The sequence below is a fragment of the Dermacentor silvarum genome, chromosome 10, assembly GCF_013339745.2.
Source record: "Dermacentor silvarum isolate Dsil-2018 chromosome 10, BIME_Dsil_1.4, whole genome shotgun sequence".
Lineage (NCBI taxonomy): Eukaryota > Metazoa > Arthropoda > Arachnida > Ixodida > Ixodidae > Dermacentor > Dermacentor silvarum.
The window spans coordinates 40,828,719-40,946,926 of NC_051163.1; the positions used below are offsets into that span (position 1 = coordinate 40,828,719).

General features: G+C 47.3%; 1 protein-coding gene across 1 annotated transcript; it reads right to left on the reverse strand.

Moving 5' to 3' along the window:
- Nucleotides 1–7,032: 7,032 nt before the first annotated feature.
- On the reverse strand, nt 7,033–79,895 carry LOC119431476 (sushi, von Willebrand factor type A, EGF and pentraxin domain-containing protein 1-like). Its single transcript, XM_037698956.2, has 13 exons — nt 79,573–79,895; nt 63,024–63,203; nt 35,387–35,528; nt 32,293–32,543; nt 30,925–31,225; nt 30,051–30,229; nt 27,730–27,906; nt 26,784–26,963; nt 25,567–25,746; nt 20,432–20,564; nt 18,387–18,670; nt 15,527–15,608; nt 7,033–9,925 (listed from the first exon to the last, which is right to left on the reverse strand). Exons 1-13 carry the CDS (start codon nt 79,661–79,663, stop codon nt 9,607–9,609), a joined length of 2,499 nt encoding a protein of 832 aa, XP_037554884.1. The 5' UTR covers nt 79,664–79,895; the 3' UTR covers nt 7,033–9,606.
- Between the last annotated feature and the right edge of the window lie 38,313 nt (nt 79,896–118,208).

The window sequence follows — 118,208 nt, forward strand, 5'->3', positions numbered from 1 at the left end:
GGTGGCGGGTCTGCCAGGGATCAGCAGTCGATTGACCGGAGAGCCATTACCGGCCTGCATTTCGTTTACTTCGTTCGTTCATTTGTGTTTGCCTTTCCGCCTGCTGCAACGGTCTAGTATCCAGAGCACGCCGCGGAGCGTCCCATGTCCGCACGGTGTCCCTAATGGCCATTCCGAGCAACGAATGTCGGCTTGATAAGAGAGGACTGGATGAGCAACCCTGCTACGCAGGAATCGCGGACACAGCGACAACAATGAAGCACCGTGGTGCTGAAATAATTTTGCTTTTCCTTCTTTTTCGATTAGTATGAGATTGTGTTACTAAGCTGTCTGATTCGTTTTTTTTTTTCGTATTGATGCAGCGAAACTAGACTCAGGAAAAATATAAACGCACTATTAATAGCTAAGTACGCAAAGCCACAGGAATAACATCAGCGATAGTATCATGTAGCTGCACATAGGGTTACCTTTTATGCGTGATTTGTTGAGTCTCGTCGAAATCATAGGGCATTCTTGCAGCTTTAAATCTGACGCCATGTGATCAGTACTTCTCATTTTAAAACACTGCTTGGTCGTCTAGCACAGTCGCAGTATGCGGTGATACCACTGATGTATTGTTCACTATCACCTGCAATCGGTTCGATTACGACATGCAAATATAAAAGCGAACAAACTTGTTCTTATGTTCGCACAAAAGAAAAACATCGTTAAAGATTTTGAATTCGATGAAGTCGAGTCAGATCTCGTACAAGGCTGCTTATGTTGGAGACATTCTCTACAGCTAGATTAGTTATGTCTTTCTTTTGATAATTTTTCAAGCAATTGTTGCATGTATTTCAGCTGCTCCGTACGCCCTCGCAAGTTCGACGCCGAATTGCGGCAGCAGCACGAAGGGAGAGGGGCAGTGTTCCAAAACACCTGCATTCCGAGGTTTCTGCGTAGAGTACCGAATGCGGCCTGAATCTGCAGCCTCTCTTTACTGCGTGTTATAGGTTGCGAAAGTTGTCAGCACTCTTGTACAATACTGGACGTGAATCAATCAGCCGATGTTCCCCGCACTGCCATGAACCTGCATCGCGCGTCCAAGGACCCAGATGAACTAGGCCAATACCGACCACAAGCGCACACCGAATTACTGCTTGGTTCCATAGGCAGCCGTTTGGATGGACACATTTTGCGGCACATAATAACTACCGCACAGCTTTAACGGACAGCTTCTCAATAATGGGCTCCACCAAGTACTTGACGCCTGCAAAAGTCTTGCTAGTACTTTGTGCACAACGATGGTGCGCTTACCTTTCCTCCGAGACACGGGCTTTAACCAGACGTCCTACAGTTACTTGCCACTGTGTGTTCTTGGGTATATTGTGTGAGTTTGTACTATTTATGAATAGGAACATTTATATATAGCCATTGTCATATAGAGCAGCGTGCTCGAGGCATTGCCAAGCAAACAGCTCCAGCAGTTATTTTTTCCCTTTCTTTGTCAATAAAAGGATAAATAATTCTACAATTTCATTAACGCGCTTTGATAGCGCACCGGAATTCGGGTACATTGTGCATCATCACTCATTCGGGCAAAAATATATTTGAAAAAATTCAGTATGGAATTACAGCACATAATGCTCAAATAAATTATTTGTGTAGCCCTTTAGATTTTGAGTACCACTTTCTGCTCTATTGACGCACAAGGATGCATTTTTTACTCCTTTTTTACGTCATGGTAACTTTGTGACTTGGATTGACCATACGTTGTCATTAATACCATATTGAAACAGCGCGATTGTGTCTCAAATTGCGGGAATGTGCCATCAGTGCGAGTGCAGATGTACTGACGACTCCGTTTTATTTCAATGCTTTTCAATTTAATGCAAGAAAACAAATCGAAGAGCATCGCGAATAATTCTGGTTTGTCGAGTCATTAGCGAGACATATGTGTGCAGCTCTAGATGACAACAATTATGAGTCTGCACTATCGCTCAGTGTCACACTGTATTGTCAAATCCATGCAAACTAATTGTCGCCACTCACCGTGAGTGCTCGCGTGTTTTATTCAAGACGCCAAACATGTGTTGGGACACTACTGATGAACATGCTCATGTATAAGTGACATGCATGAAGTGTGACAGAATAATTTCTCTTTCTCCTCACCATAATCGACTCCAAGTTAAGGTGGTTATGCCCAGAGCGTGAGTTGATTCAGTATTGCACTTTATTCATCTCAACATCATCAAACAGCTCATTCCTTTAGTGATTTGTGTAGCACAATACTTATGTATGGCATACTATATACAATGAAAGGTCAATGTCATGTTCAGTGGTCTATATACAAAGCTTCACTTAGCCTTAAGGGATGTGATAGCGGCAATGAAATTTTGCCCCATTTCTGTGCTAGAGGTGGGACTTCCAAGCTTGCACATGGTAACGCTGCTCGTTTCTGAAAATGAACACAAAGTTTGCATTAATGCCAAAAAAAAAAGAAATAGCGCGTGCACTAAAAAAACTGGGCAGGACAGTAGCTGGCAAGAAGTACATAGAATTTCATACACTTTCACGTAGTAATATCCGGTGAGTCATGCAAAAATGGATACCGTGCTGAATTAATTACACCGCGACTGTTAAAAGGAACTGCACAATAAAAAGCGCCACACAGCGCGCGATAACTCCGGACTCATTGAGGCGGCCTTGTAAAGGTGGGTGCTAAAGCACAGAAAGACCTCGTCAGCGATATCTTTTTCAGTCTCAAATGAGCGTCAAATGTAACATAAACATTTTGGTCAACTTTGAATTGTCACCCTTTTCATTTATGTAGACAGTGAACTTCCTTGCTATGACAGAAGGACGTGCGCGTAATCTTGACAGTTTGGTAGTTTGGTCTCTGAGCTTATCCTTATCACTCATGATCCAACAAAAGCGTATGAGCACTTCTGCATTACGTAAGGCGACACACTTGAGTGTGTGTTCGACAGTGAACACAGTGCGCCTAGTCTAGCGTGCATGATTCGTATGAACTTCAACCGTCTCTTTCTCTCTCTTTCACTCCCCCTCTCCACAGTGTAGGATAGTAAATTGGACGAGGTCTAATCAACTTTCCTGCCGTTTCTTCCCCGTCCCTGTCGGACAAATTTCACTTTGTAGCCAGGATATTGATCTGTCCGTGTTTGCTCTCGACAGATAACAACTGGATTCGTTTGTAACAGATAGCGTACAGTACAGAAATTCTGGGGCTCCTAATCAGCCGGACGGTGGTGCACGTTCATCTCATCACTTCCGGATATAATCAGGGTCCGGCTCTCGTTGGTTGTGGGGTGAAAGCAAATATCGACATACTGAGGAGCAATATAATTGTACACCAACATAGACCGCAAGCAGTCGTTGTCTGAAACGAAGAGTGATCCTTCATAGCGATCAGGTGGCTTGCCAACTCACAATGGCGCTTGCTTCTTCTTTTCCTGCGGCCATTGCGTCTGCAAAGCATAAACATTATTGTGCGTGCATTTACACGGTCACTTCCCGCTTTTCAAAGCTCCTTAACCTTGTTATTTCTGCAGTCGCAATGTCAATTGTGGCACAACTAATCACATCACGACGTAGTAACGATCTGCGACACTTACAGTCACCGCCAAAACACATGTGGAACTATTCTCTACTTCGCTTCTTCAGGGTGTTCAAGAATAATAAGAATGAGATAATCATGACGCTGGGTAAAAAAATATATTCGTAAGTTTAACACTTCGTAAGTTCGTAAGTTTAACGAAGTTTACACTTTACACGGGCAAGTGCAACTACGTGCTTTAGTACATGTGTGAATTATTACCCCCCTTGTTGCATTTCCCCACCGGCTGTCTATAGGCTGTAGTAACTTCTCGCGTATTGTTTCACAACACATGGCTTGCATGTTTAAAATAGTGAAAAGAAACTCAAAATGGTATGCCCATTAGCAAATAGAAACATTCCTCCCTTGTGATGCGTAGAAAAATCATTGACAGACTCCTGCTCCGGGAAGCCTAAATCTTGCGTACGAATTAACTCATCATGAATGACAACAAAATGAGCAATGGTTGAACATTACCAAAAGGTCGGAAGCGCGGTTTCATTTGCTCAACTCTCGTCGATAGCTACGCAAATAAAGGAAAAAAAATTAAAAAATAAATGCAAAGTTGCATGGATCGGTGTGAACTCAAAAGTACACATGCTTTCAAGGTGTTGTATACAAATCTGTCGAAACGTAAGCAAGTCAATAGCACAAATTTCATAATAATTCGAATGGCGCCCTGCAGGACAACGCCACTGGGTGTCTGCTTACATTTAGCTTGATCATTTTCAAAAGGCAGGAAAAATTAGGAGCCATCATGTGCAAATAATCTTCAAGAATGTGTGATATAGTCGTGGTCCCTAAATGTTTTCTACATTAGCAAGTTTTTTTGTATTTTTTAGCGATCATTAGCTATGCAATTTTAAAACTCGACTGCAGAAACATCGAGTCCTGCAGGCTGAAAATAATCACTTCACGAATGACCACAAGACTCAAATGCCTGCTGGTTTTCAAGACGAAAAGACGGATGAAATTTGAATAAACAGCATTTGTTCTACAGAACTACGCAACATGAAAGAGCTTGAGCATTGAGCGCTCAGCTTCTTCATACTTACTCGTCATGCGCAAAGACTTCTGGGTGACTGCATGCACTAAGCGCCACAGTGTCCATGAATCTGCGTTCCTAACAAAAGGCCACCTTGTAACATCAGATTACTGTGTCATCGCCCATTGTCATATTGTCCATAGCGTCATTTCATCTTGCTCTGTGTTACGAATGCTACGCGTATTGTGATCACTTCACTTGTCCTAGGAGTGTGCAAAACCGTCATTGCACACTGCATGCGATGGCTAATCTGCTGTTCTTTTAATTTCGTTAAACTTGGACATGCCATCTATGGGACCCATAAGATTGCTTTCGTCCTTTGGTACACAATTGAGAAGTACGTTTTCACTTGACAAGATGCGAGGATATGAAGGGAAGAAGTTCCCACTTGCGGAATGTAGGATGGCGGCACGATTTTCTTCACGTCACGCAGTCATTCCACAAATCATTAAATTGTAGTATAATAGTAGTAGTAAACGTTTATTCCATGAAGGGGATTGAAGGGTGAGTGGGTGGGGCCCTAAGTCCAGGGCTCCACTGGCCTTAGCGGCTCGCCGGGCTTCGTCGAGGAGAGCCACTTGGTTCTCCCGTTCCGTGCTAACAAGCCAGGTCTCCCACTGTATGTTTCTGAGTATTTGCCTTAATTTGGGGGAATTGATATTTAGGGGCCGCGAATTGCACTCCCACGAAATGTGGGCAAGAGTGGGCCGCTCTCCACACCATGGACAGATGTCCGCGTATTGAGTGGGGCTTATATGGTCTTGTCGGTATAGATTTGCGTACGTGTTCGTTTGTAGTCGGCGCCAGTCACGAGCCTGTTCCCCGGTAAGGTCCGGGTGCGGATTACAAAATTTTTGGCGGACACGTCGATGGTTTTCCAAGATGTAGTATAGTTATCTTCATAGTATACACAATTTCTCTGGAAGGGATTGTTCTTTGAACCTGCGCGCTCTTTTCCTTCGTTTCTCGCAAATCTGTGAGACGGCAGCACTGTCTGTAGCGCGCGCGGCTTTTTCCTTTTTTTACGATATCGATCTGGCCAGCATGAAGGGGCCTGGATAACGGCGAATAGCAGCCTTCTCGCGCCATCTAGCACCGATTACGAGAATAATGATATAATGTGCAAAGTATGAAACGCATTCAGGAATTCTCAATTTCGAAAATAAAATCATAGAATGAAATTTCATTGCCAGATAGGTCAGGCTTGCCGCAAATGTCCTGTCGGCATCGTACTGAAAATTTCATTGGTGTCCTGTGTGAAAAGCATTGATTACACAGGTTCCGATGCACAGTAACATGTAAGCTGATGCGCTCTATGCAAAAAAAAAACGTTTTTGTTAGACTTCAGGCATTATCTAGTGGGTGTTTAGTCAAATGAAAAAAACATGCGTCAAAAGTAAATTTCTTCGGGACAATATCATCATTAGCAAATACTGCGGCGAGGCAAATCCGGCAACGAGAAAAACGCAAAAATCACTACATGGGTAGTTTTCCGTGACCGAAACAATTATCTAGTGTTGGCTTTCTCTGGCCACGCCTTCACGCGTAGTATAGTGCTTTATGCACGCGCTTCTGCCTTGCCCATATTTATTTCGTAACGAAAGTACTTAGTAGACGTTGTTACTTTATTGCAAGCCATGCTCACACTTTAGTTTATGCAAATTAGCACATGAACGTCACGTAGCTCGGACTTTAGCTAGCTTGAAATGCATACCTAGAGGGCTAATGACAAATAACTCGTAGCACTTGTGTAGGAACTCAACTTTATTACAAAACATAAATAAACGAAATAAAATACACAATTTTAACGCCAGCGCTGAAATACAACTGTACACACAGGCAGAATTTGCGACATTTCTCATTAGGAACAAACGCCCAATGAATAAGAACTTTTGTTTGCGAAAACAAAGAAAGAAAAAAAGAAAGCGCGCTGATCCTAATCGCACCGTTTAACCCAAACGATGCAATATTTTAGCAACTTTAGAGTTGCCAGCTTGACAGCAGTCAAGCAGGAGGACGGAATCCTTCACAATGGTTATCTGTAATATTAGCAGCTATTTCCAACAGTGCCCTGCTTTTGTTCCTGTCTACATGAGAAAGTGGCATATTGAGCACTCGTTTACTATGTACACGCTCGAAACATTTTGTCATATACACTCAGGAATCTGGGCTTAGTCAGTATACGTATAGTAATTGAAGCTGCAGCCAGTGCAACAGGAAACTAAAACAGCAGCACAGTAAAAGAAAAGTTTGAAAGGCAAGCAGCCCCGAGATAGTTGAGTAGCTGCAGTGCGTATCGCTTACAAGGAGCTGATATGTTTCTGAAAAATGCCCCCCCCCCCCCTCCCAAGAAAGCAAATTCTTTATCACTAAAAAAAACTATAGCGGGACCCCACGATCTATTAAACAAACAATATGGTAGTACGAATATCCCTTCATTATTTTTATTCAAGGAAAGCAAGGAAAACAGCGGAATTTCAATGCTGATATAGCTTTCGAAGTTTGTCGAAACCTTCCTTTTTCTTATACTGTCATGCTAAATAAATAATAGGCCAATTTAAATGTTTACTATAATAAAAAATAGCCAAAACAATATAAAAAGGGTGCTTTTCCGCATTCTTTGTTTACAACTATTCTAGACGGCAGAATAATAAGACGGCATGGTTCCGAGATCATTGCTCGTGAGCAAGGACACATCTTACACACAGACTTACGCAGCGTCTGAAATAATGGCAAAACCTCGATGATAGGAGAATCCGTGAAATGGTGTATGACAGAATAAATACATGCGCGAATAAATAATACGAAGAAGACAAAGCCTCGTTAAGTAGGCATAAATATAGCGATGTGCTCACGTGACAGATGCTAGGAGGAAAAGAGGTATGCTGAAGTTTATTCGTTGTGTTCTTTCTAGACTCTTCACACTTTGTACGAGTTGCCGTTGGCGTATGCAAAAATGGAGAGCTTCTGTCAATGCCTACATCTTGCAGGCGGAAACTATCTGGAGTTAGGAGACTATACGCCTTGTCTTTTCATTACTTCCGTTGCATGAATTCCTGAAAACTGGTATACGTTACATAGTGTTGGCTGCACATTAAGGTTATGCCTCTCCAACCCTGCTCCCCAACTAATGAGCTAATACTGCAATAGAACTGTTCTAGAACTGTTCTCACAGTGAGCTGGGAAAGATAGCTTGATCTGTGGTGACCACACGGCATTTTGGGTTATTAAATTGTTTTGCCATTTCAATCATAATAAAACATAGATCATTGGTTGCCACGTGTCTTTCTGTCTCCTTGAAATCTTGATTCACCTGGGCTATCATGTTAAGAGAAAATACAATGGCAGTATCCTGTCTCAACTCATTGCTGTTAAACTGCCACCTTTTCAGTGTAACACGCATACTCGAAGAACAAGGATACAGATTATAACCGCTTTGAAGGCATGAGCACAAATACAGCTTTAAAAAATTAAACACGCTCACACATGCACACATCTACTTTCGTACACAACACCTATGCAATCCACGTGCTGAAAAAATTACACAAAACCTTCAGTACTTTCAGTGCCTAAATCCAAACAAAAATAAAGTAAAATAGAACGACATGTCACACATCCTTTGATTAGAACACGTTCTAGGCAGTACTTGATAGGAGAGAAAACAATACCTCATTGCCGTTAATGTAGTTACTATGTTACTGTAAACTAAACAGCAAGTCGGCAATATGCAACATGAAAGCTGAATGGCGCGACATTCCGCTTCGCACATAAACGATATGTCCCCATGAGATGACATGCCTGTTGAACTGCCTGTTTCGAAGCAAAAATAAACAAGAAGAAAAAGAAGAAGCACCAGCACGTAAGAATTTGTTGACTGCCACTATATACCGCTTCTCAGAGGGTGTGAGTAGTGGAACTGCAATGCATTATACAAAAAAGAAACCTCTCTGCAACAACCTACAATGTAATGCACGTAGTCAGAAGGTCACGTTGCGCTTGATACTGGCGAACTGCCACCAAGCACTCAATATGAACAGCTTAACAACACCAAACAATGCGAATAAAGTTTGCTATAGCTATAAACATTTGTGAAACTTGCATTTCCCATGGGGCATAATAATTTTCAACGATCATTTAATAGATAAAGTAAACAAATCTCTTTCAGTTTTAGGCTACAAAATACAGAATCTCTCATCCTCGTGCGACATGTACAATATTTTCAATAAATTTCGTTACGAAAACTAATAAATAGTTTTCGTTTTACCTTTCGTTTTAGGTAACAAGTTGTTTTATAATTGACTCAGCTCAGATGTTAGATGAAGCATGAGCTACCTCTGCCGGATTCTTTCTTGCCTTCTTCACCAAGTCGACGACAACGTTCACACTGCGTTCAAGCAAATTGCTGGACGAAAGTTGTCCATGCAGCAATCTAATGGAGCTGGGTCACATGCACAAAATCTAAATTTTCGAATTGCTGAGCTCCTAATTGCTTGGTAATCTAACAAGAGCAATCAAAGTTTGAGGGCTTCAAACAGGCTTTAGCTAAAAAAACGTAAGCAATTGCTTAGCTTTTCGACTGTTCAGTGTCATGTGAGCCGAAGTAGTTCCGTTGTATGCGGCAAAACCTTCTGTGAACAACATTCAACACGCTCAAGATTCATTCAGCGACAAATACCACAAGCTTGTTCCTTCTACGCACAATGTGCTTCTCTGCCATTATCACGGCACTCTGTGTCAGTTTGAGAAACTTTTCATGAGCCACCTTTTTGTTTTTCTAAACTACAGCCAATGTACCGAGAAGCATAAGACCCGCACATCTCGGGACAAACACACGGTACGCTTACAAAGAGTGCTTGCTCGGCTGCGCAGATTTCTTGCGACGTGGCCATTCGCGAAGCCCGTTCACCCCACAGAAAGTCTCTGCCGAGAGTGAACATTCGAGTCCATTTGTTATCGGCGGCCACAATCACCTCCGGTGCGGCCGGCCGTACAGCGCAGCCACGTCATTCACGGTGATCTCGTTGGCCTCCCGGTAGCCCTCGAGAGTTCGCGTCGACACATGCGGGTGGTCTAGCGTCTCGATGCGCGGTGCCTTGTGGCCCGCTGCGCCGGCGTCGTAGCGCAGGTTCTCCCAAGCGCGCTTGTAGTGCCTCTGCAGACCGTGCTCGGCGTAGGCGCCCACGGGAGAGTGCTCCAGCGACGAGCAGCCACTCGATCCCCCGCCTCCCGGTGGCATCTTGGAGCCGCGACAGCGGTCGACGCCGTCGCAGTCTCCTCGCCTCGCACTGTGGTGTGAAGGCGGCAAGATCGGCCCCGAGTTGGTTGGTTGCGTTGCGTTGGGTCGCGTTGTTGTGAGAACAGGGACGGAGGGGTAAACACCGATCTACCGAGACCTGTTAGCGTGCGAAAGTGGAGAGGACGGGAAGGAGGAGGGCACACAGGCAAACCACGAAGGGTCAGTGAGGGTTAATGACCTCGGTACGCGGTGTTGGTAGTAATGCCTGTCTGGACGAAGCCAAACAACGTAGTTTGTGGACACCTTGCACGTGCCAGTGACGCCGTTGCCAATCGGTAATAATGAAAATCTACTATCCGCCATTGTCGGAAAACCTAGTGAACCATGCGGCCTAACTAAGTAAAAAAAGAGAACCCGCATTCAAGCTATACACCAGTCCGTGTATATTTATCTTTTTCCTCTGGATGAACACAATGACGATGGACGCACTGATAGCGTCTGAAAATACGCTATCAAAAATGAACCAGAAGATTTATCGAAGATATTGTCACTGACAGGAAAAAGAATCGCGTTCGTCTAGATATTGCAGGCAGTCCTATTCTGTAGTTCAACCGTGAACTAAGCTTGAATGATAAATGTAATGTCGAAGCCTGTGGTTAAACAGGCTCAGTAAGCAGCGACACAGGCAAGTAAATATCTTGTATTTGCTTGAGCTCAGAAAAGACAGAACTCCTTTCTTGATTTTGGTGCAATGTTTTTCAACCATCTGCCACCGAAAGTGCGTGGCGATCACTGCGTATCTGGCTGATGCAGTGGTTAGAGACGGAAAGTTCTAAATCCCCACTTAACATGGGCCTGGCGCATTCTCGCAACCTAGGTTCAGCATTTGTTCCACATTTTTATGGAAGGCTTTGCAGACATTGGTATCGAAGCTCGGTGATAGCACTGGCTACCGACAATCCGCGTTCTAGATTTTTAGTCTCAGCGTTGTCATTCGAAGAGTTTGCCCCTGCAACATCATGATGTTAAAACAGTCATGAGGAGCTACTCAGCGCTCAGTGAAGGAGCGCACTTAAGCTTTCCTCGGTAAGCTGAAAAAGTTTAGTATACAATGGTTTAAACGTTTTATGCCATAGAGCAACTTTTCGAGTATGAAGTGATAGAAATTGGCGACTGAGAATAAAGGCGGCTTTTGCAAGTTTATTATTGCCAGAGCTGCCCAAACGGCCTTCATGGCATCGATTAGCTTATACAAACCCTGCATCGAGTTTAATTGCCTGGTGCCAACTGAAAAACTGGCGCGATATTTAGCTAAAGACTTGAGCCAGAAGAGTTCCCATGAATCCTGATCAAGTAAAACGCAATTATTTTTTAGGAAACGCCAGTGAACACTTTTCTTCCATTTCGATATTCTGTCATGTTCAAGCATCAGGATCAAATGTTTCAAGAGCCCTTCACTGCAAGCTTCCACAGAAGCACAAACACTAGGGTGCATATGAGTTAGTTTCTTGCAGCAGGGTTCTCTAAATGCAACGTGCAACAGCAGCAGAATATACTTCTTTTTATCAAACAATTTCTCCCTGAACCCTACCCCTCTACCCCTCCAAAAGCTCAAACGCTTTCGTTGCTGTTGCTTTCAAGATACCATATGTCAAAGGCTGAATTATGTCGTTCAAGGATGTGCTATTGGGTTCAGTGACAACTCTACAGGGCTCGTACAGCATTATTTGAGCTCTCAAGATTTAAGTTATCATGGTCTCTTTCGAGTTTTCGAACACATCTTTTGATAACGATGGCGGATGTAGATATATATCGCCGCTTTGGAGCAATAGTGTACAGAAAAAAAAAAACGATGACATTGTTTGGCTTTGTGGCAAAGGCACCTAGGTCACACAACTGCCCATGTCTGCATATAACCAATCTTAGCCCTAAATCTGCACTCTGGTGATGTGTTCTTTACACTATGATGCATGACACTATGCAAAATTATAGTATCTGCATTAAATTTATGAGAATGTACAACACATTCAGCAGCAGCTTTCCTTTTTTTTTCATTCTTTGATGTGCAGTCGAATCTCGATAATTCTAACTCGAAGGGGCCCGAAAATTTGTTCGAATTAAAGGAAGGACTTATTTTTGAAGTATTCGTGCACGATGTACGAACGGTGCGAGTCGTAGTCGTGAAATGCGGCGCGCGAGCGCATAGCGAGCGAGGGCCACGAAACTGTCCACGCCGGCCAACGCTCGCTTCCCGATAAAGCAAAAACGAAACTTCAGGGAGCGGGCGGCGCCGGCAAGGCGACGGGAGCGCGCAGCGACCGTCGAAGGTGAGGGAGGAGGGCGGCAGAGAAGCGGATTTGGCCTTGGCCACGCCGTCACTTCGGTGGCAGTGACTCCCCTCGCCCTCCCTCTCAACTGCCTCTTACCTCCCCCACCTTCGACTATCTCCGTGCGCGCCCGCCGCCGTGCTGGCGTCGCCGCTCTCGCCGGCCCGGCGCCATCTCCCTGAAGTTTCGTTTTCTGCCGTTATCGGGAAGTTTGCCGGACTGGGCCTCCGCCGTTGCTTCCCTCTGCGCCGCAGCGTTGGCTGAGACGTTTGCTCGCACACGCGTGTTCCGGCGCGAAGGTGAAACGGCGTCCATGCCAATTAAAAGTGAAATTTTCGCCGCGTTTTCTTTTTCTCCGCGTGGCGTTCAGGGGTCTCTCCTAAGCTTTTGCTCTATCGCGGTGTCGGAGCAATACCGGTCGGAGGCGCCACCGCGTGATTTGGCGCTCTGCTGAGGGCATTGTCGGTGCACCGTATGTTCGAATTAACCAACGCAAATGCTTTCGCGTTCGAATTACCGGGCGTTTTCGCCCATAGGAATACACATAACTTTGACGGAACCACAGCGTCAGTTCGAATAAACCGCAAGTTCGAATTAGGCGTGTTCGAATTAACGAGATTCGACGTATAGTGAATCACTGCTGCTTTTTACAGCACTTCGAAAATAAAATTCGGAAGCTTCCAATTATGTCATCACCAACATGAGATAAATAGTTTTGCTATCAAAGTCGACTAATATAGTTCCTTTCATTGTGTTAATCAACATAAATAACACTTCAAAAGGCAGTACTTTATCTCGCATTTCTCAGTGTCATCACCACGTCCACTAGAAGAAAAAACAGGCAACAGAGCTCAAGGCAGTGAACAAGGTTGTGCAGTGCCCTCTGTTAATGTTTCGTGCACAGCCTGCTACCCATGCAAGAGGTTATAACAGGGCATGCGATTTTCCCAGCAATGTCATTTTCAGGACACGCATCGTGCATCAGGTCATTGACGTTTTCACCAGCACATGCACACATACGCGAGAAACTAACAATGTAGTCACGTATTCGGTTCCAGTGACTGTAGAACGCCACCACCGTTGAGATTCTCGAGGCGTTGTCATGGTGACGATCAAGCGACACCACTGCCCCACAAAGTGCTGAAAAGTCTGCCTTGGCCTCAGGCAGTTTGCGATTTTGATCTGTTAAAGTCTTATTTTACAAACAATTGCTTTTTAACCAGTCACGGCGTTTCACAGCCACTAAAACTACTGTTTGAAAGAAATAGAAAATTGCTGTTCTAGTAGATGTACCAGCTAACGTCCTCCGCAGTCAGTGAGTAAAAGACGTAATAAATAACACCAGTATAAGCAAAGAACGTCTCGTCTAGCTTACATTATCTAAATCACTGAAGTTTTCAGCGGGAGCGGCAGTACAAATGTTTGATGTCTTCCAAGAATGCATCGTGTGAAAGCAATTGAGCAACAGTAAGCTTTATGCCAAGTACAGCAAAGGGAATTGTCAAAAAATTAGTAGTTATGGTTTGCTGCACCATGTGTTGCAAACTTGTCATTAACTTAAAATGCAAACATGATGCAAGGACACTTCTTTTTATACATTTTCCATATGAACTAGCACTAGTTTCCATTTGAGATTGCTGGAAACTTAACTTTTTACATACTCCCCGCGGTGACACAGTGACTTTGACATACTGCCGCTAAGCGCGTAGTGGCTGTTTTTGATTTCCGTCCTTGCGCAGCTGGGCGTGAATGGCAAAAAAAAAACTCATTTACAGGGATATCAGTGCCCACTAAAGCCCGACAGACGGTCAAACTATCCCTTATTTCTCCGCTATTGCGTCTGTCATAGATACGGTGTTCCTCGTGGACGTTAAACCCCGTTTATTATATTTCGAATAGCATGACAGGTGTTACTTTCTGCATTTTCTATAACACTGCTCAGAAAAATGTTTCACTGCAGTTTCTTGGTGAAAATGAGAATGTTGTGACACCAGTACAGCGTTTTTTTTTCTTTCTATTTTTTCTGTGTCTTTTGTGCAAGTGCGCTTATTTCAGTGTGACGAGAGCTTTCGTGGGCAAAATTTCAGAAAAAAAAAACTTTGTTTCACTTCGAGGTTTCTGGCTGCAGTCTAGTGTAATCGGGTAGCAGAGCATCCAAGTTGTCGAGTGCGTGCCAAAGAAGCCCAGCGGACCGTGCACACTGCTGCATTCATAGCCGCAGAGGCCACTAAGTTCCACCTCTCGCCGTTTCCTTTGACTCACTCACGCTCTTATAGGTCGCCTGGCACACGTCACGGTATCGAGGCACAAGCAGCCATTGAGACCCGTCTCTCATCACCGCGTACTCTCATCCGAATCCGTAAGATCCGTCGGCATGGAGCGCAGACCTTCTTTCTGTCTCCAAGCGTGACATCCGTCTCGCCAAGGAATCCGGATAGATTTGTGCATCCAAATGAAAGAAAGCGTTTGACTGCTAACACTAGCTGATCCTGTTATATCACGGTAGTGCAGATCTGTTCCTTACTAGCAACCAGCTGGTATTGTTATCGCCAGGGGAACGTCCCTGTCATTCCACGTACTGATAGAATATTCATCCATAGAATCTACGCCACACACACACGTTCAGAGACGTGGAAATCGGCCACTGACCGACACTACAGGTGATTCTCTCGTTCACGCTTGCACAAATTATCTACCTAATCTTTTCACCTTCGCTGTCAACAAGGCACCTGTACGTGTCCCTGAAACGTCAGTTCGTATTCTTTCTTTCGAATTGTTTTGACGACTGTCCGTTTACTTATTTCAAATAACCCTGCTAAAATATACGTTGGCCTGAGCAAGTAACTGACAACGAACAATTTTATACCTACACATCAGTGTATTCTTCCCTTCACTGAGCCGTATCTGCGTTTACGTTTTCTACGAATGTTGACGCTGGTCCGAGCAACACCCCTACGTTGTACTAAATGGTGGATTGATGTTCTATACAGATCTTATGTCCATAATAGAAAAAAAGCATATTATGAAATATTTATGTTCTGACATTTCACGCGGCCTTCTACAGCCTCAACAGCTCTCTAAATAAGTCTTGAATTCAGCTATATGCCAGTTATATTTTGGCAGCATATGCATAACCTCTTGACCTTACTCAAAACACCATGCACCTGCCCCGATTCCACGGCAGTATATAGGGAAGCTTGACTTTTACAGAGCTTTCGCAAAGTAAGTGCAACTGTGCAGTGAAGCGTGCCGTGAGCCAGGTTCTCGGCAAGTGGAAATGGGTAATAAAAGTGCAAAATTCTAGTGCCGGCCTTTCAACTTACCGTCGTATAACGATGACGACGATGGTGATGACTGCAGCGAGGACGACAAATCCTCCAAAGACTCCCAGCGCTATGAAACCCCCTGAAATAAAATATAGCACGATAACTGAATATGTCGAAGACCCAGTAATGAAAGCACTACAGTCAAACCTCGATATAACTAAGTTGTACTTGCAGCGAAGAACTTCGTTATATCGAGAATTACGTTATATCGGGGTTTCGTTAATTCGATAGAACTAAGATGGGGAAATAAAAATAGTTCACTACATCGCGAATTTCCTTAAATCGAGGTTCGTTATATCGAGGTTTGACTGTAATAAAATCGGCGCCGGTCGATTTCCTTTTGGAAACTACACGATTATGTGCAGTATGATCCAATCTCAAAGCGTGCACCAATGCGTTAATAATGCCACTTGTCCAACTTTAGCAGAAAAAAAAAGAATTACACGCAGAATCTCCTCTCAGAGTTATCTAATTTATGCGTAAGCATTTCGTAGTAATGACGTGGTGTTTCGTGGTCGTATGCTGGTGTATTTCGCATAATTGCGGGAACGACCGCGAAAGAATCGTGAAACGGAGAAGCGCGGTTGCGACACCGAACTGTTAAGTGAGACCTGTACGAGACGACGTAGAAGAGGCGAGTAGAAGCAATATTCACTCGTTATAGATAGGCCGCAGCGGATGTGGACGCGAGATGAAATGACGAGCGAGATGTAGCAAATGAAGGAAATATGTGCGCGCTTGTATTTCCTGCGCTTGTTCTGCGTTGCGGCTTTCCCTGGAACGTCGGTGTCTGGCGGCATACGCACGGCGTCCGCTTTTCTTGTTTGTTGTGTTCGCCAGCGCGTTGCTGTAGTCGCGCGCTCAGCACCGCATCGTTGTTTCTGGCGTAATCTGTACTGACGCGGGTACTCTGCGTTTCCGTTCTGCTTCAGTATGCAGCTGCAGTCGTCTTGGCGCCATTACGTTAAATGCGACAGCGCTGCGGTGACACGAACTGCTGCGGAAGGCGGCGCAACGTGAACCGATGAGGCAAGCAAACTACTGCAGGCGACGGCGCCAGGTGCGCTGATGACGTTCCCATCATTTTAAACCGTTATCGCTCTTCAGCGCCTTATCCATCCGCGCCGAATCATTATGAACCGTGATCACCCGTGCTGCGGCGGCAGCTACGTGTGGCGCGGCGACACGCGCCGTATCTTGAAAGCGATGTGCGATGCCGACAGAGAGTGCCGGCTGCTGATAGCTTGGCGAGCTGTATTCTCCCCGCTTGGCGTTGAAAAGAGACGCATGGACCCGTATCTTGAAAGAAATCTGCGTGATGGCAAGAGTGCAGCGTGTGCTGAGAGCTGCGTGACCACTGTGTTCTCGCCGTTTCGTTCGCGCTGAAGTGACAGACAACACGAAGGTACAGTCGCTCGCTGCTGCGGGGCTCAATCTTGAAAGCGATCGTCTTACATGGCGGACGGAAGGACGGACGGACGGACGGTCGGTGTTATCGTTGAGTAAGCATAGAAATGATTACGCATTTAAAAGCGTTTACGGCTGTGTAAGTGGGCAATTCGAATATGGTGACATCATCCGGTGAAGCTTCCGCGTAAATGTCATGACATTTGAAAGTTAACGGCGCCGTTCCTGTATCAACGCTTGCCTTATCACGATGCGTCAAGGCAGGTAGGTCTACGTGGTTTGTGATCATGCGCATGCAAAAGAACGCATGCGCTCTATCGTTCATGCGCAGCGGTGCTCAGTTAATTCTGAAGCTTGACACGTCTTCCACTGGCTGAGCGCTGAATTCGCCGTCACAAAACAGCAGCACACGTTATTGTGCCCAGCTTTTGCCGTTCTCTAGGCTGTGTGTTATGGCCCTGCTGTTGGCATGCGAAGTTTCAACGCTGCATTGTTTTGCCCTGCGACACCACTTGAATTGAACAGTCGTTGCTTCCTCTTACCTGTTTCAGGTAGGTTTGACTTTCTGCTACGTGACAGCTACCATTTTTGTTTTATAAGTCTGGTTATCTCTGAACGCGACCTTTTCTGTATGCTACTCGCAACGCGAGGCTGAAAGATTCCAACATGTACTACTATATATATTCGTTTTCCAGCAGTCAGAAAGCTACAACGCAGCTGAAGAGCGTTGATGAGCACATGAGACGTTGCGTAGTGCGAGGATAGAAATGCTTACACATACCTTCTAGGCGGGTGCGCACATGTAAATGATATATGTTATACATACAGGGTGTTCAACTATCCGGCACCAAGATTTAATATGCAAATGCCACGTAGCTGGACAGGACCAAGGTAATGTTGTTTGTCGTCGCTTGACGATACTCAGATTATGCTTTCACTTCCGCCTAATTACATCATTAGTATTAAAGAATTATTGAACTTCTCAAGTATTATAATTAGATGAAAAGTGTCAATGAGAAAATTGTAGAGCAACGTGAAAAACTCCCCATACAGCTTTCTCTTGCTCAATACGTGCTGCATAAAAGTGTTTTTCCGAGCGCGAAAGAAGCCCGCGAATACACGCAAAGTGGCGGCGCGACTGGCCGCTCGAGGCACTAGGAGTGTAGTCGCGGGCTTCTTTCACGCTCGGAAAAACACTTTTATGTAGCACATATTGAGCAACAGAAAAGCTGTATCAGGAGTTTGAGGAACACTCGGGACTCTCAGTGCTTTAGTATTGATACACATTGGTTGTTATTTTGCTGAGCAGTGGCGCAGCGTTCAACCTAAAACAAACGTAGAGTGTCGAGCTGAAAGACGCTTGTTAATATGTCATAAAACACGTATATTTTCCGCACCGCTACTGGGCTTCGTAAGTGCTTGAACACAGCGATACGCAAAGGGGACTTACCCATGTTGAGCTTAGCCCCCGCTCGCGCGGCTGAGTCGTCAGCGAAGCCGCTGTGAAGGTCCGGCGGCGCCAGCACTGTCCGGTGTCCCGATGACCCGGCCACGTCGTGATCGACGGGCCGGAATGCTGGCCTGCGCGGCGGTTGCGAGGGCGTGGTGGGCTGAGGCCGCGGACGCTGCGTCGCCCGGACCGTGGCCGTTGCAGTCGGCCGAGGTGCAGCCACTGTTGTGGTCACGAACGTGGGTCGCTGGTCGGGACGGTCGGGCAGGAAGTCCGGATGGAACCTGTGGAATCACATGGAAATCGTGCGTGTTGCGGCTAGGAATGCATAGGACAATTTTTAGAGGAATAGCTCTACTACTCCAGGTGCAAACCCAGAAAGCGCCTGGTTCCATAAATCTGACTTTCAAGCTCAGCCAAAGTCAAACTGGGACTTAGCCTGCGTAATGCGTTTTGGACATGCGCGCGCCTCGGTGCAACAGCAAACAATGAATAAAAGCCCTAGGGACTCCATATTTTGATAGAAGACGGCTCATATTGCCCCTGGAAATTTGTCTTCACAGCATTGCATTTGGGCTTAAAGTGAAGCCGACTTTAAGGTCATCGGTGTAACATTGGTATTTGTAAGCTGGTTTTCCCACGTTGTGTGTTGCAGTGAAGCCTACTCATAAGAAAGTCACAAGCCTGCGCGGCACACGCAGCACAGTCACAGCGTAAGCTGGTGGAGCGGCTCAAGAGTAGCTCCAATTTCGGCACCACGCACACCAGGGTCATCGCAACAAAGTATCTGCGCCTCGTTTTGACGAGAACGATCTGAACACGAGCTGCGGCTAGTAATGCTCTCTGCACAGCAGTCTGCTGAGCCCGATGATGCCTGGTTGTGGCCGCGCACGTAGCTCTACGATTCGCTTCTGCAACAGCGGTTCGTACCTTGCGAGGAGACGCCATAACGTGCACCGAAGAGGTATCCAGAATACGTGGCGCACATCTACATTGGAGAATCCCGTTGAATGCGCGCCTCGTCTGAATCGCATCTTGTCGTCTGCGCCCGCGCACGCTGCGTTTGCAGGCGACTTAACTAGATGGCGCCACCATACTCGCGGAGGCTCTGGTCACTTGCACCTGTGCGCGAGCCTGGGGAGCATTTATAGCGCATTTTCCCGTTGCCCGATAGCAAGCGCTTGCGTGGCTCAGTGGTAGAGTATCTGGTTCGATCCCGGCGGGGACCGGGTACTTTTTTCACATTTCCGGCGATAGCGGTTACGGTCCCCCACGGCGAAGGCGACGGACACCATCGCTAATCGAAACGGCTATTGGAATGAGCCAAGAACAGCTTACGCTGTAAAAAAATACGATGCGAACGGGGCCGGATAACGCTATTGCGTTGCACTCTTAAAGGCGAAGCCTAAGCGTCCTCTTTTTTTGCTTGGAGAGAATTAACGTGCGGCCAGGTGCTTTTCCATATGGCAGGTACTGTCTGTCTAAAGTTTCGCACCAGTTCAGCTGCAAGTCTTGAGCGAGACAGCTACGGCGTCCGTGACACGAGACCCTGTCTGCAAGGTCGGTAAGCCTCCGCACAAAGTCATCGTTTGTGTAATTCACATTTGAACGGGTTGTTATCATGGCACACTTTTATGCAACGCGTTAACAGAAAGGAAACCAAAGAGAAAAATCTGCTTTTGGGAGCAACCAATTGTTCGCAAACTCTTTGAAAGCTGCAGCACACGCTCACTGTCCGCAGTGCTTTTGTCCAGGAACAAGTATGATCTGGGAAACGATACTTGGAGAAGTCGTATCATGAAGTGATCCACGACTCATCTCCGCGCGTTGTGTTTTTTTGGACAGCATACCATATGAGTGCTCGTGATGTGAGTTGTACCTGGTATTCGACGCCGTGTGCGCTGATTCTGCCACCGTCATCTCTCTTCTCCCTCTTTCTCCTCTACCCATTACTATAGTGTAGAGTAGCAGCCGAGGTAAAGGCTTACCAATAAAGTAACTCTCATTCGGGGGCAAAAAGAAACCCATGGCCGATGGCTCCCTACCTTGTCGGCACGACCATGGGGCCCTCGCTGCCGCCTGCACTGTGACCGTTGATGGAAGGTGATGGTGGCGGCTCCTCAGTGGTCGTTGTCGTCGTTGTCGTCGTCGTCACAACGGGTCTCGGTGTCGTTAGCCCTGCATCGTCGAGTGAGCGGCACATTAAGCAGCGCCCTATATTTTAACACTACGTATTAAAGTTTATTAGCATACCCAAAGTTGATAAACGACATAGTGCCAGCGGACGTGCCAGATGCGGCTGAATATTTCTGCCATGTGTCTGACATCTTTGTTATTAGAAAATGTTAAGTTGTCGCAATAAAAATACTTCTTATAGACCTGTCTTGACAAATCGTCAGGCTTCCGAGGGTGCTTTATGTCTCAACAACAAAGCATTCGAACTTTACGGCAGCATGAAGGGTAAGTCGAACCCCACAATAATGAAATCCCGAGAGCACGAAATTATCACTACCATGAAATATTTTCGTATCCCCATGAACATCCACAGGATTCGATGCATTTCGTACCTCTCGACAACGAAGCGTCACCATTACCGCATACCACATTACCGAAATTTGCTGGAACATTAGTTCCAGTAGTATTTACCTATGTAACACTAGCAGAGTCCTAAAATTTTTGAAATTCAATTTCTGTCCACTTGAACTGCATAAAACATTGCCACAATGCCCTTGCATGGTTTCCGTCATTTTTGTTTCCCAGAAAACAGCAAAGCACCCGAAGCGATTGTAGAGACTGGAAACACGTCGTGGCCGACATCTTGCTTATCGATTGCCCGTTTCAAAGTGCAATGCCGCATCGCCATTCACCTTTACTGACATGCGACGACAATTAGTGTTACATGCGCAGCACGTTGCTCACTATGCGTTGAAGTCGATCTGTGGTGTGGCAGATAAAAACAAAGTGCAGCAAAAACAAATGCCACGTCCCACCAACGTGGACTTCTTTTTGGTGTTTTAGATGGTGGCCGCTGCATCGGCTGCCACATGGCTAAGGATCTGGGACCATCCGAGAATACCTCCCCTGATTGAAGCACGCTGGTTTCGGTACCACTCAGCAGGCATTGCGTGAGGATTTGGCGTCGCCAGATGAAGAATTGCCGAAAGACGTTCGCTATTCTCGATCGATTACTTTCGGGGATGCGATCACTTGTGCGAGATTTCGTCTGACTCGACATCGGACGCGTCGGCGTTTACAGAAGTGTGTTCCGATAGCGTTCCTGGCGCAGCGCCAAGATGACGTGCTTATACCACCGCAGGAGCGCTGTTTCTCGTTGACTGCTGACGCGTCTGGTGCCGAGTCACGCGATATCTCGCGAAAGTGATCGCATCCACGAAAGTGATTGAGGATACTGCTGTATGGTAGTGCCGCCATTGCTGACCGACGCGTGGGGCGCAAGTTATGCTGTCGGCAATGCGGTTCTGGATGGCCTCGAGCAAGGCTTGCTAGAGTTGGCTAACATAATTTTGATGGTAAAGCACCCTTTTAAGCGCTCTTTTAAGCGCGTTCCCTGTATGCGCTGTATCAGTTCGCAACAAAATTCTCGCGAAACAATTTTTTTTCGCTTCACCGCCGAATTGGTTATTATGGGGTTTACTGACTTTTGGTCAAAAGGTTCCTAGCGGATTTTTCAAATGAGAGGAAACACTTTTTGTACATTTTTCTTTCCAGGTGTCAGTAACATAACCGAAAGAGTGGACTGTTTCGTTTCCTTTCTTTTTCTTCTTTTTTGCTCGCATATAAAGGTTTCCGAAATGACGCTCAAATTTAACCCAATTAATAAGAATGACTAAGCACCACCGCCACTATTGTATAAAGGACGCAGCAGACCTCAAACATTAGACACGCAAGCGTACAAATTTTGCGGGTTCTGAACTGATGGAAAGCGAGCCAGTGGCATCGTAAAATAGTTAATCTGTCACTCCAAAGGTGGCAGCTGTAGGAAGGAAGAAAGTATGCACGCAAGAAGACGCATTTAAGTAATTAATTGTTCCCCTACAATGTAAGCCGCAACACATACACGGCATAATCGCGACATTAGCAATTGAAATGGTTCCACTTTGCACTCCTCCACCACCTCATTAAGTATGGCGCTTTCATTGTGCAAATGTTGCGGGGCCTGAAGAAAAGGGAACTGCAGCGTGCTGCAAGGTAATTAGCGAATTGTTCACTCGCAGTCTAGAGTTACGCGTAAGATAACCGCAAGCAACCCGTCATAATGAAGCACCCCGTCGTATGCACACTTATCGTTTCTTGAGTTAAATCAGGGCGATTGTTGACTCTGGCAAATGCCGGAGGCGCTTTGTAGCTCCTTTTGCTAATATTTTATCATGGAGGAAGGGGAGGGGGCGAATCTCCTGTCAGCGACCATCTCTATATGCGTCTCAACGTTCGTATGCGCCTACATTTGCCCTTCTGACTTTCAAATTTCATGTTATGCATTCGTTCTCGAAACAACAGCACCTCTTCTCAGAAGGGTGCTCGTCGCGGTTACGTAGCGCTATCTTGGTGTTTAACGTCGTCGTCACTCGGAGGCGCTGCAATTTCTAGCTCAACTCTTCGCACTCGGCTCCTGCGCAAACACAGCGCGGACGCCGCAAGTTTGCTGTTAACCGTGGCAGCGCCTAAGTTTTCAGCGGGGCAGGAAGACTGCGAAAACTTCAAAACACTTGAGGCCCCGGTGTTTGCCTCGCCCTCGCAAGTCTGGCGCGCATCTCTCTGCGCGCATTGTCCCTCGGAAGACGCTGGCAACTCCCTCAACTTCTTAGTGAACCCGGTCACCACACACAACCCCCGAAACACGGGTGCTCGCGGAGACTTCGTCTATCTCCGACGCGGCGCAATGTTTTCTCGCGAGTCCCGCTCACGCGAGATTCAAATCAGGTCTCGTCTTTCTTCCTAACAACGCCTGCCCGAGGGCCAGGGCTGAGCGGATGGCGAGAATGCGACGCGCCAGCGCCTGTTGGCCGGAAGGAAGCGTCCCGAGGCTGGAAGGCAGGAAGGAATGACGGGAAGCGGTCGTGTTGTACTCGCGAGTCGCCGTCTTCGGCTCGAGGCCCGTAGTGTCCCTTCGTTGGCGTCTTCTTCACTAGGCCACAGAATGGCATTTAATGGCGGCGCCCAGAAGCGACGAGCTTATCAGAGCGGCGCCGCGGCCGCGCGCCTCTTTTGAGACGACAGCGCCAGACCGTGGAGCGGTCCCGCACCTGTCTCCTCCGTTGGGGCACAAAAGCTGCGCGGTACCGCAAAAGAAAAGAAGATACGACGAGAGACGGGAGATGTCCTTGTTTCGCGCGTGGCATATCCGGTGGTCGGAATGTACTTCTCGTATTCATTCTTAGGCGCCAGCCGCGCACACGCACCCACAGGCACACACACAAAAAAAGAAAGGAAAAGAAAAAAATAGTGTAGCTTGCACTGGAGGCGCAATGCTAAAGAGACAGCGGAGCTGATGGGCACCTAGTAAGTCCTGGCTTTTGGGCTAGGCTAAGCAAGACCAAGTCATCCCCAGCATTTTCCGGAATTATTGATTATTGATCGATTATCGATTAGCTATTCATTGGCTATCAATTGGCTATCGCAAAGTATCGGCCATCTATTTGGGCTAGGCTAAGCACTACCAAGTCCTCCTCGGCTTTTCGCGGAATTTATTGATTACTGATCCATTATCGATTAGTTATTGATTGGCTATCGATTGGCTATCGATGACTGACTAAGCTTAAGTAGTCCCAACCATGCTTAGCTAGACTTAGCCAGGTTCAGCTTCGCTAGTTCAAGGGCCAGTGCGCTTGGACCCTTTCTGCACTACCGCCAGGATCGGCCCACAATTCCTGTTCGTATGTTACGGACTAACGCTCGGCTTAAATAGCTCCGCCGTTGAAAAAAAAAACGGTTTTAGCATGTCCGTAGACGTATTACCATTCATGGAAGAGCAAGTTACCGGAGACGAGCGAGGCGATAATAACGCTTGTAGTGACATCTTGTGACTCTTTGTACAATGACAACGCGTTAGAAATGCGTTTGTGTTGTGTTAGGTGGGTGTTCTAGTGGAAAGGAAATTATTCAAAAGGTCAACCGAATGTTGACGATTACGACGCTTCTTACTCACAAGTAAGCAATATATGGTTGGTTACTACAATAATAGCTGTGTGTTCTCTGTGGTCAAATTCTGCGTAACATTTAAGGTGGCGCTACCAACGCGGCTGCTCAAGTGTACCCTTGTTTACTAATTGCGGAATTTGTAAACAATTGTTAAAATACCCGCCGTGGTGGCATAGAGGCTACGGCGTTGCCTTACTAAGTCCGAGGGCACGGGATCGAATCCCGGCCACGGCGGCCGCTATTCGATGCGGGTGAAATGCAGGAACCCCCGTGTGTCGTCCATTGGGAGCACGTTAAAGAAGCCCGGGTGGTAAAAATTAACCCGCAGTCCACCACTACGGCGTGCCTCATAATCAAATCGTGTTTTGCAGGTACGACCCCAGAATTTAATTTTCTTTTATTTAATTGTTAAAATGAACAACTGGTCTCTCAAGATGTTCTACTCACGTGTGCGTCTCCGGTAACCCAGTATTCCGTAATAGGTGACGCGTATACGGACACAAGCTTAAACTCATATAAAGCAAAATTTCTTGGTGGAATGTAAACGAGGAAGAAGCGGGAACGCGTCTGTCCTGTTAAATGTTTGCTATAATTATGCATCAATACCAACTAGCTCAAACCAAGGTTTTACTTCAAGCTTAAACTTTCTTCTGGCGTTTCAAACGTCTTGTTTTAAACGTTTATTTTTCAAGACGTTTCTTAAACGTTTCTTCTGACGCCGTGCATGAGTTCGCCCTTACAAAAGTTGGTCGCGAGTTGCCTTTTATTTGTTTGACGGCTTTCTACGGGTATCCGATGCCGAGTTCCTGCTGCAAGACCTTTCTATTTGTAGCTTATAAACTCACATACACTGTTGTTGCTGGTGCAAAGCCGTCTGCAGCGCAAAACGTGTAAAAAGATAACTTCGCAAGCATGTTCTCGTGCGAAACGCCATCGAAATGGCTGAGCAATTACAAACCAAACCACTCTCAGTTATTGACTGCTCAACAGTAGAATTAACGCGAAGCTGCGGTAAACTCACGGAGGCAGACGGGCACGTCTCCCTGCCAGAAGCCCGTGGGTCCGCAGAGCAGGTGACGGTTGCCGCTGAGCTGGTAGCCCGGCTCGCAGTCGTACTCGGCCACCGTGCCAAAGATGGTCGAGGCAGCCGAGAGGCGAGCCAGGCCGTGCGCAACAGCTGGCGGAGGTCGGCACATGACCGCTGCACAAGCGTTAGCGAGCATTTGTATTGCAGCAAAGGCAAACTCCGTATCGTTTCCCAGAGGCAACGTCAGCGAATCTGCCCACTCGCTTGGGTGACTTTATGCGCAGGGTTGATAAAGTACGCAAACTTTTCGTTAACTGTTTCCATGACTCCTTCGTGCAAGGAAACGATTTTGCGAGCTTGTAAACGTTTCTAACAGATGTTGGCGAAAGAAAGAACGAGACGCACATTCTTTTGTCCACGTCGGTTAAGCGCGTTTACGCGCTCGCAATGCTCGACCAACTCGCCCAGCTAGCTGTGTTGACCAAATAGTTTTTTAAAACCAAAACACGCAATTTTGCAGAATCTGCGGTCCTGTAGAGTGCTGCATGCTAGTTGCCAACGCATAAACTGATATTGGACCTATTTGTCGAGGTCAGCATTGTACGCTCAAAACAAAAACAAAAACACAAGTTCCAGCGGGGTTCGGAGCACAAACACCGGTACTGCTGTATTGGTGGATAAAGGGGATACCGCCAAGGCGTTACATAGGGGGATTTTTTTTTCCTTTCTCCCCAGGCATGTGAAAATGAATGCATGTCTCGAGTAAAGACTCAGACACATGTGTAATCTTACTGCTTTGTTAAATTTTCTTTGCGCGAATTTCGCGTTTAGTGCGTATCGCAGTTTGATTTCGGTGAGCAGCCATGAATAAAATAAAACAAAAGAACAGCAGAGACATGAATCTCGCAGTTGCTGTGCTTGCTCACGAATTCTCTCATGACAACAAAAAAAAATATATATATAAGCAATGTACTCCGTGTAACACGAATTCTCTAACATACACAGTTAAAAGACTCGTAGTATTCCGTTCTAATTGCCTAAAGCCGCAAGATGAGCCGTTGCTTTTTAAGGAAAGCTTATCTAGGAACTTTCAGCAACCGATCCTTTTCATAATTAAGCAGTCTGTCCCTTTTCCAATTTAGTTCTCCGTTTTCTTACAACACATCCGGGTGCGCCAAAATAGAGGACATCGCCATATACTTGAAACGTACGTTCGCATCTGGGCGGCGGTCCGTTCCACCGCTGGTCGACGTCGCAGACCAGCAGGCTCCGCCCTATGAGTACGAAACCTTCACGGCACTGGTATTCGACGGTGCTCATGTAGTGCCTGGTGCCGTTGAGGAGATTCAGAGACCCATTTGGGATGGGCGCCGGTGGTCCACATTCGAGGTCTGCGTGCATCGACAATCGACACCATCAAATCACTCGTACGTTACGGTTTCTTCAATCAACTCCGTAATCAATCGTTCGATGATTCACTAAGGAACTGGTGATCGATGACTATGACGTAGATGTAACGGACGCAATGCAACTGTGCTCTCGTATGTGCGCTCCCTCTTTCTCACGAAACTCCGTAACATAGTCCGCCGCAGTGGGTAGCTAAGCTACATTGGAAGGCTTTTGGTTATTGTACTTCTAGCTGGCTTTACCGTAAGCCATTTAGTGTGGCAAGTAATTTTTATACACGCGCTCATTTTTTGTTGCATACGCATGCTCTGACCAGCAGGGCTCACCATAAAAGAATATAAGCAGGTACCACGTAAATGAAAGCAGTTCCTGCCCACTGAGGCACCTCAGGTCTCTTTAAGTGAAGTGCATCTGAGTTAGCGTCAAGTGTACAATGTGAATCTCTAAATATGTGTACAGCAAGAGGGAATAACTACCTAACCTGCAGCACATTTTTTTCCCTTTACTTCAAAGCAAAAGGTGGTCAAAAATACTGTATTGCAGTATATGATGAGATAGCAAAAGCTAGTCGACAAGATCTTCTATAATTTGGTGTTCACGGTAGGCATTTCCCTTCAAAAATATTGAGCGCTTTAACTGTACCTCTGATTTTATGGCAACGTCTCTTAAGCGTGTAACGCTACCTGGGTTTCATCTCCTGCACAGTCCTTCGCATAACTTGGTAATGTGGCACGCGTTTGTTGAACTCACATCTGCATTTTGGCGCGAACTCGCTGTAGAATCCGTTGGCCAAGCACGTCCTGATGTTAGGACCTACGAGAAGGTGTCCAGGCGCGCAGCGGTACTCGATCACGGAGCCTACGTCAAAGTTCCTGGCTAGCACGGACGAGTTGGCGGGTCGCTCTGGCTTACCGCACGTCGTCGGCCCTGAAAAAGGAGATTTGCCCGTGGGTTACACAACCGAGACACAGAAATATATTACATCTATTGCAAAAAAAAGACATGTGGTTAGGCATAGTTTGTTACATACATGAGGCCAGTAATTTAGCGGAAACTTCCTAAACTCCTGTACTCCTACTTTCTAGGCTGCTTTCAGCTCGGATTTTCTTGTAATATACAGGATGTTTCAGCGAACACTTCCAAAAATTTTTATATGTTGTCAGTGCCAGATAGCCCAATTCTAGTTCATGAGCTGGTCATACTCGAAGAGGCGGGCATTACTTGCACGAAAAAATTGAAATGCATAATCGACTAATTCACAAACATTCACTAATTAGGTTTCTAACTGATTACCTCATGGCCGATATTGCAATTTACAAATTCTAGCCGTGTATTTCGCCAGGCGGATCCCCTTGTAACGAATAGTCAGGATGACACCAGTTTCAAGATATTAATTCGCGAACTGTGCGGAGAAATGCATTGGCGTTCCAGTTACTTTCATAACAATACGTCGCTTTATGCATGGAAGCTCAAACGCAACTGTCAATGCATAATGTTCAATAGCCTGGCAAGGGAACAAGAATTCAGGATGGCCAGTCAGCCTCTAGAGTCGCTAAAGGAGTACGTTTATCTAGGTCAGTTACTCATAGGGGACCCTGTTCACAAGAAGGAAATTTACAGAAGAATAAAATTCGGTTGGAGTGCAAACGGAAGGCATCGCCAAATCCTGACTGGGAGCTTACCACTGTCGTTGAAAAGAAAAGTGTACAATCATTGCACTCTACCGGTGATAACATGTGGGGCAGAAACTTGGAAGAAAACAACGAAGCTCGTTAAGGACCGCACAAAGAGCGATGGAACGAAAAAATGTTAGGCCTAACGTTAAGAGACAGGAAGAGAACGGTGTGGATCAGAGAGCAAAGGTGGTTAGCCGATATCCTAATTGACATTAAGAGAAAAAAAAATGGAGCTGGACAGGCGATGCGTAGGATGGATAACCGGTGGACCATTAGTTAAAGAATTCATACCAAGAGAAGGGAAGCGTTGTCCAGGATGGCAGAAAACTAGGTAGGTAGATGAAGTTAGAATCGGCTAGCGCAAGACAGGGATAATGGAGATCACAGGGAGAGGCCTTCGTCCTGCTGTGGACACAAAATATAGGCTGATGATGATGACGAATGTCCCAAGTGTTCTGCTCCGGCATCTGCAGTAAATGAGCATCGTCTACTTTGGAAATGGGCAGGTACAAACACAGTCCGTGAGAAGGCACTCAGGGTTGCTAAGGGCTAACCAATATGACTAATATGATCATAATGCGACAGGGGCTTACCAAGTGTGTTATCCAATTGTTAGTGGATAACACACTTGGTAAGCCCCTGTCGCATTATGTGCATAAAACGGGGCTCCAGGCTTTCACTTAATTTCACTGTCCTGTTATCCCGCGTGATAAAGGTGTCAGAATATGTCACAGTTTCGCCCCAAAGGCGAAGAAGCATCGCTTGCGATAGCTAACTAGTAGATAACTGTACGGACTAAGGATAGTAGTTTTATCGGCCGTATAAACTTGTAAACCCGGAAACTCGCTGTGAAAACGCCGTAGTGAGAAAGCGCGCCAGAGCAGCAGCGGGCAAATGGACCGGCGCGCTGTCTGTCATCTCGCTTCAACGCGAACTAAATGTCGAAAGCACAGCGCATACGAAGCTAGCCGGCACTCGGCGCATGCACTTTGTCCCCATCGACAGATCGCTTTGAAGATGAGGCCCGCGCGGGTGCGCACTTTTTCCGCGTCGCAGATCGCTCTCAAGATACGGCACCCACGCAGCCGTACCCCCCCCCCCCCCCCCCCCATTCCTCCCCGTGCCTCGCGCACGACAGAAGAAACGCGCTTCCACCCCGCCTTTCTCCTTTGCGCGCCCGAGTTTGAGCCGCAATCGTCGGCTGACCCTCGCAACCTCTCACTCGCACATACAGCGTATACGGCGCGCGGCGACAATGTTACCGTGTTTGGACTTTATACGGAATCTCACAGCGACGTCCGCGACCACGTCCACGACCACGGCGACGGCAGAAATGCGCTTGGAGTGTCCATATAATTGTTATCGCAATAAAACGTCATAAAAGTGTCAACTTACTGTGCTGGCAGATGAAGTTCAGCGGGAGGTCACAGTTGGTGTCAGACCACAGCCATCCGCGGTTGCCGTCGAAGCGGGAGCAGTTGTTCTCCAGGATGGAGTTGCTGGGAGAATTCCAGAAGGAGATGGTCACCTCACGGCCGTTCAGCCAGCGCCAGCTACTTGGATCATGTGGGTCTCTGCATGTGTAACGCAAGAGAACGAGATGCAAACAAGGCAGAGGTCCACTGGAAGATGGTGACTTGAAGTGGTAAACTGAACGAGGGTTTGAACAATAATGACGTCTGAAGATGACATCTTGCTCTCTTGGAGTGACCAACAGAGGTCGATCAAGAGATTGATTGATTGATTGATTGATGGATTGATTGATTGATTGATTCATTCATTCATTCATTCCATTCACAGTAAAACTCATCACAGGCAGAAGATGTCACAGACCGGAACCAAGGTTGGCTTATGCTTGTAAGATTTCTTCAACAGCTATTGATCAATCCCCCCCCCCCCCAAAAAAAAATTTTCGAAAGGAATCCTTTACAAATGATTTGGAACTCCAGTCAGTGTTAGGTCCTGAACGCGGGTGGAGCTCCTGCAAGAAAATTGTGCTGCGCCTGGAGGGCCACACAGGCACGAAGTACAAGCTCCATGCACAAAGTCGCACTGCGACTGCCCTCGCTTTCCCCGCACACGATACTTCCCGAGACGCCTATATGGTACGTTCAGTTCCTTTATGAGGTCACGGAAATGGTAGAACCTAATTGACTGGCGCTTCTACACAAAATTCTCTTTGAGTTGGAAAGCTGTGTATTTGCCACTGCATCCTTAGCAAAGAGTCCACGAGACTTCTCTTCTTATTCGTATTTCATAAGTCACCCACCTGTTGGCGCCCATCCAGTACTGGCCCGACTCGGTGTCGTGCCTGTGGCGCCGGTAGAGCTCCCAGCTGAGGAAACCTTGCAGCGCGGGACTCGTCTCGTCCACGAGCGAGCCTCCACGCTGCTCGCAGAACCGCCGCGCGGCTTCGAACGGTGCCGGTTGGTTGTTGTAGAAGGCGTAGCACTTGCCGTGGTACGTGGCCGCCGAACCGAGCGGCTGATCGCGGAAAGATGGACACCGCTCGACCGGCAGCGCCTGGTCCGTGTACACGAAGACCTCGCACAGCGACAGCGGACCCGGAACTGTTGAGTGGGCGAACAGTTTGCAGGCACGAAACAGTCAGACATGCATTGCAGGTTGGCCGGAGTTGTAAGTGAAAGTTTTGGTAGAACGCTCCGAGGAGCTCGAAGCCCTTTCAAAACCGGAACAACTTTAGCGATCTTGTGACTTGCAGATGTGCACGTGTGACAGTAAAGATTACGAAAGCATAGGGCAATACAGAGATAATTGGAAATCGTAGGGAGAGGCCTTGGTTCTGCAGTGAACATAGCATAGGTTCATGGTGGTGACGGCTCTAATTAGTACACTGAAGAATGTATACAAAAAATGTAGCAAAAACCAGTGAATGTCTAGGGTTGAAGTTCTTTTTTTAATCCTTTTTGCTTCTGTCGATGACAAAGACAAGAATGTTTATTCGATAAAATAAAGGCAGCATGGAGAATTGTGACTGCAAACGAATTGCTTCCGGAACTTATAGGTGGCATCGCTGCTCTTAATAAGGAGTTCACTCGTGCTTGTTTGTCACGTTTTAAACTGAAGACAACGCATAACTCAGGCGAGCGGGAAGACTTGTCTTCGGCAATGTTTCCAGTACCTTTTATTTTTGGCTATGGTGTTGGCACGAGGTCACGGGATCGAATCCCGGCCATGGCGGCCGCATTTCGATGGGAGCAAATTGCGAAAACACCCGTGTACTTAGATTTAGGCACATGTTAAAGAACCCCAGGTGGTTCAACTTATTCCGGAGTCCCTCACTACGGCGTCCCTCATAATCAGATCATGGATTTGCACGTAAAACCCCATAATCTACTTTTTTTACGTCTTTTTTTAATAGCTTCCCCTCAGAACCACCGGGCAAGCCAGAGCTAAGTTTCCTGTTAAAATTTCAGCGCGACCAATAAGCAAGGAGGTCGTGTGCCCTCCATTTCGTCCTAGTTGATTATTCGTGCTGTAATTTCAACATGAATACGTAACAACTCGCTCCGTTTACTCTTTCTCAGGGGCAAATTTCCCCCCTTCACCTTCATGAACACCAGGTTCATCAGTCGCGAAACTCAAGATACTGGAAGCCAACTGGCCAACAACTCACCTTCGAGATGTATGCTAACAAACGCGCCGGGCATGGGGGCCGCGCAAGGCAGGAACAGCGGCCGGCCCTCCTCGAGCGAGCCTGTGAACCGGTTGCACACGGGGTTGGCACCCAGGTCGGGCCGGTTGTTGCCCACCCGTACCACCACGGTGTTGGCACCGCCCACCCCGTCGGGACCCACGGGCGAGGAGCGGCCCCAGTCGATGCGCACCAGTTGCACCACGTACGGCTCGAGGAGGTTCACGTACCACCTGTGGTGTTTAATAGAAAAGCAGAATGTTTAATTGCTAAAGGGCAACTGCAGCGACTCTTCACTTTACCTACATTGGTTATAAATAAGTAGTCTATACTATTGAAACGATCTTAGAAAAGCTGCCTACAGTCTCCCTGCAGTCAAGTCTCGACATGCGCCTGACAAAGTACATGGAAGACAATTACACAATACGGGGAATAAGATGTAATGGAGCCTTATGTGCCCTGCTTATTTCTGTAATGAGAGACATCTGTGCGGATGCAGCAGATAATGCGGCGTAGCATCGCCTCATTTACTTGGTTATCTGCGATTTACATGTATGTCCAGTGCAAGCGGGTAATGTCCTGGCCGTTGCATGCGAGGAAGGATAATCACGCCTAATGCCCACTTCTACGCGCAAAATGCTTGTGGAAGAAAATGTCCGCACATGAAATGCGCAGATATGATCGATAAATAAGGCTAAATTTCGATAGGAGAATCTCAGCCCTCTTCGTGCTCCATTGCTGGCATAATTAGATTCATTCAGTTATTTCGCTATTTTTTGGTATTAAAAAAGAATAGATGGTTTAGAAGTGCAGCAAAAACGACTTATATTAAACTCTCTCTCTGTTTCTCTTGTCTTCTTTTGGCGCACCACGCCCTTCTCTTCTCACCTTCCAGTTTTTGTTGCCAGTTGACGTTACTAGTTTTGAACTGGTGACATTAACGGATAGTGTAATTTAATATTTCTAGCATATATGAGGAACTGAAGAATCATACAGAGTGATTACAGTGTCGGTAGTTGTATAACAAAGGTAAAAAAGTCGCTGTTTCGCCCGAAAGGCGAAGCATCGATTACTATAACAAATTAGTAGACAGCTATACGAAATAAGAATAGTAGTTTTATCGGCCGTATAAGGTTGTAAACATTCGCTTACTATCTAAATAAACAATCACGGTCTCACGCGCGCACAGGTAAACATGAGCACATCTTGCTCGATGACCGCGGGAGCTTGTCAAAACGCTCAAGTTATAAAGCGCGCCAGAAGCAGTGCGCAAATTGACCTTCGCGCTGGCTCTCGCTTCAACGCGAACTAAACGTGGAAAGCGCAGCCCATACGAAGCTACGGGCACTCGTCGAAAGCACTTTGGCCACGGACTTTGGCCCATCGCAGATCACTTTGAAGATGAGGCTCCCGCGGGCGCACACTTCGGCCGCGTCGCAGATCGCTTTCAAGATAGCTCCGTGAGCAGCAGCCGCACGCGTAAAGCGAGACAAACGATGCGATTTTGCGTGCGATCCGTCGTACGATGCGCCGCATCGGCCGCCGCACTCAAAAAGTTCTCAACATATTCAGCCGCATGCAGCGCCGAATCGCACGCGCCGCATGCGACCAACCTGTTGGATATAGTCGTACGACTGCCCGATTGGTCGCACGGCCACAGCCAATGACAGCGCCGCCAGCGTGTACGTCATGATCACATGGTAGAGCCGGCGGGGCGGGGCCGGCGAACAAGCGCTCCGATCGTCCCGGTGCTTTTTTTTTTTTTTTTTCCTGGTCGAGACGCTGGCCTCTTTGCCGCTGACGGCGACACAAAAATCGGGTACACTTTGTTTCTGACACGAAATAACTTATAGAATGAAGTGAACTCAAAATTGTGCATGTTATAAAACGTTGCGCGAAGTAGTAAATCGTTGACGTGGTATCGATTCGGAAGCGGTCAGCGCAGACGCCGCAGCAGTCATCTATGCAAAGCGGATCGCCTGACTGGCGCGTTTTCTCATCGCTACCAACGGCGTCGGGAAAACTCATTGTATTGCCACTTATGAATGACATAAATGTTCAGACGTTGATTGTGCTGACGGATCGCAAGGGCTGTCGACCCCGCATCCAACGGCCAGCGAGCTAGGCCTATATACCCTCTCCTAGCGATCGCAAGCTCGCCTGGCTTTCTCGTTCGCTTCCGTCCGCGCCGATAAAATCAAATGTATTGCAATTTAAGCGCGACATAACTGTGTACACGTTGTGCTGACCAACCTAGTAGGTTTATTACGAGCTACAAGCGGTCGTGTCGCAAGCGACACCGGTCTCGGATTCGACGGCCTAGCGAGCTAGGCCTGGCAGCTCCTAGCCATCGGCGGCTGTCGAAGGAGCATTCACTGCGGATGCGGCCTTGCAGAAACACGTCTACGCTGCTCGCACAGACGCGATTTTATTGTGATCGTTTGTGCGAAACTAGAGAACTGTGCAAAGAGGTTTGTTTTCACTTTGCGAAGTTCCGCAATATTCCGAGCGTCCATGAAGGGCCGCCGGTTGGGGGCGGAACTACGCATCGCACGTCGTTCGTACCATGTGTCCCGAATCGTCGTATGCGGCAAGTCGGACTCCGGCGCGTCGTGCGAGAGATCGCACGCAAAATCGCACCGTGTGTCTCGCGCTTAAGCAGAACGCACCCTCCCCTCTCCGTCCCCTCCTCCTCGTTCCTCGCGCGTGAACGAAGACCGTGCGCTTCCGGCCGCCTTCCTCTCTCGCGTGCGCGGCTCACCCTCGCACGCTTTCACTCGCACACACAACGCACTTCGCGCGGCGACGATTTTATCGCCGTTGGTCTTTATACGGAACATCACTACGACGGCGACGGCAAAAAGGCGCTTGGAGTGTCCATATAATTGCTATCGCAATAAAACAAGATATTCCCATCAATACCATTCCAACGAAGTCGACCACTTACACAAAGAAAAAAATTAATCGAGGAAGTAACCCGGCAGAACCCACAGCCTATATATGCGAAGGAGAGTGATTCCGCTTATGAGCGCACCCGAGAGAATGTGAAGCTTTCTGTGCAAAACTAGTCTCTTACCAGGGTGACTGCTCTGGTTCGGTAAGTGAGCAGGTGTCCGGTGTGAAGAAGGCGCTGGTACTGCCGTCAACCGCTTTCTGGGGTACTCCGCCGGCCACTGTTGAAGACTGCAGGGGTGCCTTACCGGCGGCAACGTTCAACACTGCGCAAAAAAGCGTGTGAAAATGTATTAGTCGAGTCCGTAGACATCGGCGTCGTTTTGAAAACGATCACTCGCCGAAAGGTGACATCAAATAGAAATCTCTTCGCACGCTCAACCACACAAAACGATGCGCGTAGGCAGAAGATACCTATTGTTACGCTCTGCCAAAGATGAAGAAAGTCTCGGGCGGCCGCGACCGAGCGTGTGTAAACGATAGTTGGTTTCTTCCGGCAGTACGTAATTCTTAACGAAATTCGAATGGTTGGGGTTAGAACAGGACGCATACTTGCTCATCAGCGTGGAGCCCACGGAACACACAACTTAACACACAGCTTAACACAACTTAGCGGGGAAGACGCCTTCGATTGGCGTAAAATACAGATCGGGGTATTCCCCCATCTAAAATTGCTAAACGTCATGTATCCCTCTCGTTATAGGGCCAACTGCCCTTGGTGCGGTGGCATACCTACCCTAATAAATATAACCTGGGAGTGCACTAAGCACTCTCACAGGCCAAATGCCAGTAACCCTATGGAGCAGTGGGAGGCACAGCTCGCTCACTCCAAGCTTGCCAAGACAAAAGTCCTTAATTAGCCAGGTCAAGCAGGCGGCAGAGGCCAGTGGGGCCTTGAACTGAGACGCTCCGGCCAACCCTCCTTCAAATATTTTCCATTGCTACAAAGTTTATATATATATATATATATATATATATATATATATATATATCGAAGTTCGAAAGCAGATGGTCGCATATTTCAGCCTGTTTATTAAACTGCGTCAATAAATATACACTCTAGTAGAAAGAAGCGCATTTATCTAAACACCCTTCTTCGTTGATGTCAGCTATTGCCCAATAGCAGCCGCGTATTTGAACCTGCTATATTACGAAATAAAGCGTCCAGAAAAGGGTGAGAAGCAGGCTTGTGTTGAAAAGAGAACATTTGAGGAAGAATTCGGGGTCCTTCCGCTGCTGCGAAGATGGAAGCCAGCGAAGCTGTGACTGTGGTGGGTCTGCTATAGTGAATATTGTTATAGTGAATTTATATATTATCATTATTGACTATACTGAGTGTCATCGGCATGTTCGTCAAAGAGCAAGGACTCCGGCGTCTTGTTTTCGCCCGGCGCGATGGCCAAGTATAGTGCGTTCGCTGCGCCAAGTTTGCCACAGCGTTCATAGCCGTGGCACACTGCACGGCATCGTCAGGATCCTGGAAGATGTGGTTAAACGAGCGTGCGTCCCATAGCGAGTTCGAAGGGCAACTTCTGATAACAATGCTAGCGCGATTTCTACGTCACGCGACAAATGGGCACAACGATTGGTGGGTAGTGCCGCCGCCGACTATCGCGACACTTGTGAAAGAGGAATCGGTGGTGACGAGGGGTATAATAATGGACCATCCATCATCTGTTTTGACACCTGTGCTAAGGCACAGCTGGCGGGAAACGGCCACGCACACGGAACCGAATCTCCACGTACATGGAGCCAAAAATATTGATCTACTTCCGGTCTATCTATCTACTTCCGTTGCCGGACGCAATCTCCTGGAACCTAGCCTTTAACAGCTTCGCTGTCGCGCTCCGCCTGCGAGCTCCACGCGCCGCGCACGACTGCTAAACTTTGGTTGAGATGATCACAGCAGCGTATGCTATCCGCGTACTGTTTTTCACCAAGCCCGAGATGTGGTTCGGACTCCTTTAAGGATTAGTTAATTGTGTGTCCGACAGTTAGAGCTGTAGCGCGCTGAATCACGCAATTGTTTTTTTTTCTCTATTTTTTATCCCTCTCTCCTTCTATCCCCTGTTATTCCCCTTTCCCCAGCACAGGGTAGCCAGCCGGTGCTTATACTGGCAAACCTCCTCCGTCTTTCCCTCTCTTTTTTCTCCTCTACCGGAACTGCACTGTGGATTATGAGGGACGCGAAAATGGGGCACACTGGATTCATTTTGACCACCTGGGGTTCTTTAACGTCCACCCAATGCAGGGTGTTTTTGTGCAATCTGCCCCCATCGAACGCGCGATGTCGCGTTTAGCGGCGTAACACCATAGCCTCTGAGTTAACGCAGCGGGTATCGTTCAAGGAATGTCAACTTCCTTCATTCTCATGTATTCCTTCAACGGAGTCAATGTGTGGCATTTATGGCATCAGCATCACACAAGCATGACGTCAACATACCTACCTGAATAATGAAAAAAAGAAATGGCATCGGCACAATGCAACATAATATCTACAATGCTGTATCATTACACGTTAGGAATCAATGCAGGCAGCTACTCAGTCACAGACTTACTCAACCACACACACACACACACACAAAAGCGCGCGTTACACATTATATATATATATATATATATATATATATATATAGCCTTTTTCGGCGGAGCCACAGCGATCTCGTCATACGAAAAGACTTCAGTGTTCAAAAAATTTCGCGGACGGAGTAGTCCACGCGACCCGGAGATCGGGCCCGGCCCTTGAACGGCGGTTTAGGCGAGGCGAGTAATGTGAACGGCATAGCTGGATATTCATGTGCCAAATTTTTTTCGGCTTCACACCGGCTGTCGTTTAGCTGTGCCGTCGACTTCACGCTGCGTGGTGATAGAGCTGCTGTCCCGCCGGAAACAGCTCGACGTGGTTGCCGGTTCACATGTATACGTGCGTACGCTGTGCGCCAATGGCACGTCTGTCGGCGTCGAAAAACAGCGTGGTTGTTGCGCGGTGTGAAGTGGAAGCACATGAGAATTGCAATTACGGAAGCTGAAGTACAGTGTCCATCGACGTCGAGACCATCCGTCATTTCTATACCAAGACGCGGAAGTGGAAAACCATGCGTAAGTGCGGAAGCCACCTGGGCGTAATGACCGATTTCTCCGCACGTCTCGTGAGATTGAACGCGTGCGGGAGTGTGAACCTGTCCAACCGCGAAAGCGACGTCGCACCGTTTACGTGCCATCAGGCCGCCTATTAGTAGTTTTGCTCAAGGCGTGGAATGCGATAAGGGAGCATCGTTGTGCGGCTTTTCATAGAGGACTTGCTTAACCGGCCCCACTCACTTATTTTGGCATCGCGGACAGCACAGTCCACGGTGTTTGACCGAGTAGCAAGAATGCGGATTGCAGCCTACACACCCTCCGATGTGCTCTGTTTCACAACAGAGAACGTTGCGTTTGTCCGCAAACTTCTTACCGTTTACGGATTACCGGGTTAGCGGAAGCGTAAACGTGAGATAATGATAATGATGATGTCTTAATGGCATCCGTTTTGAAACTGGGCGGTGAAAAATAGTCACCTAGGCTACTTGATTTAATCAGGTATGATATATATGTTTTTCATTCTAGTATTTTTGCATACGTCTCCTTAATCATTTCTCACTTCCTCAAAACTACTCTGTCTTGTACCACTACCCATGTCTGTAATGGATCCGATCGTGTCAGTCTGTTCCCTGCTTTTTTTTTTTTTAGCAGCACTCTAAACGTCTCTTGCTTATCTCAACTGCTAACTGGCTTATGCTTCCGTCCACTTGAAATCCAAGCGCTTCTGAAAGGTATCACTGGTTGAATCCCTTCGCACTACATTAGGATGTGCTGAGTGGCATCCAGATTTTCGCTGCAGCATCCACATGCCTCATCTACAGTCGGGTACAACTTTAGAACTGCAGCGGCATTTGCCTCCTCAAAGGCGGATGCACACGACCCTCCACCAATGGGTGCGCACTCTAGACTGACGTCATGAGCCGGACGGCCGTTGACCCCACCAACGGAGAACATGGCAGCCCGCGCTTCGAACTGGGCCGAGTCGCGTCAGCTGGACTACTTCTTTAGTCTCAGAGGCAATCGGCTGCCGCGCTTCGGTCGTCTGGGCGGGGCCTCTCCCGCCACTAATTTCTGTCCACTAATTTCCTATCGTAATCGATGCCCCGCCTTTCGGGCGAAACTGCGACTTTTTTTTACAATCGTCTTACATAAGAATGTTTCTGGTCTGTCATAGTTGATCATAGCCTCAGTAGGCATCGCCACAAGTACTGCTGCTCGCATCAACGTGATATTCACGTATTACAGTACGCGTACGACTACACTACGAACGTTTCCCCCAACGATAAACTTCCCTGTTCAATGTCCACCTTAAGAATAGTCCGAAGTGAAAAAGAAACGAAATGATTAGGTTATGTACAAAATGTTTCAGTATAAGGACTCTCTGTACCACTTTGCTCATTCCCAACGTCTCAATTTTTAGTAGCCTACACTTCAAAAAGAACTCGTCATTTTCCTTTACCCTTCAAGTAATTGATGCGCAGTATTTTACGAGAGAATTTCTTTTATTTATTTATTTTTCTCCGAAGTTTTCCTACGCGGCATAGTTGTTTACTTAAACGAAAGCATGGAGGCCCACATGCATAAATTGCAGCAGAATTATAATATTGGAAAGTCCTTACTCTTCCACTCGCGCACAACAGCTAGCTCGTGTTATCTGCAACGGCCCTACATAGACACTGTCTCCCTCGTACTCTTCTTTTGATCACTGCTCCTAACGATCGGCTCCGCGCGGTCGTATGCGGTTGCGACAGCGTAATTTACGTTGCCTTGGGGGTAACCGTGACCTCAACTCGCTTCAATTTTTGTTTCTTTCTCGATCTGTCTTTCTCCTCTCAACGACAGTGGCCGCGAACGCCAGCTTCACCTTCTTTCGCCTTGAGTGAAGACTGGGAAGAATTCCTCCCCTGGCGAACGCACTAGGGAAAACGATCGAAGCGCCGCCAGAGGCTGGAAACATTACAACGAGGTCGCTGCGGTCCTCCCCCATAATTGGCATTGCGTTTCTTGTTTTCTTTCTCCAGCCATCCCACCCGCTCCGAGTTGTGTATACGGGCTGCGTGCAGGTCATTGCCGAGTGGCCCGGAGGGGGCGTCGCGCGAGAAATTCGTGGCTTGGTGCATCGGCGTGTTGTTTTCTCGCCGCAGGGTGGCGTTCCAGTTGCGTGGCTTGAGGGTCAACGGTGCGTTTCAGCCGCGTAGCCTCGTGCACTTATGGCTGTATTACTTTAAAAGCTCGCAAGTGCTTATTACAATGGCTAGTGAAACAAACAAACACGTCACGGGGTCTTGTTCCACCTCTTAGTTACTTAGTTGATAAAGCTATACGGCTTGAAAGCTTTGTCTAGAGTTATTAATCAGCAAACGATATACACGTGAATTGAGTGCAACTGTGTATGAGAGCGCAAGAAACTTCTTTTTATCGTTGCTAAATTTGCATATCTGCTTGCTACCGCCAGAACGCCAGATCTGAAAGAAAAAATGGCCTCATTTATGCAGTTGTGATTGCACTGAGCCAAGAATACACAACAGCACTGTGGTTTCTAGATTGCGTAAGTATCAGAAAATGTAAAAAATATCCCTGCTTCGGAGGTAGAGGCTTGCACCGACTACGCCGCTAGAAACTAAAGTTATTTAGGTCAGCTATACTGTCCGTTTCATGAAACTCGGTTTCGTGAAGTTACGCGTTTATTGAATCAGTTTTCTCGAAGGCCGCATCATCGAAGAAAAAAGCCCAGTAGTCTTCGTTCGTTACACACGGCAACCTGAAGTAAAGAAAAAAGGTATTCGGACGAGTGTTGCTGCTATCGAACCAACTACAGCTGAAACTCGATTTAACGAAGCGATGACCACGCTCGAATTGTTTCGTTAAATCGGGAAGTTGGTAAAATGGAGAAACGGATTTTTCGGTGCTTCGAAATCTAAAATTGTAACGTAACGACACCCAAAAGCTACCGCTGCATTGTACTTGCCGCTAACCCACGCCTGGGCATGCGAAAATACGCGAGGGCGGCCCGAATTTCTTGTGCGATGTGCGATGCAGGTCAGGTAGACGGTCACCTGAAACTATGACAGGCTGCCGATATGCAAAGACGCGGGCGCAGAAACCGTAACTAGGGGACCTAGATGTTTTAACGCGATAGTGTTAGAGCGCACGTTCGAAGAAAAACCCGTCTGTGTCAAAATTAGAAATAAATCGCTGCTTTGTTTGCACATTTATTACAGGATAAACTTCGTTAAATCGGGTTTAGTGGTCATTAGATTCGTTAATTCGGGCTGATGACACCATTGAACCCTACGGATAACTGCCGGGGAACGGAAATTTCTGCCGTTAGATCAGGAACTTCGAAAAATCAGGTTTCGTGAGATCGAGATTTAACTGTATTTTTGAGATCTCAAGCCCAGCATTCAATAGAGTTTTATAGCACACGGTGATACGCGGTCCTCTACAGCAAAAAGCCATCAGCATACGCGCGAGTGCCATCTTCGGCTTCGGCTTTTACGGGGCCTCCGTGCCCTGCCAACTACGCATGCGCAGCAGCGTCTGCCTGGGTCGTCGCTGTGGCCGAGGTGCTCACCACGGCCACCTCGGACGCAATTCGGCCGTAGAATTTTTTTTTCTTGTCCGGTGCGAAATAATAATGAAGAGAATGAGGCGATGTCGAAAGCGCGCCCCGTGAAGTGCCGCCCAGTAATAAGTGATTGAAAGACGCGATTCGGGAGACACAATCTGAATCCGCAGACCGGTCGCGCGCTGCGACGTTCGTGAGAGTAGGCTGGCCTGGCTTACTCTTCACTACCGACCGTGTCCAGAACCAAGTGTACGTTCTTTTAACCGAGACATTCGCTGACGGCCGCCGACCACTGGAAGACGGTGGGGCTCTTAGTGCTTTGCTTATTGTGACATTAGTAAAATATAATTCCCCTACCTGAAGAGGCATTTTCAAGGCTGCAGCGAGAATCGGGAAATTTCCTACGGCGCAGACCATACGCCCAAAACGTTGAAGGTTCTCCAGCACGTGCCTCCTAAAGCACAGGATCTTCTGACCCACTTTACGTTTGCTGCGCCGAATGATTTCAGTACAACGCACTGTGTAGTGCTCAGCACAACTACAAAGTGCAATTGATAGACATTTGGTAATTGCCTACTACGCACCTAGCGTACACATCACCCTTCATGTGCCCCGCATCACCTACAACTCTCACTTGCACTGGCTTCAAGGCGAGAGAGCGTCCTTATGACCGCGGACACGCTACTCTGCATTGTCGTCTTGGCTATGTCAACTGGTCGTCCCGTATATAATACGTATACAGTCAACCACTAGAGTTTACGGACCACGGGATCTCAGAAAACGTTCAGTTGTCGAGCAGCCTGTAGCAGTATAGGCAGTAAAACCGCATACGACAATGTTGTTTGCATATTCTAGTCGAGGCCCGAAATGCAAATACCAGGCTGCGTTGTTAAGCTGCGGAGATATTCCAACTTTTTCTCAGATTTCGTGGTCCGTAATATTTTGTGGTTGACTGTACTTTCTCACCCGCCGTGGTTGCTCAGTAGCTATGGTGTTGGGCTGCTGAGCACGAGCTCGCAGGATCGAATCCCGGCCACGGCGGCCGCATGTCGATGGGGGCGAAATGCAAAAACACCCGTGTACTTAGATTTAGGTGCACGTTAAAGGTGGTCTAGATTTCCGGAGTCCCCCACTGCGGCATGCCTCATAATCAGATCGTGATTTTGGCACGTAAAACCCCATAATTTAATTAATTTAATTTTTACTGTACTTTCGTATGGGCGGTTCGCAGCTCCAAGAGTGAACCTGCAGCACGTAGATACACCCACTCGCGTGTCCAATGAGTCAACACTGCTGATGAAAACAAAAATTCGGCAGAGGCATTAAGACTGTTTACGTGTGGGAATGCGAAAGCTCTATACCGTTTGTATACCTCGGAGCGTCATGAACGCGCTCGTGAACGCGTCATGAACGCGTCATGAACGCGTCATGAACGCGTCATGAACGCAGGCACTAGGCACACATTTAGTAAGCCAGAACTGTGGAGCCGCCATGGTGTCGGGAAAGAGTTCTCCTCTCGCACCCGGCAGGCCCGGCTTCGATTCCCAACCAGTCCGAAATGTACCAAATTTTCTTTTCAAAGCTATTAATTTGCATTGTTTACAAGAACCTGCCTGAGAAATGTGACGTCAAACTGAGCATTTTGCCACGGGTTCTTAAGCTTTGCAGCGTCGGCCATGTTTGGTACCATCTTTCGGTCACGCCGACGGATTTTCGCGTAATGGGGCATATAATGCTCTCGCATTAAAAAAAAGAAAGCGTGTTTTCAAGGTGCTTGAACGTATACGGGACGTCCCGCAAAACCAACTTGCAAAATAGTGTTTTACTGCATGGAAGAGGCGATGAAATTCGGCGGGCTTCACTTTTGGCGAACTCTTATCTTTCTCGTCACGTAACTACAGCGCGCAATCAACCTGCCTGAGAAAAATATGTGACTTTTTGTTCAGAAACAGCTGACTTTGCAATGATATCCGCATCTGCTTTCGCGAAACCTTCTTTGCCGCTGGGGTTATTAGTGATGCTTTTGACTAAATATTCTTCCCAAGATTAGCGACCTCTAGATACTGAAAAAGCGTTTCAATGTATTCTGCCCTACGCCTATGTCTTTTAGTCTAATCGCTACATTCTCAATAGTGACGAGCGCACAAAGAGAAATCGGGACCTATCGCCATAGTGACTGTAGCGCCAAAAAGTTGCACACGGCGACATGATGGCGCGATAGGCACCCAGCGGCGTTTCGCAAACATTTAGTGGTGTGAGAATACGGATTTGAGTGGCCGTATCGAATACGAGTTGATTACTTCTAGATGCGAATCGAATCAAATATCAAATGATTTTCGAATAGTTTTCAATATTGAGCATGCCGGGTTTACTATATAAATTTAAAACGATCTTGCCATCCTACTATATTCCCTACATTAGCAAGTTTTCATCATTAGGTTGCACTAATTGGAATGTTGTTTTTGAAAGCACAGATGGAGCATTAGGAGCCAATAAGTAGTTACCGTATTTACTCGTGTAAGGCCTGCACACCCACATTGGAGTAGGAACATTTGAAGAAAAAAGAATCGTGGGGCCGCAACATTCATATGGGGACGGCTTACCCGCGAAGCTGTTTAGGCAGCATACTTGGGCTGCCTACATTATGCAATCATAGATTGTTTTCATATGGCACCACACTACGTCGACACAAGCACCCCCGCGGTCACCGCACCTCTAATGCATCTGCCGCAACCGCTGCTGCAGCCACGCCGGCACCTCCGACGCGCATGACAGTTATAACCACAAAAGCACAGGCCACGTACACAGGCGCCGTCGCCACAGCTCTTTCCCCCTCTCCCCCTACAGGTCTCTATTGCTGCAGCGCTGTCGCCACTCTCTTTCCCTTGCTTCCCCTCTCCCCACAAACGCACGTGACATTATAACCGCAGAAACGCAGGCCAAGTGTACAATCCTGTCCAATCGTATAGTCTCCATTCCTGTCCACGCGCCGTGATACGGACGTAAGCCGCCCAGGCTAGTATACCGTGGGAACGCATGCCGGGTACGCATATGGGGGCTAGAGGTAAACAGCTTCGCTGTAAATTGTTTCACTAAGCCTCACGCGCACATTCTTGTGCCAGTTAATTCCCGCAAGCTGCTACATCAAAGCACGATAGTCTGTATCCGAAAATTCAGTCGGCGACTATAAATGGGTTCGTAGTCAGCCGCCATTGGTTGCATTTATTTGCATAGCAGTCTTGTATAACAGCAGCACCCGGTAAAAAAATTCTGGAAAAAAACTGTGGCTCCAATCCATGCAGTGAAGGTGGTTGGACAGCGAAGCTGTAAACGACACCCACAACGATTACCCATTGTGACTTCACTTGAATTCACACACGTGGCTCTACAAAAAGTGAAACCAGAGACAAGTGAAATGTACTCGACCACACCCTTTATTACTTCCACAACATTATATTCACGCTGTTCTTCTGGCATATTTACTTACCGTGGTCTACCCATGGTAGCCTGGAATGAACTGAATGAGATGCTAGACCGTGGTGACGTCACTGCATGATATCTATGCTGTTGGGTACTTTCCCATTTGGAGTAGCTTACGCAACCGTAATCTTTACCGGGAAACACACGCGGGAGAAGGAACGTGCTTCGCATTATTCGCAGACGTCATTAGCATACATTATACGGTTTGCACTTCACACGAGGGTTTTGAATGACGTCAACCCCTTTCGAAGCAGCTGCAAACCTAATCTTTACCGGAACGCGTCGGAGGTTGTTCCCATTGTTCACACGCGTCTTATCATCCATCATGTGGTTTTGATGCTTGTTCTGTGGTTTTTCTTTTGAAAACGAGTGCTGAGTTGTATGCTGTATGCCTGATTTCAAAGGAGATATGCTGTTTGTGTTAAATTTTAAGCCTGGCGTTTTTTGCTTACGCCAACGACACGAAAATTTGCTTGGCTGGTAGAGGTATACAACTTCGCTGTAAAAAGGGAGGAGGGGAGCTTACGCGAGTAAATACGGCCATTCACATACTCAGGACTCATTTGTGAAGACACATGATGGAGGTCTTGCCGGAAAAATCTTACTCCCTAGGCAACGTAGCATGCTCTACTGCGTAACTACTAAAGTAACTCCTACATTAAATATGTCGCACATTTCCTCCAGTTTCATGCTTAAGCGCGTGCAGTGGGCCATCTTAACTATTCGAGAATTATTCGCATTTGCACATAGTGCGTATTCTATTCGAATACGGCAATATCCGATTCGGTATTTGAAATTTTGGAATATTCGCACGCCCCCTACAAACTTTGGTTCGGGGATGCCCAGTGTTCCTCTAAATGGTTCAAGGCGGTCTCCAGACGGGGCCCGCACTCTATAGGAAACGCACAACCTTATAGGCATTTAACGCAGACGCTCGCAAAACGGCCATGACCCTCGCCGCGCAGATGTCATAGGGCGAGCCTTTAATATTGAGCATCCCTCATAGACTGCATATAGCGACCGTTGAATGCTATAGTGTCATCTGGTAAATAGAAATCACAGCATCTTCGGGGCCGTGGTAGCATTTTTCTAAGCGAAATAACCCGTTAACGCTGCGTCGGCAGGCGGATAGAGCCAGAAGAGCATGGCTTTGGTTTGGTGTAATGACATAACATAACGCGAAACAAAATGACGTAAAACCAGGACAATCAAAGAGCGTCACTCATAACTAAGTTTTTACCAACTTGCCCAGCGACAAGTAGCGATATGGGGCCGAATTCACAAACCATTTCTTTCGTAATTGTCGTTTGCCGTTGGCCGGATGTCACCGCTAACGAATATATTCAGATCTAATGCACATGTTGGAATCTATGCAAAGCGAAGCTTCGGGAAGACACTTGTAATTAAATTCGTTACAACTAACAGCGATGTGCACAAGGTTGTTTCCTTTCGCGCTGTGCAACGGGCGATTTCATGGAATGTTTATGTTTATTCACCACAATGGTGGCAACTTCATCGTCAAGCAGTGCTTATGTTTCTGCACTACATCGCTCACAAGATATGTCGGAAAAGAAACTCCAGACCGGGCGGACGCCCAGATTGAAACGTATAATCATGCAGCTATGTCCCCAGGAACAAAGCGACGTATGACGCTTGTCGAGGGAAGAAATGTGATATGACAGGTGCATGCGCAGATGATCTATGTATGACAAGACTTCGTTGAAAATGACGAGCTTACAAAGTCACGAAGCCGTTTACACTTGATTCTTTATTCTATGGCTACACCGCGTTGGACCCTCCGCTGTGGTGTCACTACCGAAGCGCTCCCTCTCGGCGCTCGTTAGTGTCACAATGCAGTGCTTCGCTTCACCGCTCCTAGATGGCGACTATCACATCTGTTACATCCGTTGCCGGAAATCAGTCGTGAGACCCGGGATAAAACCCCTTCATGTTAAAAGAAACGAAGACAAGCGCGCGCCCCGATTAGAGCTAGTCCGGCCAGCCGTATCTTCGCGCGAAGAGAAGAAAGCGTCTGACAGCGTACTATGCTGCACTCAGGCTAAAGGATGTGGCGTACGCAGAGAAGCACGATAAGCGTGCGGCCGGCCACAGCTTCGGCGTCGACGAATAAGTGCGCACTTAGTGGTGCATACAGAAAGAGTAGGTCATATACGAACATATGAAGTCATTACGAAAACGATAGCGTCCGCTTGGCACTCTTGCTGTAGACTGATCAGGGTAATCACGCACGGCTGGAAAAGTCGAACCGAAACAGTGCGCTCCCGTGTAAGGGCCGCACCTCGTCGGAAATTGCGATAAAAAGTGTGGTCCTGACTTACACGAGTAAATATTGCGGTAATGCGTACTCTTGAAAGGGTGGCGATATAATACTCGTGTAATGGTGAGTATCACGCACGTATTGTGTGTGCGTGTTTGATGCATTGGTGCTGGCCCGAATCAACCTCTTTACAATCGTCTTACAGCGCATTCTTCAAACTCCACATAACCTAACTTGTTATTTTTGTCTACGCCTTTCCCGTTAATAATGTGCAACTACGCGTTAAATGCTGTTTTCTTGTAGTGTAATTATGTCTTGCTCGGTCTGTAATTCTATTGATCATGCTTTGCTGCGTGAAATTTTGTTGTTGAATGAGCTGTCACTTTCAAAAGCGTTCGGTTTGTTCCTTGTACATATTGTAACACGTATTACTGTATATTAACGTATTTCTTACCCGATATTTTTTCTATTCTCATATGTATTCTAATTATTGTATAAGTGGTCTTTGATTGTAGTCTCCCCCCTTACACAATGCCTCTAGGGGCCTGTAAGGTATCTTTAAATAAATAAATAAAAGGTACAAAAAAGTAGACAGAGAAATGAAAGATCCATCGAGGGGTCTTTCTCCCTCCTTGAACACTATAGTTTGCGTAGGAATAGACGTTTCCTTTGTCGTGAGGGTGCGCAGAAAGGCAATATTAGTCTTCCTGTTGGACTTCCTACGTGTAGTACAATTCACCTATAAAAGCGAATAGCTTCCTTTGGCTCATTCGCCCGTTTTAGTAGTCAGTGGTCGTTTGCAGCGAAGCTAAAACTCTGTTAGCGTCCTTTACTTATTAGCGCACTCACTCAATCGCTTATATACTTGTTTATTTGTAGCCCAGCTAGAATTTCCAACATATAATCGACAGGACCCAGCCAGAGTTTCTTACAGTATCGCCTAGAAGGAAATCTGGCGCCACCATCTGCAAGCCTTTCCTAACAGGAATTTTGCCGCCTTGGAAGTGTCGGGATGTGGGTGTATGAAGCTGTGTCTCGAAGGTGACTTGGTCCAAAACATGGTGATGGCTGCGCATAAAAGGTTTCTTGAAATAAAATCATCTTCATGAAAGGTTTTCATTCAGTCGTAATACATCTCTCAGTAACGTTTACTCATCCACAGTTTATAAGCGCGTGACCAGACGAAAAACTATTGCATAGCGAGCGTGGGCTTTGTCGTCTGTCCGCCAGCTTTAGAGGTCTGCCGGTACTTTTCAAATTTAATATAAATGTGCATCCAAGCAGGTGTCCTTATGATCGAATAAAAAATGTTTTTGTGCAATTTTAGAAAAAAAATAGGAACAGCTGTTTACCAGCTGTTTTTTTTTTTTTTCGAGAGGATCAACCATTGTCACACAACACGGAACGGTGGTATCCAGGCGCGCCTTCAAGGTGTCATTGATCTCCGAAAACGACGCCAATTCGAAGCCCATACATCTCGGCAAGACCCATGCACACAACAGCACCGCAACGTCAGCTTTCCCTCTAGGTAATATTGTAAGAAACTCTATGAACTCAGCATGGCCTGTGAGACTCGGCTGCGGTAATCTTCTCGCGTAGCGCATGCGCATCTTCGAATGCAGCATGGTTCAGTAATACCGCATGGTTCGGCAAGTGTTAAAGTCGCAATTACGCCCCGTGCCCTCAAAGCAGCTGTTTGCATTGTTTATTAGTTACGACCACTTGGTCGTTGACCTATATATGTTTTACTCTAGTTAGCGTCCGTGTCATAGCGAACCTGCCAGGATTGCAAAGTGTATATTACAGGTAAATGAATGTTGGGCTTGTTCAGTTGTGTTATCGTCTGCCGGAAGAGCGAACAGTCTCACAAAATCGTAGCGGTCATTAGAGGCAACATCGTTACCATTGTACCACCCGTATCGCTACGCACTTACGGTGCCGTAATAATAAAAAAAAACGCGTTTGTCACTATTTATGACGGGCGCGATCTAACGATATTTGCATTCGTTCGAACGAGGTCGATTGTGACAACGCAGCTACGCATAACGAGATAACGTAGATTTGGCACGCCTAAGCCATAACAATGCAAATGTGCAATGCAAATATGAGAATACCGAACACAAAAAAATTATAGCTGGCAACATGAGCCACCCGAATACCTATAGAGTGCACAATATCGGAGTATGTGCTCCGTTACCACATCTCTTTCTCTTCGTGAACCGAAGGACCAACGTTGAAAAGCACGCAGACTGAAATGCGATGCACTCTGTAGGTATAGCGTGCATAATAGCTTCGCGTGAGCTTTCGTGAAGCCCGCAGTGCCGAGGCCCACCGCGTAACGCTACAACCTGGAGAAGAGGAAGCCTCTAAGTAAAGCGAAGATTGCAAACAGAGCGACGCAGGAAGAGATATCTTAATAGCCGGGAAAGAAGCCACAAGCTTGCGACGTGCTTCGCGTGAGAATTCCGCGTGCCGGGGGGCGGCCCCCCTACGCCGCCTTACCTTTAGATGGAACGTCGAGATTGCCCGCAGTGTCAAGGCCGGACCAGATATAGTGGAATCGGACTGCGCAGACACCGTCTTGCGGGGTGTTGGATATTGCACTTTTTGTTCGGTTTCTTTCTTTTTTTTATTTTCTTTCGCTCGCCGTTACGCCAACCGGAAAGAAACATCGAGGTCGTCGTTCTCTAACGGCCCGACTGTTTCACTTTGTGATAAAGTTAAACATTCGGAACTCGTTTCAGTGTGTGCCTGCCGGTGATTAAAACGGACCTAAGCGGATGCTCAGAGACGCGTCTAAAAAATATGGAAGCCCGGGGAATTTGGCTTCAGGAGCAGCAGCAGCAACAGCAGCAGCAGCAGGAGACTGTCCTAATGCGGTCAGTGGGACACAGCCTGAGCACGTAGTAGCTATTCGGACGAATGTTGACAGAAAAGACATTTGACGACCTTCTGGCTGACACGTGTAGCAATGTTTTAGGCATAAAGTGAATTTGTACGTTACGGCGAGACAGTGTGCATCCGAATGTAGGAATAAATGCTTTAAAATACGTGGGGCCGCAACATTCATATTGGGATTGATTACCAGCGAAGCTGTTTAGGCTGCATACATAGGCGGCCTACAATATGAAGTAATACATTTTTTTTAAACAGCACCACACTACGCCGACACAAGAGCCACAGTGGTCACCGCACCTCACATGCATCTTCCGCAACCGCTGCTGCAGCCGCGCCGGCTCTTCCAACGCGCGTGACGTTATAACCACAGAAGTGCAGGCCACGTGCACAGGCGCCGTTACCACCTTGCCCCTCCCCCCCTCTCTCATTATTCGTCAAACAGGAATCAAAACAAAGAAAGCAAGAAAGCGCATGAAGACCAACTTGCTACACTAAGTGCACCTTCTTATACATATAGTGCGTCCCTTACAACGCCGAAATTATGTGGTTCTATTTGGACCCAAGAAACTAAACCTATTTTTGGAAGTTGGCGGAGTGCTCGAAGCTTGCTTCACCTCCACCGCGGGTCAGCCCGGTATTGCACTATCAAACCTATTTTTGGAAGTTGGCGGAGTGCTCGAAGCTGCTCACCTCCACCGCGGGTCAGCCCGGTATTGCACTATCTCCGGGATCGGCCCACGCATTCCTGTCCACGCACCGTGATAGGGACGTAAGCCGACCAGGGTACTCCCTCCCTGGGAACACATGCGGGGCATGCACACGGGGGGGCTAGAGGTAAACAGCTGCGCTGTAAAATATGTGCAGTTAGTCAATGCAAACGTTTCTACACCCAGCAGGAGAGCAAACGTTTCTACAACAAAACGCCGCCTTGCCACCCGGCGGCGTTTTCGACGTTATCACTGTGGCAGCGATTGCAGCCGCTTGTCCGGTTCGTATAACCGCTTCGCTATAACAGTCATTGCCGCTTTCGCCGCCATTTTCCCATATCGCCCATTCTTGTGCTACTCTGGTTGTGTGCTCACGTGTTCGCCGCCGTTCCAGAACTTTCAACAACTCGCGCAGGTATGCGGAGACGTTGTGAAAAGTTTGGCGCGTGTGACTCACCGACAATGCCAGCAGCAACCGGGCCAAGTTTCGCTTCCCAAATAGAATGCGGTGAGCTTCTATACAATTCCTACAGTTCTTAGGAAGCTGACTAGCAGGGAACGTCGTGTAACAGGCAATACGCGAAGCGCTTGTTCCCGGTAGACGCTTTGTCCCGCACATTAGGCATGAAGCATTATGAAGCACGCTTTATTAAAGGCTCAACGGGAGTGTTACGGACAACTAATCAGTTTGTTCGGAAACTCAACGCTCTATATAGCATACCCGACCATACATTATCGTGTAAAGTTCATAAAGGTAAGCTTCGTGGGTCGATTAACATCCATGCTTACCTTCGCGACCAAACCAGAATGGCCTGTCGGCGGCGGCCATGACAGAGCGAAGAAAATCACTTTTTTTTCTACTCCCAATTATCGCGATAGATGGTGCCACGGTTTTGTATCAAGAATATGTTGGGCGTCCCACGAAACCTGTGGCAAAATTTAAAATATGCAACTGCCACGTAGCTGGAAAGAACCATGGTGATGGTGTTTGCCGTCGCTTGCAACAAGCCAGAGTATTTTTGTTCTCATATTTACACAATTATTTACTATTCAGTATTGATTATTCAACTGCTCAAATACTGTGTGTGCGTGCCGCTTGTTGTATTTCGCGGGCTTTTTTTTTTTTCAGGCTTAGAACAAACATTTGTCTAGAAATTATTGAGCAACAGAAAGCCGGATCTGCAAATTTTCAAGATGGTCTGCAATTTTCTCATTGACACTTTTGCTTTGAAGACAATTATTGAGCAGTTGATTGTAATTAATGCCTAATTATGTAATTAGACGAAATACAAGAAAAGAACGTCTGATTTGATTCCAAGCCAGCGAAGGCAAACATTACCTTGGTTCTGTACAGCTACGTAGCACTTGCTCACATTTACATTTTGGCACAAGGTACGTGGGACACATGGTATATTCTAGGATGCGTGCCTCTGCACTTTCAGGACGCTCTCGCACATCTTAAAGGAAAACAAAAAAGTAACATTGGGACAGATTCTAGCCAACCACGTGGGATTCTATGATTGACGTCATATTCGCATTACATAGTGCAGACGCGCAGCAAGCCGCTAGGTGTGCGTGTCGTCTGCTAAGGTGTATTTTTGTTTATTCGTGTTGCTGCTTGTTCCTTTAATTCGCAATGCTTTGGGTCGTCTGCTACGGAATACTTTTTTTCTTTCAAGAAGCATGTGTATGAGTGCTAGCCTTATGCCTTTGCCGCAATCGATTCTGTGTCATCTACTAACCGTTTTTTAACAAATTTAGATCTGACCAGATATTGCAGTTTCCCTTCAAAAACCTAAAAAGTACGTGTCCACGGCGAGGGCTTTTCTTTTAATATCTGTTGTTTTCCTTTCTTTCTTTCTTTTTTTCTTGCTTTAAGGCGACGCGTAACGCGTTTGCTGGCGTGAAAACTTCCTCGAGCGTCGCAAACACGGCGCGTGACGCGAGTGCAAAAACTGGCCATGGCGGTCCCTGCACTAACTCGAAGTCTCAGTCTGCAGTAGGTTATTGCCTTCTTGTACCACAAAAGACGCCTTGCGTCCAACAGCAGGAGGGGTCAATGACACGTCTGCATTGTACTCGGCACACTGCCAGTTAGTTATACGTCCCGTTCAAGGGACGCATAATTTCTCGCATCTATCAGCGACGTCAGGGCAAATCACTGGAACGTGTATTTCACTTAACCCAATCCTTCCGTTGGCCTTAGCGTCGCCGAAGCAGTTACCCCGTGTTATCGGTAGCACGGTATTTACATCAAAAAGGTGCAAGAAATTTGTTTGGGCAATCTCAGGTAACACGCACTCATCATCACGCGTGCCTAATGGCGCAGTTGCAAGGTTTCTGCTACGTCATATTAGAAACGACAAAGCTGACAAATAATGCAGATTTATATGAAAAGAAAGAAAGAAAGAAAGAAACAAGCAAACAAACAAAGTATTAAAGACGGTTACCGTGGGACGAAAGAAAAACGCAAATAGTACTGATCCATGCTGAACATGCTGCTTGAAATTGCTCAGGGATCATGGTGCCCTGATACAGCGCGTGTCCGTCATTGTAAGCTTATACGTTCAGCACATAATAAACTATGCAGGTTCGATGTGCAGTGACTTATGTGTTAGCAGCGTTACTAATATAGCCTCGAGTTCGTTTCTTGAAGATTATTACCCAGCCTTTATCACTGAGATCAGGGCGACTTTTCCTACCAGTGAACATTCCCCGAAAGACTACAAATAACGAGGCAGTTGAATTTTTTTCCCATTAAAAAAAAAAAAGCTGTTACGTCCATGTCACGAACCTTCCCACGTGCTCAGCCTAAAGTAAATGTTGTCTCGCGAGAACATTATTGCGCGCTACATCGAGTGCAGGTGTAATCCGCAGCTCTTGAAAAGCGTGAGGCTACAGAACTTCCAATACTTCATTTTCTTTTAGCGTTTGCTCAGGCGCATATTTCCGGAAGAACAGCTTACAGCGTCAACGCAGCCAAAAAAGAACCGCTAGCTTATGAAACTTCCTAGCTTCGTCTCGTTTCGCAGAATCATACAGCTCAGGTGCACCACAATACCACGGTATTTAAAACGTCTTTGCAACGCCAGCTCTCGCGCTACGTTCCAGCATCGATTTTCTCGCACGCGCACTTTGCTCATATTCGATAAGGCACAAATGTACCGGAGATGCCTCTGAGGCTGTCGGAATCCTCTGCGAATGCGCGCTGCCGAACAAGCCGCTCGAAATACCCTGGTGCGCGATTTTGAAAATAGTTTCGCATCCAGCATATCAATACCTGTATCCTGCATACCTCTATCTTCCTAAATACTATAGCAGCTGAACGCGCATCGATGACTACAATGCCGTGCTGTTTGCGTTCGGTCAAGCTTTGCCCGCTTCGTGTACAAATCCCGTTTTTGTGCTCTGGGGCACTATAACAATGCCCGCAATTGAAGAAGAAAAAAAAAATTGAAAGACCGAGAACCATCGCAAAGTGCCGCAAAAGACGCTTAAGAACCTTGTTTTTGTGCTCTGGGGAAGTAATCGTTTCGCATGCCGAACTGTAACAATTCGCGCCATCGTTCAAGAAAAACAAACAAACAAACAAAAAAACACGAGAGGAATTCGAACCAATGTACAGTGCACAAAAAAGCGCTTAAGAAACAAGCGTTCATATTGGGGCAACCAATGCGGACCAGACAGCGACGATTAACAAGGCACGAAACGCGCGTCTGGGACAAAGTAGGAAACGCGGGTTCATACGGTATATACGTTCCTATTGCGTGAGGATGCGTAGCTAGCTGTCTGGGCGAGAATTCCCGGCAAGAACAGGTATTTCGTGAAGGGGAGGAGAAACGCAGCATCCGAAGGTTGGGGCGGAGGGGGAGGGGAGGTGCGAGCAGAGTAAACGAGACAAGAAAAACAAACATCCAAACAAGACAGCGCTCGTATAAGCGGGCGTTGGGCTTCGGTCGGCTTCTGCCGCCGTCTCGATGTATGTGACCCGGAACGTCGGTTGCCTCGCTTCCTCCAGGCCTATCTCTTCGTCCCGCCTATTTTGAAACCACCCTCTCGTATACGTTGCGTCGGCAACGCCAGGTGCACGTCTTCTCTTCTCCAACTTTACTCGTGTATTTTATTTTCGTTTGGGCTTCCATGCTGGCCACTTGTCATTGTAGAGCTTGGTAAATCGTTTCCTGGGGAGGGGAGGCTTGCTCGCTTCTGAACGGTTCTGCCAAAAAAAAAGTAAGCTATTTCTTTTTTGTGTTCCCCCGTATATGTGAAATCTCCGAAAGGTATAGGCCTGGAACTCGGTGTTACGAAGTCGGAGCACACGACAAAACAAATCGAAGGGTGCCTCTGTATAGGCCTAAGTTATCGCTTCTCAAAAAAAAAAAAAAATAGACTAACATGGGTATAAGCAGACGAAACCGAGACAGACGATCAGAAGGCATTGCTGGGTCGTTTTTTTTTTTTTTTTTTGCCTTTTCTGCAAAGCGGTTCGCTCCAGCTTCGCCACCATTTGTACTGCCGATGCTCTATTCTGCACTGCGTGGCAAGAACGAAATAGCAAGCCGAAGAGTCAAGCGCGTGGTTTTGCGAGAAAAAAAAAAAGCGTAATGAAGTAATAATAAAAGTGTCGGTGTGGCTCAACTCTACAAAGCAATTCCGAGCGTCACCCCCCCCCCCCCCCCTCCCCGCTCGAAACTGTTTTTGTCCCGCAGGTCCATTTTCGGTATACCGACCAACACACATAACGACCTGGTGCAGCTGCTCAGGTCGAAGATAAAATGGCAACTGCTTCGCAGAAAATTCTTTTTCCCGCTCTTTTAGAGCGAGAAAAGAAAACACAAAGCAAGTTTACGACCCGGTGGTGTTTCGGTGCGCCATCACGGACACGCGCGCTTCAAAGCTACGCGGCTTTGTGCGCGAAGGTCTTTCAAAAAAAAAAAAAAAATCGCGAGACACCAATGGGTTCAAAAATCGTGAGCTGCGGCTCTTGTATCGTCTCCTTGCTGCATGCTTGTTGGTCGCGGAAAACCGCTCGCTACGCAAAGCCTGTTTAGGGTTTACTTGGAGGACACCTTTTTTAGCAAGGTTTTGTGGTGGCATTTCGGCGCCTAAGGTTTCGCAGCGCCGGTGATCGTGCAATTGAAAGGGACGGTTAAAATAGATATTCATATACGGGTATCTCACTTCAAGAAGGAAAGCGAAAGTAATAACACTTGTTAAGAACCGAGCCTTAGGTTCTTGCAATGTTGTGTTTCTTGAAAGGTCGAATGTTTGTATCTCGACCTGCGATATACAACTTCAGTCCCCATCTGGAGCTTAGCATTGATGACGTGACCTGGAGTGCGTTACAGTCGAACCCGGATAAAGCGAACTACTTCCTACATCGAACATGCGAAACTTACTGACCGAAACTCGTGTGAAAATAGCTCGCTCATAACGAACTGTTCATTGGTTGTATCGAGCCGGGGGCCAAAGGCTGCTTGCATGCCTCAAAGGCTGCGTTCGGGAGTCATATTTCCGGCGGGGACGTACTGCGCCGGTACTGTGTGCCAACATCGCAATATCGCGCATCAAGAATGCCGTTCTAAGAAGTAAAGCTGAGAAACAGTTTTCGAAGCGCTGTCAAAAAATTACAACCCTACTACGCGTGTAGCCTTGCTTTGAAGTAATTGGATTCTTTACTTGTGTCTTTTTCCCACTGGAGTTGGCAAATCCGTGCAAAAGGGAACGCATCACGAAAGTTCGAGTTCGGTATAGGCGAGTTTCGGTATATCCAATTACCTGGTACATATTGTCAATTTCAGTGTGTAAGCGCGTTCCGTTATATAACCGGTTCCGACTGCAGTGGCGCGAGCTTCTACGTGAATTTTCAAACCCATTTGACAGAAGCCAGCCGTTCCCACGACGGAATAAGAGGAATGATTCTCAAGGCACCGAGAGGCAAAATTCTGGATCGCAACCGAAAGAGACAAAAAACACTCAACGATCCTCCAGTCGCTAATAGCGAAAAGAATGAACATGCGACTATGTATAAATTAATACCATGCCATTACCGTTCCAAAGTGGAGGGTCTCGTATGATTCCCGCATACAGACGTGACACGCTGTACAGCAAGCTGGAGCGGCAACGCCAAGCGTGAATAGTGCGATGTCATAGCAATCGTGGTCAAATTTAGCTGACAAGGAACAATGGCCCAAGACCTAAGTCAATCCGGCATTCACAACGAAGCTTGCGAACGGCACGCAAGTGGCTCGGAAATCCGGGTATAGACAAAATCTATGCCTCCACCAGCACGCCCCCTACAGACGGAACCTTAAGCGCAACAATGCTTACAGGATATGGTTGCCCTGTCGCAAGTCGCACGATTCTTTGTGTAGGCACACTCGACGAGTCGTTCTTGCATGCACGCAGACAAGCGATGCCTAATGCACGTGCCCTCATACAGTCATTCTTTATTTTCTTTCTCTTTGGCGTGTGTCCCTTGTCCCGCTGCCTTCTTTTTTTATGGCCCCCCGACGTCAAATGCGTGCGTTTGTGCTCAGCGTGCTTAACAGCTTTGTTTGCCTGAGCTCAGCCCAGACAAGCGCAGTCTGCTGGACCGGCGTCGTGCGGTTCAGTCAAGGGGAAAAAACCGACGTTTCGCTCGACCACACGACAGACCGCTGCCGAGCGGTCCCTGTCCTGCTGCCGGCACGCTCGGATGCGCCTCGGACGAAAGCCTTTCCATATAGCAGCCACCGGATAACAAAAGAAAAGTAGCATCAATACAACACGTGGAAAAAAAAAAGAAAAAAATGGGCGCCCTCCGGAACATCAGCGCTCGTCCGAAAGAGAGTTGTCGTCGGAGTACCTCTCCTCCCTTTTTTTCACTTTTTTGTTTTGTTGCGAGGTTTCTGTCTCTCTCGCTCTCTACATACGAACGAGTCGAAGATATATGTCGTTGTCTCTCCTCGGTTTCTTATTTTTATTATTACTTTTATTTTATTTTTGGAAGTCGCCTCGCTGTCACCGACGTAGGGCGTGCCGACGCAGTCGTGACTGCTCTTCGCTGGCGGAAGCAGCCACGAGTCGGCATCGTTGCTCAAGACCGTGTAAGGGTCTCCCGTCCATGAGTGCATCGTCGGTCGGTCACCGTCTATTACGGGCACTCTGAATCTTGCTATATATATATATATATATATATATATATATATTGCGTGAGGAGCCCCGCGATCAGGCCCTGGAAGTAGTGTGAAGCACTCTGTGTCTATTTTTGTTCGGACTCTTCCAATATGGGGCGTCCGTGAGCCCCGAGTTCAAGATCGTGTTATTGTGGCGCGAGGAGCGCCGACGAGAGGAAAATGAGAAGAAAATGTACTTTTCGCGATGCACCGTGTAAAAATGCGGGGAGCCACACGCAGCAAATGATACGCTTTTGCGGTGAAAGTCGTGCGGTGTGAGCAGAACAGATTTCGTCCGTCGTGTTTCGTTTGTTTGTTGTCTTTTTTTTTTACACCGAGCTTCTCAACGATGTAGCTGGCTGAACTGCGACTTTCACGGCAAGAGTTTTACTTCTGCGTGAGCGGAGTAGACGACAAGAATAGATGCGAACAGTCGTTTCAATTCGCCCAACTTTCGTCGGGCTAGCGTGTATTGGACTATAGTCTATACAGTACTGTGGTCTCGCCGGGTTGAAAAAATACAGCGCCAACATGTTTGTCGCTCTCTTTCTTTTTTTTCGATCTTATTTGATACGACAATGGCGTTTCGTTTCTCTTACGCCATTCTTGCCATAAAGAACCATACCGTAACAGGCTGTTCTAAAAAAAAAAAAAAAACAGTGTATCTGGTGACTTAAGTTGGACGCCGCGAGTAACTTAAGATGACACGCTAGACAATAAAAAGAAATTGGTTAAAGTGAACTGGAAGTTACTTTTGTAAAACAGGAAAGTCTAGTCTTGTAGTTTGCGGAGAACAGGTGAGCAAGGAAAGAACAAAACTGACAGGGTGAAACTGACAGGATGATATCCATGCCACCAGGTAGTTTTCGCCACATGTAGTTGCCCGTGACGTCGTGAGTTTCGGCAGCATCCATTCGGCACTACGGAACTACTTAATTGCTTAAGAATACAGGACGACAATGCGGTTTAGAGGAACCGAGAGTTCAACCACGGCCGCTGGATAAAAATTTGACAACATTACACAGGGGACTCCGAACCGAGATTGAAATTCACGAAAAACAAACTAGGGCATTAAGAGGAACACATTCACCGTTTCCGAAGCGACGAACAACTTCAAATATGTGCGCAAGGTCACAGGTAAACCTCCCTATGCTGTAGTTTTCTACAAGCCCTGTTACTGGATCAAGGAACACTCGGTCGAAAATGCAAACATTCTTCACATGCCTTGACTAGCGGAGCCGCAGCTTTCGTCCGGAAGGTGAGAATCGTGATGAACGTCATACCTTTAGTCAATTCCCACGTCAAGACTATTCAAACCAGAAAGAGGTCACTGTAGCTGTATACATGTGTGCGCACAAGGTCATCCCACCAGCGTTAGTCTTCAAAACGGCATTACTTTTATACATTTCGTAGGCGCACTTTTTTCGTTTACATTGATTACCGAAGCGCCGGACGTATCTCGAACACTTCCGCGATCTTTCCGGCGCTCGGAAACTTGACGTTTAATTCGTCAACTTCGGACGGCTGCTCGCGTAACCGGGTCGAACGAAGGCCGTCGACTCGGGAAGAACCGTGCGTCGGTGGTACGCCGACCTGGCCGGCACTGTTGCGTTGAGTGACAGCTGCTCGTCCTTGGCAATGAGTATCTCAAGAACGGCCGCCACCACACAGCCGCTTATAGCGCCGCCTCGTGATCTTCGTGGGCATGAAACCTGTTTCGCATCGGTGAATGCCGAGCTATGCGCCGCATGCTGCGAGTACACTCGATTAACCAACTTTTTTTTTTTTTTTTTTTTTTTAGCGAGGCTTTATTTAACACTTCTACGGGGTTTGGCGTTCCGTCGTCGTTTCCTGGCCGGCTATATTTGTGTATGTAGACAACTCGGGCCGCTGCGTACGGGCCCAAATTGACAACTTGCTGATGGCTGCTGCTTGGGCCTATTAAGCAACTCGATCGCTGGGCATATATATATATATTATATATATATATATATATATATATATGGCACTGGGTATCTGCAACTGTGTGTGTGCCTGTGAATGTGTAACGCTGAGTATATATCACTGGTTATGTGTGCCCATTCTTGGCCAGTCCCCGTAATGGATGTGCCGTACTGTGATACAAGAGGTACGAAAACCTTAAATGTATTTAGATACTACGCGTCATAGGTCTCTGTGTGTATACCTCCCATCAACATTATTCTTCTTTTTTTATCTTTGTTTTATTCATCACCCTGGCATAAAGTTCACTACAAGAATTACTAGATGGATCTCTGGATCAAGTGCCTACCGGAGCTGCAAGTAGGACGTTTCAGCCTGCAAGGAAAGTGCTGCGTACTTATACTTGGATTGGCTCAAGAACTTTGTTCGTTTGGCTCCACACGGCTTCGCGACTTTGCAAGTTGATCGTTTTCAACAACAGTGGGGAGTTATAAACGCAACGATTCGCAATGATTGGGCATGTGCACGGAGACTGCTTGTCTTGCTTTGTTTATAAAACTGTGAGTGCTTTGAAATTTAGTAAAGATAAAGCGTAATAAACAACGGCGGAAGAAAGTCTGAAGCCACAAGCACGGAGATTAGACAAATCCATGCACTAGCCATTGTTCCTACAGTAGCACAACGATCGCGGCTCTTGTAGGAAACTCTGACTCTGAGCATTGGTCACGCGTACAACCAACGCCACCTAGACAGCACAATGCCTGTACACTCTATTTCATGTCTTCATGCTAATATGCCCTTAAATTTCCATTGCCAAGGCTGGTCTCACGAAAGCGGTGACGTCAAAATCGCCGCGGCTTACTCGGGAGCATCTCCATTCGATTCTATGGCAGTCTGGCCAGTTAGCATGACGTCATGGATCAGAGGGCACAGGCCCTGTGCTATCTAGGTAGTGTTAGTACGACTCGGCAAATGGCCAAGCAACGGGCTAGCGTCCAGTAGTCACAGGCGTAGATGGTAGTTTTAACCAATATGCTTAAATAGACAAATCCGGACAACTCGTAAATAAATTTAGAGTGATACGGCATTGTTGCAAAACCTAGTTCAAACTTACTTATCAGTGGGTAATGTTTACTCCAGACTTATCCTTTTTTTTAAACCTCTGTGCTGAAACCTCCCCGTTGGCTTGCCAGTGTGACGTCGAAAACGTCAGTCTTCCTTCGTATCTGAGAAGCTTTGGTACAGGAAGATTTCTGGAAACTTGGTGACGTTCAGTATACGGTTCAATTAGAACAGTTCATTGGAAAGCACTCTAGCGATAAAGAGTTAACTGTACCCAGATAAGTACTGTCACATCCATGAGGTCATGGTGAGCTGGAGAGGGGTCACTTATAGGCAGCGTCGCCATCAACCCGTCTCTCGCGATTCGATTACCACTTTTTTTTTTTTTTTGCTCACTCCGCCTTCTCTCACGCTCAGAGTTGGCCTTCTTGCTATTCCACGAACGTATTTTACTGATACAGCCTAATTTACTATTCCTCTTGAGCTGCTAAGCTACATATGCGTCAAGAGAGAGAGACAGAATCGTATGAGAGACAGAATCGTATGAGAGACAGAATCGTATGAGAGACAGAATCGTATGAGAGACAGAATCGCATGAGATACAGAATCGCATGAGATACAGAATCGCATGAGATACAGAATAGCATGAGATACAGAATAGCATCAGAGATAGAATAGCATCAGAGATAGAATAGCATCAGAGATAGAATAGCATCAGAGATAGAATAGCATCAGAGATAGAATAGCATCAGAGATAGAATAGCATCAGAGATAGAATAGCATCAGAGATAGAATAGCATCAGAGATATAATATGCATGAGAGAGAGAGAGAGAGATAGAATAAGAAATGAAAGGCAGAGAGATCAACCAGACTAACTGTCCTGTTGATTATTATGCACTTGGATGAAGACAAAGTGGTAGAAGAGATGAGGAGAAAAGAAGAGAATGCATGAGAAGAATATATCCGCAGAAACAAAACACGATGAAGGTGCTTCGCAAGCATTATTCTTTTATAGAGTATCCATACATTCACCAAAGGCAATTCGATCTGACCTCGGCTCGGACCAGGGTCCAAGGATTCTATTTTTTTGTATCTAGAAGGATGTGTAACTTGTCGGGCGCAGAGCGTTGGGCACCGAACCGAGAGCATTCGCAAAGAAGGCGCGCGATCATCTCTTTGCACCCACAAACTCCACGTTCGGGACTGCATCGACCATTCGATGAGGAAGGAGTAGGCATTTGTGAATGCTACTCCAAGCCGCTTGATGACACACGAGAGTTACGTCACGTCGTGGTTAGCCGTGCCGAAGGCGCAGCTTCAGTTGGTTGTCAATGGAACAAAGGCTCGGGTTTGTAGTCCACCGAATTACACTATGCCACTGCTCTCGCAGTATCTTTTTTTTTTTTTTTCTTTTAACACGGAGGAATCACTCGACTACGTGGACTCAATCCAATCGCTTTCATTTATAATTCAGTTATGATGAATACACGAAGTAAACTTAATCATCTTTCATAATTTGCAGCGAGTGACGCCTTTTCTTGTCGCTAAATGTATCGCTAGTGAAATGCACACAAGCGCAAGTACTCACCGCAGAAAGGCACTCCGACGGGAACCCAGGTTCCGTTCCCGGAGCAGACTCTCCGGGAGGGTCCCAGGAGCTCGTATCCGGGGTCGCAGGCGTACGTGGCCACTGTAGCCGGGGCCAGATCATCACGCGAGAAGGTGACAGTGGCGTGAGCCGGGCATCCTGGATAGCCGCAGCCACCATCTGCTGGAAAAAAGAATGGCAAAAGATTTGCGTTGATTACCGTTTTTTAGCCAAGAATTTAGGGGCATGAATGAAATTACGCTGCAGTATCAAGAAAAAAAAAAGAAACGACACGAAAGATAAACACCTTCAATATGCTCCTGACATTGCCCAGGCGGCGTGTCGGAGCAAGAACTATCAGCACCACGCCCGGCGAATTCAGAAACACTATCGCGGAGGGACCGCTCTGCCCGCGATGTGCTAGCATCGAAACTGCATACGCACTCTTGCTTGGAGCAACAGAAATGGCGAGAATGTAGCTTTTGTGGCTTCAAGCTGATGGCAAAATTATTCGCTTCCAGCTAAGACAAATGTGCGCCGCTGGACTCTTTCTCGGCGCGAAACCCGCCGGCATTTTTGTGCTGTAGTGGCGATATTCGAAGCTATGGAAACGCACACAAGTTGTTTCTTCGGACGTCGCCACGCCGTTTGTAAAGTTATGCTTTGACGTAGCGTTTGAATAGAGTCTGCGAGCACGATTCGGCTCGGTATTCGAGTAGCTGGTTCCTTCGTGGCGCTGCTCCGACGCTGTTGGGAGCCCCTAAATTTTCGCTTACCTTAGCGGGCTCGGAGTGATTAGCCGCTGCTGGAACTAATTCGCAGAGGTAATGCTGAAGTGTGCCCATTATATTCACGCCACTGAAATGGCAATGTATTTCGCCGGATTACTGCTGCTGCGGACACACATTGAAGAAAGTGAAATTTAAAAAGAACTAAGGTTGACACAAATCGAGATTTTTGTAATACTTGCCTCCCCCAAAGTGGCCTTCTGGCGCATTATTACTATGCATTACCGCGATATCACCAGTCCGAGACATGCATCACGCTAACCAAATGTAATTGAAATATATGAATGGAATTAACACGCTTCGGAGTTGCAAATCAGCGTGAATCGCTCCGGTTAGCCAGACACCGCCGCTCCATGAGAACAGCACCTCCCAGGCGTCGAGCAGGCATCAGATCGCCCGGAGCAATGATCTAGAGGAACATGGTGTATGCTACGTTAATGTCGATTTACTATAAAACTTTCTCTCCCTAACATGGTGACGAGGACACTTTAATCAAGCTTATTCTTGGTCGTTTTCTCTCCTCATTGTTCAATAATTCACTTGGCAACTTGTCTGGCTATTTCCAAAATAAACCACCTGCCGTCGGACATTTCATTGAACAGGTGAACTGTTGAAGAGATCTGGGCTGGTTCGGTTGCCTATCGGCAAGTAATATTCCGGAAAAACAGGCAAAACACGACGCGAAACTTTTTATTGAACGATAAGGTCTAAGCAAACGTAATCACAGTGCTAACTAAGCTCTGATAAGCAAGTTTTTTTTTTATTGTAACAATAAACACACATACCACTGCATAGCTGTAACTCGTTTCAGAGCTACCGGAAAGTGCCTGTCGCACGTCCACTATTACACAATGTTGAGCCCGCGCACTTTCTTGTGAGTGTGTATACACACAGCCTTGTAGATCCGGAGCCACCCCACCTCGGAGGCTGTAGTTTCCGCTTTGCAGCCGTAGTCGTCGATGCTCGTGTTAGAGAACACCAAAGCGAAGCTTCAGCAGCTACTGCTCTAGTCTTTACCGAGCGCCTCACGCGCGGCCGCAAAGCGTGAACGGTCGTTCTGAACGGTTCCGACAACTACTGGTGTGTACACTTTTGCTCGGAACCATGCCTTGAGGGATCACAAACTTCGTTCGTTGTCGAGATGCAGATATGGACTACACCTGCACGGTCACCGGATGAACCTATAGCGAAACCAGCGCTTGAAACATCGCGTACCAACAGCAACATCATACACGCAGCCTATAGCGAGTGGTGGAAACAGTTTTTTTCAGCTGCACATTCTGCCATTTCGCGTCATGCAATTTCAGCGCTCATCTTGAAGTATCAAGGTCAACACACTTGTCTAGAACACACTCCTGAGGGCCAAACCAGCTACATAAGTTTAAGCCGTGTCCAGATTCTGGCCTCACTGGGAACCGACGTGCTAGAACGTATACGATCGCATGCTCTCCTACAACGTGCATCGCGGTATGGCCAGAGCTTGGCCGGATGCATAGAGCTAAAGCGAACGGTGGTACAGGCGCGCGTCTGTTATCATCCAAAATGACGTAGCATTTTGGGGGGCCTTCCTATCAGATGGTGACAGCATAGTTCAGCTGCACACTCAGACTGCCTTAGTGCATCCTGGCCAGTGCTGGTTCCCAGTAGAAGCAGAGCAAAAAGGATCCGACGCTTACAGGCCACCTGACTTCCTTCAAGGTCCGCAATAGAGCACGTGCTACAGCGGGAGTGCCTCTTGTTCAGGTTAGCAATGGATCGCAGTGCTATGCTCTTCTTCGCCAACTTATCGCCCACTTCAAGACGCCACGTTCTCTGGCTCACTGCAACGCCCCCCACAAAAGACCGATTCCCTGCACAGCGTGACAGGTCTGCGGCAGCCTGTTGCCTCACGAAAGCCAAGCCAATCGCACCCAAACACATTATCTGGGAAAGGCCACACTTTTGAACGTTTATTCTGCCGTGATCAAACTCGACATTACGCAGTTATCATGCAATCTTCCCAGTCGTTTCAAGGCTGAGAGTCACTATACCGAGAAGCAGCTGCTACGCGGATCCTGCGTATATTACGAGCCCCCTAGAGTGTCTGAAGTCCAGCAAAGCGCTGCCTTTTGGGCATCATCGATCTCCGCCGAATCTGAATTGAATGCCACCGAGGTTTGCGGAGCAGTCCTCGGAATTTCCTAAAGAAACGGTGCAGTGCCGCGGCTTTCCCGCGTGGTGCTCGAGTGTATGCTCTTTACCTTGGACTGGTCGCCATACACTGCGCTGAACGCTGCACGGAACTTGAGAGAAAGGCTGTGTCTACTAGCGCGCGTGGGCCCTGGCAAAGAGGTGAAGGGGAGGTGCCGGTACTCCGCGAACCGCTATTGTCTGCGGCTAATTCAATGATGCTGCCTTGTGCGCGCGGCCGCCGCGCACTGCCTTAGACCGGTTCGGCGGCTGGCCACCCACTACTTAGCTCAATGGATCAGCGAGTACAAAGGAGTTCCTCCCCCCTCATTTCGCTTGTTCGTCAGCTGCGACCACTCGTGTTCGCGTTGTGGCGAACAAGGACGTTCGTCTGGGGTCTTCAGGACGTAACGAGGTATGAAAGGGGGACGCACGTGCTGAAAAGCAGTGCCATCGGTTTCTCGAGAAGCACGTGCCGACGATCATCGTTTGATTGACTTGGCTTGTCTGTGTCTTTCTCGTATCGGAGGCTTCGCCTTATTGGTTCCTCTCTCTCCCTGTTTCTTTGAAGCTGTGTTACTCGGTGCTGTACTCACAGGCGAATGTGATGTTGCGGACATTTGAATGAAGTTCAGTTGGCCTATCGCTTGAACATTCTGCGCATGCGCGAGAAGGATTTTTTCCGACCAACATACTCTCGACTACCGACTAGTTAAGCCCAGAATTGTTTCCATTCAACAGCTTACCCGCCGCGGTGGCTTAGCGGCTATTGTGTCCGCTGCTAAGCACGAAGTCGCGGGATCAAATCTCGGCCGCGGCGGCCGCATTTCGATGGGCTCGAAATGCAAAAAAGGCCCGTGTTTCCGTGCATTGGGGTCCCGTCAAAGTGAGTCCCCCACTACGGCATGCCTCATAATCAAATCGTGGGTTTGACCCGCAAAACCCCAAAATTCAATTCAAGAGCTTGCCCTTACAACCGCCAAATTCATCTACTCTGCGAAGGTATAGTAAAGGCCCCTGAATGGCGACACGTAGATTGCCTCTTGGTGGTTAGGTGTGGTAGAAATGTGCTGACATGAAATATTCGGAAGAATTCTTTGGAAAGCATTTCTGTTGGCGCTTGTTCTGGGAGGACTACAGACTGAGAGAAACTGTAATTTGTGAACAAGAATCTTTGGTTGGGAAGCAGCCTTGGCAGAGAGCAGCCGACGTACACATTTTTGAAAGTGGTCTGTTCGACTGGTTCTTTTCATTTCATCGAACGCCGTTACACCGAAAGACGTTTCATAAAAGCCATTTGACCGAATCTTTAGTACACTTTTCTTTCGCATTAGAAACATAATTACACGATTTTCGATAAAACTGGTCATTTGCAATTCGTTATTAGAAATATACGCAAACTATCGATGACGGCAGCTACAACATCGCGCATGAAGTGTTTCGGTGTACTTGGACGACGGGCGTTCATTGAATTCAACGGCGTTCGACGTCACTTGCGTTTGTGGCGTTTTCCTTTTACATGCCGATTTCTCGTTCGCCCAATGAAGATTGCGGGCTCGAACTAGTCGTCAGCACGGAGAAGCAGCATAAATCGACTTGAACGAAGACCTGCTTATTATACGAACTTAACAATTATAATAGAACGTGCGAACAGCAAATGAAGTCTACGCTTACAAACTTATTCAGGCTCCTTGCAACCGTCACAGCCGCACGCCAATCAACCTTGGCCCCGGCAGGATGCACGCCTCACGCTCGCGCGCTTGCTGCGATCGCCCGTATCAATCTCCCCCCTTATCGTTCGTGACGGCGGCTTATGATGAAGCCGCGGCCTCGCTTGCTTCATTCAACATGCGCACATCATGTGACCAGCCAGTCGATCCAGCCTCGTCATCGAGCGGCGGCTGCAGATCCCAAGGTTGGTGTCGGCGATGCCGACAAGCGTTTACACTACGGTGCTAACAGGTTGCGCACCGATGAGCGGCGCTGGCGCTCAACACTCATGCCGGCAGCGCAAAGCGAAACGCAGCATTTCCTTCGTCGCCGAAGCCACCGAGAGGCACGTGGCGGTGCGTTCATATGGGGACGGATTCTGCGACGATCCACTTCGGCGATACTATCGCCTTGGCCACGCCTTGGACATCAGGCGCACGCTGATTGGATGGTTGAGCAAAATCGGATGAGCTGATTGGCTGGTTGAGCACTACGTCGTCCGATTTTGCTGCCAATCAGCGCGCGCCTGGCGGCGACACCACTGTCGCCGAAAGTGATCGTCGCAGAATACGTCCCATGACTCCCTGCAGAACTTACTAGAGGGAACTATGTTGCTAGTGTCCGCGGGCCTTTTTCACGATGGGGCAAGTGGGCTATAGCATGGGAACTATGGCCGGTACCTGGATTTGCCTATATACGTCTTCATTCTGGCTTCGAACGGCTTACTATGACTTGTCTTGGTCACTGGCAAAGGCAAGTGTCATTGCCTAAGTACAATGGCTCCAGACTGAAACGTCCCTGATTCACCCAAATTGTATGTGTACCTCGGGGCCGACGTATTGTGCTCCTTCACTGCGTCTCGTGCCGTGCGCTTTTTCATGTTTTCACATGGCAGTGACAGTCTCTGTACGACCTATAATAGTTTTCATTGACATCACCTGCTACCGCGAAATTATAGTTTTCGAGGACACTTTATCTGTCTCGAGTGATTTAGTGTTTCTTTTGTGGCCCTTTAAATTCTTATGGCACATACGTATGAAGTTGACGTGCCAGCCTTCGCTTGTGTCATCACTGGCCCGGATGAAACCCAGCCCGCATAAGCAGGCGTCTTCCTGAGGACCATTGCGGGCTTCCCGCATGCCACAAGTATTCGCTATAGCGTGTTTATAACACCGCGACGGGTCCTCTTCGTGGTGGATATTTACGGCAGCAAACCGCATTTGCATCGTCACTTCCCTATACAGCGACTGGCGTAGCGCGTATCAAACGTGACATCACCGACTCAAGAACACACCGCAGCCGCCTCGGTGTTAGTATACCGCGTGTAACGTACGAACGAACCGACCGGCGTAATGGTGTCTCGGCGCCTCCCACCCCCCGCCACACCGCTAAACCCCCTTCTTCCACGCCCTGCGGACTCAATGGTCCCTGTACCGTGAACAGACATCGCGGGCCCGTTGTTGCTGCTCGATGACACCGTTTCAAGTGCCCGACGCGTTTCGTCCCGCCATTGTTTGCTCTCGGCGCGGCGGCGTCGTGCAAACCAAATGTTCTCACACACCCCCGGGATACACGTCGCCGGAGGCGATGTCATCGTTTGCCTACGTAGCAAGTGTAACGAGTGCGTTGCATGAGTGTTTCGGGAGGGGGGAGGGGGGAGGTAGAATGAGTGAAGGGGGTGAGAGAGAGGCGCCGGCGTGTCTCGGTATCAGGGTCAATGGCGCGCGCGTTCACTCGGCACCGAATCCACGTGCGTGCGCGAATGACGTGACGTTGGATACGTGACGTAGTTTGTGGGCACTGTTTCCGATTGGGATCCGTTTCTTTGACGCTCTGTGGTTCCCCGGCGCGGTTCCGCTGCTGTCGTCATTGTGCACGTTATGGGTTGGCTGCCGCACTTGTCTTTGGTAAAAAAAAAAAGGCTCAGAGCACCGCGCCATAAGATGACATCGCGGTGCGCAGTGACCCCTTTTCTACGCTGGGTGTCTTGGAATGCGTCGCATCGTTGCCCGGAAGGAATGCGCGCGGAATGCATCGATTTGTATCGCTGGCGGCGACTGTTGTTTAAGGCACGAGGAAGTATCTGGTGTGGATCGCGTGGGAACCATAAACCGGACGCAGTCGAATCCGTATCGTTACGTTCGTCGGGGCCCCAACCGCAGTGCTTGTTAGGCTAAGTCAAGCGTACGATCGCGCGTATCGTTAAAATATGCACACCTACATATACAAGGAAAGATAGGCTGGTTTCTAGGCTATCTATAGTTCCGCATTGACGGCACCTAGAAAAAGAGCTACAGTCCATTGATCCTCACCGACCGTATTTACTCGCAAGATTTCTGGGTTCTTGGCCATCTAAAATAATACCGCGAAAAGCAATCAACGCACTCGAACATTTCTTTTTTCGCCTACACAGGCAACCTTAGCGAGTACTATATGTGACACTGAATAGTTAACGTAGTTGTAACTACAGCTTGCTTCCATTGTTTGTATTTGTGAACGCTTGCATATTACGTGTTGTACTCGTTTGTATCCTGTGCTGAAGCTCACTTTTTGACTGTCATATCTCTGTGCCTGCATTATTTTATCAGTGTGTATCATATCATCTGTTCATTCTCCACACACACACACACACACGTGTGTGTGTGTGTGTGTGTGTGTGTGTGTGTGTGTGTGTGTGTGTGTGTGTGTGTGTGTGTGTGTGTGTGTGTGTGTGTTTGCGACTATGTTTACGAACTCAGCGTGGTGCGACTTGACTTCGCCTTTTATATACGTATGTTCGTGCGTACGCATACACATGCTGTGGATTTTTGGCCCTAGGATGTTGTATCTTACTATATATACGTATGTACATTTTTTATACTGTTCCTGCTATGCCAAAAAGGTAGCCGTCACCATTATATGGTGGCATCTCTGTCTTTTATTTTCATTTTAATAAAGAAATGCACCATACCCACATATTTCCTATGACTGTTGTAAAGAAAAAAAAAAAAAACGCGAGCAATAGCTACATAGATGCAAACCAGTATACTCATGAATTAAGCATGCTCTTTCTGTCTTCTGAGGAAATGAGTCCTTTTTTTTTTTCTTCCTGATGTCTACGTTTCTCAAGGTCCTCTCTACATAAAAGTGCTGCCGCGAATGCTTTGCAGCACTTTCTCCTTGGCATCACTGAGGTCCATTTGCCATGGACCTCAGTTTTTAGCGCTTTTGAATCGTCAACCTATGCACGCTCTTTTGTTAACCGATTCAGAGGTGCCGTTTGAAAATACTGTGGCTTTCCCCATAACAAGTTGCCATGGACGTCAGATTTCTCACAAAGAAAAAAAAAGAAAAAAGAAACAGGAAGCGAAATTGACACTGTCCATGGCCTTCGCGATTGGGTGGCGCGTGCACGCGTCCGATCTCGGAGCTCATGCATTGTCCCGCTTAACCATTAATGATCAATACAAGATTACTCTGGGAATTACACCAAACGACCATTGCGTGAAGTGAAAGATTTCGACGAGATCCTGTGAATTAAAAGCTCAAGGTATTATTTTAGCCCATGAACATTACCCTAGAATTGAAGAAGTAAGCATTTGTTGTCGTTCCATGCCTCGGTTCTTTTTCTATCCGATTGTGGTCTACACACGCGCGCAGAGGTCACGTGCCTGTACCATGCGACCGCTTGGTCGAGAGCACTTAGTAGTAGTCTACACAGGAACTTAAAACTTGTGTACCTAACGAAACGCTTCGTGCCTCCATAAAATTATTAGTTTTTTTTTCTTGTGTTGTGTGTGTGTGTGTGTAGGAAAACTTGTTGCGTTGTTTCAAAAGTTGCCTATGCGTGGCCCTAAGAAAAGGGGGAGGGGGCGAGAGGGGGAAAGTACTGGGTTCGAATGCATTAGGTATAACGTGATTCAAACTTCAAAGAGCTTGAAAGTCGCAGCACGCTATACAGTATACATCATTCCATTTACAGAGAAAATGTAATTGTGCGTAAAAACTAAAACATCTATCCAAGGTCGGCTTGCGCGTTGCTTAAATGTATTCACTTAAGCGAAATATATTCACTAAGCACTTAACCTGGTGTTAACATTTTGATGTTTCATTTTTTTAACCATATTACAAAATAATCATTATCCCTTTACCTACTGGGCCCTGAACTTCCTGGACCATTCCTGAATAAAAGGCTGGCCGTTTTCTCTCTCACAATGGGTGGAAGATAAAGTCGTTATACCTTGGTCCTATTACAGGCACAACAAATAATGGGTAATGTTCTGGCTATAGGCACTTTGCGCTAACCGTTACGAAAGCATTCTCGCCTTCGTATATGCATTAGAAGTAAGGGTTATAAGGTTACGGTTACAGGTAGCTTGTTACGGGCACCTAACTTGTTATGAAATTGCACTGCGCTAGAAAATTGGGTCGCCTTTAACGAGTATCGCCAACGCAGTATGGATAATTTGCTTCCCGTGCACGGAAACACGACTCTAAATTGCATTTGTGCCCATCTGGAGTAAGGAAAATGATCCGACGAAATGGCACCTTAGATTAACGAGGGCATCGAAAATTTGGACAAGGATATACTTTGAAACAGTGACAGCGCGCGCCTTGGCTGTTTTGCTGCATAGCCGCTCGGATTGGACTGAAGTTTGCTGACGCGTGCAGCGTGACCGCCCAAACCAGCATTAACCGTTGCCTCCGCGCAATGCGCAAGTCTTTGCTTTTCAGCAATGAAGGGAAGCCAAAGAAAAGCGGGTAACCTAATTAGACTGACGAAGTATTCGTTCGAAACTCTTTGTTTTCGTGATTTCGCAGTAGGAGGTTGATTACTAGAAGAGAAAATGGAGGCCGTTTTTTTTTTTTCATATTTAAATTTCGCGCCGGAACTGCATCACAGATACGGCAGTGTGACGTCACAAATTTTTTTTTTTTTGCGTATCGGTCCTTGCCTCGCAGCAGAGGTTCTCTAAACTTGCTTAGTTCAGCCTTTGACTCCTTAATAATGCTATGTTTATTGATTAACGAACAACTAGACCACCAGCCGACTTTGTCTTCGCTGTGTCACGATGAGCTGATACTGGAGGCTTCGCGACACCCGTTTTCAGAATACGATATTGAAAGTTCTTTGTTCAAAGCTCAATATGCGGAGTTCGATAGACAGACGTCAACATGCAGAGGTCAACCTTGGTAGCCCAGAATTACTTGCACTGCAACTGGCAAGCACAGTAATTAAATTACTACCAAGTGGCTCGTTGCTAGGCTGTCTCTATTGCTGCCTCTGTCTTTATTGCGCGGCATTTCGCGCTGGCGTCATGGAAATTAATTTTCGCTGGCGATGACAGCATATTAAAGTTACATTTATTGCACCTTGGTTAAAACATTGGCCTCGTGGTATACGTTTGCGATTTCTTTAGGGCGCGCACGCTTGTATTTATTCGGACAACAATTAAAATTTATCGCTACTTTTTATTTCGCGATGTCGTGTCCATGCGGTTTCTCCACGTGCAATGTACATCAGCACTCCCCACTTCTGTTATTATCATTCATCCGAGTACTTTCACTCTTCTTCCATCTTCCCCAGTGAAGAGTAGCAGACTAAAGCATACTAGCTCAGGTCAACCTCTCTGTCTTTCTTATCTATCTATCTATCTATCTATCTATCTATCTATCTATCTATCTATCTATCTATCTATCTATCTATCTATCTATCTATCTATCTATCTATCTATCTATCTATCTATCTCTATGATCCACGCCGCGACAGCGCACCGGGGTTTGCTTGTCGCGTCGCTTGAATATCACGTGCACATGGTTGCCGCTTAATGTATACAGCGGCAAGCTAAGTACACGATGCCAAGGGCCATCTAAGCAAGATGGCGACCGAGCATACTTCCGGGAAAACTCGACTTAGCGCAAGCTTGGGCAAAAGTAAAAGTTGTGGCATTCTCTCGTGTACTTAACGTTAGTCATGAATTGTTCTTCTTAAGTTAGCGGTTGCAAAGTGTTTAAAATCTAGCCGTCCTTTGTTGCATTCCATTCTTTTCTGTCTATGCGTGGTGGCGTTAAGGCACCGTGACTCGTTCCAATACTCGGGCTTAGAAGCTGTCTTAGGAGTACTAGTAAGCCGGCTTCCACACTAACAGATCTATAAGTTGTAACAAACCTCTGATTTCCTACTCAAAGGATGAACTGTTCTGTGATTACTTCTAGACTATTGGGAAATGACATCCGCCCTCATAAGCCGATGCTGTCGTTCATAGATCTTATCTGAGATGGCGTGGAAGGGAAGGAACGTGAAATGCTCGGCGCAGGCTGTGGTGAGAATCACGAATGAACAAACCATTTCACGCATCATTGAAAATCTGCGGGGGAAATCACACGTGGAGGGAAAATCTGACTTCTATAATTTACGAATACGTATAACGCAAATAAACGAGAGCCTTATCAAAAACATTTCGACGGAACCCATCTTCCGATGACTGTCGATGATGTTAATACGATTAGCATTCAAGCAATTGTAGCGACACAACATACGTATTGCTGAAGTCACCTTTATTTACAATCCGTAAAGCGGGAAGTACGCTAACAAAGCTAATCGCATTAATACAACCATGGGCCACAGTGCCACTACAGATTTACAGCTTGTAGCACCTTCAGACGCTATAAACAAAGCTTCACTAAACTCGGCCTCCCAACCGCAACCAGTTCCTCCCGCTAGCACTGTAGAATTGGGGCTCAACGTGTTGATTTCGAATGAACTCGGACAATATTGCATAGGAGTCTATTTCGGGTGTAACTTTTTTTTTCTATTGCTAGATTGAGGATCGCGCTTTCTCACTTTAACGAGTCGGACATGTAGTACCTGTAGAGTGTGCTCGTAGCAAGTTGAGTACGGTTAGAACGAAAGAAAGATACCAACACCAAAGTAGGCTAGGAATGTTGTCGCATTATGAAGTCGTTTGTCTTGATAAATTGCTGAATTTTATAACATGCGGAATTGCACACCTAACTGTTACAAGAAGGATCAAGAGATGACGCCACCATTCTGTACGTACAGTGCACTGGCAGCGCGCCCCTTCTGAAACCTCCGCTCCCGTCGCGGAAACACTCCTCCTTTATGAACTCTGGCCCTCCTGCTCGCGGCCGCCCAGTCTAAACACTCTATTCTCTGTACCTGCATGCAACCACACCCATTCCTGTGTACTCCATGCTTAATAAACCCAGTTAAGCCCCGTTAACACAAGTCCAGTGTTCTATCGCCCACTGAATGAGACATAACGAAACAGGGTGTCAGAGGTGGGATTCGAACCCGCGCCCACATTCGTGGTGCACGTTGAAAATCAACATGATTCAAGCGTTCAAAAAACATAGCGTTCACCGCGCACAAACGCTTCTGCAGATTGCATTAAACCAAGAAGCAATCTAAGGAATCTGTCTTTAGAGCTCAAATCAATTCAAATACCCGATTCGTTTTGTCATGAGGTGAGCACCACTGAGAACAGTGCGTTTTTTTTCTTTTTTTTGTAACAAAGGTAAGTTCTTCGATAACAACTAGTGAAAACTTAACATGCTCAAGAGTACCATTCCATTTAGCGGGGTTTCTTTTTTCTTTTTTTGTTCGCCTGGGTTATCACACATCTTAACGCTGAAATTAATATAAATATGGGGGCCCGTCTCATGCAGATTTTGCTAGTGCAACTGCACGGACCATCGTTCATAGAATTCAAATTGATCACTTCTCTACTTTAAAGCCCTAATTTCACTTTCCCGGACTCTCTTATTCCCAGAGCATGTCTTCTAGCTGTCCGACAGTAATTTTACCAATCACATTTTGAAACTGCAGGTCTAAGCTATTTTCATGCTCCGACACGAGGAAGTGTGGCAGCCACCTCGTAGTTTTTCTTGATTTCATTTTTTTTTCTTAAGCGGACCGCCTACCCCGTACATGTGGTTCTCGCTTAATTGACTTCTCGGCGGTGGTGCGTTTGGCCAAACGTGCTGGCGTTCCAGGTCATAGGAGCCGCCAAATCAGGGAGGTGCATACACAACTTCATTACACACTTCCGAGGCGATAATCAAGAGCAGCTCTGGTGAATTGCATTGACCAATTGGGGGCAGCCGATCGGCTCCGCAAGTGAGCAGTCCTGTCTGGCGTAAAGCAATGCCCCCTAATTCACGATTGAAAAAAAAAAAAACCACGCCGCTGGAGCATTACGTCTGAAAGCGTTACAGCGGAAGTGCTCAGGATACCCTGCGTGTGGTCATCCGCTGTTTGCGGCCAGCGCAGACGAAACATCCTGCCGAATGCCCTCTCGCAATCAGCGGCTTCCGCGTCGCTGTATGGGTCCGATTGGCCGCGTGTATCAGAACTTGAGCTATCCGAGTCGGAACTGTCACTATCGAGCAGCAAACGCAACGTCGCGTCTCCTAGTGACGAGTCCTCCAAGGCGTCTGCCACAGCCACGAAAGCCACGACTACCACAGCGCCACCAAGCGTGACCAGCAGTAACTAAACCAAAGAGCACGAGTACAGGTAATACGTCGCGCATAGTTCCGGCCCGGCCCACTCAATCAGCTTTCGCGGGACGGCTTGGATCTCGAGGTTGCAGCTCGCAATCTGCTATGATCTCTAACTGAAACATGCGACTTGCACTCTCACTCTGTCGTTGGAACGCGCTTGCCGCAAGAAAGAGCAGAAAAATAGTTGCGCCAACTCCGCCATTCGAATTCACCAGACTGCTGCGGCTGTGGCTGATGCACAAAATACGAAGCTTTCTCCGTGATTGTTCAGAGCGGCTATGCGCTTTGTTCCCACAGCATGTGCGGATTCCCGCAGGTCACGTTTCGGATCCTGCCCGAGCGTGGCTTCCACTGAAGACTGCGTCAACATGATAGAGTGGAACCCGGATATAACGAACCCGGATAAAGCGAATTATCCTCTAAATTGAACAAGCGAAACTTACTGACCGATATTCATGTAAAATAACTCCTTTATAAGGAACTAGGCAGTGGATATATTGAACTCGAAGCGTCAGCGGCCAGGTAAGCCTCCTTGCCCGACGCTTCATGACGCACTTTTGCGGTAGAAATGACTTGTGCAGGTATTCACAATGTCGCACATCGAAAACGCATGCTGAGGAACACTGAAAAAAAAAAAAAACATTGCCTTGTACACGTAGTTTCCTTTTCAATAAATGGATTCCTCCCTGGCTTCTTTTCTTCGCTGGATATACAAGTACGTTATAAGGAATGCTTCGTTATAGGCGAGTTGGGATGCGTAGAATTGCCTGATATGCTGAACTATTTTTAGAGCATAAACTGTTCGTTGTAACCACGTTCGGCTGCAGAAGCAGCCGCGCTGCGCTGAACACTTCTCTGACACTTGATTAGTCGCACTGACTCTCGCGATTCTCATTATGACATCTTTGTGTGTATTGCAATGCTATAAATAAAGAAATTATTACGCGATGATAAAGGTACAGGAAGCGCACTGGTTCTTTGAGCTAAGTTGTGCCAACATTTAAGGGAAGGCTACGCAAGCGCAACGCAAGCAGTAATGGTTGATGTCCATCGTTGATCAACTGAGGCTATTACTTAGGGTTAGATGAACTGCTTTACAAAGCGCATTAACAAACTTTAAAGTATTGTTTTAAGGATAAAATGTAAATGGTAGACGCTGTTGAACGTACTGAGATGCATGCAACTGATTTGCTAGCACGATGGTAGGTGTTGGTTTACATTTCTCTCAGCGCCAAGGAAAGCGCGCGAGATCTCAATAAGTACCACGTGACCATAGGCGCTTCCATGCAGTTTGATGATAAATATATATAACCAGCTAACCTTAGGTATATTTAGTTATCTAGGTTAATTACAAAATGACATTAAGTTTCTCAGCAGCGCAGCGAACTGTGTTGGTCGATTCGCCTACGGTTCACGTTCTTCAAGCCTTTACACATATTACCTAAAACATATTTCACATGTGTCAGTATTGTTCAGACACCATGTCAGCTTACCGACAAGAATAACTTTCTGTTTCGCACTTCAAAGGAAATTCGTACTGGCTCTTCAAGGAATTGAAGAATTTTCGCAAAGGAAGTTCTTTCTCAGAAGACCGTAAATATTGGCTTCATTTGCCTCATTACGCTATGGTAAACCACGTAACGTGGCAGCTTTGCTATTTACACGAATGCGACGCGACCGAATCGAGTCGGACACCGAGGTGCCCACTGCCGACGCATGTATCTCGTCAAGGTGGTTGTGCGAGTCCACCCACCCCTTGCCCAGCTGGTTTTAATGAACTCGCCTCGACACGCTCGCGTTAACCTGATCTCGACGAACGGTTGTCAGCCCGACACACCAACTAGGCAAATGCTTCTCGTGAAGGCCTGGAAAGTGGCTTATTGTGACAAACCGTGTATAATGACAAAACGTGTATAGATGATGAATGTGAAAAGTGGCGCCGACCGATCGAAGATGGCCGACGTAGATGTTCCGAAGCAAAACCTGGTGGTTCCGCTTCCGCGAAGCCACTATCCACTCAACAAAGAGCTAAAAGAGTCGTTTCGTGCTCACTACAAGAGCGTGAACACCGGCGGGGAAGCAACGTAGCCAGCTGCATGCTTTCTTCGTGGTATTCTTGGGGTGCTTGACAGGTCCTCAGTAGACGAAATCCAGCCTTGCCCGGCAATTCGCGTGAAGGAAAATAATTGACGTGCAGGAGTGTCAGTGTCCGTTCATTTCCTCACTCTTGACATGGCTGAATGATTGATTGTAAAGTTGTCTTTTTTTTTTTTTTTTTTTGAGGGGGCAGGGGGGTTTCCACTGCTTGACTATACTGCTGGGTGCCATACACTGGAGCTTCGGAGGCACGCGAGCTTGCCCACTTCAAGAATGGGGTGCTTATCCCCCCCCCCCCCCCCCCCCTCTCACACGCACTCGTCTTTCGCTACGGCAAGCGGCGCTGGCGCGTGGATTCTTTAGCTAGGGCACACTTGATTTGCCCGCCCGATGGAAAGGGCCCAGCCACATTTCATCATCATCAGCAGCAGCTTTAGCTACGGCATTCCACGAAACTTATCAAACAAGAAATTAGACTGCGCATGGATTTCATCACTGCTTGAAATGCAGTAAGAGCAGTGGGCAAATAAAACCGGTAAAACAAAATTAAAATACGAACAGACGGAGCTTTTTGAGTATGGAAATTTGCTCGACTAATTACGGCTTCAACGTGCGATACACGCTAGGGTAAGCGAAGTCCTACACATCGCAGTAAATTTGTCAAACATTTTCTCCCAGTACCTGTAATTTCGTTCCGGTACTCTCGGCTATTTTCAGTTGCAAGGCCGTACAGAACGCCCGCATGAATGTTTTAGCTTTCCGCCTTATGGACCTTACGTAATGATGACTTTGTCAGCACGCGCGATGCCGCTGACATCGATGACGCGGTTACATTCACGTTCGCATAGGTGCACATGTCATCGTTGGAGAACAACAAAATTGCGTGTCGCACGCGTCGGAAGCCAGATCTTCGCTAAAGTGCGTTGCCAGCGCAACACCCGCATAAGTAAGGCACATCCGGTCCCGACGCACCTGCTGGCCGGTGTCAGAGGTAAACGGTCCTCGTTACTGGCCTACAACCAGAAACCTGGAGCATCTTGAATTTCATCGGAACTGCGCGAGCATCTCATCTCGCTAGGCGACAGCGCTCCATTAGACAGGCTCGAGTTTAGGATTGACAGATCGCGTCGATTTGCCGATAATCGGGAAAACCGTTTAGCACCGGCTAGCTGTGTCCGCACGCGACAGGTGGTCGAGCGCGCGCCCCCGCCAAAAACAAAACACGATCGTCGCCGCTTTTGTGTACGTCAACGTCGTACAAACAGAAAAAGATGTCTCACCTTGGTTTGCGGATACGGACAGCCCAGCGGTTGCGATGACAAACACGGCGGCGGCGAGTGTTATCCAAGACGGCGCGGTGCCCGCAGCCATGACGGGCTCTGTAAGCACACGGACGACGTCCACCGGTTTCTGGCGAAGCACGGGGCCGAGAAGGCGGCGACGAGCACCGTTGCTTTGCCGGCAGCGAGCGAGCAACCAGCAGCACCCCCCCGTAAGAATTCGTGACCTGCTCCCCGCGCCGCTGGCGCTCCTTTCTTGTATTTCTTGGCTGTTTTTGGCTGGACCCTCCCCGTTGTACCGTTGCTTCCTCCACCAACAGGTCTTCTGCTCTCGTTCTATCTCCGCCGTGGCGCGTGGCTCACGCCGGGGCTGCTCTTCTCCGCGAGGCGGCTGCAGGTCTTCGGTGAGGGGGAAACGTCACGGCTGACGTCACCGGTGACGTCGCGGGAGGACCTCCGTGCCCAATTTGCCTGAGAGGAGGTTGCCGCTGATTTTCGGGGGAAGGGGAAGCGTTTCGAAGAGGGGATGGTGGTGAGGGTCTGGGTTTTCCTGCCGGCGCAGCCCTCGCCGTTTCGGTGCAGCGCGCCCGCTCGTTGGGACGGAAGAGCAAAAGAGGACGTTTCGGATATCGCGTAACTGCGCAGGAGCGCTCGCGTCTGGGCTGCTTTATGAATGTTCGGATTGCTTCATTCTTTTAAATACGCTCACTTGAAAGCTGCCTCGAAAGCCTGGTTGACTCGTACGGAACGCTTCGTTATAAGGAACCAGCTATGATACGGCGGAAATGCGGGACTACTTTTGAGAGCGCAGCCAATTCCGGGACCACGTCACTCACGTTAGCCTCGCAAGCGCTGCACGGTTTTAACTGAGCTGGATGGGACGCGCGAGTCCTGGTTGCTCGGGTTTTGTCGTTGCGCTGTGGTTCTTTCTTGGAGTCGGGAGGAAGCGCGCTTGTTCCTGACCTACATCGGGCCGCCCGTATGGAGGACAACAACCTCCCCAGTGCGACGGCTGCCGCCGGTGTTTATTCGTCTGCTTTATTTTTCATTCTCTCTCTCTCTCTAACTCCCTCGAACTGTCTTCTTCTCGTCGGGTCGGGGCTGTTACCTTCAACTTGGCCTTTTCGCCCAACTGTCGCTCGTTGGGGTCGCTCGCCGGCTCGTGCGCTGTCATGACTGGAGCACGCTTTCTCGTTCGCGCGGTGACCGATGCCCTCCGGCTTTTCAGCGATTCATAGTCGGAATACATAATCGCAAAACCCGAGAACGTCGCGAGAGGTGGCGATCGCCGGGACAAAAAGGCGTGATTGACGCGTTCCTTGCTTCGACGAAAGAAAGAGGCCGATGAGAAAAAAAAAAAGGAATACCGCTGCGTGGCGGTGTTTTTTTTTTTTTTTTTTTTTTTTCGTGTTGCAGAGATGCGGTGAAATGGGGTCGACGTGTCCGGCTTGGGAGTCCGATTTAAACTTCGTGCATGGGGGAGAATTTGGGCTGCCGAGCTTGCTCATTCAAATGACTCTCGCGGGGAGTTTTTCCGCCTCAAAAGAAGAGATGGAGTATCTGGCACCGGACCGACACGAGTGAGTGTTTCGGCACTTAGGTCGCGAAAGTGTGGCGATTTCTTTTTCTTTTCTTGACCTTGAAAGCCCCTGCAATAATGTCATAAAAGTATAGTTCACTTTGCAAGCACTGAGGTTCCGGAATTTATAGTTCTTCGGTTACTCTGATTGCTTTTTCCGCATTCCACTTCCTGCTTTCTTTTTAGTAAGCAGTTGACTGAATAGAGCAGGTCTTATATGTAGTGTCCTATATGTAATTCTGGGAAGTTCCCGTAATGGAAACGAATGACAATCACTTGCTTGATGACACTTTCCACTATTAGGTGTCGTAGGTATTGCTTGTATCATTTCATATAGCATTGCATTCACCTGGAATATAATTCTAGGCGAGCCGACAGGCAAGCCTTCAGCCTGACTTACTGCTGCTAAGGTGTGTCATTGGCCGGCGATATAAGTGGAGAGCCACTTTTGTGATCTCTAGTGACGTTAATGCTCACTATATATAAATATATACGTAAGAAAAGTTCATTGTCACGCTACTTTGTTCTTCTTCAGAGGACCTCCCGCTTCTCAGGAATGCTGAACTCACGTTCTCTGTACTACGTCGGTTTCGTTGCTCAAGTCAGAACGTCGCGGTGACGCGTTCCTGCTGAAGAGCGAACTGTTGTAAATGCATTTTGATTTTTATAATAGATATAGATATAATCAGCATTTTCGTTTTGGGCATACTTTTTTTTTTCAGATGCAGCACACCTCTTCATTAATTCTACGTCTTCATTCGATGTCAGCCTCGGTGTGTTCACTACAGGACGAAGGCATCTCCTGCGTAAGCCGACTGCATCCGCAGTGATAATTGGGGCATGCCATTTCGGAACAGCTAAAATAATGCACACTGGAGCAATAAAATGAACCTTCGGAGCAGGTTATGAAAGCGATTGCAAACTATATTATACGGAGCTTTTGCAGTGGGCAGGCTATGTGAAAGCAGTAAGTGATCGCTTGTCTTGTTCATAAACTCAATCCAAACACTAAAAATGACCCTCCCCTTAAAGAGGTGCCTAAAGAGCACCTCACTAGCTTAGAAACAGCATGGAAGCACTTTGACGCGCTAGGTGCAGACTTCGGAGGAGTTTAGAGAACATTCAGCGTGATCTCGCTGCTATAAATGTATCCTTTAAGACAGAGCACTCTGTGAAAACAAGTGTGCGGATAATACGGCACAGCCAAATATAGCTAGACGCACCGTCCTTCTATACTTACCTAAATAAAATCGGTAATTTTTTTTTCGTTTTTGCGTACTCGCAAGACCGTTATCTCCCCATTGTACAGGTTCCTTAAAGTTAAAGTATCGGTAATTTGATAAAAGAAATGCTATCTACGCAAATAGTTGCTTGCATAGGTAGTTTATCTGCTTTGGCAAGTAGTTTTTCTAAACAAGTAGAGCCGGCAAATGTAAATGTTTTTTTTTTATTTCACGATTTATGACATATATGTCTGCATTAAAAACTTGAGTGATCATTTCGAAGAGAACTGCATTTGTTTGAATCTGCAAGAACACTTCTGTTCGGAGATAATTCTAGGTTTTCTAGGCTAGCGTGCTACATAATCACTTACGTCACCATGGTGGGTCCCTCTGTGTCGGAACTTTCGCCTCTGAATGTTAGATTAGCATACTGAGTGTCAAAATTGCTGAACAAAATAGTCACCGACCAACTTTCTGAATTTCTCGTAAGAGCGTCCGAATAACTGCGCGGGCACTTTAGTGGGAAAAATAATTTCATTGCGTTTTAGAACGCCAGCCGTATGACAAACTTACCTAATTTTGCCTTGTGCTGTGCTTGACTGATGCACTGCATGCTTGAAATATCGCGATGGTCGATACCGCGGGTGCGATTCGCTTTCGCTCGCCCCGCAGATCGATGCGCGCCATCGCGAAGACCAAGGTAATGTTGTTTGCCGTCGCTCGGAGATACTCAGATTACTTTTTTTTGCATTCCGCCTAATTACATAATTAGTCTTAATTATTTAGCGAACTTCTCAAATGATATAAACACATGAAAAGTGTCAAAGAGAAATTGTAGGGCGACATGATACGCTCCCGATACAGCTTTCTGTTGCTCAATACTTGTCGCGCGAATTGCCTCTAGAGGCACGTCGCGTGTATTCGCGGGCCTCTTTCACGCTCGGAAAAAAACACCTTTATGCAGCACGTATATCTGGCTCGACTCGGTCCACCGCGAAGTTAACGCAGCTGCTGGTTCTACGCCATGCCGCATTCTATGCTGCGGATAAACGGCACTTGAGGACTAAAGTTTCGTTTTGGAAAACCCCGAGCAACCCATTGGGCGCAGGGTGGGCGCAGATTTCTCATATTTTGCTGAGATGCAGCAGGATGTAGCAGGGTTCGCCTCTCGGTACATTTAGGCGCAGCGGTAGCATCACTGCAGGCTATGACACGGCCTCCGTGATTGGGCAGTGTGCACAGCCGGATCTCGGAAGCAATGCGTATGCCTTAACAACTGCTCGTCATTCCTCCGCTCTCGGTGGCATTTCCAGTACATTGGCGCACTATCTGTTATACCCCTGTCAAACGGCACATGTAATGTCATTTGCAGCATATGAAATTCATACCGAATGTCATAGCGGTCTCGCGTTCCCAGTCTACAAGGGTAAAGAAAATTGCCTTCGCAATTGGTGGCAATGTATATCGGCAGGCTGCTCTGATGACGAAACCTTACAAATCGTGCTCCTTGTTTACATATTTTCACTATATTGTTAGCAATACAATGGTAAACATTCGATGTTCATTTGAAGATATATTACATTTCGTTCTGACTTGTCGATTTTGTAATTTTTTGTCAAGCCCCTGTCGTCCAGATTACACAAGTCGTGCGTGAATGAGTTCGGGAAACTCATTCAGTGGGCGAATGCCATTAGCTGTGAATGTGATTCACTGTGCCCGTGTAGAAACAACAAAAATGGCATTAACATGTACTCTCATAATTTTTTGCCAAGCCCCTGTCGTCTAGATTACACAAGTCGTGCGTGAATGAGTTCGGGAAACTCATTCAATGGGCGAATGCCATTAGCTGTGAATGTGATTCACTGTGACCGTGTAGAAGCAACAAAAATGGCATTAACATGTAATCTCATTCGCTGCGAATGACATTACGTGCCGTGTGACAGGGGTATAACTTCACCAGACCATCGGCTATCTGCTCTACGCGTTGCATGCTCTTCTATACCTCGCAACGTTTTCCCTGAAGCATACGTAGAAAATAGATTTTCATTTTTTTTCTGCCTATACATACTGTCGTATTCATGTCTCCTCGCATTGAGCTTATCATTGCTTAGCTTTGAGTTGCACAATACTTGGCTCCCTTTCAAACTTTTTTTTTATCTGACAGGTCTTGTACAAATGCGTTGGTCGAATACTATCATTTTCTCCACGAGCTCATTTCATCAAACACTGCGCATTTCATGAACAAGAGCTCATTTCATGCGCCTGCACTTTCTGAACTGGTTGAGAAGGGGCCGTACAATAAAGCACCATTCCGGCGTACGTGCAGCCGCGCTCAATATGAGCTTAAACACGGTTCACGTGGTGAAACTGAAATTAAAAGTTCACGTGGTAAACTGAAATTTAAAGATTATTTTGCCACTTATGTAAGAGCAAATACTGGTGGTAGGAATGCAGATAAAAGCTGCAGCTGTTCAACTTGATGAACCAGCCGCGCCTTTTACGTCCATTAGGCCGCAGCAGGATACCGAATACACAACAAAACCAATAGGCGATATGCACGGTGTTTCGGAGAACACTTTGAATCATTTTTTTAAATATTGACCCGCCGGGGTGGCTCAGTCAGCTAAGGCTTTGCGCTGCTGAGCACGACATCGCGGGATCGCATCCCGGCCGCGGCGGCCGCATTTCGATGGAGGCGAAATGCAAACACCTTCAATTCACATCCAGGAATTCTACGACAAGTTGTTCACCTTTATTTCTGGCCATAGAGAGCAAATGTATGCACAAACACGCACAAAACAACAACAATGAAGTGCTATTTGGGTGAAAACCTAACTATGTTGTAAACAATTAGTTATTTGTTTGCTGAACAATGCTAAACTGAAAAGCTCGCTCCAGCGTATTAAAACGCTACTACATGATATTGGTTAAGTGTTCAGTGGTTAAATCAAAACTTAGTTATCGAACTGTGCATATGCGCTAAGTTGGGATTTTCACTGTTAAAAATATATATTTTTTGGAAGCGAGCCTTTCTTTGCCTCTTCCTTCGACTTTTGCGCCGCTGCTGCTGATGATCATGGCTTGCACGCCGCGTCGGGGGGTGCATGGCAGGAGCGTGGCAGAGAAGGCGACGCGAGGAACTCGTTTGGACCTTTCTATCGCGTCGCCCTGGGTGTCGCCGCATTGGCCTCTTGACAGCTGTAATTATCCGATCCGTGACCCCCCTCAAAAGCATCGCAGAAACTGCAGCGCTTGGAATTCTACTAACGTGCAAGTCCAGAGATAGAACTGTAGGGAGAAGGGGTGAGCGGTTTCAGAGAATGAGTAGAACCCGCGCCGTCGGGAAACGCGTGAATGCATCAGCCTTGCCATTCTCGCAGTTTCCATACAGGGGGAGAGGGCGGGAGAGGGAAAATATGGCATTAGGAGGCAAGGAAACCGCGGTTGCCGGAAAACCGAAGGTGCGGTACGGTACGCCTCTGCTATTTCTGAAAAATAAACACCGTGCAAATTTCTTCACGCTACGGAAGCGGCCTCGCGTCGAATCAACACTTCTGCGCCCGTCGCGGTAATTTGACGGCTGTGGCATTGCTCGAGGTCGCGGGTTCAATGACCACCGTGGCATCCGCATTTCGACGGAGGCGAAATACAAAAGACGCTAGCGCACTTCGATATACGTGCAGGTGTCAAATACCAGAGTGTCGAAGTTAATCTGGAGTCCGTCACTACGGCGTGCCTCATGACCTGATCGTGGTTTTGGCACGTGCAGCCCCACAATTCAATTGACCTTTTTCAAAATAGTGCGCGCCCTCTACCGAGCAGCGGCCGAAACATATTTGGATGGAGAACAGTGCCTGAGCTGCCGTGCTGCCTTGCGGAAGCCATTGTTCGCTGGCGCCTTTTTCTTTCTTTTTTTTTTTCTGATCGATTTAAAGTGGTGCTTCTTGTTGCACGCCTTTGCCGATGATCGAGGAAGATACAATCCCGTTCTCCTTTTCGGAGATTGAATGGATAGGCGCTTTTTCGCAGTGCAAAGTGACAATCGACGACGTTTGGCGATACCTGCATTCCAGCACGCACAACGTTCGCCAGGCGCATCGGGGCTGGGCCTTGAAGGAAGAAGACTACATTCGCAATGCGATGATGAACTTGGAAACAGGCGATTCGCGCTTTGGGTTCGTTCGAGCGGCATGCTCACCATCTATGAAGAGCGGCGTTTACGTCAAAGCTTCACACGACGCGAATAAGTTCAAAAAAAAAAAATGCTTGTGTCATACCGGTGTCACACGGGCACTTTTAATCGCGATCAACACCGATCCGGATTAGGTTTGATCAGTATTAGCTGCTGCTACACGGTCAGATTTAATCGCGGGCAGGCTTTAATCGGGATCAAGACGAACGTGATCTGCACATTGTGATCTGGCTCAGATCGCGATTTGGGTGACGTTAGCGTCAAACTCAATCCGTATTAGTTTAAACCGCCTAACGGCTACCACTGTTGATCGCGATCAAAAAATCCGATACGGATCGGCGTTGATCGCGATTAAAAGAGCCCGTGTGATAGCGGTATTATTGGCCGTGTCACTCAGTTTGAGTAAGCGTCGTGCCTGGCGCACAAATCATCTGCTGTTGCTGTGCGCACCCACGAAAAGCATCACGGAAAACTGCGCGCGAACCCGCGAGTTCTGTGTACATGTGCAACAACAACAAACTAGGTGAACAGCGCACTTAAACTCGATATGCTGCCGTTTCAACCAGCGGCCGTGTCGTCGCACAGCAGCGTCGCCAGGAGTACGCATGTACGTGAAGACCGTCGGAACGTAATCAGGGTGCTTCACGAAGTTAGACGGCCGGCCTAGGATGGAAGAAGGACGTTGTCATCTATGACAAATGGTGCAAACGAGAATAAAATGAAAAAAAAACAAGAAAGAAACTTGCGGTGAAATGCGCGCTGCAAATGCGTGAGGGTTCGTTCGGTTCTCATGCCGAACTGTCGGGATTCAGGCGTCTGATAGCCGCAATCCATGCTGTTCTCCTGGCCACCTTATTCTTGCTCGGAAATCTAAAAAAAACTAACCTCATTTTTGCCATAAAAGTAATTCGTGCAGCCATAAGCAACACAATGAGTTGGCACTGCTGAAAACGCAGCCACATCAGTCGCCTCTTAGCATTCAAGCCTGCCCGGCCGGCGGGAAGCGGTTTGTTTTCCATCCAAGTAGAGGGCGCACCTAGCGAGCTGCTTTTTCGCGCATGCGCACAACTATTATTAGAGTTTAACACTTCTGCCACGATGTGTTGTGCCGTGCGAGGCAATGATAATGCTACACCCTCTCAGAGATCATGAACAATGGCGCGCAACAACGCTTCAAGCTAACACGATCTCCCTCTGTGTTCTGTGGACTATATGCAGACAAACAGCAGTGGTTCACGCAAGGTAACGTTTAACATCAACTCACCACTCTCGTATTGGACTAAACGCTGGAATAAATTACACATTCGCCGTCAACGTCACCGCTAATTATCGTCAATCAAAGCAAATACCATAGAAAGCTTCGCTCACATCGATTCTCACAATGCGTGGGCTCCGTACTTTTTAAAGTGTTTTCTTCTTTTGTCATTAACACAAGCATTTTCGTTCAGTGCGTTCTTATCTTTACGCCACCAAGCAGGCACCATTCTTTTTTTATTCACCGCAAATTCATTTACATTTCTCTTACCATTCCAATCACGTGCCAATGAACCCCGAGCATGAAATTTAAGTCTGACCCACAATAAACGACCGAAAACGCATCAATTGTCCTCATTTCATCCAACCACCTGGGAAGAGAGGACGCGAGTCTCCATCTCCTGCTACGACAGAAAACTCGACAAAACGATCAGAGCGACGCCCCGCCGGTTTCCCCGGAGTGTTTTACGGGGGCGGGTTTTCCATCGCTTTCGCTACACCTCAATACAAAAGGGGGTCATTGTACGCTCGGAAACCCGTCGCTGGCATTGCAGGGTGTGACGAAAACGCGGAACCCCTGTCTGAGTCTGAGACGATCGCCGTCCCGTCGTGCTGGCACCGCGCGTTGCCGCAAATAGGTATTGCGTGTGTACATTCTCACTGTCTCAGTGTTTCGGCGCACACATTTTTTTTTTCTTTCATTCTCGGGGCCGCCGGAGTGGGTCAGGCGGGCGACGAGGCTTTCGGAAAGCCCCCCTAAAACTTCGAGTGTGCGAATTGGGGCCGCAACAAAACGAAATCGGTAGGGTCCCATGCGTGAGCGTTTCCCGCGTGTTTTACCCCTGACGTCATCCGCACGGCTCTTGACGTTTCAGCGACTGCGTTGAGACGGTGCCGCGGGCGTTTCTGACAGCCGGTGCCACGTCCGGGTTACACCCGTATGGATGACTGCGGAGCTGCGTCTTTTTTCGCCCTGGAAGAAGCGACCCGTGGGACGACAGGGAGAGTTGAAGCATCAACCAGAGATCGCTTATCAAAGCGATAGCTTTCATGCGGAGCCTGCCCCCGTTTTCTATATTGAGGCGGTTTAGTTAACCAGATTGTGGGGTATAACGTTGCGAAAGTGCACAGGGGTTTACAGCAATGCCGCAATGGCGAGGGGGCTCCGGGTTAATTTTGACCACCTGTTCCTCTTTAACCTGCACCCAAAGCACGGTGCACGAATAATTTTGCATTCCGCTCCATCAAAATGTGGCGGCTGCGACTCGAACCCACGACCTCACGCTCAGGAGCGTGATGCCATAGTTCCGGAACCGCCGCGGCGGATGGTGGACCATCTGGCCCCGGAACGTCGGGCAAGGCCAACGCCTCCTAGACAGCACACGGTCTGTGCACTTCGATTCATGACGTCATGGTATACCTTGCCGGACTGTCATAGAATCCAACGGGGATGCTCCTGAGTAAGCAGCGGTGATTTCGACGTCACTGCTTTCGTCACAAATTTCGGACCAAGTAGCATGACGTCATAAAGCAGTGTGCGCAGGCCTGATATCTAGGAGGCGTCGGGCTACGCTCGTATATGTGGCGTCACCACTGACGCCGGCCAGACCGAAGCAGTGCTGGTGCGGAGGCGCGGACGAAATGAAAGAAGCCTAGAAACAGAAACAAAGTCACGTGGTCATCGTCGTGCCATCTTCACGCCATTGTCGCCGCCGTCGTGTTGTCGTCGTCGTCGTCACAGACGCCGTTCGAATTTTACATAACTGATTATCTCAGCAGGCTTGCACCGCGCAGTTATCGCGTTACTTATTTATAATATTTTTAGCGAGATGCCGAGATAGGCCAGGTAGGCGCCCTTAGGTGGCGCCGGCTACTGCTCGTCGCTTGGCAAAGAAAGATATTATTACAAAATTTGTAACACAAGGTGGCGCATGTATAAAAGCAAAAAGGAAGAACTGTCAGTAAGCATGGACACAGAGTTCCGCACATGAGTCCAGGAACCCACACAGATGAACATGTATACTGCTACAGATGTAAACACAAGTAATTTGAATTGTCCGAGAACACAAAGTTCAGTTTTACAGACGAGTGCCCGGACCGTAAGTATGCTGATACACAACACGCTACGTAAACATTTGACAACCTAACAAGCATAGACTTACATCACACTTGTATCTTCCAGAGGACACTAAAATTCAATATAGACTTATGCTGCTGCTTGCTGTAAAGAAAGTGGGAACAGTGCCAAGTGGACTATCACTTTCTTTTCCGCTCCATCCATCACTATGTACAGATGCAAAATAAATAAATGAATTAGTAATAATAATAATGAATACTACAAAGAAGTTGTGGAGCCACAACAATATGTATCTATTTATTAAATCAGGGCAATCCAGAACGCCCAACCAAGGCAGATAAATGTCTGTAGAAATATGAGCACTAAACAATGAAAACGTACGTAGTGCTGCTCACGGGATCGCATGACATGTGCTGTCTGCCTCTTAATGTTGAAAGGCACCGAACTTGACCTAGTTGGCACAGATTCATAGCTAAAAGAACAGCGCGGAATATAACCAGGACAAGAAAGACGACACAGGACGAGCACTGTCCTGTGTTGTCTTTCTTGTCCTGTTTTTTACTTCGCGCTGTTTGTTATACCCCTGTCAAGTGGGCAAGTTAAGTGCACTTACGGAGAGTGTCACTCGGTTTAAGTGCACTTTGCCAAATCTAAACGTCGCAAGTGGAGTGTCACTCGCAGAAGAGTGTACTCCCGTCGAAGTGCGTTCATGGAACGCACTTTGCTGGCCGAGTGCGTAGCCTCGCCGACAGCGGTTTCAATGGTAGAAAATTTAAGGCACATAAAAAGGACACAGAAGCTCATTTTAGTGGTTCAACAGCTCTTGCGCACAGATAATAGCCTAAACCTCGCTCATATTCTATTCTAGCAGGATCAAATGCCACCTTGTCGCACGCCGCTAGGGTGGCTAGAAGGGGAGGTGTGAATACCGGCGGCGCAAGCGTGACTCCTCAGCGCACCGATGCCGCAGGGCGGCGCTGTTGACCGAGTAAATAGACAACCAGGGGTCATCAGAAAGAAAGTGAGAGAAATAGAGACCGTGAATTGGATGCAAAGAATGGAAACGAAAAGGACAATGGAGATTTACAAGAATGAGAAGAAAGAAATTAGAAGGGAAAATCTGTACGATAACACAAAGGGCAGTGCCTTGCTATTTGAGGCTCGAGCCGGTTGCCTAAGGACGAAAACATATCGGAACAAATATTCGGAATTAGATGAGACATGTGTATGCTGCAGTAAAGATCCAGAGACCACTCAGCACATCCTAATGGAATGCGACGGGATCCACCCAGCGAGAACCGTAGGTAACGTGCAACTCCCAGAAGCGCTTGGGTTTAAAGTGGAAGGAAACATAAACAGATCAGCCGTAGAGATCAGCAAGAGACGATTAGAGTACTGGTGGGAAAAAAGTAGGGAAAAGATGGATGCGACCTGATCTCTTAAAATCATAGGCAGCGGTACAAGGTAAATTTTTGAAAAAGAAAAATAATGATAGGTATACAAAAATGCTAGATAAAGAACATGTATAGTATACCTGATTAAATCAAGCAGGCTAGGTGACTATTTGTCGCCGCCCCGTTTCAAAGGGGATGCCAATAAATTATCATCATCATCATCATCATCATCGGGAAGGCACGCAACCGAAATGAGCACATCGCCAGCCTCGGGTATCGCGCGCTGTCTGCGAGCGTCATGGAATATACGTCGTTATCCATGAAATCAAAGTTTTATCAGCCCACATCACTACTCCTGTGAGATTTTACGGGCCCAGTTCGCATCGCGTCGATAGATTCAAACGCGTATTTCTTTTGTTTTGCTTTTTTTTTTTTTGTCCTCCGGATCAGGATCATAGGGGCTGGGGGCTCTGGAATAATTTCGACCACTTCGGGTTCTTTAACGCGCACTCACACCTTACGGCGGTGCCTTGCATTTTGACTCCCTCAAAATGCGACCGTCGTCGTCGAGGTCAGCAGTAATCACCCTATGCGTGCCGTACGTACGACCTGTAAACTGCAGTCATTACCCGATTACTTCTCGACGTACAAACCACTTTGTGCCAGCGCTTGAAGACGTGTAGCATGTCCTTTCGACGCTCAAATAAGCAATTTACTATGATTTCAGACAGCAACAGATCTGGTCATAAAATAGTGTATTTAAGTGAGGAAAACAACTATGGGAAAATTTGATCTACAACACGCAATATTTCAGTGCTTTTAGTTTATTCTCAGTGCCCTGCTGAATGACACCTTTAAGCAAAAAATGAATCCTTGTTACGCAATAAAAACTTGCAACTGATGCTGTGAGGGCAGCAGAATGCTCTAGGCAAACAATTTTTGGCACATCACCAATTGATCAACTTCATAAACTTTGCCACAGCTTTGGCATGCAAAGGAGTGAGTTTGTTTTCAATAAGGGCATTAATTGACCAGCTTGTAGAATGGTTCTGATAGACTGATAGATATAAAAGGCCCCCTAGGTCCCTTCTGTTTGTTCTTTAGATTCCACAACGGTTTCGTTGTGAAGCTGCCCAGCCAAGTAGATGCTACAGCTGGCAAGTCCTTCTACAATGAAGAACACTACCATTTTGGTTAACACAACAGGCGCAGCATTTCGTTCAATGCAAACTCTGCAGTCCAGTAACGAGCAATGTTTTGTTTAAACTTTTGCAGTGACCACAGTTCCAAAGGTCGCTTAAGCTCGATGATGAACAATTCTTCTGCGACTGGACTGGGCATTACATCCTGCTGTATATTAACAGCCATCCCACTCTTGCCGGCGGGCTTGCATTCCCCCGTCTTGTCAATAGACAAGCGCCGCTTCTCTTGTAAGATAATAATAATAATAATACTTTATTCGTACTCAGAGAGTCGAATATGTAGTCCAGGCATACAGGGTCATAGTAGGCGGAACTGCCTATACCGGAGTGGTTTGCGTGCCGAACCTGGGACCCGTGGAGCGTGTGAGACATCTCTTCTTTTTCTTTCTTTCGTCAGAGTCCTGCTAATGTATTTTGGCAAGTTCGGAAGTACTGTGGGCACAGCATCTTCTGAGAGGGCAGGAATGTGACTTGGTATCAAGACTGCAGTTCCATTAATAAAGTCGCGAACGATAAACCTAAGGAAACAAAAAAAAAAGAAAAAAAAAAGAAGAAAAGGCGGTGGTGATCAGATTGAGCTAGCGTGAAAGGCCTCGTGAATAATACTAGGATGGCAATTGGCAATGCCACGACGACGCTGTGCAACACGCTATGTATCGCGAGAAACACCACAAAACAGGCGACGAGACCAAAACTGACGGCGAAGGCACGGAGGCGAGGCGAGGCCGGCAGGCCGGCGCGGCTATGCTTCCCGCGCCGCGAGCGGTAGCGCCATATTTCCCCTGGTGGCATCGGTGCGCAAAGGGGTCACGCGCGCCTGCAGAAAGCGCCGCCGGTATTCACACCTCCCCTTCTAGCCACCCTAACGCCGCTATGTCGTTCTGGATTGGCTAGGCATTTTTGTTGGCTGGCATTGACTTGCCACTCTTATAATAAAAAAATCTTTTAGATTTTTGTTAAACGAACATAGGTTAAGTTTCTTTTTATTAATAATATAACGTAAAACAATCACTTTTTAGAAATATTTTTCTTATTAATCTACATCTTCACAACGCACTCGTAGTCTGTCGGTACTTTTTTTCTTTTTTTACTGCGAGTACGCTCTGGTTTCCCGTTTAGAACCGCGTAGACTAAAGTGTCACTCAAGGTCCCGAAGTGCACTCCCCGTAAGTGCACTTTTAACTTGCCCGCTTGACAGGGGTGTAAGTCTATCTTCGTTGTGAACGGCAGAGGAAGATGTGCTCCATTCCTGCGTATTGTCCTTCACCACCTCTGTAGTCTGATCTGTCTGGACAACAGTCTTCTGCTTTCACACATTCTTTATATACAACGTAAGGTGGACGTTTACAAGAGCGCCATGACGTCGCGTTGAGTCGGCATGCCGAGCTGAAATTCGGCATGTCGAGTTCATGTGAACTGCTGGCAGACCAGGTCGAGCGTGCGTCGAGGAGGGTTTTGTGAACCCGCCTGCCAACTCGTCTAGCAGTCGCCGGATCTGAACGGCTAGACCTGTTACTACCGTCACACTTTTTCACAGATTCAACGCTTGGCTGAGACCTTGCGGTTTTGTTGAGCGTCAATTTGTTGATTTACCAGAACCTCAACTATGCATAGTGCTAAATCCCGTGAGACACAAGGCTAACTTCCATTTAACTTCGCTTACATCGCTTTGCTCACTTACATCTAACTAGCCAACCGGACGTTATTCTGGTTAACCTCCCCGCCTTCTGCTTTTCTCTTTCCTCCTCCTCCTCCTCCTCCTCCTCCCCATAATAAATATCGTGAACGCTAATTTGAGCAGGCTAAGGTGGCAAAGTCACTTTCCAGTTAGCTTAATCAACCACCGCAAGAGCACCGAGTACTGATAGAGCTTTCTTGCAAATATATGTTTCCATTTGCAAAAGTGAAGTGTTTTGATCTCATCATCTCTCTTTCATTTGTTTGTGGCAGCACGACTTTAAGCCGCACAGTATTACAAAAATAAGCCAAGCGCACAAAACGCCGTATGTTATCTGGTCAAATTCTTCAAATGCTGCCCTTTCGAGAAACATAGCTAACAGTCCCCATATCAACGGCGCCTGCCCGGCTTCGTGCGTGGGGATCGTTATAAGATGGTCGCCAGAGAGAGACGCAGTGTGTGTTTGATTGCGAAAACGACGAAATGAAGTGGACGTGAACCGTCAATGCTCCGTGCATAGGATGGATGGATCGATGGATAGGAACTTTTATTGAGCGATGGTAAGATTCGCGGTGAGTCTTCGAAGATCGGAGGCTCTTGGGCTCGGTGGCGGTACCGAGCGGCGTAGTTGCACTAGCGTTCCTGTGTTTCCTTCTGCAATGCGGGAAGTAGAAATTCAAGACGATGAGCAGCACGACAGCAAGGTGAGAACAGGAGCCAACGTTTCCACAAGTGCACTTGTTTTCTTCAAGGCCTTGATGAAGGTCTTTAAATGCCTTGAAGGAGACAAGTTCACTTGTCCGAACATTGGCTCCTGCTCTCACCTTTTTCTCGTGTTGCTCATCTTCTCATGCATACATGTATAAGGAGGGCCTCTCCCAGCGTTCTTCGATTACCCCTGTCTCGCGCTAGCTGATTCCAACTTGCGCCTATGTATATAATTCAGAACAGCATAAAACCAACAGACAATGACAACAGGGAAAGCATAGTAGGAATTACTGACTTATTTAATAGAGATGCAGAAATTATAAATAAATGAAAATTGCGGATCCCACGCAGTGTGGGAATCGATGTAAGCGAATCTTTCTATGCTGTTTGCTTTGATTAGCGATGATTAGCGGTGACGTTGACGGCGAATGTGTAATTTATTCAGCGTTTAGTCCAATATGAGAGTGGTGAGTTGATGTTAAAAGTTATCTCGCGTGTACCACTGCTGTTTGTCCGCGTAGTCCGCAGAACTCACAGGGAAACGTGTTTGCGCTTGAGGAGTCGTTGTGCGCAATTGTTCATAATCTCTGAGAGGGTTGAGCATTATCATTGCCTCACATGGCCCATCGCTTTGTGGCAGAAGTGTTAAACTTTAATTGAATTATAGGGCTGTACGTGCCAAACTAACGATCGCATTATGAGGAACGCCATAGTGGCGGACTCCGGATTTAATTTGACACTCTGGTGTTCTTTAACGTGCACGTAAAGCTAAGTTCACTAGCGTTTTTTTTTTTTTCGCTCCCGTCGAAATGCGGCTGCCACGGTCAGAATTGAACCCGCGACCTCGAGCAGGCGGACACAGAAGTGTTGATTTGACGTGCAACCGCTTCCCTAGTGTTGCCTCGACCCTACGGTGCTTTAATGTGGCTTTGCGTAGCACATTATTGTCAAATTGCTTGACAAAGAAGTCCGCTTGACAACTTTGCGAGGTGTTTATTTTTCAAAAACAGGAGAATCGCACCGTACCCTACCTTCAGGTTTACCGCAACCGCTGTTTCCTTGCCTTCTCAAATCACCTTTTCCCTCTCCCTTGTATGGGAACTGCTAACTCTCCCCCTGTAGGGTAACCGCGAACTACCCACTCTCCACCCCCTCTCCCCGCTCCTCTCTACAGTTCTATCAACGTCCCCTCTGTAGAAAGGTAAGCTCTGATGTTTCTGCAATGCTTTTGAGGGGGGGGGGGGTCACGGATATTTACAGCTGTCAAGAGGCTAATGCGGTGACACCCAGGGAGCTCCAGAGGGTATTGTGCACATGCCACGGGATAGAAAGGTTCAAATGAATTTCTCGCGTCGACTTTCCTGTCTGCCACGCTCCTGTCAAGTTTATACACTCTCTGAACCACCCCTCGGCGAGGCGTGCAAGGAAACAACATGTGACCGGTGCTGGGCGCCCAGCACCGGTCATCCCAGCCGACCAGCCACGCCGAAGCCCCCCCCCCCCCCCCCCCCAACTCACCCCACCACCTATTTTGTCTGTCTAGAACAGGTGCCCGGCCAAGTGTCTCCACACCTTACGCTCTCTCCCCCCTTCCTCTCCTTTGCTACGACGGACCTTTTAAAAGCGGCACACCGCCACCTCCGAAGAATACCCCCTGAAGAAGGAGCCGAATCGGTTCCGAAACGTGGGGCTAGCAAATTTCCTTATTTGGTTGGAGTCAATCTCTAAGTTTTTATCAATTTTCCCAACCAGACAGGTAATTCTGTCGAAATGTTTAGCTTCAAGGAAACAGCAGCAGCAGCAGCAGTCGCGCAAAAGTCGAAGGAAGCGGCAAAAAAGCTTCGCTTTAAAAACAGTAGGCCGCCGATGGGATATGAACCCACGTCTTCGCATTACGCGTGCGATGCTCTTACCAATTGAGCTACCGCAGCAGCTATGATGACTGTGGTAGCGAGGAGACTCTTCAACACCTTCTCTGTGACGGTCCTTGCTAGAATTTACCGAGGCAATCGCTCGCAATCGTGATAGCGCCCTTTGACCAAAGACCGGTCACAGAGGAACTTATTTTAGAATGTCGACACCACAAGTCTTTGCAGCGGAGGGAAACGAGGGCACTATTGCAGTTTTTAAGGGCAACAGACTTGAACAAGCGGCTATAGTCTGAACATATGTTTATAGTGCTGCAAATGCTACTGTACTGCGCGGTGACAGTATGCGGTGACAGTGACCGACTGTGATTGTGTGTCTGTGCTACTTTCTTTCTCTGTCTGTATTTTCCTGTCACTTTACTTCCCCCTCACCTCTCTTCCCAGCGTAGGGTAGCAAACCGGATCTTCCCATCTGGTTAACCTCCCTGCCTTTCTCCTTTTTTCTCTCTCTCTCTATGAGGGCCTTTGTTGTCTAGGCCCGCGTCTTTGTTTTTTGAGGGCGCTGTCATTGTAGCCATGAACCAATACCAACTTGCTATCCTCTTCAAAAATGACACGTTGGGCTAACAAAAGGCGTGGTTGGGTTGATCCTGCTGCCACTGGGTGATGCGGGTCCTTGCAAGGGTATTATTGTGATAACATTAGACTGGTCAAAGCTTAGCCTTCGTCCCTAGCGCGTCACCACCACGTCACCCCTTGAAAGTTTCCGCCCATGAGTCGTCATTGATTTTGATCACGTGTGTTCGGGCCTGTTAATTTGTTTTATTGGTAAGAATTTACTACTTTGCATTCTAAAGGATTTAAACCATAACCTTAGAGAGTTTCTAGAATTCTTGAGGTGCGACACCGGCACAAGTGCTAGAAAACACTTCGAAATTCCTGACGTCGGACTGACGTACGCTATTGGGGTTTTGGCATAAAGTTGAGAAAACATATGTTTGGGATTCGTTTTCTGTTCACAGCAATGAACATATTACCGCGACGTGAGCGAAAATTAGGTTTTGAAAATGTTTTATCAGTCAAAATTTTTTGTACTTTTCTTTGGTGTCCCTTTGAATAGTGTCACAAGGTATTGTCATTACCGCTGTTCCTCAAGTGTGCGTCTTCCGGTAATACGGTACTCGTCAAGGTAGTAGATTTACGTACTAAACCTACCTTATACGAAAGATGAAAACTGGGATTACTATTTAGAGGATCAGATATATACACTTTTTTATCGATCAGCACTTGTTGAACAAGAGCAACCTCGGTGTTCGTCAGATCCTTGTCGAAACCTTGGGCCCAGGCTGACGGTTCGTCTACCGTTTGACGATTTCGTCTGCATTTCTATATGAATCCTGTCGTATTTTTTAACGCGTTATGTTTTCTCTTTCTACTTATTTTTTATTGCAGTGTTTAAATAATACTGCAAAAGTCAGTGCATTTGTTGTGTATAGGAACAAAATGAAGTGATCCGTATATACCGAGCAACGTTGTTTACTCTTACGCAACACTCGCAACAGAGGCAAGTATGTAAGTGAGCGCCTTCCGATCCCAATGCTCGCTCGTGCCAGTCGCTGTCACCTGGCAGGAGACGACAGGGCGTTGCACGTGCTGAGAAGGCGTCACCTCAACCCGATCTTGTTCACGGACGGCTGCTCGATCGCTGCAGATGCCTTCGTGGGGCGCCGTTACGAAGGGCGTTGGGCTAAAAAAAATTGCATCAGTGGTTTTTGAGCATCCCTGTAGCTCCGGATGGATTTCCGTATCACCTCAAAGTCGGAATTCACTGCTTCTCGCCGTATTTGATCAGCATATACACATAGCTTTGTTTGCAATCCTTCGCTTGACTTCACTCATGCTTTTCAGCCCTGTGATCGTATCAGGGCCCTGTGTTCACCATGCAGTTGAGAACGTTTGCCGCTTTCTTCTGGATATTTCAGATAACCCGCCGGGGTGGCTCAGTCAGCTAAGGCGTGCGCTGCTGAGCACGAGGTCGCGGGATCGAATCCCGGCCCCGGCGGCCGCATTTCGATGGAGGCGAAATGCAAAAACGCCCGTGTGCTTGCGTTGTAGTGTACGCTAAAGAACCCCAGGTGGTCAAAATTAATCCGGAGCCCACCACTACGGCGTGCCTCATAATCAGAACTGGTTTTGGCACGTAAAACCCCAGAAAGAAGATGGATATTTCAGATACGCTAAGGAAAGAACAACGGCAGTAAATTCAAAAAAAAAATGCTAGGAAGCGCACTTTTAGTGGGCAGAGTTTTTAAAAGCGTTTGTGGTAAGTAGTGCTGTTGAAATATATGTGCAGTGACGCACTTATGCTCTTTAGCGTGAACGGAGCTGGTACTGAGGAGTTTGTTCGGACACACAATCCATGTAGTGCGTGAAGGACCCTTGCACTAATATGTAAGTACTTCAATGTCTATATCTTATTCGCGTACTGATTTAGCCAGACATGATCAGCGAACTCTCCGGGTGGAGTCACCACATTAGGCTCTCCGTGACCCCCCTCAAAAGCACTGCAGAAACTGCAGCGCTTGCCTTTCTACTAACGTGCAAGTCCAGAGGATAGAATTATAGAGAGGAGGGGGGAGAGGAAGCAGGTAATGGTTAGAACCAACGCAGTTGCGAAACGAGTGATTAAAACAGCCTTGCCACCCTACTAAGTGGTTCGTTTGGAAAAGGAAAGGTTGGCGCTATCGTCTGCAGCCCTTGAGGGAGCACGGCTCAGCGCCAAAGGGGAGGGGAAAGTGGGAGAAAGAGGAGGTGGGAGAGGAAAGGTGTAAGCGTCGCCATGGCAGGAGCGAAGCAGACCGGCAGGCAGGAACGGGGTCACGCCATCCGGGGGTAGGGCCTTGTCAGCTGGCGTCTGGCATGGTGTGGTGTGGTCAGCCAGTCCAAGGCCGGGTGGTGGGGCAGGGCTGGAGGGCCTGTGGTGAAAGGAGCCAGCACACATGCGGCCATCCATGTGTGCTGGCAGGTGTTGAAGAGTTGAGAGCCCTGACGAGTCCAGGTACTCAACTACGCTGAGCAGGGCCGAGAGGTGGTTTCGGCGGAGGAAGAGGATGTCCTCCTGTAGCGTGGTGGGAAGTCCGAGGCGGCGGAACTCCTGCAGGAGCAATCCGCGGGGCTGGTTGTGCGCCGGGCAGGCCAGCAGGAGGTGCTCCAGCGTCTCCGGCTCACCGCAGGAGGCTCAGGCAGTACGAGGCCGTGAGGCCAAGCCGATGGCGCCGTGCGGCTGTCCAGCAGCAGCCGATTCTCAGCCGAAGCAGGAGCGAGCTCTCCCTCCGTGCAAGGCCGCGCTGTGGTAGCTGCCGTGGGGGGTGTCCCAGGTACACGCGCTTGTCAGGATGGGACACCTGGAGGTGCCGCTGAAGCCGGAGCCTGGTGAAGTCTGCGGCTGTGACTGCCGTACTCAAGGGGACGTCACCGTGGTGGGCACTCTTGGCCAGGGCATCAGCCTACTCGTTGCCCGGGATGCCTACATGAGCAGTGATCCAGTGCAGGGACCCCGGGCAACCTGCATCCTGAAGTGCCGCCAGTCGCGTTGAGAGGAGGGCGACCCCCAGGCTCACCCTCTCCGGCCTCTGCCAGTTCAGGAGAGCTGCCTTGGAGTCGCAGAAGACCTTGCCACTCTCACAGTTCCCTGACTGGGGGAGAGGGAAAAGATGACGTGAGAAGGCGAGGAAACAGTGGTTGGCGCTGAACCGTGCTCCCTCAAGGGCTGCAGAAGATAGCGCCAACCTTTCCTTCCACTTTTATTGCGATAGCAATTATATGGACACTCAAAAGCAGATTTCTGCCGTCGCCGTCGCCGTCGCCGTGAGGTTCCGTATGACGTCAATGGAGATGAAATCGTCGCCGCGCGCCGAAAGCTGTATGTGCGAGTGAAAGGGCGCGAGGGGCGCGCGCTTTCACGGGGAGTGAACGCACGGCGGAGAACAAACGCGCGTTCTGCGCCGTGCTCGCTTAAGGGCTGCAGAAGTAGGCGTCTCTTTCCTCCTTTACAATCACCATATATGTAGAGCAAACGCGCCTTCTTCCGACGCGCGAGACGCCGTGGGGGAGGGGGGAAGGGGGAAGGGGGAGGGAAGGGAGGCGACGTTTAGCTGCGGCACCAAGTGCCTATTTATATCAGAGGCTCCGGCAACAGTCACCAACGCCGCACGCATTTTGAGCGAACGCGGGCAAAACGCCGACGGCGTCGACAACAGTTCTGCGTGTTGCCGGTGCTGCTGCATGTTCAAGTTTATACAGCTGATAAAGCTAATATCATTACTCCGTATAGCTCTCTACAAATTTGCTATCGCAATTGATGCTTCGCCTTTCAGGTGAAACTGCGACAACTTTTTTTAAACGATGGTTGCGGGAAAACTGAAGGTACAGTACGGCACGCTTCTGCTATTTCTGAGAAATAAACACCATGCAAATTTGTCGAGCGGACCACTGACGGAGGGCATGCAGACTCAAAGCGGCATCTTTAGTTTAGCGTACGCTAGACCATTGCGTACGCTATAAAATAGCGGGTCATCACTGCGCATGCGCAGAACGCATTTATCAGATTTAGCGTTGCTGTCATTGCGTGGTTTACGTAGTTTACGTAAAATATGGCGGCGGTCCCCGCTTCGAATTTAATTTGGCGTTGCTTTTATAGAATTCCCTTGGTTCGTAGCGAATGACAGAGCGAACGGCTTTCGCTTAGTCTCAGGCCGCTTCGACGACAGTGTATTATGGATAACCTTGTGGAGTTTTCGAGAGCGCTTCTCGTTTCGAACGAGACGAAGTCTATCGAGGGAAAACCGTCCAGAGGTCAGCGCCACCTATCGATGAAGCCGGGAGATAGGCGCAACGACAGCATACCGCCTCTGAGATCGGGAGATCTCGCAGGGCAACTAAAACTGTAATAAACTTGCGCAGCTTAGCGTACGCTGTAGTATAGCGTACGCAAACTATGCTATAACTGTCTTAAAACACCCTAGGGTCTAGGCGACACCACGTAAGAGGCCGCACGCCAAATCAACACTTCGATGACCGCCGCGGTAGCTTGACTGCTATGGCATTGGTCGAGGTCGCCGGTTCCATCCCGACCGTGGCAGCCGCATTTCGACGGGAGCGAAATACAAAAGACGCTAGTGCGTACTTAGATTTAGGTGCACGTTGGACACCAGGGTGTCAAAATTAATCCGGAGTCCGGCACTACAGCCCGCCTCATAATCCGATCGTAGTTTTGGCAGGTACGGCAGCCCCATAATTCAATTAAAGTTTAACACTTCTGCCACAATGTGATGTGCCATGTGAGGCAATGATAATGCCCACCCTCTCAGAGATCATGAACAATGGCGCGCAACAACGCTTCAAGCTAATACGTCTCCCTGTTTGTTCTGTGTACTACGCAGACAAACAGCAGTGGTGCACGCAAGGTAACGTTTGACATCAACTCACCACTCTCGTATTGTACTAAACGCTGAATAAATACCACAATCGTCATCAACGTCGTCGCTAATTATCGTCAATCAAAGCAAACAGCATAGAAATATTCGCTTACATCGATTCCCACACTGCGTGGGATCCGCGCATTTTTTGTTTGTTTGTTTCATTCAACTCCTGTTTATTTATTTATATTTGCACTACTATGTATTCCTCTTGTTATATTTTCTTCATCGCTGCGTAACATAGAGAAATTGCAGTAGCCGAGGTATACTTTTCCCCGCAATCTCTCCACAGCAGTCCATGTATAACAGAACTGAACAGAACAGTTTCCTGATTGGCCAGCGTTCGAGCTCGTGGCATTGACGACAATGACCGGCGTTATAAAGAGACGAGTCCAATATATGAACAGGAAAATGAAAAACGGGGGAAACAGTGCTTACGTTCGAGTGCAATTTCAGAAGAGTCACTCGCGTTATGAAGATAATACAATGAACTCGCTCCCTTTTTCATAGGAACAGCAGGTGTGTTTGTTTCGTGCAGCAATCAGCGCAGTCATTTCATAACCATGAACTGCTTTTCGCACGTCTAACATCACGGCAAGGTGCTGTTTGCACACCTGCTTTACTTTAAAGAACCGTTCCAGGGGGCATTTTACAAGCGGAGAGCCAAAGCTCACAACGTGCAGTAATTCGAATGAATATGAAGCTTTTCCCGTGCTATCACCTTAACGTTAGTTAATAGGTATCACCTGCCCTTTCCTTACTTTTTCACTCGTCTTTGTCTGACATTGTGGTTCGTTCATGCATTAAAGAAGGAGTTCTTGTATCCTTGACTCACTAGCAGTTTTCTTGCATTTTTTGTTAATTTCTTCATCTTTTTTTTGCATGCAGCTGCTTGAACTTCCTAAGGCGACCCCTGCAACCCAGATTCCTAACTATCAAACGGAACGACGAATCAAACTTTGCATTCGACGGTGTGCGTATAACGCGTGCCAGTGGGCCGCAGCCATATACCTCGCTTCGCGGCCGCCATGACGCCGCTCCTGCGAGAAGGCGTCACCTTGACCTTCCCGCTACCGTCTCAGTCGGCGTGTCGGCGTCTCGGCTCTACGCGTGGGGCTTCTTTCTGGGATCCGCGTCGCCGCCTCGCGCCCCGCCGGTTCCTGGTTTCTTTGCCCGCTGCGGCGCTCAAGTGAAGCCACTGGCACCGCAGTCATGACCGTGGAAATGTCACGGATGTGAGTGCATTGTTGTGATTCCGCAGCCCTCCCACTCCCCTCATACCCCTCTCTCGCATCTTTTATTGCTTGGCATAACGAGATTCGTCACGAACGAAGTAAAAAATAAAGGGGGGTACGCTGACGGGGCAACTTTGACCCAGAGCTCAGCCCGCATTCTTCGTGCTTTTGTTCTTTTTTTTTTTTCGGTGTGTGCCTCTGCCTGTTCGGTATTCTTGTGCAACTCATTCCATCTTCTTATGCAGAGGGCGTGCTGTTTGCTCTGGTTGCGCGGGCTGAAGCTGGCACGTGGTGTTACTTATAGCTCGGGCGCGTGAAGACCTTGTTGGAACCCGGCGGGTCTGACAAGCTGTGTTGGTCTTGTATACCATCTGAGCGCTGATATGCCTTGTTAAACACATTGTTCTTTAGTTTGTCTTTTTATTTAGCTGCGCCGAAGCTTCGTAGCTGCAACGGCATCTTCCTGAGGAGAATCATGTTCGCCTTCAGTCCAAGTTGAAACCGCACAACCTAAACGAGCGTAGGACAACATAGGCAGTGCTGATTCAAAAGTATTATATCGTTGTGACACATGACGTGATTAGGAAGGCGATGGGAGTGGAATGAGAAAACGCTTCTGTATTTAGACTTAGCTGGTGAAATCCCCAGGTGGTCAAAATTAATTCCCGCTCCCGCAATGTGGCGCCTCTGGTCGCTCCAGTAGCTGCTTCGGACGTAAAACGCCGTGATTCCGTAAATCACAATTAGGTATAATTAAGGTTAGCAAGCTAATCTTGTATCGCACTTCTGTAAACGTGCGTTCTCGGGATGAAGTCTAAAAATAGGTATAGTTCCTTGATTGATAACGTGGGTTACAGCCAAAGGACGTCGGTCAGCATGCTGGCATTTTTTTTTTTCAGTGTCTTGAAGCTGTACTGTTTCATCCTGTAATGACTTCGCAGTTGGTTCACAGCCTTTAGGCTATTCGGAGATACCACTACGCTTATACACACTTCTTTCATTCATGAAAGAAATTGAGTGATCTCTCTATACCGTAAGAACAAAACGTGCATAGTTAAGTTGGGCCTCCTCCAGCAAGTGGCCCTCGCAGTGTCTAATCTTCCCTATTTACAACCTCAGCTATTATTTGCGAATGACAAGTCGGTGCTGAATGTGAATCTTTTGTAAACAGTACGGCTGTGAAACGCCATGGCGATCTCGCCCTCGATTAAGAGGCCGTGCTCAAGTTTCTCGCAGCGTTGCCTGTGACGTAACAAAAGCGTGGGTACGGAAGTATTTTGTTACGTAACAATAGACGAATACCTTGCTCACAAAAACTTGAGGGCCACTTCAAGGCGTCTGAATAGCGTCGTTTACACCGCATCAAGAAAGTTATTCCCCACGAAAGCAAGCCTTCTTACATAAACCATATTTGCACTGTAAACATACGCGTTGGTTGTAGCCGATTTCTGGAAATATACTGCTTTTAGTCACAGGTGAATCCTTGACAGTATAGCCTAACGTTATAACAGTTAAGAAGTGCCCGTTTCAATATAGAGGGCTTCGAGATGGAGTTAAAGAGGCACTAAAGAGAACCAAGGTCTGTTTAGACTGACCGATTAAGAATAGGGTACACCTACGTTACTGATTCTTACCTCTTGACTGGGGGTGAACCCCATACTTGCGGCAGATGCGGTGGGATCCCGACTGTGATCCATGTATTACTAGAATGCAGAGAAGCAGGAAGTGCAACAAGGAAGCAACCCGCCGTGGTTGCTCAGTGGCTACGGTGTTGGGCTGCTGAGCACAAGGTCGCGGGATCGAATTCCGGCCACGGCGGCCGCATTTCGTTGGGGGCGAAATGCAAAAACACCCGTGTACTTAGATTTAGGTGCACGTTAAAGAACCCCAGGTGGTCCAAATTTCCGGAGTGCCCCACTACGGCGTGCCTCATAATCAGATCATGGTTTTGGCACGTAAAACCCCATAATTTAAATTTAATTTAATTTTTAACAAAGAAGCATTTCCCACTTCTATACAAACATCACACCCGGCTTCAGCCTGCACTCTTGCTAAGCTCTGAACCGCTATTGAGCAAGGCATTGGCTCAAACATTTTTAACTGATGTTGACGCATTGCAAAAAGAAAGAGAAATATCTTTATCGAAAAGTAGAGTGATTATCGCCAGCGTATTTTTCCCTGCATGATACTCTGTGGGAAACAGGACGAAAGGGTTATTCACCCAGATGATTCGTAGCGCGGCCTACCGTTGAAGGTTCTTGCTCCGATACCAGCTTTAGCACAACACGTTCCTCTGGGCTCTTGTGTTCAGGGGCCGTGGCGAGACAATAGTGCTGCTCTCAACTTATCACTATTTCAGCGTTTTCTATTGCTCAGCACTACGCAAGTTATCTTTCATGTTGACAGCACACCCATATCATTACCATGCTTTTATTTCATGTATATTTATCGCACTTATACAGCAACTGATTTTAGCCCCAACTACATCCATGTAAATACTGCTATTGAAATGGCATGCCAATATTATCATTGACAAGCTCTAAAACACTGTCTTGGCACTCTTTGGCCATGACTGACACTTACGTCATTAAAATCCATACGTAATTATGTTTAAACTGATCAAGTATCCTTTGAAAACTATATTTTTGTTAATTTCGTGGTAGGACGTAGCATTTGAATAAGGAATCTTAAAACCAGACTTCGTTTTGCTTTTAATTATGCGCTGAAACTCCAGTGCTGGTACGTCAACATGACGTCATTAAATACAAGGTATTTTCATTATTGTGCGCCACAGTGGTGCAGCACAAGTTGTCGAAACATTAAGTTGTCTTTTCACTCCTTCGGAATGCAATTCAGTCCCTCTTTATTGATAAAAAATAATTTAGAGGCACGAGAAGAAGCTTCCAAAATGGATGATGTCACAGCGTACCAGTGCGGGAACTTCAAGGCAGCGTCGCGACCAGTCATTCGTTTTTACTTTTCTGGCTTATCAAGTCTCCTTTCACAGTATGAGCTTTTATTTCTCCTCTGTTATTTTGTTTCTTGCAAACATCTTTTAATGCTTACCAATCGCGCAATTCCTCTGGCAGTGACCTATTTAATGCAGCGATACCATCGCAGCTCTCCCAACCGAGATCGCAACCGTTGCGTCACCATATTGACCTTCGGCAGTTTCGTCATTCTATAGCTCCGTCCAGGTCCGTCTTTGTCATGATGGTGTAGTACTTGTGATATAGTTCTCCTTCCCTGTCGTTGTTCACATGGGTCAGTTTCAAGTGTAGCGTAGATATCGCGCACGCCTCAAATCCGGCGCCGGCAGTGGGCAGGCAGAAGAAAGCGTGCCTCCTATGGTTGATAGGGACACGCCCCAAATAGCCGCTCTTTTTTTGCTCGTAAACCAAATTTAAACCAACATCTTTCGTTGGTTTAAACCAATTTAAACAGACATCTTTGTAGGAGTTGTTCTTTAATCATGCATCTGATGGACGAGAGAGATACAAATTTTATCATGCCACCGATAACCAAAACAGCCACTTAGGATGAGTTTGCCGGCTCGGAGGGGCACAAAGCCACTGCAATTATTGCGTAGTGCGCAGTGGCGTTCAAGTCAAGTGCGATCTTGAGGACTGCTTGTGTAAACTTTCCATTGGTTGTGCGACTCGGGTTACTAGGTCAAGAGATACATTCCAGCGGGCTGCTTAGCAGAGTCATTAACTGAGACCTGATGAATTTTTTTTCTTTCTTTACATTGAATAGAAACACATTATTTTCACCTTTTTGTGAGTTTCCTTACAATCCTTGGTGCCGTGCATCGCTTGCAGAAAACATTTAGGCTAGGTTAGGTTAGGAGCCCGTGAGGTATCGTGCTCTTTGGTGAGGGTTCCTTCAGTACGTGTACATTCAATTTATTTTAAATTGTGCGTTTCGTCATGCTGAAACTGCGAACTGTGTTGCGAGGCACGCCGTGGAGCAGAGCTCTAGATTAAGTGCGACCACCTGAGGGTTCTTTAATGTGCACCGAAAGTATGTACGGCACACCAGCGGCTTTTACATATCGCCCCTATCACAATGCTGCCGTGGTGGCCATGAATCAAACCCGCTATACCTCGTTCTAAGCGGCTCGACGCCATATAACCACTATCCACCACGGCATGTAGAGTATAAGTATAATAAGAGTTTCACTTCCGGACAACCGTGCCTTAACGTGCGGCCAGTAGTGAAATCCTTCTTGGAAACCGGGTCAGCTCAACTTCAAGGAATTTGTAGTCTTCCCGTGTGTAAGCAGTGTTGTTTAACGTGGCGTGGCTACACGTTGTCGAGGACACTAGCATTCGGCGTAAACCCTGTTCCTATTAGGGCGCAGTTCGGCGTAACGCGGTAGCACGCGCGGCGCAGTTTACGCTATACGCTGGCGAAAAGTGGACGTTTCTGCACAGCGTCACGGCGACGCGAGCTTGAGCCGGCGGCGTTGGGCGCACTTTGACACGGCCGGCGCGGGAACAGGACGTGCCTTATCTTACGGCGGATCCGCTAGACCCCGAGTGCATCACGCACTAGCTTGACTGGCCGGCAGCATGCTGGCTTACTGTTAACCGTAGAGTAGGTCGGTAGGACTGAAGAGAGTGCAGTGGCGTTAAGCTTGCGCCTTCGCTAAACGAAAGAGCGCTCGCTCGCGGCTCATTTGTGCACATGCTCTGAGGCAGCAACAGTATACGTCGCGCTGCTCCCGGTGACGTTCAACGCGCTGAACTATACAGCAAGGGACAAATTTTCGGCGATCCTACAGCGTCGCCGGCGTGACGTACGCATCCGACTTGGCCGGCCGCTGCAGCTGGCATGCTGGTAACGCCGGACTACATCCGCGTCTTTAGTTGTCGGCAAAGCGAGCTGCTGTTGTCGGAACGAGCTTGTGCGTGGTCTGACCAGCGAGCGCAGAGGCACGCAGCAGGCGCGCGCTTCTACGTGGCCCACATTCCTCGGGAAGACGCGACGCTTGACAGCGCCCGGGCATTCCGGAGCGCCTGATCGGCTTTTGATCTTACCGCGATCCCATAGCCGGGACCGCCTTATAGCGGCGCGCGGCGGTCTTTGTATATGTTCCGCGGGGTCGCGTTCCGGAAATCTGCTGCTCCCTGCATTTTGTTGACGCAAAACAAGTACGTTAACGATGACAATGCGACAAAAAAAAAAAAAAGACATACTCGATCCATGTACCGTCGTTTGTTTGTGCTTGCAGAGTTGTGCACCGCGAATAGCTATTAGCCATGCAGTTCCTTATATATAAAAAATGTCACAGTTTCGCCCTAAGGGCGAAGCAATGAATGCGATAGCAACACAGCAATGTCATACGAAGTAAGGTGAGCGGCTTTGGTAGCAATATGAATTGTAGTAAACATGACCTGATTAAGTAAGCAGGTGTGCTGCGGCGTAAGCAGACCGACATGAAGAGAGACTCGATGACCACGAGAAGGCGCATGTGAAACGGTGGTGTTGATGAGAAGCGCTTCCCGTGGGCAGCGCGTGCGAAGGGACACACCTGTAGCGCTGCACTGCCGATCCGGGCAGCATTGCGTGTGTAGCGTGCGTTGGAAAATGTGGCCCGACTATTACGAACTGAATGAACAAGCGTGGTGTGAGCGCGCACAAACACGAAGAGATCACACTGAATGACAGCAGACAACGACTGTCAAAACGCTGGCAGCAAGCATACGCCGCAACGGGCGAAGGTACGTGCGGTCTATCGCTTCAACGGAAACTGAGCGGCGAATGCACTTAAAGGTCAGAGCCGTGTGGAGATAAGAGACGGTGCGAGCGAGCGACGAGCGCGGTTGTTGGCAGAGAAGTGCGCCCCCCCCCCCCCCCTGCTCCCTCCGGCGCTGGCTTCCTGCTTCCTTGCTTGCGCGTGGGAGATTGAGTGCGTTCGCTCTCCGTGATAGCGCGCGTCTCCGCACGCTTCCTCTCGGGCATACGGCGCGCGGCGAAGATTTTATCTATAGGGAACGTCACGGCGACGGCGACGGCGACGGCGACGGCGACGACGACGGCGACGGCGACGACGACGGCGACGACGACGCCGACGGCAGAAATCCGGTTCAAGTGTCCATATAATTGCTATCGCAATAAAATTACTCTAGGGAGAACTCCGGCGATTTTGTCGGTGAGATCTTCAAGTTGGGCGCTTCAGCCAGCATCCATCGGAATGATACGTAGTACGTGGATTTGCATAAATTTCGTGCTTCTGGCTTCAAACGGCTTTGTTGGGTTGTATATCGAGTTATATCGAGTTATACAGGGTGTTTCATTTTAGCCGCACGAAATTAAAAAAAAAAATTGCCTGTGGCATATAGCCCAATTCTAATTCTTGATCTAAACTACTCGATGAGGCGGTCATTACTTCCACGAGAAATTGAAATGCCTAATTTATTAATAACGTAATTATGCTAATTGACGTTTTAATGAATTACATTACGGCACATATTTCAGTCTACGAATTATAGCCGGCGAGTTCGCAAGGCGTATGCACTTGGAACGAATTCTGGAGACTGAAGCAGGTGCAAGATAATAATTTTCAAAGAAATGCATTGGTGTTCCAGTTACCTTTTTGAAGAAAACGCTGTTTTATGCATTGAAGCACAAAAGTAACTGGAACACCAATGCATTTCGTGGGAGACTTTGAAAATTAATATCTCGAAACTAGCGAAGCCCAGCCAATTCGTTCGAAGTGAATACGCCTTGGAAACTCACTAGCTACAGTTTGTAGATTAAGATATGTGCCATAATTAATTAATTAGAAAGTTAATTAGCGTAATTATGTTACGTATTCAATTAGTCTTTTGGATTTCTTGTGGAAGTAATGGCCGCCTCATCGAGTAGTTTAGATCAAGGATTAGAATTGTGCTATCTGCCACAGGTGGTGCAGCTAAAATAAAACACCTTGTATATATATGCGACTATTCGCTATGCTTATGCATGGGCACCGAAACTTGCTGCTTTCATGCGTCTAGAAAACTAAGGTTACTTCGAAGGTAAATTTAAAAAAAGATTATAATTTCGAAAGCCCGAATATTGTGCGAAGCTTATAAGCACGATACTGATTGATTGCTTATTCGGGCGGCCATTATCAAAAGAAAGGGGTGAAGAATAACCAAATATATCTATTATACCCATTCTACCTGTAAGTATAGCTGATGGCCTGCAGAGAAGCAAGAATGAAACAGAAGCTTATCAAAAACAACAAACACCTCAGCGCATGCACTGTAAAGAGTTTTTGTTGACTAATTAGTGGGTCGTGCGACGCGGAATGGTAGTTGACGCGTACCTTCCTCCCCCCTACCTTATATGGACGTTTAGCGATTGCTCGGCACAGTCTTCGTAAGCTGTGTTCACTGGCCAAACGACATGTGCGTCCTACAATCAGACGAATATCAAACACCTGCAGAACTTTACGCAAACTTAGATGCGAATCAAGTATCAACGAACTTGTTTTCTACCCAGTTCGTACTTGCTGCAAATCACTTGTTGCCGTTAAAAGGGTGCACATGAAAACAGAGTTCAAGGAACAGAAGAAGAAAAAACAAACATACACGCATGAAGTAACCAATCACGACGACGCAGACAAAGAACACAGAATACACCATCCCTAGCCAAGTCCGTAAACATATATATTAGCTGAAGCAACCTGCTAAGGACAGAGAGTACATTACTGGGGGATGGGTGCCTGTACAACACAGGATTCCTATAGGAAATGAACGTGTCCGCGAGCTTGTTACTGCGCAGTCAAGATAAGAAGCGACGCTGCACTAACGCAGCATCGATATTGATCCCCCACTAACAGTTCTAGACGGGCGAGTGTGAAAACGACCTCCGAGCACGAGCCCTAATTACCACCGCGCTCCATTACCGTTCCACTCCGCCTGAATAGATCGCAGGAAGTGATTCTGCGGTGCCTCCGCGACTTTGAATCGTGCTCATACCTAACAACCTCTAACGACTACGGGCGCGACGTTTCAAGGAACAAGAGGAAAGACTTTCTTGAGTTAAGGCGCGAGCGGTACGTTGCAAGCAGTGGACGCAGCGTATAGCTGCACTTGGATGTGCGCTGTCACAAAAGAAATTCCCGAAAAGGCACTTTCTTTTCGAGGGCTCCGGTCGCCCTCTGGCCCGGACGACATCTCGAGATCAAAGACCACCCCTGCTGACTTTTCTCCTCTCATAGCAAGGAGTTTGCGGGGTTTATCTGAGGCTTCATAATATCTGATTGAGATTATTATGCCGAGAAGTTTTGGTTATTTCACATCTGTGTATACATTTGTATGCCGTAATTACCATAATTATTTGTTGTTAGGCTTATATATTTCGGTCCGTATTGCTTGCATATATATATATATATATATATATATATATATGTTACGATTCTGGACTTACGCTGCCTTGTTCTTGTTCAGCAAATTTATAATAGTGCATACATTTAAGACATGCATGTTTCTAATGTATACTGTGCACTGTTGAGAGCTGTAGGGGTGACGGGACCTACGTCAGGCAGGTTACTCTCTGTCTTTGGCCTTGCCAAGACCTGCAATGTGTTGAAACCGCGCTAAATAAATGAAATATAGGAGATGAAGCCCAACCTATAACCGGACGCTAAGGTTTCCGTCTTTGAAATAAAAGCTCTATTCGTACCAGCATCAAGAGCGGCGCAAATGATTGCCGGGAACTCCAGAGTCACGAGCTGACTCTCTCGGATCCAAGGATCATTGATTTGAAGGCACAGCGAAGCATCGACGGTCAAGGAGCATACACTGGAGCGGTCGCTGGTCGCAGTTGCGAAGGCTGGTGGCATCCCCTGACTTCCGATAAACTTTTGAACAAGGATTGGATGAGCGAGCCAATACTGGTCGATTGAATAGCGTTCGAGCTTTATTTGTTGTGGGAACAGGCTATCGCGTCGGGCCTTTTGCGAAGTGCTTCCCCTGTCCCGGCCGCCGGTTTATTTTTTATTTTTTATTGGAATTACCCTCAGGGCCAGAGGCATTATAGAGGGGAGTGGTACATTTAAAAAGTACAGTACAAACGTTCTTCCGTAAGTACAAAGTTGGCTGAAAAAAAAAAGAATAAGTAAACAGTACTAGTCGTAACTAAACAAACAAGAATCAGAGTTTGCGAAAAAAGCAGAATTACATAAATAAACAAGTGACAGTACATGTCTTTAGCAAACAAACAAGAATCACACAGTTTGCCAAAAAACGTAATTACATAGTTGGTTGGTTGCACAACAGTAGAGTTGAGTTTAAAACGTTATGGAAATGAGAATGATGAACGATGGACGTGATTGATCCTGGAAGATTGTTCCAGTACTGTGAGGTTCGGGGAATAAATGACTGACTACATGTGTGGGTTGAGCATCGCATGATTCCCACCTTTTGAGAATGATCAGAACGAGTGGAGATGTATGATGGAGGAAGAATAAGGTTGTTGTGCAGGGTGGGACTGTAGTATATTTTGTGAAAAAGACTTATGCGGGAGAGTTTGCGACGACAAGCGAGAGACGGAAGTTCTAAAGAGTCTTTCATTGCAGTGATACTCGCTGTACGACTGTAGTTTCCAAGGATAAAGCGGACAGAATTATTTTGGACTAGCTCAAGAGCAGAGGTTAGTACAATAGTGGACGGGTCCCAAATGGATGCGGCATATTCTAGTTTACTTCGTGTTAGAGTTTTGTAAAGGAGGAGTTTCAATGGGACAGGGGCAGAAGAAAAGTTGCGTCGGAGATAACCTAACGAACGGTTAGCATTACTAATTATTTTGTTAATGTTAACAGACCAGGTAAGAGTGCTAGTTATGTGTACACCTAAGTAGCGATAAGACGTTACGGGTTCAAGAGCGAAGTTGTCAAGCAAATAAGTGGTGGAGCAAGAAGATGTACGAGAAACGCGTAATACTTTACATTTAGTAGTGTTCAGTTCCATTAGCCAGGCTTTACACCAGTTAAATATAGAGTTGAGGTCATTCTGAAGAATTGTTACGTCATTTGGATCCGTAATTTCTCGATATAATACACAGTCATCGGCAAATAAATGAATGTTAGATGAAACGCAATCAGGCAAGTCATTAATATAAATGAGGAAAAGGAGGGGGCCAAGTACAGAACCTTGCGGTACGCCAGAATGAACGGGACTCAATTGGGAACTAAAAGTGTTAGCCCACACATATTGTGAGCGACCGGTCAGGAAATATTCAATCCAAGAAAGTAGCTTGCTATCGATGTTTAATTTTCTTAATTTCATGAGAAGTAAATTGTGGCAAACTTTCTCAAAAGCTTTTGCAAAATCAAGAAAAATACAGTCAGCAGTGGAACGACGATCAAGGATGGTGTGTAGTTTATGAGTAAATGAAGCCAGCTGTGTTTCACAAGACAATGATTTGTGGAAGCCATGTTGAGCATTTGAAAAAAGTGAGTTCGAATCTAGAAACTTTACAATGTTAGTGTACAGGACATGTTCAAGGATTTTGCACGGAATACTGGTTAGTGAAATTGGTCGGTAGTTAAAAGGAGAGTTTTTACTTCCAGATTTGTGCACAGGAACCACCTTTCCGATTTTCCAATCAGGTGGTAGAGTGGATTCATCAACGGATTGTTGGAATATCTTTGATAGGATAACACTAGAATATACTTTGGGGCTTTTTAAAAATTTGACATTGATGAGATCAATTCCTGGGCTTGAAGACACTTTGAGAGAGTCGATAATTTTTTCTACTCCAAGAGGTTCAATGATGATTGGATCCATAGTTAAAGAATTGAAACACTGCAACTCAGGAAATGTCGTACACGTTGACGTAACAAAGTTACGACAAAATATCTCATTTAAAACTGTAGCACAGTCAGCAACCCGAATCGTTTCCCCAGTAGCATCTAGCAATGCGATTTCGCTATCTCTATCGGGGTTGATAGTTCGCCAGAATTTTTTGGTGTCATTACTGAGCATAGTAGGTAAGGTGACTTGTAAAAAAATTTTGCGGGCTGTCTTTAACGCTGAGACGTAGGCATTGTTCGCCTTCTTGTATGCATCCCAACGCTTTTCAGAGGGAGAGTGCTTGGCCGAACGGAAGAATCGCTTTTTCCTGTTACATAGTCTTTTTATGTATGAGGTGTACCAACGTGCTTTGGAATGGGAGCAGATAGTGCGCATAGGAACGTGTCTGTCAATTAATTCATGCACTTTCGATGCAAACATATTCCAGTTAGATTCTGTTGTCCGTCTTTCGAAACCTTCTAAGACGACGTCCAAAAAGCTGGACAGCTCATTATTAATAGCCTCGAAGTTGGCTTTGTTGTAATTACGAAGGCTCTTTTTCACTTGGTGTTTCGGAGGCTGGCAATACTTTAATTCAAAGGAGAGGGCTAAATGGTCACTCAGACCAGGTAAGTACGATAAATCCGAGACCATATCAGGACAGTTTGTTAGTACAAGGTCTAGCGTGTTCGCAGCATTGTTCGTTAGCCTAGTAGGCTGCGAAACAATCTGATGGAGAGAAAATACTGAGCAGAGGTTGATGAAGCTGAAACTTTCAGAAGAAAATGGTTTTGATACCGGAGGATCAGAAGACCAGGAAATGTTGGGAAAGTTGAAGTCTCCCAGCAGGAAAGTGAAAGCGTTAGGATGACGTGAAGTGATGGCATCGATGGCGTCATGTAGATCGGCAACAAAGCTCGCCGAGTAATTGGGTGGGCGATAGCAGACCCCAAATACAAAGCTTTTGTGGCAGATATAACTATGCGCCCATACCATCTCGAGGACCGTTTTAACTGGGAGATGATAAGACGGAATATTTCGTGAGATAGCCAACATGACACCGCCTCCAACGCGTGATTCACGATCACAGCGATAAATGGAAAAGCTGTGCGCGTCTTGAAATATTTCGTTGTCAGCAATGCCTGAGTGAAGCCAGGTTTCAGTTAATGCAATTACGGCTGAATTGCACGTATCAATTGCTGAATCAAGGGAATCACGTTTCTTAACTACGCTTCTGACATTTGCCAGAAGTATAGACACACTAGAAGACGGTATCAAACCACCACATCCCCTCGCGGTTACCTATGTTGGTGTATCGTAATTCGAATGACGTGTGGCAGGTGGAAGTGTACTTCCAGATGGTTTGCTGAAAGTAGACGAGTTTAGCTCTATAATGCTGTTACCGTCATACTTGTAGCGCATATTGTTAACAATGAGCTGGTTGTACCGCAGCTGGAAGTTAGGTGAATCAGGCAAGCCTTTGGCGAATTCAGCAAGCTTTCTTCTAGCAAGGCGAGTGGCGGCAGAAAAGTCTTCAACAACAGACATATTCTTCTCTTTAAATTTTGACCGTGATGCTAGCACATTTCCTCTGACTTTAAAGGAAAAAAACCTTATAATGACAGGCCGACACTTTGACGGGGTGAATCGGCCCAAACGGTGTGCACGTTCAATCTCGGATTCCGAGACTTTTCTACCCAGTGCAGAGGATAACACGTCAAGCGCTTTCTGCTCAGTCTGCTGCCAAATTTCACGTGCATCGGGAATACCGTAGTGTTTGCGCAGCAGCCAGCGCGAAGCAAGCAGCAAGTAATTTCCAAACCCTTTGTCCACGGGAAGTTGCTTCCTGTCTCCTGACGGTTTTTACAATTCCTTTGGAGTTGCGGGAGAGTCACATGTCTTCGGGAATAGAAAAAAAAAAAAAGAAACGCAGAACATCGATTATGTTTGATGACCTTTTTCTGCTGAAAAGTTGGATAAATACAGTAAGGTATTGAGGTTTTGAGGAGTCTGTAGACTTCTGTCTCTATTTCTATTTTTTTAATGAATGCACTGTTTCATAAAAATAAATGCTAGTGTGTACGTACCTTAGCTGTTAATTTGTTCTTGCATGCAAACCTTGCTAACCTTGAACAGGCGGGCTCCATGGCCCAACTCCTCAAGCTGTGAGGACAACTCCTACCCAGTAAATCACTGATGACAGTTGTCAAGAGGCTAAAGGGATTGACAACCAATATTTATTCTACCCATTTTTTTAGTGCAATATAAAGCTTACCGGTCATGCAGTGGTAACCCGGAAAACGGCGTCTAACATTTTTATCAGAATTTTTCGATATGCAGTGACGATGTAGTCGTTCACTGGAAGCATGCTGAAAACAGCGATAGGTGAGCGCGATAGCGATTATACGGCGGCTATGATGGGAGGCAGACAAGTGTGGCAGTATAACTGTGAGAAAAATATTATATTGTGCTTCCAGCCGATGTTCCAGCGATTCATATTTTCCTGAACGCTAAATTGAGAAAGTTTCTCTAATAATAGCTACGTGCGTTCGTGGTTTCCTCTCTAACAGCTAGCTTTGGTCAATAACAAGTCAAAGGGTATTTCTTAGCCAAGCTTCTCGAAAGCGAAACTACGGTTTCACACGTCATACGCAGTTCCGCGTGTTGCCGCAGTCACTCGTGCGCTTTTAGATGCGAAGCAGCTTATGGTCGGGGCTATGTCACTCCCTCCCTCCCCCCTCCCTCCCTCCACCGTGCGGCGTCCACACCCCTACTGCGCATGCGCATCCTCCTCCTCCTCCTCTCCTTTCCTTGTCTCTTTTCTCCTCTCGGAATTCCTCATCTCCTCTCCTCTCCTCTCCGGATTGCGCAACGAATGGTAACACCTGCGGCTCCGCGCGCGATAATGCGAAGCAGCTTAGGTTAGAGACGCGACGGTAGGCGCCCCAGAGGCACCGGCAACAGTCACCAACGCCGCGGGCGTTCGGTGCGAACGCGGGCAAAACGCCGACGGCGTCGACAACACTTCTGCGCGTTGCTGGTGCTGCTGCATGTCCAAGTTTATACAGCTGATAAAACTACCTTGAGCCGACCCCATGGCTCCTTCGCATACTACTCAGGGTTCCCCTGCGGGAAGATGGTGTAATTTTTGATTTCCCAAGCATGTCGGCTCTCCAAGATCTGAGTGAGCTGGAAAAAAAGATTTTAGCTAACATCCGCGCTCAGAATTTCACCCGCGTACAACAGCGCTCAATTGCGTCACCATGCATTCAAGGACGCCAGCCCCACTCGTTGACGTGGACCTTTAACTTCATAATACGCATGGAATAAAGCAGATACGCCAAATAATGTACGACTTGCAAGTTTTGGCAATCCGTATGTAGTGCTAAATAACAGCCAACTTAAGCACACTATTCTCACATAGGGTGTATGCACGAACGGCGGCCCGCCATGTTGGTGCACTCCGTGTTAGCTGGGAGAAGCACGCAAATGGTGTGAGGCGCTGTAGTGTGTTGCAGCAGCCGCTCCAAAGCAAAAGAAGATAAGCTAAAGGCAAAGTAATGGAAATGCTCGTTTATTTAGCATTCGTCAAGGTGTTCACAAGCGTGTGCGAGAAACATAGTTAACTTTCAGAACGGCGACGACGCGATGGTTCACCCGTATCAACATGCTCGGATCAACTCGCTGTGAATCCTTAGAAATGCAGGGTTTGTTCTCGCTACATTTTAGCAGGTGCATGAACCATCGGTTGTTATAGACTATATGTATTTGTCACATGCAAGCAGGTCAGATTGCGGTCATGCACATGTTTCACTGTGGTTTTCCAAGTGGGGCCGTATGCGCAGATGTAGCACCTTGTTTACATCAAATGGGCGCCAATATACGGGTAAGCTCACTTGCTCAAATTTGTGAGGCCGCGTTGGTCTGTGCTCTATGGTAAACAGGGTGTTTCAGTTAAC

Coding starts and splice junctions, on each gene's coding strand:
- LOC119431476 (XM_037698956.2), bottom strand. CDS start 79,663: ATGGCTGCGGGCACCGCGCCGTCTTGGATAACACTCGCCGCCGCCGTG. Junction 63,204..79,572: donor GTCCGTATCCGCAAACCAAG/GTGAGACATCTT, acceptor TTTTTCCAGCAG/ATGGTGGCTGCGGCTATCCA. Junction 20,565..25,566: donor AGACGTGCCCGTCTGCCTCC/GTGAGTTTACCG, acceptor TCGACGATGCAG/GGCTAACGACACCGAGACCC.